Here is a 113,962-nt window from a genome sequence, read left to right on the forward strand (position 1 = left end):
ATACGATGTACAGACGATGCCGAAGATGTCCGAAGCTTTCCGAAGTCATAGTAACCGGAATTTCGAAGATGTTTTCCACGTTTTTCGAATGTATTCTGAGATGTTCGGTATCTGATGTACGGAATTTTTTCTCGAAATTAATCGAATAAACAAACATGCTGCTCGGTTTAGGAGTAAGTAGTTCGGATATGTGAGACAGGCGCTGGAAGTTGGCTTGTGCAAATGTGATAGATGTTTTTAATCAGCAGATGTGGAAATGTGAGACTATGTAAACGATTTCTTCAGATAAGTAAGATAATTTATCATGGCACTGAAGTGAGCTAAACCTATTTATCTACCCTTAATGAATGTAATATTTGTACAGCAGGCCCTCCTCCCTTTGCAACGTCAATATTTAGTTATTACAATTCATGGCAAACAACAACAACAACAGCGGCAGCAAACTATATAATGAATAAAAATACAACAATAAAAGTGAGAAAACAACATTGTAAAATAAAATAAAGGATACCAGTTTCCTGAACTTGTGAGATCTGAAAAAAAATCTCAGAAAAAGAACAAGAAAGAAACAAAGAAGAAAACAAAAGCATGTAACCGCAGTTTTGATACCGAATTGACACACTGATTTGAAAGGCACGAATCAAAACCACCATACCACGAATAGACCTACATAATCATACATAGTGAAACATGACCTTACAGAGGCTTACATGAACATTATATATAGTTATACACGAGTTACATAGCCATACATTGTCATAAATAGCCCTACATAACCTTACAGAACTGATACATGACCATACATAGAAGACCTACAGAGTGATACGTGACCTTACAGAGTCTTACATGAGCATTATTTATACACTTGTTACATAGCCATACATTGTCATAAATAGCCCTACATAACTTTACAGAGTGATACATGACCATTATTTAGATACAATTCTAGATTTTAATTTTACCCTATATGCCCCTCCACCCTACATGGCCATACTTTGTCGGTCATACACAAGCCTACGCAGCCATTCTGTCATACTTTACTCCCATAACGGTCTGGCGGGCAGCCACGTTCTTCTTCCTGTCTAATGTAATAAATAACTAACAAGTTAGTATACTTTACAATTATTCCACAAAAGCGCGCGTTGGATATGAGATGGCCGGCTTTTATCATCTCATATCCAACAGGAGCGAGTGGAATAATTGTTTTGCTAAAGCGATCAAACGCTTCGAATCCTACCTAATCCTATCCTATCTTTTCAGTGGTCGGGATTTACAGTGTATTTTAGTTTAGAATCATCCTCAGGCATATAAACAAGTGAATCAACTGGGAATCACTCACGCGCTGTTCCCATCGTGGCTCTGTGGCTTAGATGGTAGAGCAGTGAACCTGTAACTTGAAGCTTGTGAGTTTGAATCCCACCTTAGCCACTGAATTTTCTTTCAGTGGTCAGTACAGAGTATCTTAGTTTAGAAACATCTTCAGGCATGTAAATGAGTGAATCGAATAGGATTCACTCGCGCCCCGTTCCCATCGTGTTTGTGGGTTCGAATCCCAACCTTTCTTTTACGTTAGAAAGTACAACCCGTTTTCGAAATGATCCCAAAATTGTAAAAAAAAAATCAATCTGATATCATCTACATATATCATATACATATGTTATTTAGCCATATCTAGTATTTTTATTCCAATTTTGATACTTCAGTCCAACTGACATAAAGCCAGTTCGTTCTCTGACCAAATGGACACAGGCACACGCTCAGGTTCGTGCGTTAGCACTGGCAGGGGTTCATGTCTTCGCAAGCACTCGCATGGCAGTCACACTGGCACTGGCTCTGTACCATAAGGTCAGACGGAAGAAACAAAGGCCGCAATATTTAGAGAGGAAGCCACATCAGCCGTAGCTGGTTTTCATGCGGGTCCTCTATCCAGATCGAATTGGAATTTGATTTTTTTTTCTCAGAATCGAACCAACAGCAAAAACTCAGCCATTTATATTCACACTTTACCCTTAATGACAGTCTGACGGGTAGCCACGGTCTTCTTCCTGTCTAATGTGATTCATAACTAACAAGTTAGTATACTTAACAATTATTCCACAAAAGCGCAAATTGTTGAATATGAGATGACCGGCTATAGTCGTTTCATAGCCAACAACAAGCGTGAGTGGAATAATTGCTGTACTTACTATAAACAATAATTTCATAGTTATTAATATATTTTGTGTTGTGTTGTTTAGTTTAGAATCATCCAAAGGCCTATTCATGAGTAAATCAACTGGGATTAACTCACGCGCTGTTCCCATCATGGCTCTGAAGCTTAGATGGTAGAGCAGTAGACCTGTTATCCGAAGTTGCTGGTTTGTAGCCCACCTAAGCCTCTGTTTTGTTTTAGTAGTCATTATTTACAGTTTTCCTTAGTTAAGAATAATCCTCAGGCACATAAATGAGTGAATCAAAAGGGATTCACTCATGCGCTATTCCCATCATGGCTCTGTAGCTCAGATGGTAGAGGAGTGGACCTGTAACCCGAAGGTTGTGGGTTTGAATCCCACCTAAGCCCCTATTCTTTTATAGTGTTTAGGATATACAGTGTATTTTAGTTTAGAATAATCCTCAGGCACATAAATGAGTGAATCAACTAGGATTCGCTCACGCGCTGTTCCCATCGTAGCTCTGTGGCTCAGATGGTAGAGCAGTGAACCTGTAACCAAAATGTTGTGGGTTTAAATCCCACCGAAGCCCCCTATTTTTTTTATTTGTAAAAAGTGTATCTTAGTTTAGAATAGTCCTCAGGCACATAAATGAGTGGATCAACTGGGAACCACTCACGCGCTGTTCCCATCATGGCAATGTAGCTCAGATGGTAGAGCAGTCCATGGACCTGTAACCCGAAGGTTGTGGGTTTGAATCCCACCCGTTCCTTAACACTAAGAAGTACAACCCGCTCTCGTAAACCCTAGATCATTTAAAAAAAATTTGGTTGCAGAAGATGTAATCCCCGCTTGAATACAGGCAGTCCTCTGGGGGTTAGAGCCGGTCGAATCCTGCGGGAAGTACTACTTGCTGGTAGGAGACCCACCCTACTCAACATTCAGAACTCATGAGGGTCTCATGAACAGTCCTGATTTGACTCGTATGGTACTCATGACCACTCATGATACCTACGTGCAATATATGAAAAATAGGGAGTGGAACCAGACAAGTACATAATACCGAGTCCGTGCCGACTGTACCGTTCCTCGGGAGCGATGCAAGTAGACAAGCACCAAGTGGAACGCGCGAAACCCTCCACCCAGCTTGGGATTACGTAAAGTTTTGTTTGGAATGATCTAGAAGTTTACGGGAAACGAGTTGTTACCTGAGTAACAGAAATTATCCACGCATGCGCAGTCAACAACCAGTATCCCAACCTGGAAGATCAAAGACAATTCAATGAGGATTGATTGTTCATAAATTGATTCAAGTTGTTTTGCTGTAAACAAATTGTTAATTATAAGGACACTTAACGTCAATTTACAACTTTTACCGACTGAAAGAAAATACAGGCCTTTTGGTAATTATACCAGAGAAGAGTTCTAAACCATTAATATTTACCTCTATAAGGCGGGCATTTTTCACAGATCCTGTCTTATCTGTGACCACGCTTGAACTTTGTGACTGTATCCAATGACCTTCTGAAAAATAAGAAAAGTGTTTATTGTCCACCAAAAATTGCCGTCTACCAATAAGGAATGATGCAGTTCAGTAGCTGAAATGCTGACGATTCTGAGAACCACACGAGTAATTTTAAAAATGACGTCCTAAAACGGTAGAAAGATCGGGTTTTGGCTTACGCTTAAAATTCTAATAAGTGAACATTTTGAAATACAATTGACTATAAAATTGAGCGAAATACTAAAAAGATTTACGGTTGCAGTTTCGAGTTTAAATACAAACGAAGGTGACAGAGTAATTCGCGGTCATTAGCGTTCAAAGTGTCAGTAAAGATCTTAAAAAATATAATCTATTTGGTGATATACTATTAAAGACAAGAGTTTTTAATTCAGCTCTTAAGTTACCTCTATATAAGGTGGGCATTCAGTTTTTCATTGCCTTTCCTGTCTTATCTGTGGCCACTACATACTTGAATTTGGTGACTGTATCCAAAGATCTTCAAAAAAAAAAAAATAACAAAAATGTTTGTTGTCCTTTGAAGTTCAACTACCACTTAGGAATAGAGCAGTTCCGAGTAGCTGAAATACTGACGATCCTGAAAACTACACGAGTAAATAACGCCCTGGCCTAAAAGAATAGGAAGAGCGCTGGGTTTTTACTTGTAGAGCCCTAGTTACTATTCTTAGATAAGTTTTACCAATGGTTTTGTCCTTTGAAGTAAACATTTTCAGATGTAGTCTTGTTCTTTGGCCTTAAATAAGGTTTGAAGTTACCTCTATAAGGCGGGCAATCAGTTTTTCATTGCCTTTCTTGTCTTCAGTCTGTAGCCACATACTTGAACTCAGTGGCTGTATCCAAAGAGTCAAAAGTTCTTCTAAAATAAAAAAAAAAAAATAACAAATGTATATTACCCATCAAGTTTGACAGCTACCACTAAGGAATGGCACAGTTCAGTAGCTGAAACTCTGACGATTCTAAGAACCACACGAGTAAATGACGCCCTAAAGGGTAGAAAGAGAGGGTTTTTGCGGACGCTTTCAATTACTGCAGAACCCTAATTACATTTCTGAGATTAGCCGCTTTACCGAGTCATTGTGTTTAATTCTAATAAGAGAATATTTCGAAATACAATTGATTATGTAAGAATGAGCGAATTACACTACGACGTTTTGGAGTTATCTTGACTCCATTATCAAGTAAAAAAGACAACGGTTGCAGTTTCGAGTTTAAATACAAAGAAAGGTGACAGAGAACAGAGTATCTAAAATGATAAGTGTTTCGCGGTCATTAGCGTTTCAAGTGTCAGTAAAAATGTTCAGAAATAGTCCCGTTTGTAAGTCTCAAATAAAATTTTAAATCTATTTGGGGATTTTATACGGCAAAAGTTCTATACGGCTCTTAAGTTACCTCTATAAGGCGGGCATTCAGTTTTTCATTGCCTTTCCTGTCTTAATATCTGTGGCCACATACTTGAACTTGGTGACTGTATCCAAAGATCTTCTGAAAAAATAAGAGAAATATCTATTATCCATCAAAATTGTTGACTACTAATTAGGAATGGTTCAGTTCAGTATGGCTGAAAAGCTGAAGCCGGATTCTGAGAACCACACGAGTATATGACGCCCTAAAGAGTAGAAAGAGTGGGTTTTTGCTGGCGCTTTCAATTACTGTTGAGCCCCAATTACAATTCTGAGATTAGCTTGACCGTGTTACTGTGTAAAATTCTAATAAGAGAACATTTCCAAATACAATTGACTTTGTAAGAAAATAAGCGTAAATTCAGTACGACGTTTCGTAGTCATCTTGACTTCATTATCAAGTAGAAAGATAACGGATGCAATTTCGAGTTTAAATACAAAGAAAGGTGATAGAGTATATAAGAATATTAAGTGAGTGTTTCTCGGTCATAAGCGTTTTAAGTGTCAGTAAAAATGTTCAGAAATTGTCTTGATTTTATAAGACAAGTTCTAAATTCGGCTCTTAAGTTACCTCTATAAGGCGGGCATTCAGTTTTTCATTGCCTTTCCTGTATTGTCTGTGGCCACATACTTGAACTTGGCCGGTGACTGCATCCAAAGAATCTTCAAAGATCTTTTGAAAAAAGATAAGAGATATGTATATTGTCCTCCAAGGTTTGTCGGCTACCACTTAGGAATGGTTCAGTTCAGAAACTAAAATGCTGGCGGTTCTGAGAACCACATGGGCAAATTAAGCCGCCAAAGTAAAATTCTCTTACCTGCCAAGCAAGGTTTCGGTTTCATGGTAGTGAACAACTTTTAAGGAGGTTGTTCTGAAAGCGGAGTTCTTGCTCAAAGTCAGGAAAACTCGCTGTATCCTTTAAAAGCGGATTCGTTTTCCTGAAGTTGGCGGAAGATCGGCAAACGTAACGCGACTGAAGTAGATCTAACTTTGTCCAACGGTTTCAGTTGAAGCAAATTAAAAGACGGTTGCGAAATTTAAAATCGCAAGTGGGTTGAGGTGCGCATGAATGAATAAAATGGCCTAACTATAAATTGTGAATTCTAAGCAAACGTGCAAATTTCTCACGTGCAGCAAAACATTTATTTAATAATACGTTATTGCAAAATTCCCACATCGGCGTATGATTCCATACTACTTATTTACATAACAGGTAGTTTTTTTCAAGTGCGGTTACACGGGACGAATTTTTATTCCCCAGGCGCTGGTTTCTCTGTATACTGGTATGCATTTTCATCTTTTTGCAATAGAAATGCAGCGGCATCTGATAAGTAAATGAATTTTACGGTAAATGCATAAGTGAAACTATTTTTCTAGTTTCACAATTTTTTGACTGTGTTAACTAGTGAGAAAAAAACTAAGGGCTGATATTTTTAACAAAAACTCAATTTTGAAATACTTACAGACTGTTCAAAGGAAAGAAAAAGATCATTAACGGGTATCGTTCTCATCAAAAAAAGATGTAATTTGATGAAGATCATCTGATCATGGAACGTATTTTGCTTCCCCGAATAACTAAAGAACCCACGCTTGCGGCTTGAGGTTTTCCTTCGGAATCACGAGACTGGGGGGGGGGGGGGGTGGGGAGTAGGGGGGTCAAAACCACCCACTTCCTGTGGACTTCCTGTACCTCTTATGCTGAATTTCTACTGACGCATATTTTTGTTTTACGTGCGTGAAAAAAAATTAGAGACAATGTATGAACGACTTGCGTAAACCTGTACGTACGTCGTTCATACATTGTCTCTTAATTTTTTCACGCACGTTAACGCACGTAAAAAATTACGCGTCAGTGGAAATCCACCTTAACTCGTGCTTCGGTACGTTTTTCGCCCGCACACCGCCCCTTTCTGTAGCGGTTTTTTTTTTTCTTAAAAAATAAAACGAAATGTTACGAAATTTTTCAATTTCTCCTGGTTTCTGCCACCTAAGGTGTCCCGTTTCCCGCCCTCTCTTCTTCCCCCGCCCACCACCCCTTCTATCCCGTACTCCCACCCTCCTGCTCCCCCCCCCCCCACGTGAGAGAAATGACTTGATGATTTTATCACAGTTAGAGACATTGAACGCAGCTGCAAGGGCAAAGATTGCGAAACCCTGTTCTCATGGTCTTTCTAAGGCCGCAGACAAGGGGAGGAATGAGGGTCTTCTTTACCGTGTCCGCCATCTTGGATAGACCATCGCCGGTAGAGCCTTCCCTTGATAATTTGCGCTGCCTGGAAACAAGGGCGGAGAAGGGGCGGAGTACTATTACACCTGTCGACCCTCCTATCTCATCTCAGGCGTCTTCTATTTGGTCGTGGGCGGTGCGGTATTCCCGGACTAGTGGAAAACACAGGGCCGGAGTCCCAGGGTCTTGGGGTCTGGAAAACGTGGGGCCCCGGGGTCTGTGGATAACACGGGGTGTGGAAAATGCGGGGTGTGAAAAACACGGGGTGCGGAAAACACGGGGTCCTGGGGTCTGTAGAAACGCGGGGCCCCGGGTCTGTGGAGAACGCGGGGTCCCCACGGTCTGTGGAAACAAACCAATGAAAACAAACCTGGCAAATGCAGGATTTACTGTCTGTGGGTAGTGTGCACTTGTCACCATTATACCACAACTATTAACTAGTTTTTATTGTTTCATAATACTATTTTAATTACAATTTTGTATTTCTCTGTTTTAAAAAACCTTGTTTTCTACAAAAGCTGCATGAGTATAATTAAAATTTTTTAACAAAGGGTACATTAGGCAACAAAACCCTAAAATAATTTATCTCTTCTTTCATGACACCTAAAAGTACATCTTGCATAAAAGTTCAAGTGTGGCCTGCTTTTCGACACTCAAATGAGCGTAGAAGTTTTCGTAGAGGTGTACACCTATACATTGCATTCCGTTTATATTTTACTGCACTCCCTAGTTATTGCTCCTCCAGAACTTTTATCTCTGATGAATACCACTTTCTGTTTGTTCTTCATCCATGGTGCATATCTTTGAGAGAATAATAGTCATTGGAGTGACATCTTCCTTAAACACCTCCACAGCATTAGCAAATTTGTTTTTAATGTTTCGCTTCCGAGTTGCTGCATGAAGAAGAATTACTGAAAAATAAAAGGCAAAAGTAAATTTAGTCATGGGGTAAGGGGGGACTTTTACTGCCATCTGGTCTCCTTTTCTTCAGTGAGATGTGGGTCTGGGTTGAAAAAGGGGCTCAGTAAGAACAGTGGCTAGTAATTGAGCCTAGAGTGAAAGCACTAAAAAAATCAATGGGGTCTGGACCACGCAATCTGGAGTTCAGCACACTAACCAAAGGCAACCATACCTTCCATAATAATAAGGAATAAATACCGGTAATTAAACTGGCTGGTCATTTAAATCTCAGGTAAACCAAATAAAATTGCTAAATGAATCATTCACCATCAAGGGATGGTGAATGGTCTTAAAAAATGCGGGTCGTGCAAATTTTTTTGCCAAATTTCAGGGGCATTGTTGTCTCGAATTTTTCTTTGGCGCCTTCTCGAAGTCTCAATTTCTTTTGCAAGGGTAAAAAGGTCTAGGGCTTGCAGAAAAGATATCATTCTTGCTATCTTGCTATCTTAAGTCTCACTTTACCATTCTCAACCCTCTATCTGTACTGATATATAATTATACCTGCAAGTGGTACAGTCACTCCCCAGATGAATACAAGTATGGATCCCAGTGCATAAATAATAAGAACTGCCAAGGCAACCACAGCGACAGGTACCAGGTAGGGGTACTGTCCTTTCAGCTTTGCAATCCTTGGCTCTCGGCTTTGTGCAATGCCAAATAAGACAAACATACAGACAAGTGTGACAGCACCTATGATTAAATCCTTTGGATATAGCGTCCTGAAGAGAAACATTGAACCAACATGAGTGTGAATATAAAGTGAAGTGAGGTTTTGCATTTTTTTCAAAATATAATATTTTGAAGACATGATTCCAAAAGTTGGGAAAAAAAATTTGCCATCTTGAAAGTATTATGATCAGTCAATCCAAGCTTCCCCCCCCCCCTTGAAAGTATTATGATCAGTCAATCCAAGCTTCCCCCCCCCCCCCCCCGGCAACCCCCGGGTATTTGATCGCTACTGAGGCCCAGATAGTGATTTGATTTGACGGTTGAGGGGTGCAGTGTGTCAAACTATAAAACACTATCGAGCTTAAGTGCATGAAGTTAGTACTTGGTTACGTTATTGTAAATTAGTTTCAACATATTTTTTGCTACTAAAATGGCTGATTCCCTCTATAGCGCGTGCCTGCAGGGAATCACGGTAGTTGTATTCATCAAACCATGTGCGAGACTCAGCAATGTGCATCATTGCTGAGTCTCGCACATGGTTTGATGAATACAACTACCGTGATTCCCTGCAGGCGCGCGCTATAGAGGGAATCGGGTATTGGCTGACTTACATAAGTCATTAGTGTCGGTTTAGACCTAGTGTTAATGAGAAAACCTAACTCATAATTAACTTTCAGCCCCAACTAGTGGGGGCATTTTACTGTGCAACTGGCCCACATGGTGAGGTTTGCCAGGGGGGGGGGGGTGGTGCTTGTCTAGCTTGGAATTGACTGATACATTATCTTCCTTGCAAAAAAGGTGTTCAAAAGTGTGCAGCTAAAATACCATGTGATGCCCACTGGTCATGCAGTGTTGTGGTCAAGATTCATTTGAGAGTTACTTGCCATGTCTTCTCCCCCAAAAAACCTTTGGTGACAAGATTGTAAAATTTTACAGCCCTAGTCCGAACGTGACGTCACAACATGGTCAAAATTGGATTTCCATTTTCTCACTATTTTTTGCTTTAATTTAGCAGTTGCACCAGTTTTCAGCACCAAAACAGTAACTATGACCGAAAAAACAACAAATTCGTGACTTGAAAAAAAAAATTTGCAGTCGTTTTATTACTATATTGAAGTCAAGTCTAAAATCATGAAGAAAATGACAAATCACGTCGCTCAACTAACGACATAATTTTTTTGCAGCAAACTTACCCAACCACAATGAAAATAACGACTGCACTAAGAAAGTAGTTGGTCTGGTAATAAATGAGGTTGTTAATCATTCTGTTCTCCATCCTATCCCTATCTTGTAAGGTTGGAGCAGTGAACTGAGCATCTGTAACAAAGTCTTGAAGTGAGCGCAGAGGCGCCATTTCCACCGCCATCTTGCTTCGTGTCACTGGAGAAGTCGCTGACAACCTGTTTACCATCGCGGGCTCAACTATTTTTTTTTCGCGAGGGTAACGCGCATAGAAGGGAAATAGGCAAAAAAGAAGGGGAAAACGCTGGAATACAATCTCGAACAAGAACCCCCATGTAGACGGGCCTAGAAGCGACATTTTCTGTTGTTGTTGTTGTTCAACCCAAGCTGCGTTATATTGAAGCGTGACATCCGATGTACGATATACGAGACGAGTATTTACACCACTTTGAATTTAGAAATGTCTCCGGGCAGTTTCCTTTCCAATACTATAAATCATCATATATAATTTATCGCTTTTGTTTTTACTTTGCCCCGTTCTAGTTTACTTTGTGGTCTAAGTGGGGATTTCTAATCAAAATCCCTCTGTCCCATACCCCCTCCCCCATCTAGGCATTTCAAGTGGTTGAAGTGATGAAAGATGACTCGTGCTATTAAAAAAGCAAATAAGAATGCTAAACCTTGACTACCCTTCGTAGAAAAGAAAAACAAAAAGAAAAAAAAAACTTGCCTAAGAGACGGTCGTCAGCCACCAGCGGCCTGGGCACGTCTAATATTTCCTGTTTGTTTGGCGGGAACAACTTTTTTGAAAGCGCAGCTGAACATGCGGGTGATCTTAAGCCGCTATTTCAAGGAGAACGGGGGTCTTTAACGAGAAAAACGTATCGACCCTCTCATAGACAGGAAAAATTGTCTAGTTCCCTAAAGTAACTTTAGTTTTGAGCAGAAACCCCCTCTCAAACCAGTTTCAGGGGCTTGTGGCTTGTACGGTAGAAAACAGCACTTAATTAACTTAATAAGATCAATAACTATACTCAATTTAACTGGCAAAAAAGAATTTTATTAAAAACCAGTCTTATGACAAAAAATATGGTTTACGTACTTGGTACAGTGTATTAAAATTGTTTATAAAAAGGCTATCATTTCGTTCTCTCCATTTATCAGTAGGACAAATCAGGAATCGTTAAAATGGCTCCACATTCCCCACAGCAGGTATCAACTCGCAGTATATTTCTATTCCTCGCAGGAAAACTTTCTCGTTGAGGAATTCATTGTGATCATGAAGTAGGATTGGAGTGTTGTTCATTGGGAAAAAACCAATGGCGGGATAACCAAGCTATATAGAAAAAGAAAGAAACAGAAAAAAAAATTAGCAGGTATACTAAACGAACTTACCGAGACATGAAACGCAAAAAGACAAAAACGCGCAAGAAAAAAATATACTAAGCGAAAACTGGATACAAGAGGTCTCCCGCCTTGTCCCCAGTTTACCAGCACATTTTTTACCCGGGGAGGGCATATATATATGCGGAAACCGAGTTATGACGATCAATGGAGACCCCCTTCCCAAAGGCTAAGCGCAAAGCAGCGTTTAACAGCATCCAATTGTATGACAGTCAGGATCACGAGAGGGACAGGAGCGACCACGGATCGGGGGCCTCTAGGAGGGAGGGGGGATAGTTCATGGTCCTTTGACCCCTAAAATATTGCACATTTTCTCTGCTTCCCGTTAATAAACTCAATTGCCCAATATCCTTTTCTCACGTGCAATAAAGGACCAGGTTCCCTTGTTCCCAAAAATCCTTGGGACGACCTCAGCAGAGGGGCGAGCACGAGGCAAGTTTACACGTCTAGGAAGATGTCCCCTGTTTTATGAGTCAAATGAGTCTACGAGTAATGAGTCAATAAGTCAACGTCATTTTTACACAAAGTAGGTTATTATCTATTGAGCCTCGGTTTCCCTTTACAAGTAAGCTTATAGAAGCACTCTACTTTGCTTAGTTGCACTCCACTTTGCTTGCGGTAAAGGGTAACACTATTTTTAAATTAATAACTCTAATTTAAGATTTGACTCATTGACTGATGACTCATTTGACTCATAAAAACGTTACTCTCGTCTACAAAGCGCACGAGGAAAACGCGAGCAAGTACTTCAAGATGAAAGATGCCTACCTCACGTATATAACGACTATCCGTTCCTGCTGGGAAAATCTCTTTCTCTATTTTCATTTCCCTAAAATAATAGAAGACTTGTAATGAGAAGACAGTGGTGAAAAAAAAAAAAAACGAGGCAGAAAAGCAAAAGCGTAACCGCGAAGATTAATGTATAAGAACTCTGTAACATTAATTTGAGGCTTTTTCTACCATTTGCGTCCATCCTTGAAGCGTGACAAATTTAACACGTAGTTTTACTTTTATAACCTCGATGGTTTTGTCTGGTTACGTGTCACTTTTGACCAATGAAACGTTTGCAGTCAGGTCGCGAAATGGACAACGTTTTGGCGCCATACGATCATGTTTTCTTCAGGAGCTATCAATATTTTCAAGATTTGCCCACTGACTTCCATGAAAGTCTGCTCGGAAAATATCACTGCAAAAAGCCAAAGGGACCGTTACACTCGACATCCTACCGTGAATATATTTGAAATTGAATTAGAAATTAATTTAACTTACATCTTTTTGCAAGTTGTACTGAAGGCTTTCCACCAAGGATCATCATCAGTGATCGGTGTTAACACGTGATTATCGCATTTCTGAAAACAAGAAATCAAAAATTAAAACAAATTAAAACTCGAGCGAAAGAATGACGACTGAGCCACTAGCTCAGTTAACAAATAACTAACCGAAGACACTAGCGTGGACATCAATTTGTCAAAAGTCACTTTCTGCAACTTGAGGAAATTTAAAGGGCAACTGCCTTTTATTTTCGCCATTTTTTGACGAGCTGATAAACATTCCCAGTTCATAGGAAAACCACCAATAATAGTTTAGTTTTACTTGACAAATGACAGGAACACATTAGGAAGTGAGGATGACAAACGATGGCGAGGATGGCACAGATTTCAACGTGGACAAACATAAAAATGTCAAGTGCTTCCCGCCTGGCTTTCATGTTCAGGGGTGGACGCATGGGGGAAGAACGGCTGATGACGAGAAATAACAAGTAAAACAACAACAACAATGACAACAAACAACGTCAACGACGACAAGCAACAACAAAGTATGCTGTCAACAGTCCACTTCCTATAACCGTTACTTGCTTTTTTCGTCCATTACCGAGAACGGTCGAAAAAAGAGCCGAGAGCCCCGGTGCTTTAGTACACTAGTAATACTATACTACCTGCAAAAATTCATAAGATACATCTTCTCCAGCCTCTTCACACCACTGCTTTACTTGATTCTCAAATTTCTGAAACAAGAGAAGAAAAATAAATAAGAAGAGTAGCAAGTTGCTTCCCTAAAGTTGCAATAAACTCCCTTTGGATGCTAATGCTGGTCCATTTGCAGGGCCCCACAATTTGACTCTGGTACCCATTTATACAAGGGTGGAGGGAGGCACCGTGAGGATTGAGAATCCTACCCAAGAACACAAGATCCAGTGTCCAGTTCGCTATCCATTATGGCACCCCGCCCAATAAAAGATTATAACAGTGGTACTCATTAAAATTGAGTAAAGAAAAAAAAAAAAACATAAAAATGTCAATATTTACTCTACCTCAAGGTCCATTGTTGGTGCAATTCTTATGTCAAACACTAAAAGAAAGGATCATTCTATTACAAAAGAATGATAATTTCACACCAGTGTAACAAAAATGTTTTAAAAATGCTACAGCAAGCTCAAGGGCGTAGAAGTCAAACCAGAGGGTTTTGAAGATGAATTAGGTCCACCGAAAGCATTTGTAGATGACAACAAAGACGAAGACTGAGATCCAACAACAACAACAACCCTGAGGGCCAGAGGACTTTTTTTTTTTTTTTTTGCAGGGAAGACACTATTTGTGAGCGGCGATCAAAGATCGCGGCTTCTTCTCTTTGTTCCGCCCACAAAAAAAAAAAAAAAAAAAAAAAAAAAAACTCTGGAACCCAGGGTACATTGAACAGCGTGAGGGAATTGGAAAGCCACATTGATCACAAATCCATGCCGGCACGAGGAATCCTAACATGTACATTACACTCCGGCTTAGGAGTATCTTATTAAAGCATGATACCATTAAAGCATAAACTCCTGTACAAAAATAATTACCTGATGACATTTCTGATGGTACTACATTAGCCTGGACACCACCCTTAAGAAAGAAATTTCAACAACAATAATTATTTGGTAAATTGACAGTTATTGACAAGGCTTCTTTTTGTATTAGATTTCAATATAATATCCAGCATGCTCAGATTAGTATGAAAAACCAACCAACAAACAAAAAAATCCAACCATACAAAAGTGAAATTAATATGATGTTGTAAATAGGCAAGTCTAGATCTGTGACTGAATTGTTTTTCTTTTTACCTCAGCAACTGTCCAGTTAACTGTAGTGACATCTCCCAATCTCAGATCAGCATTTGAGTTCAACCTTGTCAAAGATTAAAATACCAAGGCTAAAGGATAAATAATCTATGCATAAAATATGTATTCTCTTGTAAACTGTATTAACTAAAGGTGATCATTATCGGAGAAAAATGCCAATGAAAGTTTTTTTTTGTTGAACTGTTGGATCAGGTAATATTCCAGACTGTAATTGAGAACTATATTCTCTACCCCTCCAAAAGGAAAAAAAATATAGAAAAAAATATTGAAGCCCTTGACAAGAATTAGGTTGGAATTGTTGAACAGTACAACCTAAACAACTGATTTCTCAGACCTCTCGATAACTTGAATTAAAAGTATTATTTCCCTTGGATTTTGTTCACCCAGTCAAACACTGAAATTTTAACCTCTGATTTGTTGACCAATTTGCGTTTTCTATGGAAGTTTGGGAAAACAATGGGGTTTCTCTGTCTGTACTTGCACATGATCGATAGTCCTACCTCTTCTTTTGTTCATCCCTGAAAGCTGTAAATGACTGAACAACTTTACACTGTAAAAGGAAACTTAAGTTAGTATAAAAGTCATGTATTTCATCTTTCTTTTAATTTTGAGTTGTTCTTTTTGATGTTTAAGTTGAAGGAAGCAGACACTGAATGTGAGAATGCAGGCCTTCCATGAAACACAGCCACAACAAGGTCAATTAGTTAGAAAAAGAAGAAAATGTTATTAGAAATGTACTCACCATCTTTTCAGCAGCTGTACTCTCAATAAACCTGGAGCCATGACCAGGTTGGCCTTTGCAAGTAACCTTCACCCCTAAAAAAAAACAACCGATCATGAGTCAGTTTCACAGGCTATGAGCTCTATTACACCAGGGCTGCAAATAACAGTCAGTCATCGGACATTGGTAGACCAAAATTTGTTCATGTCCCACGAAATCCCAAGTGTGGTTGGACATGACGTCCGGACAATTATTACTATTCTCTCGACCATTTTTCTTAGCAGTTTCTGTGTTACAACAACAAGCTCTTAAACAACAAGCTCTTAAACAACAAGCTCTTATTATAGTCGAGAAAGTAGAGCTCGACCAGTGTCTCCACCGCCATATTGCAATCAAAAATCGCGACACATTTGCGGACAATGTTTTGATTATGAATCATTTTACGGCAACAATGAATAAAAATATGTCTGACTACAATTTTGTCTTGTCTGACCAAGATTGTGTCTTAGTACGACATATGTCCGTTCAAGTGAAAAAAATTATTTGCAGCCCTGTTACACTGTATGTAGAGGGGGAACAGGGGCATCTGAAACTGATGCCTCCCATGACTTTTACTCCCACCTCTAGCCTCTTTCTGTAGCCATTCCCTCCTCTTTATCTCATATATATTGCGAGACTATAACAAAATACATGCATTCATAATACCCTGTTAAGTGCATGGCTTGATCGACTCAATGAAGAAGATTGTTTGAGTTCCAGAATGCTCAAGGCACTGACTAGAGGAAAAAGGTCATTAAAAATGCAAGAAAATATTGCTGTTTAAAGATAACTACTTACACCACACAGATCTCTCTCCATAAAATATTGTGAATGAATCTGTTGGGTTTGCAAGTCCTGGTGTAAAAGTTAATCAATGAAGACACAAATCATTATCACTGTATCTTACAAGATTAGAAAATATTTACATACATGTACTGTTACAAAAAAATTGTTTGTAAATGCGATAATTATAAAATTTTTAATAATTATACTTTTTGAGGGATGTAAACAATAGGTGGAAGGTGAAAAAAAAGCCACCTGAGGACTTGATTCTTCTGGCTTAAGTAAAGACTGTGTCTGGCTAGATCTTTCTTTTAATGAGACCCAAATTTTCACCTATTGGTGAAGGGGTGACAAAAAATTATAAGAAATTGGGGCCACACCTGGACCCCTCTTGGAAGACTAGCCCAGGACACAAGCGATGGAGAGCAGAAGTCATCAATGGCCTAGGCTCAATCCATAGATGGGCCTGACCGAGTGATGTAATTTACTTAATTTATCCTCAAGCAAATGGGGCTTTTTTTGATCTCTAGCTTAAATGGCTATTGTATTGAGTTCACAAATTTGCATTATCTTTAATTTTTGTAGATTAACTTTTTTTGCACAGCTTCATTGTAAATAGGTCAGTACCCCACTTTATAAATTCTGTGCTTCTTACGAGTATATATTTTAAAGCTAAGATGTACAAGTCGTAAAAATGAATGAAAAAGTACAATTAGGTATACTAAAAACTAAATTAATTAAATATTTATTCTATAAAAATTAGAAAAAAAAAATACTGCATACCTTCATCCAAAGCAAAACCAAGGTTGAATGACTTAAAATCATCTGATTTCAGAAATTCTCTCATTCCATCTCCACCAATTTCTTCATCTATGTTATGAAAAACACAAAAAGGTCAACAAGAGAAAGTAATTCAAGATGCAGCCTTAAGTAGTTAAGGTTGCAGAAAACAATACATATTAAAGCAACATTTTGATACATGTGGCATATATTATTATCAGCCAATGCCGGTGTCAAAGTTCCATACAAAATCTCATATTTTGCCACTGAGTATTCCTGTGACATTAGCCTGTTAAATTAGCAAGGTTACTTCCTGACAGCCCCCCCCCTCCCCTGCCCCATCTCCCAGACAGAGTAAGGATGTAAAAGAAACCCGTTTTTTCTGCTTGCCCTTTGGACCAGTTGGAACTATTCTGTGCTAGCCTTTAGGCCTTTCTCTGCCAGTATCCGTACTTCATCTGCCAAGTCCAAAAATATTACTTGCCTGATGGGCAAGTGATGACTAGCCAGACAGAAACTGAGCTATCAGACAGGATTTTCTTTGCACACCGCAGACAAGGGTTAAAATCCTACTTGCTACTTCAGTGTCCAGTAGCTGTCTCATAATATAAGACAGACATAGACTGAGTGGAGTGCCCTGAAAGTTTTTAGAGAAAAACCAGTGCAGCACTAAAACATGCAGATACCTGGAACAAAAGTCATGTGAATTGTTCTGAGAAGGGTCACTCCCTGTGACCGCAGCTTTCTTATAGCCTCAATGTACCTAAAGGACAGTGCAAATAATGACAAAAAGAAACAACATTAGTTCCTGCATGAGTACTATTGTATAGCAGAAGTATGTACATAATTAATATAAATTGAGAAGAAAATATATTAAATTATTCAAATATAGTATTCAAATATATTAAATGTAGCTGACATCCCAAGCTCAAACCCCTTTGTCGGATGTCACTGAGCCATGCACTAGTCGGTAAGTCTGAGTTTAGGCTAAAATAATTTTCTCACCAGCCATTTTCTAACCTGCAATCAGACTTATTATTTACAATTTTCTAGACATTATCTGATGGCCTCAAAAATATTGCTTTAATTTATTTAATAACAACCCTCCAAGTTTATTTTTTTCCTTAGTGGCCATTTGGCCACCAACTGTTCAAGTTTGGTTGCCAGTGAAAAATTTTAGTCACTAAATTAGGCTCACGCTATCAATCCTTTTTTTCAATTTTAGTCACCAGGCTGGCAACTTCAGTTCCAATTAAGTCACCAGTTCCAAAATTTTAGTCGCCATGGCGACTAAAATAGTCTTAACTTGGAGGGTTGAATAATTAAAGCTAAGAAAGGAAATTAAATACTTACTGTATACCGACACATTTCATATCCTGACAAAAAGGAAGGAAGAAACCAGGTTAAAAAGATTATTACGTTTATTTATAGTAACACAGCAGCTCTGAAAGCCAAAAAATGTCCAAAGTATTGAATGATGATTGTTTGAAAAAATAGCAGGCTTGTTATGCAGGCCAATAATTTAATACCGTAAAATTCGGGTTACATAACCCCCCGCCTATAAGCCCCCCGGTTATAGGCCCATCTACCTGGAAACAAAAAAAAAATCTGATTATAAGCCCTCCCAGATATAAGCCCCCCTCTGCCGGATGACAGTACTGAACAGGGCTAAATGTTGCTTTATTATGCGTTTTTAACTTAAAAACGTATTTTGATCAACACTCCCATGGCCCATTTCAGAATGTTTTTTTTATTCAGCTTATAAGCCCTCGCAGATATAAGCCCCTCCACTTATAAACCCACCCCAAAACCCTTATGAAGTTGTATAAGTCCAGGGCTAATAACCGGAATTTTACGGTATTCTTCATACTGGTAGGAAAATTATTTTGTGCTTGTATTCAAGCAGCATGTTGCAAAAAAATTTTTTAGAACCAATCTATATTTATGCTGGTTCTCCAAAAATAATAATAAAAAATGAGAAACTAATGCCAGGGAAAATATAAGCAAACAATTTCTTACTTGACTTCCACGGGCATAAATATCACCATTTTCTGTTTTGTGGGCAGAAAAAGGTTCATATGTCCAATGTTCCTATAATAATAATAATAATTTAAAACAAAAAAATTAACTAAAATGAGTCACATCATGATTCCAAGATTGGAAAAATTTAAATATACTAAGAGAATTGTCCAATGGCACTCATTAAAAAAATATATAGAATTAAATTCTTAATCACTAGTAAAATCTAAAAATTAATGGCAGTTATTAACTTACTGAACCTGAGGTTTAAAGCACCTGTTGCCAGCTGTCTCCTATTTCCTAGCTTCTGGAAAAGGGAAAAGATCCTTTTTCCTGCCACAGATTGAAATAGGAAATGACTGCATGCAGGCTAAGCAGCTGGAAAGTGGCACTCGTGCGAGGGCCTGTTCTCCAGCACAATTTGCAGGGGGTTTGAACCCTGGTGTTTAATTTTAATATCAAAAGGTTTAATAATTATAATTTTATTCTCAACTAGAAAATAATAGAAAAACCTAATCTTTATGAATATATGTTTTATTTTACTTTGTGTGATAAAATACATGCATGCAAACTTGAAACTTACTGGAAAGACAGGAACTACATCTATGTGACTGTTTAACATAATGGACGGCAAACTAGGATCTCTTCCTTGCCATGTTATGACAACTGCTACAGTTTTACCAGCATCTCCCTGGTGTCAATGAAATTCAAAGTTGAAAATAAACAATTTGTTTATTTCAAAATAACACACAGGTAAGTGATTATAATCAGCTTAACCTTCCATGAGCAGACAGCCTTGGGATCAAGAGAAAAGTTATGACAATGAGGACATAACAAAATTGAATGTAGTTTCACTTTAATCAGCTAGCACAAGGGATTTGTTAACTATATTCATTTAAGTGTGTTGTTCTTTGTGGAGGGGGATAGGGGGCAGGAGCCCAGGAGAAAAGGGGCAGGAGACAGGAGAATAGAGAGCGGGAAGTGTGATTTCTTACTAAAGGTGGTGGAAACCGGGAGAAAACACATAAAATTTTGGAACATTTTATCATATTTTGCAATAGATATGGGACAAAGGTATGAGAGGCAGGAGGTGTCCCCCTGTCCCCCCTTCTTTGGAACTCTGGGTCAGGTTGTGGTTATGTGATGCTGCCGTTGTACATGTAAGCATCAAGAAACTGAAAATTAACTCATGAAAATTCTGCCTTTTTGGTATGCTTCCTATCTGACCATGTTACAACCTCTGCCTTACCCCTTGGACCCTTCCTATTAAACTCCTACAGCTATCTAATGCACCTATCAATGGTTTGCCCCAGGATGGGGGGGGGAGCTGGCAACCCCAGGGGAATTTGACATTGTTTGGAAGCCAGAGTCAAATTCCCCACCCCTGGGCACCTAGTGTATGTCAAATTTCACATATCTCCTCTTAAATTTCTAACCCTGCAGACCATTTTAGACGTCAAAATCCCTACCGTTGAAGAGCTTCACGATGTCAAATTTTCGGTGGGTTGGCCACCCCCCCCCCCCAATCCTGGGCCAGAGCATTGATAGGTGCATAACCTATACCTGCCAACTCTCACGCCTTAGGCGTGAGTCTCACGCCTGCGAGTTGAAAACTTCGATCTCACGCCAACTCACGCTTACGAGCCAATTTCTCACGCCTAGTTGAAAAATGTGAGTTATTACAACCATAAATAGAACACTTTCCAAATATGTGAACTCAAACCAATGTGAGAAACGAAAACCCCATGTAAACTGAGTTAATGAAGATATTTTCCCCGAAATCTCAGAGTTTTGACAAGAAAAGCATTGTGTGGTTCCAGAAAATATCCATACCCCCACCACGGAGGGTATTTCACGTAAGACCCCCCACCTCTCTGGAATTTCCGTTTTTGTTAAGAAAAATAAACCCCCCCCACCCCTCCGGAATTTCCAAAAGTATATTGCGTACCCCCCAGCCCCTCTGGAAAAAAAGATAAATTGTACAATGCTCTAAATTTTAGGCCACCTCTCTTGTAAACAGTTACAGTGTATAACTGATCGATCGGAAGATATGTTAGAACGATACATACGTTACATGTACTGCTGAAGACAAAATAAGAAATTTCCTCAAAAGTAAACAAACAAAATATCTGGTAGTCACTTGTCAAATTACCTTGTTGTATAACCATCCATCCCTTTTCATTCCAATCGCTTTAGAAAACCGCTATTAAAATGTATCAGAACACAGATTTGAAGTGTTGATATAAACCATAAACATTCACCGTAAACGTGATCGCAAAATCGCTAATGCTCGCTGAGAAAGCAAAATTTAACAGGAAAATTACAAACAAATAGCCAGAAATAACAAAACCATGTTAATCTCGAGTTTCTGACATCATTACACTATTTTCATCGCTAATAAACATGAAACTTTTCACAAACAAGGACGATTTTCCTTCGATCGAACGTGAAACAAGCAACCCTTGACACCAGGGTAGCCGGTCATAACGCCCCCAAGATAAAACGCCCCTGAGACATAACGCCCCCTTTAAGACATGACGCCCCCTATTGCGATTTATATATTCAGAGAAAGATCAGAGAAGAGAAGGATCCGAGGATGTAATAAAATCAATAAATGATATGAACTACTTTAGTTTATTGGCCTGTTTGCGTTGCAATTCATCCGTTAATGGCAATTGTGATTCTTCTGTTTTTTTTTACTCGATCGGTGTCGCTCGATCCATGTGAGCAACGAGTAGTAAGATGAATAACTATGTAAAGATACTTACCTTAATTTTTACGGTGCGATTCCATTGTTTAACTAGGTTACACTTAGTTCACTTAGTTTCTCACTCGGTTTTACAAGTACATGTACGAGGCAAGGATAAAAGCTAAGGTAATGAAAAGAGAAGAAAAAAAAGGAAAGAACAAGAACCTTGGATCGGTCGAACCCGCTCACTATAATCTCGTTTTTTTACGATCGAAAACTGAAAAATTACGTTCCTGCTATCGTTATCATAAAATTACAAATAAAATTTGCTTTCTTACAATGGGGACATCATGTTTTATATGGGGCGTTATGTCTTAAGATAAGGGGGCGTTATGTCTTATAGGGGGCGTTATGTCTCGGGGGCGTTTTACCTTCGGGGCGTTATGACCGCAATTCGACACCAGTGCCTTTCGGTCAAACCACGTGACAAGTTTCGGGGGACTGGTAACAAGTAATGGCGGACGAACGAACATGGAGGATTTCAGTGAAATTATTTGCTTTCAGTGTGCTTTCAGGAGAAAGAAAACCCGTTTTAAATGTAAAGCGATTGTGAATCAAGAACCCAGAGTGCTATTTTTGCTATGTAAAACACTTGTAGAGTAGGTAAGAAACAATTTTTGAAACTAGTTTGCACTGCATCAAACTTGACCGTCTGGAAACATAATTCCACTGGCAACCCCCCCTCCTCTTCGGAATTTCCTGTGCCCTTGACCCCCCCACCCCTCTGGAATTTCCAATTTCCTCCGTGGTGGGGGTATGGATATTTTCTGGAACCACACATTGAGAATGTGGTCGTGTTTAGCAAACACGTTCTGGGACTGTGTTCGGGATATGTTCGGAACGTCTTCGGAATACTTCGGACATCTTCGGGAATGGTCGTGTCATCTCCGGAAATCCTAGCACTCTCAGGATAAAAATCTCACGCCTTTGACCCAGAAAAAGTTGGCAGGTATACATAACCCCCTTTTCTTCTGGGCCTCCATGCTTTATGGCCACCTCTAGCAATCTTCCACTGGTACTTGACAGGGTTTTCATGAATCTCACTGATTCTAATTCTGTGCACGTGTGCCTGGGAATTATCTCACTAACTGAGGGGGGAGGGACAGGATGGTAAATCTCCCTCCTCCCTACTTTTTGAGCCGATTTCTCCCTCCTCCCTATCCTGTTCCGCCCCCCTCCTAACTGTTTGCTGTTTAAATGTAAAATGTTAACTACAGTTCTACTTACTAACCTTAATACATTTAAATGGAAGGTCGAGTTCTTTTGCAATCCTTTCAAGGAAAATGATAGCACTTTCTGAAATGGGAAATATAAGAATTTAATAAAATGTTATTTATTACACCCCGAAGGAAGACAACTCGCAGGTCTGTAGTTTAGACCAAGCTACACTTACCATAGTCCGGATTTGGCTGAACAGTTTTTATCCTCAAGTACTCTCTAAAAACTGTAACGGAGGGGTCTTCTTCCACTTTCGCCCGCTTGGCCGCCATCTTTGCAAAAAGTGACTCCCCTCCCCTCCCTACTGCCTCTGACCCCTGGCAGGCAAGTATTCACAAGCGATTTACAAGGGGGATACCCTTAAGAATACCGAACGGAAATATTAACCAAACGAATGGTTTTCCCTGTGACTTGCATCATAAAATTTCTAGTGATTTTTTTTATCGATATTATAATAATTAACAGACCTTTAAAATTTACAGACTATTTTTTCTACTAAAGATTATTGATTCCACCCCACCCTGGTTGGGTTCCATTTTATTTTCGCGCGCCATGCGCATTGCGCCTTATTGTGGAAGTGGGTTTCTTTCTTTTAATTGTTTTTATTTCAGTTTCATCTCTAATAAGCAGCCTTTCTTTGGAAGTACGTTATAGGACAGGTGAGATTTTATATCAGTTTTGGTTTTCTTATCGCAGTTATTGTAATCATTTACAGAAACGCAAGAAAATTCGTTTCCGCTCATACTTCAGTGACCTCCGATCTGACCTGATCAAGTGAGCTGGAAATGCGGAGATTTTTCTACGAAAACATCGTAACAAACAGGGGAATCTCTGTTTTGAACTGAAGATCCGTTAAAAACACTAAATATTTCAAGTAATCGAGGAAAATCAGATGCTTTGCTAGTTTGCCATGAAAAGCCTAGTTCAGTCACACCAGTGACATAACGGCAAGGTCACGCAAACTCAAAAAAACACCTCACGTTGATGTTTTATGTCCCCAGTGACCCAGTGCGAACAACACAACATAAGAACATAGCAGGAACGTTAAAACATAACCATAATGAAATAAGGGAAAAACTGATCTTTTTTTATGTCATGTCGCTAGTGTAAACCAGGGTAAATAAGCTTACTAGTTACATTCAGAGATGGCGGAGAGTTTTGAAACGTGGGGGGACTAAGACTGTCCCAAAAATACTTGGCAGGTTTTCATATTTGTAGCAACTTTTTATTTTCTGACCGAAGATTTCTGAAGATTCTGTGATTGTTGTTCAAAGCCATACAAATGTTTCCGATCATTTTTTTAACTTTTCCGAAGATAAACAAAGTTTACCGAAGACTTCCAAGTAATTTTCTATAGCCCCCCCCCCTGCCCCACCGCCTATGACATTGTACTGCTGGTACATTCATATTTCTCCTCTACTTGTAACTTACAGAATAATGTCATCTGGGGATGAAGAAAATACTAATAGCTTGCAAAACTTGGTAAGTTTTTACATTATTTTGCAATACTGTTGTTACATGGCAGGGGTATTTTGCAGAATCCTGAACGCAGAATGCAGAATGATGCTCTAACTAGCAAATTAAAGCTAACCACAACCAATTAAAGCCAACCACAAGCAAACCAGGGTGAAGCTAACTGCAAGCAAACCGGGTTGAAGCTAACTGCAAGCAAACCGAAATGAAAGCTAACTGCGAGCAAACCAAAGTGAAAGCTAACCACCATCAAACTGCCCGCTGACCATTATTCTGCGTTCTGTATTCTGCATTCTGCAAAATACCCCTGCTGGTCGTAACATTGTACTGTAAATAAAGGGGATCACCATTATCCTATGACTTGTTTGGAGCTCATTTTTCGGCAGACCCTTGAAGTTTTCACTACTGGTATATTGACAAGGGGATTGCTGGTGTTGAGACAGTTAAAAATTTAATTATTTATTGCTGGTCATGTTGTTCTTATTCATTAAACTTTTAATTATTCCATCGTGCTGTTTTTTTAGCTGAGTCATCCCAACTGATTACCTGCATACATGTATTCAGTCGTAGTGTACCATTGGCGGATCTAGGGGAGGGGCCAGGGGGGTCTGGGCCCCACCTTATTTTTAGGGAAAACCAAAGCCAACAGTGCCGAGAAAAAAATATTAATTTCCAGAGCGGGCCCCACTCTTATTCCAGGTTCTGGATAATCGGGCCCCCACTTACCTGAAGGTCCGAATCCACCACTGTGTACTGTTATGTACTTGTATATGCTTGCAAACCTAACACATTCTCTTAATTATTACTAGAACGTCAATGAATCCACAGACAAGTCAAAAAGGTAACATGTTGTTAAAATGTATTTAATAATGTTGTTATTCCTTACAGAACAATACAACTGTGAGGTGTTGTTAGTTTAATGTGTGAGCTACCAATCAAAACAAACAATGGCTCAAATTGGCATTAATAGCCGATTCCCTCTATAGCGCGCGCCTGCAGGGAATTACGGTAGTTGTATTCATCAAATCTTGCGCAAGACTCAGCAACGTGCATTGTTGTGAGTTGCTGAGATTTGATGAATACAACTTCCGTGATTCCCTGCAGGTGCGCGCTATAGAGGGAATCGGGTATTGGCTGGGGCACACTGCCCTGTATTAGTTTAGCCTGTGCGACTTCTAGTGACTGCATGACAAAAGAACCCCCTTGTCTGTCCAGCACTGTAAGCTGATATTATGAATTGGACAAGAGTTTTGGTTAGCAGGTGATATTTAAAGGCAATGCAACCAATAAGCTTGGTGGAAGTTTTTGTGCAGACTTAACATACTGCACCAGACAGGAGTGACCCTAGTTTGCTAATAAAAATAATAGCATAAAACAAATCCAATCGTCTCTTCTATGCCAAAACCAAAGCAAAACTTAAATTAAAAAAAATTATAATTTCTTATTGTTATTTTTTGTTGTTACTTTTAGAACAGGAATTGTCTTTGATGAAAGGATGAAAAAACATTTCAATGTGTGGGACGTGTAAGTTGTTTGTAGATGCCTTCATGCATTATGTATTTAGTGCTGCACATGTAATTTAACTTATAATCCACTTCATTCAAGAAAAGAAATTTATTCCATGAAATATACTTGTCACAAAGTCTCTTTTTCACTAGAGACCTCAATGTCATCGGTATTACAGCATTTTAATTTGGTTCCTCAACAAACTACAGACTTTGCAGAATAATTATTTCCAAACCTCACATGCATTGTATAAAAAGTAATGGAAATACAAAAGTTGAAAGTTATTAGAAAACTAATCTTGATGCTATCCTTGATGCAAATTTTGATTTTTAGAACTCATCCCGAGGTCCCAGACAGAATTCAGCGGCCCTATGACAAACATAAGGAGTACGGCCTGCTAGAAAGGTGCCAGGCACTCCCAGTAAGCTAAGTCAAGAGCAAATTATTGTGTTCTACTCGACATATTTCTTTGCATGTTGGCTGACAGAAAATATAGTTTTGTTTCATTGGCAGTGGATGACAGGAAACTAGAGCCCCATTTAAAATGTAACTGCCATCTCACAAATAAATAATAATTAAGATTTAGGTATAAAAATTAGTAAAATTATAATTTTATTTTATGTGTGATGACACATAAAAATTATGAAATGGCATTTCATAATTTTCTACTGTGATTTTGTATGAATGGATGTGAGCATTCACATTTTTTTTAGAAATTGACTGTCACATTTTTTTTGGAATTTGACTGTTTAGATAAAAATTGATAAATCTGTTGTGTTTTTTAGTCGCGGTTTGCTACAGATGAAGAGCTTCTCTGTCAACATAGGTATGTTTTTTAAAGACAGGCTTTTAATCAATGAAAGTTAGGGGGTGGCATAATTATTATCATGGTACCTTCAAGATTGTGAGACTGAGAGAGAGAAATTATATCTTTTCTGTGGGTCTGCTGAAAGTTTCTTAACCATGCAAAAATATTGAGTCTATGAGACCATGGATCACAAAAAAATTATGAGATGGCGAGATTCATAAAATTTAATTTATTAAGTTCTGTGAGCAGGGTGCAAAGCAATTCAATTTTCCAGCTTGTCCTTCGGGCAAGCTTTAACCAGGATGTACTAGCCCAAAGTCATTTTAACTAGCCCAAAAAAAAATCCTTATAAGCATGATTAATTTCCTTTAAAAATTTCCCTGAAAACTTTCACTTCCCCAATGGGCAAGAGAAGGATAAAATCCACTAGCCGGCCGCACGGCCGCAAATTCCACTAGCCCCAGGCTATTGGACATGCAATTCTTTGCACGCTGACCAGTAAGACAATTTTTTGAAGGATTATTTGCCACTCCTTATATAGAATTGTTGACAAAAACATACTAGACCATTACCTTGAACCATGATTTTAATTGAAAAAATTACTTACTTATTGTTTAACTACTATGATTTAACCCTATTGAAAATTAATCTGACTCATTTTTGGAAATATCATCTTCAGTATATTTATTAACGAAGTCAACATTTTTTATTATTAGTTTTATGTTATTTTCAACATTGAAACATCAAATGAGTACCAGCTCTTTCGACCACTCTTGCACAATTTGTGAAAAATAATTAGAACTTAATACTATCTCACTGCAAAGATAGTTCTAACATTGTTATGAACCCGATCTTTACAAGTTGTGAACACACAACGTTACCTTACAATGTTACAGCAAGGAACATGTTAACAAGATGAAATCCACTCAGACCATGACAAAAGAGGAACTTTATAACATAAGCGCATGTGATTATGATTCAGTCTACATGAGTGAGGTGAGAAGTGGCTGGTTCAATAGACAGCTTTAATTTGTTAACCATTAGTGGTAATCTAATAGCCCTGTACCCAGAATAATAGAATAATAGCAGAGTGCCCAAAGGCTCTTACTGTCACTTGCATCTAAGCGTGAACACTCGCTGCCAAAACATGATTTAATAGGGTATCAAACGTTGCTTGATTCGACATCAAATGTTGAAGTTTAGCAGACCACAACGACAATTTTCGCGCTCAAAATGTGACCAGAAGAAGTGACTGCGTGCCTGTGGCACCCAGGCTTTGCTAGAGCACATCTCTGTGTACTAGTTCAGCTTAACTAAATCTGAACTTCCTTAATCCCGTTTTAACATTCACATCTCTGGTAACATTTCTATGTATTGTCAGCCAACAACATCTGGTAGATATGAAGGCAACTCAAACAATGTCAAAAATTAATGAAAAATTGCTCGCAAAAGGAAAAGCCGTGACATTTGAGCCTGATATGTACTATAGTCAGGTAAAATGCTAATTACTGATCTAGCTTTATTTTTCATTAATTATTTAAAATGCTGATGACTGTTCTTGCTTTTCATTAATTTTATTTTGCAAAGAACCATTTACTGATTAAAATTAATTCAAATTAATAATTAGTAACAAGACAACTGAACAATATTTTTGTGTAATAAAATTATTCTGTACAATGGATTTCGTTGGCAGAGTTAATTTACATTGCACATACAGATTTTGCAATAATTTCAACACAATGTATGTTTAGAATTTTTGATACTGTTAATCTGAATTTTGTATGATGGGTAACATGCATGATTTTAGAACAACTTGAATGTATATTTTTCTCCCAAATGGAGTACAAGTGTTTAATATGGGAAGTGAAGGTTTCTTTATCTTGTTAACAGCATGCCTGTGAATGCGCTCGTCTTGCGTGTGGTTGTACATTGTCTGCAGTGGAAGCTGTTGTAACGAATAAGGTAACAGAAATCCGATTTGGTAAAATTTCAAATGCGATCTTTGGTTACAAATTTGATAAAAACAAGCTTTTGATTACCAGTCTAGTCTTTAACAAGTAATGACATTACTCGTTTAGGACTACAGATTGGTAGTTAAAAGATTGTTTTTATCAAAGTTTTAACCAGAGATCGTTTTTGAAATTTTACCAAATGTCTTACCCTGATTACTCATCTATTTTTAAAAGAAATGAGATAATTTGTCAGATTTTTTGTTTGCAAAATTTTTAACGAAGTCATGCTCAGTTACTGTTAAGATATACGGTATAAGTATTTGGTGATCCTTATCTGCTTTGTAAGGGCCTTTCATGATAAATAAGTCAAATGATAACATCATGGTCAAGAAGACTTGTCCAATTTAATGAAATCAATGCATTTCTGATTACACATTTGTGAGAGGCGCGGCAGCCTATTGGTTAGCTTAGCGCACTGGACTCTGGATCAAGCGGTCCAGGTTTGATTCCTGGCCAGGGTCATTGTGTGCTCTGTTCTTGGGACACTCTACTGTCACAACGCCTCTTTCCACCCACAATGAGCGCCAAAAGTGTTGAGACAGTCGGCACTTTTTGAGTACCTTGGACAAATTTTACCCCTCACCCCTTCAATATAACCCCCTCGCCCCAAAACAATTGATGTTGTATTTGCTATCTGCAAGACTTGCCTCGTTTGAGTACAACATTGAAAAGGGGGGAGGGGGAGTGGTTCAGAAGCGGCAGCAGATTAAAGGTGAAAAAACGGGAATTTTAAATTAGTATCAATTTCATCCAATTGTCTCAAGGACTTTTGACGCCCATTGCAGGTGTATAAATGGGTACTGGCGAATTTTGTGCTGGGGGTAACCCTGGGATGGACTCGCATCCCATATCCAGGGGGGGAGTAGAAATACTCCCATGAAAAAACCAGTAAAAGCTCCACTAGGGGCCACTAGGGCCACTAGCCTCGAATGCAGACATTATTTCAGTTCATCACCTGGGGGTGGGGGAATTTTTGGAATTTTATGGTATTGATTTAAGGCTAATTATGTATGTGCAAAGTAGAGATAGGTAATATGATAATTTATATACCAGTGCAATGTATTTAATGCAGTTTATTACATTCCCCTATTGTATTTTCTCAGGTCCAAAATGCAGTGGCTATTGTAAGGTATGGTATTCTGTTGCTGTCCAACATCTAAGAGTAATAAATTCATAAGCAACCATGTTGACTTGGATATGAGATGATAGAATGATAGAAAATGTCTGACAGCATGGCAGCAAAACCAAGTGCTGTGATCTTCACTGGGCATTACTGATTACAGTATTATTAACAGTCATTGGTACAGTAATTGAACACATAACACTGTTACAATTAATGTTGTTGACCAAAGCTTCAAGTTGACATGGCGAGTCGAAAGGTAGTGTATGCGCTGCTGCACATGCTGAATACTAATGAGATATAACTGCAATATGGCAAACATATTTTTTAATGCGTTTTCTTTCTTCTTTCTCTATGGACATTTTTTTATCTTTTATTTTCATTTGTTAGACCACCTGGGCATCATGCTGATACTGAGTTTGCAATGGGTTACTGTTTTTTCAATAATGTGGCTGTTGCCGCAAGAATAGCTCAAAAGAAATGGAATGTTAAGAGGTAATCATGAACAAAAAAAAATTTTGAAACTACTGTCCTTTGTTTTACATTTCTATTTTGAATATGATTAATAATTGTTTAATATACTATTATGTGATAATAATTATTGTGTGATCATTTAAGGGTGCTTATTGTGGACTGGGACATTCACCATGGCAACGGCACTCAACATCTCTTTGAATCTGATCCAAGGTGTGGCTGGTAGCTAAATAAATCAAACATTTGCAAATTTGCGTAATTATGCACAGAATTACAGGTTAGCAGGTGGACCAATAAACCAACAACAGTCAAGATAAAAAATGTTTGATCTGACTTTTTTACTTCTCACTTTGTCATGTTTCGTTCTTTTCTAGTGTTTTGTACTTCTCCATACATCGATATGACCACGCCCAGTTTTTCCCGTTCTCCACTTGTGCTAATTACGACGTAGTTGGAAGTGGACCAGGGAGAGGATTTACAGTAAATGTACCATGGAACAAGGTTATTGATAATGTGTTTTATTCTTCATAATTGCTTGGCAATAGGTGTTAATATGAATAATAACTATTAATATTATTTTTTTAAAGTCCCATGCTTGAAATTTTGATTAGAATTGCCTTTGATTGTTATTACATTTTGTAATACTTGATTTAGTAGCAAATTGTCTTCAGTTTGTGATTTCCATTATTGTGATTATCTCTCTGTGTGAGAACATATTAAATATTGGTTAGAAGGTCTGAATGTTGCCCTTCTTTATTACGTAAACAGAAACACATGGGAGATGCAGATTACCTGGCCGTCTTCCATCATATTTTACTTCCTATCGCTTATGAGGTAAATTGTTTGTGTTTGAGTATCAAAGTGTACATCCTAAGCAAAATCTGTGCTATGTTAGCCAGAGTTAATAAGTGGCAATGGCGCCGCAAAGTAAGGAAACTGATCCATTGAATACTGGTAACAAGTACATTGGCTGACATGTGATTCAACAGTGATTAGCCTAGTATATGTTTTGTTAGATGTATAAAAATGTATGTTCAGTAGATGTTTGCAAGCAGGCTCACATTTGGCAATATGCATGAGTTGAGAAGCCATAACAACAGGTGAGTGATTGGCGAAGTTTGGAGTGGAAGCTGGAATACACTCAAGCATATATATTTTCAAGCCTTAGCCTGTTCACAGGGTACCCACCCTTTGCACCAGATACCTTATTACATAAATTTTGGGTTTTTGGTTTGTTTTTTTTTTTTTTTTTGTTTTTTTAATATTTAAAAGAAAAAAAAAAAAAAAGGGTTTTTTTTTTTTTTTTTTTTTTTTTTTTTTTAAATAATAAAATACATGTTTTCCTACCTTCAAGGCACCATTAACATGTTTACTGAAGACTTAAGTCACTCTTCTCCTCTTTTATTTTTAGTTTGAGCCTGACCTTGTTCTGGTATCAGCTGGGTTTGATTCTGCTCGAGGAGACCCTAAGGTAGAGCACTTGTTTTTTTAGTTTTTTGTCACTCCAAAACAATTTTTGCAACCTGGTGTTTTGCTTCACATCATCGTTATTCTTCTGTTATATGATATGGTTGGTTGGTCTTTAATAAGCTCTTATTGTTTTGAAAAAGCAAAACAAAGAACAATGACACTTGAAAATGTTTAGACTGAGATAGGCAGAGATTGTTTGTCTTTCAAATGTCTTTCAAAGTTGTTCTTCCGATTTCCCAGAGTTTTCTTGCGTCATATAAAGAATCTTAAACTTAAGGTAGCTTTTCATTCGCAGGGACTTTGTGATGTGACTCCAGAAGGATACCATCACCTTACAAGAATGCTGATGAATTTAGCAAATGGCAGAGTAGTCATTGTTCTTGAGGTACTGCATCTACTACACTTAAACTTTTCAAAATTGGGGTTACAACTATTTAGAATTTTAAGCTCACTTCTCAAACTCATTAATAATTCATCAAGTTAAAACAAAGAAAATCATAACCGTGAAGGAGGTTTTGATACCCGGTCTTAATTAGCATAGATATTTACGATTTTATTTCTCCGTTTACTCCGTTCGTTGTTTTTGCTTCGATTGAGAAGATATATCAAATACCCGAGACAGTGTTTCATCGGCTATCCAAACACCTCGAATTTTGTCAAAAATACTTCGCTGCGCGTCTTATTTTCAACTCTCTGCTTGGTGTTTGGATATCCCGATGAAACACTGCCTCTTTTGTTTGATATATTGCATCAAAATCAATCCTTCTTTGCCAGTTTTGGTTGAGGTGACCCCCCCCCCCCTCTAACCTGTGTATATCATCTGCCCATTACCCTCAGAAACAATAGGAGTAGACAGATGAGTACAATTGATCACTTCTTCACCTCAGTCCAGTGCTTTCCTTTCCAAAAATATCAGTTACACTTAATTATGTTTTTCCCAGGGAGGCTACAATCTCAGTTCTGTCGCAGAATCCATGTGTGCCTGCACCTCTTCTCTTCTTGGAGATCCGTGTCCACGTCTGGATGGATCTATGACACCTTGTGACAGGTAACATGACGATACAGCTGCCTTCCATTACTTGCCGTTAAAAGTTGGGGCGAGCACATGGCGAGGGCCTGGGGCTTCATAGGATGAACTGAAGTTATATTGCTGAAATTAAGATTGTGATCAGCGAGAGAGAACCTGACCTTTTTAACCAACATATCAAACCTGCAATGGGATCGTCCGTGGAACTGACTCTATTAAAGTGGACTATGTCACGTAATTTTAGGCAATTTCGGCACTGACCAGGTCGGTCATATATTAACTGAAATATCACAATAACGCCTTAAAACTGTAGAAGAAATCAAAAGAAACACAAAGGTCAAACAGGGGCATGGATGGGCAAAATTCGAGAAGATTAAAACGGATTGCGTCCAGGTTGTTTGAAAGTGTCATTTAAAATGCTTGAAAATCACCCTTGCTTGTTATATGGCTGTGATTTTGCCAATAAAAGACTTTTTCTCTGCCAATTTGAAGTTTAGAGCTCTTAATCAACGAAAATAAATAGAATTTCCTAAAATACCGTGACCTAGCCCCTTTAACGTGACTATTTTCAAAACTGAAAGCTACTGAGCTGTACCTTAACGTAAAACTGTTAATTATACTGTACGCGGCTTTAACTTTACTCTAATACCTTGTTTTTTTTACACAATTTATAGTTGTTTTGAGACAATTGTGAACGTTATTGGTGAGCACAGCAAGTACTGGAAGTCGCTTAAGATTGCAGGTTAGTTTAGCAATACGTGTGGTCGTTAGTGTAAGCTATAGGGCTGCAACGATACACCGGTGCACCGGTCAATCACGATATTATTTGTCAAGATACGAATATCGGTATTTGAACGAAATATCGCAGTATCGTGAAACAATAAAATATTCTTAATTAAAATTCAGAAATTACTGTTTTTAATTACTTTTTACCCATGTCAAAGCCCTCAATAGCGATTTATTAAAGTTAGGGACTAGGAAGTTCCATTCTGCATCACTTTCGATCACATATTCTTTAAAGATCGAACAAATTAGTGTCAACTGACACAGCCTTGTGTGTCCATAAGCAAAAAACATGCGGCTCTTGAAAATTTCACTTTGCAAGTAAGATTTCGCTGCTAATAAAGTGAAAAAAATTGGGTTACCAAAAGAATTAAGTAAAATTATAGCATTTGTCAACTGTAAAATAATGTTGTATCGTATCGTGTATCGTATAGTGGCGCCTATATCGAGATATGTATCGTATTATGAAAACATGTATCGTTGCAGCCCTAGTAAGCTAGAACTCGAGTAGGATAAACGTGTAACAGAAACATGTTCTGGGCTGACATTTTACTCACCGTGCGTATGTTTGTTTTGCAATTTACAGGTCACTGATCTACAACTTCGTGTGTATGTAAATGATTTTCTTTTTTTTTTTATTCAAGCCCTTCTTAGTGGAAATGTACAAGAAGTCGAGGATAAACCCAAAGAGGAGAAGAAAATTGAGTGAGTATCTTATCTGTGCTTTGCCTTGACAGGGAAGTGTCCTTTGCGTTTTGGATGATAAAATTTTGTAGTACAACTGAGAGGAAAAAGCGAAGAGTAGCAAAGAGTCACATGTTTAAGTTTTCAGCACCAGCATTTACTGATTTTTTTAAACATTTTTTGTGTCATGATAATTCCAACTGATTTTAAATGTGAATTGATCATTCGTTTCTTTGTGTTTTGTGTTTTAGATATCCAAAACTACCAGCAGACTTTACAGGTGTGAACAGTTTCCATGTTAAAACGTGTTAGCAAACAGGCTCTTCTATTTCCTTGGTTGTTTGTTATCTTTTTGCTAGTGAGGGTAGCCTGCGTAGCAGGCGTAAAAAGGGGGAGAGGGTTCGAAGGAGGATTGAGAGAATTCTCTCCTCCCCTTTTACGCCTGCTACGCATGCTACAGTCAGGGTAAATGAAACGTTCGTTGAATCCGCGAGACGCACGGAATGCAGATGGTGTCAAAAGTGGGATTGACTTAGTCGGATAAAGAATGACGAAATTGGAACACTTTCATGAAGCACCTTAACCCAGTAGAAAAATCGTGTTTTCTTTATTGTTAATCAAAACTTCTGCTGTATCCTAAACCTAACCGTCTTTTGTCTCTCTGTTTTTGATTTCAGCCTTCTGTTGAATGTCCTGTCAAGTGATTATTTGGATGCCGCATTCAAAAAACACCTCACTAGGCGTTTTGATCTCCTTCCTGGAAACCGGATCAAGAAACCCTCAGCTCGCTTATTTAGCGGTTGTCAAGCTGAGATTGAAATAGAAAACAAAGAAACAAATAAACGAAAAACAAATAAAGAGACAAATAAGAAACCAAATAAACAAACAAAAGGCGTGAGCAAGTCCCAGGAGCAGTCGTCATCAGAAATTCTCTTCATTGCTTTCCATTCATTTCCATCATTATCTTTGGGGGAAACTGGGTTTTGGCCAATTACTTGATACACATGACTTGATACTGTTCTGACTTCTAAGAAAGAAAATATCTGAGCTAATGACCGTGTCAGGATCAGCCTGAAGCTTGAGATATCAGTACTCTTCACTGATTACCACACATTTCTTCCAATGTTCTTAGAATTTAGCGGTACATCAAGACATCCTTTATACGTTGTTGATTTTCTTTACTCTTGTTCTCTGTCTACTTGGTAATGTATTCGATTGTTTTTTTCTCGCCCCAGAGACTGGTATCAGCTCCGTTTTAAAGATGATTTCCAGTCCGTACTGCGCAATCTCGGCTGCAATGTTTATCGGAGCCCAACACGAAGGAATGTTTACAAGCAAAACTTAAAATTCCGCGACAAACTTACCTTTTTCTTCATTATTAACGCCAGATATCCTTGCAGAACAAAAAAAAAAAACGAGTAGAGGAACCTTGACGCTATTTCAAACCGACGTTTCAGCTCATCGGAAATTCTTGAAGTAAACCAACTGTAATGGCGGACTAAAAAACTTCATGTATGCTGTCACCGAAGTGTAACGTTTCAACGAATTCAAAAAAAAAACGAAAACAACCCCGAGTCTGCGCAGTACGGACTGGAAATCAGCTTTAAGTGTGAATCAATAACGTGAATGTGTTTTTTTTTTCTTTTTTTAATGACAGTAAAAACCTTCGTATAAGAACTTAATTTTTCCAACTCAGCCTAAATAGGTTCTTACAGAAATGGTATTCAGTGGGATTTTAGGCTACCGTACTTAGGTTTTTAAATAGGTTCTTAATTTTATAGGCGCACTAGCGATCAGCACAGATAACTACTACATGGCATAATTATGTGATATGGAATATTCGCTGTATTAAATAATTATCTAGAATACAGTTTAGATGATAATCATACGGTAATTTTATCTTTCCAAAGTACTAGCTGGCATGTCTTTCATGCTGCAGTATGCATAAAATGCTGTGTTACATTCACGCGTGCCTTCATTTTTACCGAATGGTAATGAAGGTGTAGTGTTCTTTTCGTTGTTTTTCCCTCCTTTTTTTTTTTTTTTTTTTTAATTTTTTTTTTGGAAAATTTTAAAAAATTTTTTTAAAAAATTGTAAAATAAGAACCTATCAGAAATTTTAGGCTTATTAGGTTCTTATGCAAACGGGGTTTTGAATGAAAATTTTAGCCAATTATAAACAGGTTTTTAAATTTAAGGGTTTTATACATTTTTTTTTTACTGTACAGCACACAAACACACAAAACCTACAATAACATAAAGTACAATTACTTACCTTACTTTCGATACAGTTACATTACTCTACGATTATTTACATTCCTTGCGATACAATAACTTGTATTACATTAAAAGGGCGATGGCTAACACTGCTTATAGTACATTTATTTTCAATACATAACATTATCTACTCACCAATAATTATATACATTACAATATACGTTACTTTTTACATAACTCTTGCAAATATATTACAGACTTAATATATATACATAATTGTTCAGTTTCTAGTTACCTACATAACAGTATTTTAATATTTAAATACATCAAAAGGAGTACAACTACGTAAATTTATTTATGATCTCATAGAATTGCAATATTTCATATTAATAATTGCACAAACTGATTATTCTTGTACTCAGTCGTCAATATTTTAAATTGATTTGCATGGTGATGTGTTGTATTTTATAATAGTGGAATAAAGTTTTCTTGTGGATCGTGTAGTTGATGATTTCTGGGTTTATAGATCACCTACAGGAAACGATTTTCTTCACGTTTGGTCACTTACGCTGTCACGCTATTTTGGCGATTCTGATACGTAAGCGAAATCATGGTTTGAAATCATCAAACAATATAGAAATTACTACGAGAAAGCTGAAGAGAAAACAAATAAGCTGTCGAATTAGTTGTTGCACTTACAGAGATTCACCTGGCGCAATAAAAATATAGCGTGACTTAGCGAGGTATCATAATTAATTCGCGCCTGTATCGCGTGACAAAGTGAGTCATTTGCTACTATAGCGTGACTTTACCAAGTTACCAGGAATTGATTCGTGCTTATTTATAAAAGTATAGCGTGACAAAGCGAGTCAACAAGAATTGTTGCGTACTAATTCAACCAACTGAGCTGTGGAGCCATGCACTAAGAGCAAAGTTAATTGTGAGTTTATTATCATGTTGCCATGAGAATGAAAGAATGAAAAAAGACTGAAGTGTCTGAGTGAATTATACAATGTACGAAATGAGATGTTGGATATTTGTCCACCAATTAAAGTGGTACTATAAACAGTTTGACGGGCGACGTGGGTCAAAGAGCTGAGGCCTAAGTAGTTTGTTGACGTTAATGGCAGTAAAAGATTTGTTTGCGATTTTGAGTGTGTTTGCATCAATGTTTTTTTTTCTTTAACACCCCACTATTACAATTTCACTTCTAAAATCAGAGCATTTCTAACACAGTTCATTTGAATTTACAATCAACTCCATTAAAAATATATTTCTGTGTCAACTCGGCGATGCAAATTTATCGATTCATTTACATTAGTAACCGCAAAATATTTTGCATGCCTCTGCAACCTTATTGTTCTTGAGCAGCAGGGAGTTAAGTAAATTATGTAAAGATATTCCAAGTGTGCTGAAGCTAACTTTTATTCTATCTAACAGTGTATCTAAAGAGAGTGCAGATCAGTCCAAGCACACGTGTATGATTCTGTCCAGTCCTCACGCGCATGCGCAAAACCTGATATGTTTACATCTCCACCCTGAAAACTTTGCCGGGTGAAAGAAACTAACTTGGCCTATAAATTCGAACCTAAACAATACAAGTATTGTTCAAACTAAAACCCAACGTAACAAAGTTCTCAGACGGCTAAGCTGAGTTGTTCTGGTTAACAAAGTTTAAAGGTCTAGCCTTAATGGCTTCTTTACAGTTTGTACCATCCTTTCGATAAATCCATTGCTCTTTGGATACACTGGTGAGCTAGTAATGTGATTGATACCCCATTGGTCACAGAACGCTGCAAATTCCCTGCTGCTGTATTGAGGGCCATTGTCAGATACCAGGGTTTCTGGTATGCCGTGTTCTGCAAAGATTGATTTGAGGTGGTTGATTATTGCAGCAGATGTCGTGGAGCTCAACTTTCTAATTATGGGGTATTTGCTGTAATAGTCTGCGACTATTAAGTATTCGGCACCTCGATAGTCGAACAGATCACATCCAAGCTTCTGCCATGGATAACTGGGTACATTGTGTGGATGCAATGCTTCTTTTGGTTGCTGTTTGGAAAACTGTGCGCATGTCGGACAGTTCTCTGTCATCTCTTTAATGTCTCTTGATATGCCTGGCCAAAACAGGCTTTCCCTTGCTCTCAGGAGACATTTCTCCGTTCCCATATGTCCTTGGTGTATGATTTGTAACATCTGTGGGCGTAGCTTACTGGGAATTACGAGTTTGTGTCCCTTAAGAATGAGGCCATTTTCAACACTCAGGTCCTCTCTGAAGTTCCAGAACTCTTTCAGGTCTTGTGGGCATTCATTTGGATATTCTGGCCATCCATGATGCACAACATCTTTTAAGTGACTGAGTACAACATCTTGATCAGTGCACTCTCGTATTTCATCTAGTTTGGCAGGGCTGGCTGGCAGTGTTCGAGATATCGTGTCCATTTCCACCACGGGGACTTCGTTGTCTGCTACAGGGGGCTCCATGTGGCTAATCCTGGAAAGGGCATCTGCTATCACGTTGTTTTTTTCTTGAATGTACCTGATCTCCACGTTGTATTTGGACATTTTAAGTAGGAGCCTCTGAAGACGCGGTGAAGCGCTTGATATGCTCTTCTTCCAGATACTTTCGAGTGGCTTGTGGTCGGTTTCAATGACCACCTTCTTACCAAACACGTAATGGTTAAGCTTTTCAAGCGACCAACAGGCAGCAAGTAACTTTCGCTCTATGTTACTGTATCGAGACTCAGTTTCAGTTAACGATCGACTGGCATAGCATACTGGTTTTCCTTCTTGCATCAAGACACATCCAAGGCCTTTCAGACTCGCATCAGACTGGATAAGGTTTTCCTTTTCGGGGTCGTAATAGGCTAGGACTGGTACTTCAGTGATTGCTTGTTTGAGGTTCTGGAATGACCTTTGGTGTTCCGGTTGCCACAAGAATGGTACATCTTTTTTCATCAGCTGTCGCACAGGTTCTGACACTTGGGCTAAAATGGGTGAGAACCTATTCAGGTAGTTAATCATGCCCAAAAAGCACTGCAGCTCTGTAAGGTTCTTCGGGGAAGGCATGTCACGGATTGCTTGTAACTGGTCTAGCTCTTCTATGTAGGCTTGCTGTAGTTGTACTGGAACCTGCCTTGAGGCATGCTGTACTGGGGGAACGTCAGGGTTAGTTTCGATATGGTATGGGGGTCCTGGGAAGCAGCCAATTCCTGTAAAGACATCCTGATATTCTTTCAACAGATAGTCTTTTGTCAGTGGAAAAGGGTGTTGCTTGCCTCTGATGTCAAATAGTTTAACAGTATGTACATTGGGCATTGGCTTTTCACTTTGCACAACATTTTGGGTAGTTGCATTTGTGCTGGCTGTGACTGGCCAGTTGAGCTTTAGGAGGTTTAGATCTTGTGCAGACATGTTACCAATTATGACAGGACCATCAACGTCAACAACTTCTGCTTGGATGACTCTGGGGTTGGGATTGTTAGGACCCTTCACATATATTTGGCAAGATCCAAGATTTGGGATCTCGGCTCCACCATAAGCAGTTAACTTCACTGTAGGTTGTTGTAAGCTTAGTGTCTCAGGGCTTAGTTGCTGGTATAGGGACTTAGGTATAATGTTTGTTTCAGCCCCTGAGTCTATCTTACAAAGTGCATTCATTTGTTTTCCTTCTGGCTTCAATGCCAAGGAGACTTCTAGCAGAGCCTTCTCTCTACAGGATACAACATTTACATTCATGGCCAGAGGTGTTGCTTCAATTAGGCCCAGGAACACATAATCACCTAATGATTGGGTAGGCTCTGACTCAGCTAGGGCATTGTTATTACTAGTAGCTTCAATTTCATGCACATTCTTCTTTTTAAGTTTTGAAATGCATACCTTAGCAAGGTGTCCCACCTTTTGGCAGTAATGACATGTTGCATTTCTTGCTGGGCACTGTTCACGAGAGTGAGGACCCCAACCACAATTCCTGCAGAGTTGCGCTTTTCCTGACTTGTTGCCTTTTGGGTTTTGCTTTGATTCGCCGGCTACTGGATTCAGCTGGTCGCTTGGGAATTGGTTTCTCATCGTTGAGCTAACAGGGTGTACTGCTGACACTGGGTTCATTAGCTTAAGCTGCTTGTCTGCTGATTCGTCTGCTTTTGCCATTTCTCTAGCTTTGCTAAATGTTAGAGCATTTCCTTCTTTGAAACACTCCTTTCTGACATGGTCTGCATTCATGCCGAGTACAAGGAAGTCTCTCAAAAATCGATCAGGATGATCCGATGGATAGTTTGCTTCTTTGACAAGGATTCTAAGCTTTGCAATAAATTCTTCCAACGATAGTGTACCTTGTCGAAGATTATGAAGTTCCCAAGCGGCGATCAACTCGCTTGAGTGGGGTTTCACGTAGTTTTCGAATTTATTCCAGTAGTTTTCGAGTTTCTTTTGTTCGTCTGCCGAGAGGCCCCAGCTGTTGAACAGCTCCAAGCCGTGCTCACCGGCCCAGTAAAGAAGGTGCTTACACTGGATTTCTTCGTCAATTTTGGCCATCGGCCCCGTAAAGAGTAGTTCACAGCGTTGTTTCCACATTTTGAAGCGTGAGTATAGGTTTTCATCCGTACTCCAGTCCATGGTTGGACCCTTGTCAATGAATGAGGCGCTGGCGGCCATGTTGTCTTCTTGTCAGAATCAATCGTACGCGTGTCGTTCGGAAATCCTTCACTCTTCCACCTTCTCCAGTGTATCGAGCTAAATGGTATGTTTGGTTACTTCACAATCCCGCTTCTGACACCATGTAAAGATATTCCAAGTGTGCTGAAGCTAACTTTTATTCTATCTAACAGTGTATCTAAAGAGTGCAGATCAGTCCAAGCACACGTGTATGATTCTGTCCAGTCCTCACGCGCATGCGCAAAACCTGATATGTTTACAAATTAAACTTTGCGGCTTATAGCGTTTGATATTGCGTCTGTTGCATGGCGACTGTGTTTATCTTATAATAAACGAACCTATCCTTGCGTGTCCATAGACACAAGCTGCCCGTTACTCTACTCAGTGATACAAGCTGAAGTGTCTGAGTGAATCATACAATAGTACTGGAGAAACTATCTTTAATTTGAAGTTTGTTTGCCGCCAATATGTTGGGGAACGTCGAGTCACTTGATATGGAAAACCGTGATCCAATGGATATGAACTCCTTCTTAAAAGTAAGTCAATGTTTACTATTGTTTACTGCGTAAATCGTTTCATAGCCGTTTCATTTGTTTAAAGCGAAGATCAAGTTTACTTGTTTCCAACTGTAAAGTACTTTGTCAAACTAAGTTTTAGTGCTGAAGGTACTCTGCAACGGGAATACTGGGCTGAGTAAATAAGAACCGAGAGTTTTTAAAATTGTACTATCGCTCACGATATGGTCATGAAGTACAAGTTAGATCGGCACCGAACTATAATTAAACAATGCATCTAAGGAAATTTTCAAGATTTTAAAAATCGAGAAAATTTGATGTGGCTCATTAAATAAAGAAATTTGCAACAAATTCCCCAAATGCGCAAAAGTTGGTGTCGCGAAATATCGCTCTTCCAATTAAGGTTGGGTTTATTTGATTAATTGGTGATTCAAAGATTTGATTTTTTAATCTCAGATCGCACAGATACTTTGCGCCCACAGAAATAAAAAAATCGGAAAATGGATTTCATTTTACCATGACAACCCGTATCCACTGGTCGCGCCGAACATTTGAAAAGCTCGTATTAATTTTTCCTTCGACGGATTCCTAGCCAAAATTACAGCGACGATTTCAGCGGTTAAGGGGTACAGCTTCCGTAAGGCACCCGGCGACTGTTCTGGAAAACACGAATTTAATTATCAGTTTACAACGAAATGTAACAACATCGATCAATAAGGAAGATGCTTATAAGCATCGCGCGATCAATGACCAAATACAAACGGAATTTAGACTGGTCGCAAGGCCAGGGAAATAAGAACGAAGCACGGCAAAATTATTTTTACATGTTTTGTTTGGCTTTGACCGTGTACAAAACAAAATAAGTTTTGACATGTGTCCAAGCAACTAACCAACAGAAACGTTAGTCAAACTATGTGAGCGCAAACTGAACAAAACCGCGGACCTTCCATCAAAACTCCCGGCATCTTTAATTTGTTTAGTTGCTTTTATGAAGTTTGCCAGGCTTCATTACCATTTCTTCTATTAACTGTGCCTTAACTCTGAAGATTACGTTTGTCGATTTAGACAAACTCTTTTAGTTTCACTACTGTCTATAAGACCAATGGCAGAAATCTATGGAAAATTGAAATCATGACTGTACGCATGGCTTCACAACACATCTTTTCAACCCTCCGCATAATTATGCTACGAGCGGTCCCTTGTTTTTCTTAGTCCATCGAGCGTGAAGCTAAACAAGAGCGCGAGTAGAAAAATGGACATGGGAAATCTGTCATTTTTCCACTCGTTTTTTTTTTTTCGTTTAATACTCCACGGACTAGAAAAAAAAAATAATAAAAAAGAGACTGCTAGTAGTTTCGGATCAATTTAGGTTTCTGGGAAACTGCTCACCTACCCCTCCCCAAACCTAACATTTTGCCCAAGGCGATAAGTAAGGGTTAATGTTAGGTTTGGGGAGGGGTAGGTTTCTTTCTCAGCAGTTTATTTGGCGCCAAATATATACTTCCTTTAAAAATGGCGCAAATGATCTATCATCACTATGACTGCTTTTTGAAGCACTTGGATGGTATCCAATGGTCAAATAATATACGTTACCGCAGAATTCCGATAATAAATCCTACACCACGAAAAAGAGGACCGTATTTTATGTTGTTACAGTATGCTTAGAGACTTGGCAGCCAGTTGAGGTTCGAGTTTGTTTCGTTTTACATATCGTTATGTTTGGAGAGCTCTGCACGCGGTATTCTTGTACGCACCTAAAATTGGCCAAATGCAACATGTTATTGATAAAAGCGTTTTATTTTTGCTACAATAAACCTTATATTTTAGACGAAAATAGTCAACAAAATCTTCACCCTATTTCAGGCCGCGCGTACCAAAAGCTTATATAAGGGAGTACCCCACCGGGGGTGGGGTCGGGGAGGGGTGGTGCGTCACCATGGTCTCCTCATGCAGTCCAGGCTAGGCTTGTCTCGATGTCCAAAATTTATTGAGAGAACTCAAACGCAACAAGACTGATAATATCATTTAATTTGTTCCTACAGGTTGAATTCACTGATGTGATAGCAGAACCCGAAGGAATTCATTCGCACGAATGCTTGTACGGCTGTACTTTTAAGACGTACAACTGTGCAAAGAACTGTTGCTATTTGTTCCTGTCCTTCCTGTGTGGGGGTCCCCTGGCGTTCTGTTTTGGCTGTTACTTTGCCTGCCTTGGATTTGAGTACATCTGGTGTGTTATGCCGTGCACTCGGGCCTGGCTGATTGAAGTCGAGTGTATCGGGAAGATCTTTGGCTACTGCATCAAGGCTTTCTGTGATCCATGTTTTGAGTCGATCGGAAGAATGTTTTCTCAAATTCGAGTTAAGACTGAGACTGTGTAACTGTTAGCAACCATTGTTGCCAGTAGACTATTCATCTCTAGTCCTGTCTCCAGGAAGGAGAAATAAGACTGAAAAGCGAACTTAGTTGACATTTTTTTGTTACTTTTCATTTATTTATTCCGTAAACTTACGATAATTAGTATCACAAGGTTTGCAAAAGTAGCAAGAACGCATACATAACACAACTTTTAGGCTAGTTACTGTAAAAAGTTGTTGTAAATTAAAGCACTATTGGTGAATCTATGCATGCGTGATAACGTGGCTTGAAGTCCCACGATAATTACAAATAAAATAGATTTCCTTGACTGGGAATAGTCTTTTATGCGAGCGCAGGAGTAATAACATAATTTCCGTCACTAACCTGCAAGGATTCAGGCGACATCAGGCTATGTCGGTTGTTTTCCATTTCCAAAAAATATCGGAAATTTTGGTCGGGAATGTCTGTTTGGGAAGAATAAATTTCCCCCAAGAATATTCAATTCATTTGAACTGTCCGAGCACATGCAGTGACTGAATCACTCGCATCTTTTCTCGCGAGGAACCCTAAGTTTACGACGGAAATTAAATAAATTATGTGGAATTCCATTACCACACCATGTCTCCAACAGTTTTACTCAATGCTGCAGTTGTTAATCTTGTTTCTCCCAGTTCCCGCCCATACACCCGGGTCTACACGGGAATTCTGCCTCGCGCTCTGTCTTTTTCCCCTTCTCCTAGACTGCCTCTGTCCTCTTTCAACTTTCAAATTGGCGGGATCAACATCCGAAATGGTAATAATTTCTGTTACTTTTTTGAATTGTTATTATTTTGTAAAGCGCCTTAGCACTTTTGTTTGAGAGACGCGGTGGCCATAATGGTTTAATTAAGCGGTCCGTATCCATTGTGTTGTGTTCTTGGGACAAGACACTTCTCTCTCATAGCACCCCTCTCCACCCAGGTCTATAAATTGGTACCGGCGAACTTATGCTGGAGGTTAACCGATGGACAAGCACCCCATCCAGGGGGAGTAGAAATACTCCTAGTCGCTTCATGTACAGAAACCGGGATGAGCTCCGGCCTGTATGGGCCACTACAATCAACTCCCGCCTTGCGGACACCTCGCTATTACGGACACCCCGTTATTACGGACAGGAGTTCAAGCCGGTCCCGGCGAATAAGAAAATGCTGTAAATATCTCCCGTTACTAAGGACTTCCAATATTGCGGACACCAAATTGTGGTCCCGAAGGTGTCCGTTATAGTGAGAGCTGACTGTATATCCTTACAACTTTTGTAAAAGCGCTATATGAAATTTATTTATTTATGTAGTCAACAATTATATATATAGGAACGTCTGTTCTTTTGTTCACAATGACTGAGATGTCAAGCAGTAAAAGTAATAACCTACTTGACAAACAGTTCTTAAGAAACGCTTGGTTGCAGTCAAACTTCCGTTTACAAGTGCACTGGCGGACGAAGTTTGCAAGACTTACTGAAAACCTTCACGACAATATGTTGGAAAACACAGCATCAGCAGAACCAGAAGCTCAACTTATCGTAGACAGAGGAAATCGTGATCCTACGAACATGAACTCTTTCTTGAAGGTATGGTTTACCGTTTGTATTCTTCACACTATTTAAGTGCGCACTGAGTCAAACGAAGTTATATTCCGAGTGCATTTCGCCAAGCTCTTATTTTAAGACTAATTTTGTCCATGCGGAGTACTTTTTGCAAAAACGATAAATGTCATAAATTTGAAATCATGCGGTCCTTTCGTATTTAGTGTTATAAGACTTATAATATCAGTAAACATGACCTTCAGTAGACAACACAACAGTTAAATTTTCTCCTGAGGTTATCATCCGTCATCCGATGATATTTGCTTATATATAAATAATTTGTACGTTTTTTGCTACACTTACTTATCAAACTGAAAAGATCACAGAAAAACAATTTTCGTCCATAAGATGTCCATTACGATGCAAAAGAATGTTTCCAGATAACTTTTGATAACTATGGAACACAAAAGAGCTAATTATTATTCTGATTATTCATTCTTAATTCTACTCAAGAGGTGCCAGGGCGTCAGAGCTCTCTCTCTCTCTTAATTTCCACCCTGGGAGGTGCAATTTAAACTGTAAGCCGGCTACAGGGCTTAATGTTTGGTATTAGGAAACTGTTAGGAGACCAAATCTTTGGCATCAGTTTTGATTTTTGGTAACTGTTGACTGTTAATTGAGATTAACCTTTTACCGTTTTGGCGGTTGAAATATCTTTATCGTTTTTTGCTAGCTGATTGCTAGCAGCCATTTATTTCTGCTTTCAAATCGTGACTCAGCATGGCAAAGCACATTTCCACGTGCATGACTTTTGGGCAAACAATTATTTATCACTTTCTCAATATAGCTCTATATTCCTCTTTCATGTTTTTCACAGCTTTATTATGCTTGCAGTATTATATTTAGGAAATCAAACTTCAGTTTGAATTATTTTCGACGCTTTCATAAAAAAGCTGAAAATAAACGACTTGCATAGACATTATGCATACATCCGAAACGGAGTCTGGGCACGAAATTGATGATCGTTTCAGTTGCCTACTCGGGGATAGTAAGAGATTCCAACGGCTCTCGGGACGATAACCGGAGGGCTATTTAGGCCAACCGCAGTGTATTTAGGCTCATCTGAGTGTTTAGTATTTACTGCATGAACTTAGTGGTCCGTGGTATAATTTGTCATGAGCTGTCTCACTATATGAACTAAGTGCAAAATAGTCAGTCTCGAATGTGCTCATTCAGTCGGGGACAAAAGGAAAACATTTTTCACGGTAGTAAAAGTTAATATGGCAACTACATCATTTGTTTCTCCTAGGTGGAATTCACTGATGTGATAGCAGAACCTGTTGGGTTTCATTCCAACGACGGTGTATACAACTGTGCCTTACAAACGTACAACTGTACAAAGAACTGCTGCTATTTGTTCCTGTCCTTCCTGTGTGGGGGTCCCCTGGCGTTCTGTTTTGGCTGTTACTTTGCCTGCCTTGGATTTGAGTACATCTGGTGTGTGATGCCGTGTACTCGGGCCTGGCTGATTGAAGTCGAGTGTATCGGGAAGATCTTTGGCTACTGCATCAAAAGTTTTTGCGATCCATGTTTTGAGTCGATCGGAAGGATGTTTTCTAAAATTCATGTCAAGACTGAAACCGTTTAAACCATACATAACAAAACTAACACTGAAATAATCTTTATTTTTTATTGTACTCTTCTTGCCTTTACAATATTCATATCAAGATATTTTGTTAGAAATAAATTAGAGTACTGGCTGCCTGGAATAACTATAGGGGCTAGCAGAGCCAGGCGGCCAGTTAAAATAACCTTCCTTTAAGCTTGATAGTTTGGTATCAGTGACGCAAGCGGTAGCTTTGTATCAACTCAAGAACAAGTAAAAATTATCTAAAATCTATCTAATTCGATTCTAAAACGAGTTTTTGCCCATTGTTTACACTCATGAACCGAGACCAGAATTCGTTGTTAAATAGGAAGTTCCTAAAAGACCGGACAGCTGTAATTGTAATTGTACCTGAAATAAAGCATCAAGAAGGCAAAGTTTGAAACGGTAACTGGGCGGTAATTGTCAAGGCGACGTTACTTTTTTCTCCCGTAGGGTGGTTGGCAAACAAGAGAGTCGCTACATAAGAGTAACCAGAGGGTGCTCTGCCTTACACATGTGCACTCGCCAGAGTACCCACAGGGTGCTTTTGCCTCACTGGTGTACCAAGAGGGTATTTTGTAAAACTCTTGCCAATTAAAATTCATTGCATTTTATAAACAAGCCTTATAAGGAAGCCTAATTACCGAGATTCTTTAAAGCAATGGTGATTTTCGATGGATATTCACTGGTTAACAACAAAAATTGAGAAGCAGGCAAATTTTACAACCACCAGCTACGTCATCACAGGCAATTTCGTTCCCAATCCTCTGAACTTTTTTTTGACCTCCTGGGCCACTTTAGAAAGCAAAAGACCGGGCATCTCTTTCTTTCAGTCGAATTTTGTTTTGCCACTTTATAATAAAGGCACAGAAGGAGTCAACTTTCAGCAGACAGGTGCCAGCTTAGTTAATTAAAGTGAAATCGGCCACCTGTCATTAGTGCGAATTGTACTTCAGCTGCTTTTCCGAATAGACATCATTAGTACTTTGCCAACGGTCAACACTGCCTTGACTTTATGATCTGTCAGACGTGAGAACTGCAAATATCCACATTGTGGTGCAAGAATGAATTTTTCTTTGCTCTTTGTTTTCGTGTCATGGATTTCAACGATAATGCATCCAACGCACGTGGCGGGTGAGTTCGAAAAATGCCTTCTACAGACCGTAAATCTGTGAAACTTTTAAATGCAAGGAATCTTACAACGCAGAGTAAAACCCGGTACTTCTATTTGTCGGATCTCTTTTTGTAGAAATGCTTGTACCAGACGTCACTGTACCGTGTAGGAAAACCAACTAAAATGCAGGGTTGGTACTACGACAAAGGACACTTTAAATAGACTAATATTTTGATAAATCCTAAAATAGTGCTATTACAAGTCAAAGTATTTGGCTGTTAAAAGTATCCTCTGCCGCAGTATCAGCCTTGCATTTTAATTGCAAATTTGTGTTTTATATCTCTAAACATCTATGGTTTTTAGTAAGTATACCGCCTTCTTTTCGTTTCGAATCTCTATTACTAACCATTACTACTGTTAACTCGCTTTACTAACCTTTGTCAACTATGCCAGTTTTAATAAAAACAAACGTTCACTGGCTAAAAATATTAAAAAAACGATGAGCTTTCGGCTGTCGCTCTACAGCCGTCGAAGGATGGAACGATAGAGCGACAGCCCAAAGCTCATTGTTTTTTTTTAAAATATTTTTAGCCAGTGAACGTTTGTTTTTATTATGTATAATCCTGGCTGCGCTTCAATCTTTATGCCAATTTTGCTTGTTCTTAGGCCTACTCTGGGATCCAAAATCGCCCAAAGTCGCCCAAAATCGCCTAAAGTCCCCCAAAGTCGCCTAAAGTCGTCCAAAGTCGCCTAAAGTCGCTCTAAGTATAGATATTTTCTGTAACAATGCTTTATGGTGTACCAGGATGATTCCCATGTACATGTATACAACAACTGTACTAAGGTCGGTCACCTAAAATTGCCTAAAGTCGCTCAAAATCGCCCAAAGTCGCCCAAAATCGCCTTAAATCGCCCAAAATCGCCCGTAATTTTGGACAAAATGAGCTAAAATTGCCTAAAGTCGCCTTAAGTCGCCCAAAGTTACGGCGACTTTGGGTCCCAGAGTAGGCCTGTTCTTACAATATGAAAATACTGTCAAGCAGAGAGTAAAAAACTCGCCAATTAGGGACTATATCGTCTTGTTACCCTCATACCGTGCCTTGAAATTAATTTTCCTTTGTATTATGTAGACCATGCTGAAAACTAATTTAAAAACATTTTTCTCACTCGAGTAAAATTATGAACAGGTTTAAGCCTGTGAATCGAAATTACGAAACATAGAGGAAGTTGTGATGAATATCTAGAGGAAAAAGTTCGGACAAAAATAAATCCATTGTCAGATTTATTTCAGTGGAATAACCTTAAGTTATCATTCTTCAGAAAAAGCTCTCATTTAGGGGAAATTTGTGTAAGAACGTAGTTTCATTGCTTTTTTATTTCGGTCTTTGAAATCTTTTTTTTTTTAATTTACGTAAGTTGCAATCGGAAAAAATGCGAACAATTATAAACAAAATATAATGCAAACACCGGCTGAACTTGAACATTATCAGATGCGGGGTATTGAAGAAAAAAGTAATTCACACATTCACCGTTGACTGTTTAAACATGAAGTAACTTATAAAGTCATATTGCAAAAGTTTATGATCTCTCGACCTTATAGCTAGTTATCTTTACCTTTATCCCCTCTTCTAACTATGACCCATAATCCATCACCCATAAATATTTCATACCACAAGGACAATAATGTATGAAAGGCTTAATCAGTCTTATTCAGGTCTCATATTTTTAAAGTCATTAGTATACAAGCTAAAAATATGGTAAAAAAAATAAAAAAATGAAAGAAGCGAAAAGATGGTACCAAAGGTTTGGTGTTAGAAGCTTGAAAAGTGAGCTTTTTTTCTTGTTATATTCGACGATTGCGCATTACGCGAAGGAAATTTATGCAAAATCATTTGTTGGTGAAATTAACAAAGCAAAATGGTCGAGTTTCTCCAAGCCCGCAGTTTGAATTTCGGAACAGGGGGCTGGGGAATAATTTATTTTAATTCAATGTTAGTCAGAATTATGCTAACAAGAACAGAATATGACAACAGGACAGAAAAAGACTGGCAAAAATGAAACACACACACGCCCACTGTCTTTGGAAAATAGGCAAGTTGTTTTTCAGCTGTTTACGCTCGATGGTTGACTGACAATTTCACGCGAGATTGGCCAGGCCAGGCAGCTTCATATCAGAATTTCTTGTGTAACATTTAAGACTGCCTCTGGCATTATCATCTTGAAAAATGTAGATCTTTCATTCCTTATAATTCTTAATATCTAATTTCAGGTCGAAAACGTGAACTATACTTCCTAAGCTCCTACTTCTTTGCTGATCGACGATTGTTGAAGCACAGGATCGAAACGGAGCATGTGAAGGACTTGGATTTTTGTGCATTTCTCTGCTACCAACATGACGACTGTGTCAGTTTTAACATTAAAAAAGATACAGATAGTGCAACAGGACAACAAGAATGCGAGCTGAATAATTCTACTCACATAGAACATGATGGAGACCTGACAAATGACAACGCTTATCTTTATCGCGGCGCAAAGGTGATAAAAACTTATACAGTTTGTTGAACTTTTTGCCCTCAGTGAGTTATCTATTTAACAATTTTTTTACAAGTTTGATTACGAATCATCGGCTTTTCATAGTTTTTTAACAATACGCTGCCAAGGCCGACAGATTTTTTTCAAACTTAAACATGATCGTAACACTCAACTTGACTCTATCCGTGCAAAACGTTTCAGATAGAACAATGCGTTCCTAATTTTTCCGTACCTCTAATTACATTCAAAATATTTTACTACGTTCTTCGCGCTCTATTATAAAATCATATTCATAAATAGCCATCGCACTTGAAATTGACACTGAACTTGAAAATGCTGTCATGAAGACAGTGAAACGTTGTTCTATATTTATATCGCTAGTTTTTATTTTTAAATGATCACTGCTTAAGCTGACAATGTAAAGTATTTCCTTCTTTCCTATTTTCTTTTTTAAGAACGCCTGTGGAAAGAACCCTCCCTGCCGCAACAACGCAAAATGTCAGTCGGGATTTACAGACAAGGGATACCGCTGTTTGTGCATTGCGGGTTTTGAGGGCGCACATTGCGAGAAAGGTAAGCGTGGCGTGTAGTTGTTTATAACGCATTGTGTAGTTATTTAGTGACTGAACTAACAAAAGATCAGAGTAAGCTCAAAGACTCAAAGGACTGTATAGAATGCAATATGGCCAATCAATTGGCAGCATGATAATCATTTTCCAGGGTAATTACGCTTTAAAATAAGTCAAATAAGTTCAACTTTCAGTCTGAAACGCTGTTTCATGTGTAGCCATAACGCAACGCTTGGTACATTTTCACTTTTAAGCCAGATAGTTTTTTCTTATTTTTTTTTGAAAACAAATCCCGTTAGTTTCATTTTCAATATCACTTTATTGTATGCAGTAGACAGCAAAACCGTTAAAACTCCTAAGATCTACCAAAACGATTAGTGGGAGGCGCGGTGGCCCAATGGTTAGCACGCTAGCTTGCCTCCGTATCCAGGGCCGGGTTGTGTTCGAAAGACGATTAACGCTAACCCAGGATTAAAAGATGATCAAGATTTTAATTTATCTTGTTTTAAAGGGTTTTCCAAAGCTAATATTTTGTTAAGTTTGAGATTGGTCCATGTCAAAACTGTGGGACAGAGAATATATATTAACAGAAAACCTCAACAAAATTATATAAAATTAAAATCGAATTTCACGCTAATCCTGGATTTTAGCTTAATCGTGCTTTGAACAACCGGGCCCAGAACTGAGTCCGAGTTTGAGCCCTGTCCAGTGGGCCACATCGGAGTATTAAGTGGCAGTTTCTCTTAAAGCGGTCCATCGCATTTCGGGTCGGCAAAAAAGTTTTCCCTCAAACTTTGCCCAGTGAACTATCTTAGGTTGTAAGTAAATGCAACGACTTTAGTTTTTGGAAATACGTTAAAATATATTTTTAGAGCTCTCGACAGTGAAGGCTGCAAAAGGCCTAATTTTGAGCTTGGCCAGAACAAGAAATTTCATAAGTCGACTTTGCCGCTCAAAAACAACTAAACGCACCAAATTATTATTATTATTCCTAAGTTAAGTGGTCCTTCAAAGGTTGGAAGCGCATGTTAATTTTGATACATTTTGATTTACGGGTCCGTGAAAATTTAAATATCAGCAACCGTTAGATCGCTTTCTGTAAACATGCAAAAGTATGGTGTCTTCGCAGGCCAGACTCGTTCCCAGTCCCTACTTATTTGTTTCTAAAGGCGATAAAAAACTGAGGCGGACTAAGGCAAGGGTTGCGGGGCAGGCTCCCTTGATGCAATGCGTTCTAGTCAAAACCGCCAAGGGAGCGACTGGGAACGAGTCTGTTCGCAGGCCTTTATTTCACGAGTCCATCTTCCTTTGCCACAGGGACTTCGAACATTTTGTGTTTATGCGAGTATTTCATACACATTATGCAAATGAGCTTACTTACTCGCATAAACACGAAATTTTCGAAGTCCCTGTCGCAAAGGAAGATAAAAAGTGCAAGGTATTTTTATATTTCTATGCTTCCTAACATCTGATTAGTAGGATTCAGTTGGAATTTAGAATGGTCTGGTCTGGACTCGTGAAATAAAGGCCTGCGAAGACACCATACTTTTGCATGTTTACAGAAAGCGATCTAACGGTTGCTGATATTTAAATTTTCACGGACCCGTAAATCAAAATGTATCAAAATTAACATGCGCTTCCAACCTTTGAAGGACCACTTAACTTAGGAATAATAATAATAATTTGGTGCGTTTAGTTGTTTTTGAGCGGCAAGCTCGTCAACTTATGAAATTTCTCGTTCTGGCCAAGCTCAAAATTAGGCCTTTTGCAGCCTTCACTGTCGAGAGCTCTAAAAATATATTCTAACGTATTTCCAAAAACTAAAGTCGTTGCATATACTTACAACCTAAGATAGTTCACTGGGCAAAGTTTGAGGGAAAACTTTTTTGCCGACCCGAAATGCGATGGACCGCTTTAAGAGAAACTGCCACTTAAATTTTAGGGAGATAACCCTGCGAAGGACTCGCGTCCCATCCAGGAAGGAGTATTTACTCCTAGTCGTCTTAATGTTACGGAAACAGAAGATAGGCTCCGACTTGTTGGGCCAGTAGCCTCGAACAAAAACTTTAGCTTTATCTCTTTTTGACCAGATATCGATGAATGCACAAATGGATACCATGACTGTCACTTGAATGCAAACTGTGTTAACACCGATGGATCGTTTAGCTGTGCTTGTAAAGAGGGTTTCAATGGAGATGGACGCTTGTGTTCAGGTATAAATTACTTGAAAATTTAACTTATTTTCGTCGAAGAAACAAAGAAAATTTATAGAACTGACTCATAAAATTCATCTTAAAGAGTTAATACAGTGCGTTGAAGCAACAATAAATAGGGAACGAATTGGCCATGTGCTCTTCCGTTTAATGTATTTTGCCCCCTTTAGTTTCATTTTCCAATAACTCTCAACAGTAGATCGGGTTTTATTTTAATTGTTGTCTTGTACTTTTTGACCAGATATCGATGAATGCACAAACGGAGACCATGACTGTCACTTAAATGCAAACTGTGTTAACACCGCTGGATCGTTTAGCTGCACTTGTAAGGAGGGTTACGCTGGAGATGGACGCTTGTGTTCAGGTATAAATTACTTGAGAATTTTAGCTAATCTTGACTCAAGAAATAATAAAAAGAATAGAATAGTTTGCTGTAAAAAATACATTAACTTAAATAGGCAAAACATACTCAGAATAGTAATAACATAGACACTTTATATTGAAGAGTTACCCTGCGTCATGAAGCAAGATAAGGGAATGATCGAATAATCATGCGATCACCCAGTTTCGAATAATTACCACCCGCTTTGAGGCTTCGTAAGTCTACATTTTTCCGTATAATGGCTCGGCATACTGGAAACGTATTCTTTTATACAGCTGTTTCGAGAAATGGTTCGGAAAAAAGCACATACCGTATTTTCTCAAATAAACGCCCCGGCGTTTATTTCAAACTTGGCGTCATGAACCCGGCGTTTATTTGAAGCCGGCGTTTAATCGGGGCCAGGCGTTTATTAAAGGACTGCAATTTTCAGCCAATTTTTCAGACTGATTTATTGTTACCGATCTTCGAGACCAAGGGGCAGTTTGTCAAGGCAGGACGATTTTTCTCTTCCTTCAGCCCCAAAAAAGAGGAAAAAAGTGTCCCTGGGTATCCAAAGGTGATTATTTCCCAAAGGTGCACTATTACGGATTGGATAGTTTATGTTGCAATCGAGATTTGTGACAAACAGAATATATTTACTTGTTAGCTTGACCTCAAATAAACGCCGGGACCTCGAACAAACGCCCCCGGCGTTTATTTAAAAACTAGCAAATTTGACCCGGCGTTTATACGAGGCCGGCCTTTAATCGGGGTCCGGCGTTTAATCGAGAAAATACGGTAAGTGCACGCGGCAAAACCGAAAGGTAGTATGGGTAGAAGAAGAGAGCTACTGCAAGTGTTGAATACTAACGAGATATAATTATAATGACTTGACAAATGCGAATTTGCACGTTTTCTTTCTGTTCAGACATGTGGGAACAAGGTACTTTCAGCCACGCTGAACTTTAGAAGAATTTCAAAATTTGAATACATGCGACAGTAAAAGTAAAGCTACAGAAAAAGGCCTCAGGAGAGGAAAAACAAAATCTTCATGTGCAAAAATACAAACTTGTACATTTCCTCTAGGCCATGGCCAATATGCAGAATTACAGTGAATACCCAGACCACCTTTCGGTCTTTTCGCGTGCACTTTTGTTTTTTCTGACAACCTTTTTCGAAAAAAACTGTATTTAAGTTTGACAAGAGAAACACGCAAGATCAAGCACTGGTATAATGATGATGACGATGATTTATTACGGTATTAATTTATTTCAGAAAATTGGAAAAAGATCAGTGATGCTCCAGTGTGCTTTGGAGCTCGAGGTGACACATATGGGGCTTTTAACATCAAAGAAACCGGGTTCATCTACACCTTCAAACTCGTTCACAAGAGCGGTTACTTGAGTTGTGACGGAAATTTCCCAGCATCCTACTGGGGATGTGACGTCGATATTTTTGGAGAATACAAGCTACTTACCGTCATCACGTTCGCGAACAGGAATGAGCTTTTGCTCGCGGATTACTCGAGAAATGAGGAATATTGTGGATTCAAATATTATTCATATCAGATTGCTGGAATTGGTGTCAACTCCCCAGAACTTCTGTTCAACAAACTTTCCACTCCGCTTTCAGTGTCTGTTGGCCAGGAGTTTCAAATCTGGTATGGACAAGACTTGACAGATTGCTCAGAGGACAATAACAGCGGGACGACCTGTGCTGATGTCTATGCGTGGTACGCTTGACAAGGGCATACACAACGCACCTTATACTGATCCTGAATTATTCACAGTGTGAAGATGTAGACATGCTTAAAGGAAGCGTGTCGTATTTTTTTCAGTTTCAATTCATTTGTCCTTAAAGATTTTCCGCGAACTCTCACAGCTCCCACAGTATGGAAGCCAAAACAAATCACTCTTGTACTACGACTGTCTTTATACTTCGGTTTATCAATTCGGATAAAATCAAAGGACATGTGAGCGTATATGTCTTATTAGACAATTAACTGATCGCTGTACATACCTGCTGACCAAAATACTGAGCAAGACTTGTAAAAAATATAAGCGTACACACTTTTTCCCACATCCTGACTTTCCACCATTTTTGAATTCCTCGCGAATAAGACTCCAGGTTGACACGTTATGGAGTAGAAATATTGTGAGATATTTGTACGAGTTTCAGAGTACCGTAAAGTATTGGAAACAAGAGCACCCCCCCAGAAAAAGCCTCCCAATTCGACCCAAATATCAGAGGCAAAAATCCTTTCGGACATACGCCCACCCGATTAGGAGCCCATGGGCTTGCTTTAAATTATAGCTTTTAATACCTTAGCTATGCCTTTTTGATTTAAAGGCCTGGCCAAACGGAGACGCAAGTGGACGCAAGTTTTGCTGCTTACTTCAAATACTGAATTGCAGCGCGCGCACTTGCATTTAAAAGGCTTTTTGACAACTTGCGTGCACTTGTGAGTCCGTTTGGCCACCCAACGCAAGTTTGTACGCAAGTTCAACTTGCGACTACTTGCGTCCACTTGCGTTACCGTTTGGCCAGGGCTTAAGAGCCCTTTTGTATAGCTTGTTTTGTAAGTTACTTTGTTAAGGCCTGGCCAAACGGAGATGCAAGTGGACGCAAGTTTTTAACTTGCGTTTACTTGCGTCTCCGTTTGGCCAGGACTTGCGTGCACTTACGTTGACTTGCGATGACTTGCGTTCACTTTGGTCGAGATCAAATTTGCACGCTAGTGAACGCAAGTTATTCACCGTTTGGCCAGCCAATGCAAGTTTTGCTGCTTGCTTCAAATACTGAATACTTGCGTGCACTTGCGAGTCTGTTTGGCCACCCAACGTAAGTTTGAACGCAAGTTCAACTTGCGACTACTTGCGTTGCCGTTTGGCCAGGGCTTTAGAGAATACTCAGAGCGACTTTCAGTCCTGACCAAACGGCAATGCAAGTAAACGCAAGTTAAAAACTTGCGTCTACTTACGTCTCCGTTTGGCCACGACTTGTGCGCACTTACGTTGACTTGCGTTCACTTTGGTCGAGATCATATTTGCACAGTTAAGTAAACGCAAGTTTTTCACCGTTTGGCGACCCAACGCAAGTCGATGCATTTTTTGCAGTTTACTTCAAATACTAAATTGCACCTCGTAGCATTTTTAACGACTTTTTGCAAACTTGCGTACACTTGCGACTAAACTTGCGTGTCCGTTTGGCCACCCAACGCAAGTCTGTACGAAAGTTCAACTTGCGACAACTTGCGTTCACTTGCGTTACCGTTTGGCCAGGGCTTTATTAGAACGTTTTACCATGTGGTATTCTTGTATGTACCACACATTTCAGTCGGCCACGGTCTCATGTCTTAATACGCAAATGGTTTTGCAACTCAAATTTCCACCGAAAATAACTCTCCTCTCCCCCCGTAAAAAAGGTTCCCGTTCCCCGAAAATAAGCCATCCATGTCCAATATACACGACCTGATACGGATCGTAAAAACCATTAGACGAATCGTACGGTTGGTACGGTTCGTACGAGTCGTGAAACAATAGTTTACGAGTCGTACAGTTGGTGAAGTGCATATGATTAGTGGGACATAGTGTGTCCTAACAGTGCTACGAATCGTACGAGTCGTACGGTTCGTACGAGTCGTTAAACAATAGTTTACGAGTCGTACAGTTGGTGAAGTGCATATGATTAGCGAGACATAATGGGTCCGAACAGTGCTACGAATCGTACGAGTCGTACGGTTCGTACGAGTCGTGAAATAATAGTTTACGAGTCGTACAGTTGGTAAAGTGCATATGATTAGCGAGACTTGGTGGGTCCGAACAGTGCTACGAATCGTACGAGTCGTACGGTTCGTACGAGTCGTGAAACAATAGTTTACGACTCGAGCAGTTTGCTAACTGCATAGCATTAGTGATAAAGCGTGATACTGTAATCAAAACACACCAAGCAAAATGTATATTTCTCGTTCTGTAAGAGTCACGTCCCCAACACGGTAAACACACGTCCCCAACACGGTAAACACAATGTATATTTCTCGTTCTAAAAACGTGCAAACCCAAACACGCTTTAGAAAATGTCCCAAACACGCTAAACGCAGTGTATTCTTCGTTCTATAATAAGTGTGCTAGCGATACTCGCTAAACACAACACGGTAAACACAATGTATATTCTTCGTTCTAAAAGCGTTTGATGGCCCAAACACGCTAAATGCAATGTATTCTTCGCTCTATAAAAAGTGTGCTAAAGAAACTCGCTAAACACAACACGGTAAACACAATGTATATTTCTCGTTCTAAAAACGTGCAAACCCAAACACACTTTCTTCGTTCTATAAAAAGTGTGCTAGCGAAACTCGCTAAACATAACACGGTAAACACAATGTATATTTCTCGTTCTTAAAACGTGCAAACCCAAACACGCTTTAGAAAATGTCCCAAATACGCTAAACGCAGTGTATTCTTCGTTCTATAAAAAGTGTGCTAGCGAAACTCGCTAAACACAACACGGTAAACACAATGTATATTCTTCGTTCTAAAAGCGTTTGATGGCCCAAACACGCTAACGAACCGTACAATTGGAGTGATGATTTTTACGATCCGTATCAGGTCGTGTATATTGGACAACCCTCAAAATAAGCCCCCCTAAAAGGGACGTAGAGCAAATAATACCAAAGGATTGGGCTGGAATTATAATTGTTCTCTATCTAGCTAGAAAGCAGAGTTGTATACCAATAACATATGCACTGCACATGTGTTATTCATCTCCAAGCGCCAATATCATTATCGGTCGAAATATTGGCTTATTAAAAGTTACCTTTTCCTTGCATTTTTAATTGAATTTAAGCGCAGATAACATCATGCTATCGGGGGAGGGGGGGGGGGGGGGGGCTGGGGGGTGCAAAGCATTAATCTATTTGAGTACAGTCAACTCTCTCTTAACGGACACCTTTATAAAACGGACACCTCCATAAGACGGACACCTGGTGATGGTCCCTGCCGTTTTTCAGTCATTTTACTGTAACCAAACTCACTATAAGACGGACACCTCTCTAAGACGGACTACGGACACTTTGAAATCATTAACGGACACTTTAGAAGTGTTTTTTATCATGTTTTATTAGTGAAAATACTTACAAACTTCGTATTGACTCAAAGAAAAGTTGGTCAGTGCCCTAAGGATACGTGTATGCCAAGCTAACTAACCACAAACAATGACGCTTTATCGGATTACTTCTCTGCTTACGTGTATGGACACTTAAAAGAGGTCGTTTTCTACTTAGAAGCTCTCAATTTTTCGTTTTAACAACCAAAAGCGGTCCTTTTTATTATTTTAGTCTTATTGCAGTTGGCAAAGTTTTGTTGCATTGTGCAACGGTTTAGCTTTATTATCTCAGAATTACTGGTGTCATATTACCTCGACTCTCTACAGAGCGGACACCTCTCTAAGACGGACAGCTACGGCCGGTCCCGAAGGTGTCCGTCTTAGATAGAGTTGACTGTATTCAGCGTTACAAACACCCGCTAGTATGATGTTTATTTCAAAGGTACAGAAAACATGATTTCGTGCGAATTTCGTCGGCGTTCGTGGAAGAGATTCACAAGATTCTATAACTCTGGAGCAGTACGTTTGAGCTGTCTCCAAATATCAGACGATTTGAAACACTACAAGACTTTTCCACCATGTGGGCATATTTTTGGGATTTTTGCCCATTTTTACGGACATTCACTCTTAGACCGATTACTTAGTTTATTTGCATCTTTTTGAAATACTGTAATGGGAAAAAATATTCTAAAAGCCACACATGTACGCATTGCAAGCCTATGCCAATGCTTTTGACACGCAACGGTCACGTGCGCGTGATCATGTGCTTCATCACGTGCGTTCGCAGGTTCTTATTGGTAGAAATCTTTGAGCGGCAAACAACTTCTTCTGAGCCAGCGAGAAAGGGAAAACGTGCGCACGAGAATTTATTTGCTTGCCGAGTATCTGGAAGATAGACGTGATAGGATTTAACCTTAAAATGTTTAGAATTATCATGTTTTATTTCACAGCTGCTGGATTAGCTGGGTTACTATCCAACTGTAAAGGTGAGAAAGTGTTTCTGTGAATCCCTAGTATCTACTGGAATAGCCACGCTCTTCGCCCATGCAAAAATTCCACGATCGAAAGATTTCTGCCTACAGAAAGTTAGCAGGACAATCGTTCGCATTCATATCGCGATTGTCATGCCTCACAAGCCCGATCGCACGAATATATATCGTAACCTTTTATAATTATACTGCTGCGAGACCGTTCATTATCTATCTTCAATGTATGTTTTGCAATTGAAGCTGTTACCGGTTATTTCAGTCAGTATAATAAATAACATGTCGACTGAATCAACAATGAAACATTCAAGTTTGAGCGTAATTGCGAGTTCAAGATAAGAAAGGTCGATAGTATGAGCCGATTACTTAGTATATATTTGATTCATCGACCAACATTACTTGGTGGACAAAGAATTATCATGATGCAGCCATACAATGTACATAAAAACAAAATGTACAATAATCTTTGATTATATAAATGCCGTAAATGATCCAAAAAACGCCCACTCTCAAATAAACGCCTCGTATCTAATTAACGCCTCCCCTGAGATGTAAACAAAAGTGTAAACGCAAGTAATAGACACCTTCTTTGAAGAATCACCTCAAAAACCAAGGAAATGCTCCAGAGGGAAAAATCATGCAATATAGTTAGTTTCTTGCTTGACTCAGACATCAAAGAGGCCAATAATGCCAACATGATTGACCTCGATGATGATGAAAACATCGTTATCGAACTATGAATAGATTAGTCTGCAACTCATCTACTGTGTCTTGTATCATACTCCGCGAGCAAACTCCGCATCCTATTTGTTTTGTTGACGTTGTTACAGTTAAAGTTAAATAAACGCCTCTTTCTCTAATAAACGCCTCATATCTATTTAATGCCTCCCCTAGGACCCCTAAAATTTAATAGACACCCCGGGCGTTTATTAGATCATTTACAGTACTGTTCCAAGTCTCATCTTGATTTTTGCTGCTTCTTTTGTTTCAGGTCAAGTAACAAATCCAGATGGAAGGCAGAACCAAAGTGATTGCACATATTTCTTTTATGGAAGCAACATTATTATAAAGAATAGAATGGCGGTAAACAGAGAAACCTGCCTGTACCTTGACAGCGAAGAGCTTCGTGTCTACAACAAGAGTACCAGAATGGGTGCTCGCCTAGCAACCTGCCCTACATTTGGGCAAGGAGAACAAAGTGGTGTTGTAAATGAGGAGTTTAGAAAAAAATTTGACCTAAAATATTTCTCTTTTGAATGTTCTTTGAGCAACTCAAGCAACCACCATGGCCACCGTGATGTACACTCAGAACTAATTGGCGATAAAACAGCAATGAAGCAATTGCCGTTTGATGAGTGTATATTCATAATATTGTGTAGCGACAGCCATGGCTCAACATTTAGATATTCTGCTGCCTGCCCCATTGTTAATGAAACAAGAGGTAAGTCCTAAATCTGTTTAACAATTATTCACCGAGGTGGAGGTGAATAGTGGTGAGGTAAATATCCACCACATTCACTGACACTGAGGTGGATAATTTTTTTAGTATTATTCCACACAAGTTGAATAACTAGAGGTGAATAATTTTTTTAGTATACAGTCATCTCTCTCTTAACGGACATCTCTATATGACGGACACCCCTATAAGACGGACACCTGGTGATGGTCCTTGCCGTTTTTCAGTCATTTTACTGCAACCAAACTCCCTATAAAAAGGACACGTCTCTAAGACGGACAACGGACATTTTGAAATAATTAATGGATACTTTCAGAGAACTTTGTATCGACCTAAAGCAACGTTAGTCTGATATCAAGCTTTTAACCCAAAACAATTACGCTTTAACAGATTACTTCTCTGCTTACGTGTTCGGACACTAAAGAGGTCGTTTTCTACTTACAGTATTACAGCTTGTAGAAGCTCTCAATTTTTGCTTTAACAAGCAAATAGGCCATTTCCGAGTTACCCTTTGCCTCTGTTTCAAAACGAGTCTACGTGCAAAACCATTCAGATGAAAATAAGTTTGATTTGCATGAAAATGGACATGAAGGTTGAACTCATTTGCATTTGAATGGTTTGGCATGTAAACTCGTTTTGAAATGGAGGCAAAGGGTAACTCGGAAACGGCCTGTATGGTCCTTCTATTATTTTAGTTTTGTTAAGGTTTGTTGTATTGTGCAAAGAAATACTGGTGTCATGTTACCTCGACTCTCTACAAGGCAGACACTTCTCAAAGATGGACAGCTGTAGCCGGTCCTGAAGGTGTCTGTTGAGAGAGTTTACTGTATACCACACAAGTTGAATAACTAGCACACTAAAACATCACTTTCGGTAAACAAAATGATGTGCGAAGGCAGTTTGTTTCTCTTTAGCTGCTCAGAGGTGAATAGTTCTTTGCTAATCACCTCTGAGTTAACCAATCAGCGCACGTGAAAAGCACTATTGGTATATACTAATTTAGGATATTGTAAATTCTAGTTATAATAATGTAAATATATAATAAAGATGGTAATTTTTAAGCTCAGTGATAATTCCCGTTGGGGACTCAGAATTTTTCTCTGTCTTATCCCATGTCATCATTATTTATCACCGAGCTAAAAATTTACTCCACACTTGATGATTTTGACATTGCTGATCCTAGCAGGATGCGTGGCACATATAAACCTAGTAAATGGCCCAGCTCACCATGAGTCTCTCGTAGCTCAGTTGGCATTAAAGCACCCAACCGGTATCTGGGAGGCCATTGGTTCCATTTTTGTCGGGGACTCAGATTTTTTCTTTGTCCCATGCTCGTGTCATTGTTGACTTGATAATAATGTATCATCGATCGTTGAATTCATTTTTTTTTTTCGCAAAGTTTTCTTAATATGCTTTGAAGGAAAATTTTATAATGCTTTTATTATATGAAATACTTTCTGGATGGTCATTAGTTCATTAGTTTGATCACTATTATACATGTATGTGTCTCACCCTCAAGAGGCGCAGTGGCGTAATGGTTAGCGCGCTCGACTCCGAGTTGAACAGCCCCGGTCAGCATTGCGAGCCCTGGCCAGCATTGCTTTGTGTTCTTGGGCAAGACATTTTAATCTCACCGTGCCTCTCTCCATCCTGCTGTATAAATTGGTACCGGCAAATTTACTGCTCGGGGTAACCCTGCGATGGACTAGCATCCCATCCAGGGGAAGTAGAAATACTTCCAGTTGCTTAATGCTACAGAAACCGGTATAAGCTCTGGCAGTTAGGGTATATGCCACCTGGCTCGAACACAGACTTTAATTACCTTAACCATATGTGTTACCCTCAGGAAATACAAAAAGTAATTTCCTAGCTTAAAGGGGTCCCTCTTATTTCTGGTTATCATTTGGAAACCAAATTACCTACTAATGATAACATTTTTGTACAACTTTGTTCTGTTGAAGAGTTCTTCAAGAGTTTTAAATCATGGCCATATTTGACAAGTCACTTGACTGGAATAGAAACAACCCTAAAACTGAAAGGGCATATAGATCTGAAAATTAAAATCAGAACCAATTAATAAAGAACTTCCATGAGCTTAATGCTTCATAATTTCACATTATTATGCTATTATAAACACATCTATTTTCAGACATTCCATTCTTTTATGTAAATGGAAATAAATTCCATATGTAGGATTATAAAGAAGGCTATGTTATGTGAAAAATCGGAACTCTACCTTTTCCCCCAAGTTTAGAGATGTTAAATTCTAATGTGTGGTTTTGGACTCAGGCACTAGTTACGTGTGTAATATCGATTTCTTTTTAACACTATTGTTCTCCCCACCAAAAATTCAATGCTAAGCATTACCAAATGCTCCAATGGCTTGCTGCCAAAAACCATCCTAAGCAAATTAATTCTTAGCAACTGTTCTAGATCTGTAGTTAAGAAGGACCTCCCTTAAATGTGACATGTAAATTGTGCAGTTATAAAAATTGTACTGCCTATATATATATTCAGGCACAGCTCTACGTGTTTTACAAACAAGGATATATTTCATTTCTTCAATTACATGGATTTAAAGGATCCTAGTCAACCCTGATGCTTTGCGTGTATCAAGAACCATCCGCCATTTTAAATGCCATCTAATTTCGAGTGATTTCAATTGTGGCCGACAATCCAAGCACATCCTTGCGTACGTAGTGTATTTGCATCTTAAACTACCATCAAAGTCTTAAGTAGTTATCTGTGCTTCATTTCGAGCATTTATTTTATTGGTTTCTTTAAATTTGTCGTTAAAATATTCATTTGTAAGTGGGATGTCTAATGGCATCTCGCGTTCCAAAGCGTGGTAGGCCGAAACCATCGGACAAACAAAGAGAATCGATCCTTCTGTGGCTATCAACATTCGATCTCTGCAATCAAAGCAAGACAGTCTTGCCATCAAAGGGCTTACCTGTAGTTATAGCCAGTTTCCAGAAATACAACACTTGATTTATTCTTGCTAGCCGATTTATAATTCCACATTAATTTGCATATGCTTGAGCACTCAAGCGCGGTATTTCAAGAAGGACAAGCAGCAGATTTAGCCGTTCTCTTTCGACTCCACGTATTCTCGCAGGAACAAATCTTACAAAGGAAAAAGGAACTCGGATACTCTATAACATAAAGAAAAATTTTGAATAGTAATCTAAGACAATTTAACAAGACGCATATCTGCGTGAACTTGGGCTTCTTTCCTGGCGTATCCAGCTGTAAACGCCAGAAAGACGACATGATGAAATTTTCGTGGTCTTTTGTACGATTGTTTCACAGCTCTAGCATAGTACAAGCAAGTATATTCTAAGCATTGTATATATTATTCCTACAGTCTAAATATTGTAGTCTGCGTTTTACACTCACTGTTTAAGTAATAAATTTAGCTACTAAGAAATGTTTGAACAGTAAAATCCGAACTTTCAACCATATTTGATTGCATTCAGGTCTATCTATCTGGTCAACAGGATTTCTTAAAAGATAGTTCAAGTACTGCAGATCAAAATGAAACAGATCACCCCAGTCGCGAGTCGAAACATATCTATTAAATAACTATACAGTTTGAAAACAAGTTCATTCTTGATACAAAAATTATGAATGAAAAATTTACTTTGGAGTAGGCATTCGCAATCTCTTCAGTAAAAATGCATGTATTCAAGTTTCTATAAAATTTACTACGATGTTATTGTATTGCTTCAATTGAACACGCTTTGCCGATTTGCATATATTAGTTCTCGTCTGGTTAATAGCGACCCCATGATAAATACAGGTTGTTTTACTAGACCTGCCAACTCTCACGCATTATGCGTGAGTCTCACGCCTGCAGATCCAAAATATCGATCTCACGCATACAGCCCAGTTTCTCACGCTTGACTGACAAATTTAGATTTCTTACTCTTAAAACCCATTAAATGTGCATTCAATTCAATTTTGCTGAAACATAACTCAGAAAATGAGCATTGTTATTCGTGTTTGAGTCAATTTTTGCAATTTCACAGACTTCAGCAACGTTGGAAGATCGTCAAAACTTCTTCGGAAATATCCGGAAATTGTCGGAACATCTTCGGAACTCTTCGGAAATCTCCGGAAATAGTCGGAACATCTTCGGAAACGTTCGGAAATAGTCGGAAAATGTGGAGAAGGTTATCTCACGCCTTTGACTTAGAAAAAGTTGGCAGGTATATTTTACATGCATCCAAAGTACTTCTAAAATGTATTTTTCAGTTTAAAATCAACAAAATAGAGTATCACTGTTATTGTCTGTGAGGTTTCTGCTGGAAGCGAAATCTTAATAGGATGTTTCATTGTTTTGATTATCCCTGGTTTAATTATTCAGTTGCAAGACTTATTGTATGCGATTTAAGTCACTTTTGATACAACTTTCTAACCTTTCTTCTCTTGTTGCTCAGACGTTTTAGAGTTCGTACCGGTATTATACCCCGGAGATTCTACTTGGTTCACGATCTAAAAATCCAAAATACGATGACACTTCTGACGATTAAGATTTGATAGTTCATCTGGTATAACAGGATTCTCGATCTATAGGTTCACTCATAAATTGTTTTCCCGTAAGGCTTGAGGACCGACCTGTTCTGAGAATGCTCAACATCTTCTAGAGTGGGTCTACTGCGAACGACGGGTTCATTTGTTTGTGATTTCAGCACTCTAGAAATCAAGGAATCCGCGATAACTTTCAACGACGACAGCATCTTGTGCAGACTGGGACTTGACACATGCGCCTTAGTGCCCCGACGGCGATTTGTGACTGAACGCAAAAAACGAAGGACAATTTTAACCTTGGGCTCCCAGCTTTGGGATACGCCCAAGTAATTATTGCATTGCTTAGCACTCGATCGGAGTCCGCCGAAGAGGCAAATATTGAAGCGATCGCTTCTCTGCTCTCATTTTGCCCTGCGCGTCTGTCAATGGACAAACCATAAATATCTGTGCTTCAAGATGGCCCCAGAGAACTAGATTCTTGGATATCTATTAGGCTGTCACCATCTTCAATGTTCATTCCTTACATTCTGAGGGATCTTTTTAAGTTGATTCCAATAAAAACTTTCGCGTGTTGTCAAATTTCGTCGCAGTCTGTTGACCTTTTACCCGTGTCACATGTAATATGAAACGAGGCTCCCCGCAGTTGCCCAAATGTAAACAATAATAGAGGCGTGGCTGACTAGGATCCTTTAATACATTGTAGGCCGTGACGATTGCAGTTTTGTTCTCTATGTTAATTAATTTAATATTTTTATTTATCAATTCCATTGTACTTTTTCTTGCAGAAAATCAAACAGAAAGTATAAGTACAAAATCAGCTAGGGAGAGTGAAGAGCAACATGTAACTGATTATCCATCAACGGCAGGTAGAGTAACAAATTTTTTTCTAATGGTTTGAAGTTCTAGTGCTGCCTGTTTCCTGAGTCTAACCCAAGCCAGTGACAGCGTTGGGTTGGGTACTAGCCTGGGTTGGACAAGCCACTGAAAGTAGAAAAAAAAAATGTTTTCATGAACCCTGAGACACCTGGTCAAATTGCCAACCTGGGATGGCTATTCATGGGCTCTTAAGGGCCCACAGACAGATTTCTCTGTGTTGCTAAGGTGCTAAAAGAGCGCGCGCTATTACACATACTGCAGGCTACTGACACTTTCTGTATGTGCCATATGTGCAAAAAATTTTCCTTTTGAGCACTTCTTCATACTTGCTAACTAATTCCTGACTAATGGTTGACTTCACATCCGAGAATCAGTCAGATTAAATTTAATAAAAATTTTATGGACAAATCAATATTTCTAAATCTCTCTAAAAAAATATTCAAGTTTTAATAATGAGACAAAACCCATACTTGCCAAGATGCAAAAATGAATAAAGAACATGACACCATGAATGATTTTCTGATAACATGCAAAACATCAAAAATTTTAGACTTCTTCTTTATTCTAATTGTTTTGGATCTGCATATTTTTGAAAGCATAAAATTGACCCCCTAGCCTACAGTGTATGTGTGACTTAAGTAATGATTGATTTAATCCACTTTAAAAATTAAGGTTTTGTTGTTAAAATAACAAATTCATGATGTACAGTATATATCCACTTTTGTGTGTAGTTACTGATGCATATATGTATACTTATTACACCAATTAGGGAGGGTCATTTCATTTCATTTCGGTGCAATTAATTTTGGAAGCCCCTATGTATATTATTTGGTGTGTGTTTTTTACCTGCCACCCCCCCCCTCCCTATTGTATAACCCACAACCGTGGGCAAATTAATATCATGAAAAGAGTAGACATTACTACAATGTGCAGGTGGTTTTGAGAAGCCTCTTGATATGTTCAGTTGCTTCTCTTGACAACTTGCTGATGAAGGTCTATGACCACTTGACAACTAGTTGGTGACCATGTTAAGAATGATGATGGTGATGATAATAAACAATAACAATGGTAATGGTCTGAGAAATAACTGATGTCTAATGTAATAATGTAATTTGAATTGTAGATCCAGTGTCACAAAGTTATGTTTCAGGTACAACAATGTTTTTGTTGAACATTCAGTACGAAATAAATTTTACCATGCCCCGGTTCCTTAAAGCATACATGATGTATATGGTTTTTATTTGCTTGTAAGAAACAACATGCATGTATAATATCCTAGGGAAAGCATGAAAAAATTAAGTGTCTTCTCTTCAATATGTGTTTTAGTCATCCACTTCCTTGGGTCAAAATTGTGCAAAGTGGGTACCTGGGACAAGTGGTCAGTCGTGACAGTCGTGGGTCAGACCTAGCTACCTGTGACTCACATAAAGATCCCATGTAGATCTATTCACTCAAGTAAATTAAAAATCTCTGTCAGAACCAAATTGAAAGTCCCAATTCTGTTTGTTACTGAAAGGCACAGTTATAAAACTTTAGGTAGTAGTAGTTGCCTTTATTTAAAAACACGATATGGATAAAAGCTTACAGCTTGTGGGGTCGTGTAAATTAAGTATTTAAAGTTAAAAATATTTACTTACAATTAATTAGGCCATTTACATTTGTATTTGATTTATGATTATGATGATGATAATAAACAATAACAATGGTAATGGTCTGAGAAATAACTGATGTCTAATGTAATAATGTAATTTCAGTTGTAGATCCAGTGTCAAAGAAAGTGGAAAATGTTTCAGGTACAACAATGTTTTTGTTGAACATTCAGTACGAAATAAATTTTACCCTGCCCTGGTTCCTTAAAGCATACATGTATATGGTTTTTATTTGCTTGTAAGAAACAACGTGCATGTATAATATCCTAGGGAAAGCATGAAAAAATTAAGGACCTATGACATAACTCTAATCTCTTGTAACAATGCCATGGCAACAAATTTTGACATCCTTTGGATGTGATTCTGTTTTCTTATAAATGCTGTTTTACAATGTACACTTTTAAGTATTTTTTAGGTACATCCTCAGGCTAGCTGTAATAGAATGCCAAAGATGGGGCGAGGAGGGGGTGGGGGAAAACAAACAATAAATTGTGGCTCGTTTTACAAAGTAATTAGTCTGGGGAAGGGGTACGTAGTAAAGTAATTTCAGCTAATGTCTTCAATGCCGGATTCCCTCTATAGCGCGCACCTGCAGGGAATCATGGTACTTAGCAACAATGAATACAACTACCGTGATTTTCTGCAGGTCTGCACTATAGAGGGAATCGACTATTCACTCGGGTCAATTCACTACAATTAAAACACGATCCTCATTTAACGGATAATTATTTAGTGGCATTCGTGGATCATGTTAGTCACTTTATTTGAAAAACAGTTATCATGGCCTGGGCCCAGTTGTTTAAAGGGTAGCTAGAGTGCTATCTACAGGATTGGGGGTGGGGTGGGGAAGGCAAGCGGCTCAACCTTTCTGAGGCCTTGGCCTTGCTTCATTGTGGTGCCTGGTACTGCATTTATTGTAAGCTTCAGTTTAAGTACATAATATAAGCACATCATGAAGTGCAATTCAGTCTTTCTCTGTATTTTTATTTTTTTACAGATGCGAAGAAAGAAACACTTAGTTCATATTTAGTCATCTCCACAGCTATTGCTTTGGTTTTGCATTACTACGCTTCGTGATTGGTTTGAAAATCTCGCGTCACTTTCTCAGCCAATCAGAAGTAAAACCAAAACCAACCGTGACGCGCTCGTGCACGTTTTCCCACATTGTGCCTGCAACATGTATTTGCTTCGAGTTATGATTGGCTAACTGGTTGGTCTGTGTCTTTTATGATTGGTCAGAGTAATTACTTCGGTTTTGGTTTTACGACACTCAGTTAAAAACTGCTCTATTGGTGATTTGTAGAGCAGTTTTCAATTGACTGTGGTTAAACCAAAACCAAGGTAATCACTCTGGCCAATCACAAAGGACACAAAAACCAGTGATCCAATCAAAACTTAAAGCAAATACATGTAGCCAGCGTAAAGAAAGTGGGGCGAGTTTTGAGCCAATCACTAAGTGCAGAAATACAAAACCAAAGCAAACAAGAATTGCTTTCGACACCGGCTCAAATAAAACCGCTCTAAACCGGCATTTTAGAGTGATTTCACTATACCGCGTGAAATAGATACTAAACAATTAGATTATTAGACACTAATTGTTAGAAATTGTTTCACCGGCTGTGTAAAAACCATTGCACTCTAAACTGAGTATTATATACTATTTAAAATTGTATAGTTTCAGTTTGAAATGCTGTAGTAGTTTAAGTTTTGCATTGTAACATTATTTCATATTGGACTTTTTCTTACATGTACTTAAGTAACCAAGAGTCCGCATCCATGCCATTCATTTTGTACTTTAGCTGTATCCTTTTTTCCGCTTTCGTTAATGAAGCTGAGCAGTGCGGGCTGTTGATGACTGGCATTACATGTAACAAGTACATACGACTTGTATATTTTTATTAAAAGTTTATTCTTATTTTTGACAAACCACATCGGATTGTTGGTTATACGTGTAAGAAAAAAAATAGAGCTATTTAAGCTATTTAAATTTGTAAGCTTGCTGTGCATTCCTATGTAATTTTGGAAAACTGTTGTCGCAGCGCGGCCTTCCTCAAAAAAATGTTTGCCACCGTTAATAGTTCTGGATGAAATATTTTCTGTATTTATTACGGGGCAAAGAATACTCAAGAATATGTTTCGCTTAGTAAAAAAGTTTATATTGTCAAATTTTCTAAATGAGAATTTTAATAAATCATTAATGTTAAATCGTTGAATAAACATTAAACATTTCTCTGTATTGTGTCGCTATTGAAACAAATCTTTTTAAAAACCCTTTAACTCTAAATTTCAAAAAACGCGTTTTTTTACCGTCAAACTATTTTTCTGGTGCTATGAACCTGAATTTCCCCAAACTGCTAGCAACACTACAGAAACATTTTGAAAGAGATGTCATGTTAAAATGTACAATTTTTTTACTTTAGCGCATGCCTATAAGCCTTTTTTTTTGCGGAACCGTTCCGATTTTTTTCTTGCTCCTTTTCCTTTCGTTTTTCTCGGCTTTCTTATTCTCGTTCCTTTCTACAGGAACAACGTGAATATTGAACTTTTCGAGCCAATTCACGTTGCCCCCGAATCGCAGGCTAAGGGGATCTTGATCAATTACAGGTGTGTTGGCCTGTTTAAGCACCGATTTTGCACCAAAAACGGATCGTGTTTTTTCAGAAAAGCTCTGTCAGAATGCAAACGGTATACAAAATGAACAGTCCTATAGAAAGGTCAATCCTAGGTTTATTAGCTGCTTATCTAAAAAAATCCACTGACGTGCAAATTGATGAAGTCACAAGTGGTTCAATGAATGCGCCTTCAAATAGCGCCTAAGGGTAAATGCGCGCTTAGCAGTGAAAGGGTTAAAAGTGAATTCGGCAAAAGGAAATGCAGGAGAACATCCCGAGTTCAATTTTCGGCAAACGTACTTTCAGCTCCTATTCTGTCTGTCTGTTTCTGAAATCCACTGGCACATACCATTTTTCTCGAATTAAAGCCTTCCCTTGATTAATCGTCCCCCTTTGGTAACAAACTCCGAAAAAATCGCCTCCATTAGAGTAATCGCCCCCCGTCCCTCCCCATAACCTTCCTTAAAAGCAAACAAACCAACAAAAACAAACCCACTCTCTATACCTCCTCTTTCTTTCAACCCACCCTGTGAAGTTAAAACTTGAAAACTGGCATATCAAAAATGCATGGTTTATCTTTTTTCATGTGATTTGTGTTATGCAAATTATGTGGGCTTTACAGCTCGACACCTTCATCAGCATGTTGTCAATCATAAGAACTCCTTCCTTCCTGGAAGCCCATGGGGACAAAAGCCTCCTGAATGATAGCCAATTCCACGTCCTACGAAAGTGCCAACAAGAATTTAATTATCTCATTAATAAGATGTTGTACATTAAGAACGGAATCCGAGCTTAAACACCCACAAATTATCTCCATAATTACCCATAGCCTGGACGATCGATCACTGAACAGCCATCTTGTGCCCATAGACTAAAAAAATATGGGACGGCTCGTAGTGTGAAAGTGCCGACTGGAAGGCTCTTCAAACCCCTTACTTTTAGATGCCTTTTTTAACTGAAAAGGTAACCCTTTCATATATCTTCCATTCAAAACCGCCACACCTTTCACACATCAACTTGCAGTCCGGGGGGGGGGGGGGCACTCAAAAAAGTTTTATACGGGGAGGCTCCGCCCCAAGCTCTTACCCTTTGATATACCATTTTGACAGAAATTGTACCCCTTTCGTATACCTTTTACTGAAAAAAGGTACCCCTCTTGTATACCTAAAAGACGTGACATAGCCTTAGAACAGGACGTGTTCTTGTCATTTTTATGAAGCGCTTAATAAATTAAAATAATACAGCCAAAAAGTGGGTCTGTTCGAAATATTTTAATTACAGGCCTTTTAAAAAACCTAAATGACGGATTTCCATGCCCTTTGGTATACCTAAACTTTTGAAATCGCTACCCTTTTATATACCTGAAGCCTGAAAAAGGTACCCCTTTCGGGCGGAGCCTCCCCGTATAGGCCGTTATATGGAGTACCCCCCCCCCCCCCAGGCTTGCAGTAAAAATACCGCACTCTCTTCCAAACTTCTCACCTAAGTAACTCCTTAAAATACTTAAACGAATCAGCTGTTAGGCTCGTCTGCTCGAAATATTTTGAATGCCCATTCAGATAAATTAAGATAAAATAAGACAATTTTCCCTACCCCTTCCCATACTTAAACTAATGACATCTCTACCCTTTTATTTACCCACAGCCTGATAAAGGGAACCCGTTTGGGCGGACCTCCCCTTCAGTCCAATTTAAGGAATATTCCTCTCCACGCTTTGGGTGAAAAGATCGTACAGTCAGTACGGTAGAGCCTCAAATTCATTTTATTGGTCGGAACTCTGATAGATGGCTCGCCAATTTGAAACCTCATGCCGATTTGAATTTTTACTTGCATTCCGGTTAAGCGCGGAGTTCCTATCCCGTACGCGTATATTAGTCATTCAGTACTACTTTCGATCAAAACAAGCCATGTGTAATATAAGAACAATTTTAATTGAAACCTAGACTACATCAATAATGACAGAATACACGACGGCAGTTAATGAGGCTCACAACCGTTTCCAGCACTTTCTAGCACTTATACTTTGATGGGTCAGTACAAGAAATCTTTATCAGTTGCTACTACAATACTGATGTTTTTTTTTCGCTGCTTTGGCCAACGGAGCTACCTTAAATTTTCGAAAAGTTAAGTTGACTCTGAAGCTACCTCTGAAACTGTTGTGGTAACAAGTGACGTCATGGAAACAACCACAATTTGTTTTTCAATGATTGGGCATTTGTTTGATGCCATTTTTGTAGCAACTGATAAATATTTCTAGCCCCAACTTATCAAAGTATCAGCTTATTCTTACTAATTTTCGCGAGTACTAATTTTCGCGATTTCAAAATAATCGCGAGTACGCACGAAAAAGCATTGCGCAAAATTTAAACACGCGAAAATTAAAAACATTTTATATCAAAACAATAAAAATTTTGAATATTTGGAACTGCACCTATCTACCTTTAAAAATGTCTCTCCATATTGTTTTTTACTAGCACCCTTCTCTGATTACTGTTTCGAGCTTGAACACTGGTTCAAATCCACTTTAGTACAGTCACTAAAGTTTCCGTTTGCAGACTCCTTGTTGTTACATTGAGCCAGATCTTTGTGTATTTCCAGTTGTTCCTTAGTCTTTGACAAGTGATCCAAAAAAAAAAACACTGACAAAATCGCGAAATTTAATACAATTTTCCTCTAATTTTTCTTGCAATCGCGAAAATTAATACTCGCGAAATTCGCCTCTCGAATTTTCGCGAAATTAAGTACGCGCGAAAATTAGTAAGAATAAGGTAGGAGAGCTGAAAAGTGCTGGAGACTGTTGTGATCCTCATTAAAACAGATTTTGTTCCACTGTAAGTGTCTTGTTCACAGTTAGCGATTGCGATTCAACTTAAGACACTGTACACAACAAATCATCAAAGCAATCAGTTATGTTATCAAGTTTTTCTAAGTCTTGATTTCATTCTCTATGCAAGCGGAGGGTGCTTGCAAGGGTTCTGAGTTAGGTATAACATCATAGAGTCTCCCAATAGGTAGGGGATTAAATCAATTTCTACATAGATTGAACTGATTTATTTTTTTCAAAATGGCATAAAAATAGCTTCTATGGCCATAAACCAAATAAGCAAAATACTTGTGCTTATGTCTCTCCTCACCTCGTTCATAAACTTCACTGAGTTTTGTAAAAACCACAGAATGGGATTCATGACCAATACAAAGCAAACTGTTAGTTGTGATTTGGGTTTAGCTAGCATTTAGATATAACTGAATAATCAAGATTATAAAATTAGACGGTGAGGAAAACTTACAAAAACATATATGAACATAAACTTACAAAAAAGTACGGTGACAATTCAAATCGGCTTTGCGCGGTCCATCATAGAGGACCCAATCAAAAAGTTTGTTTTTATCAAGGACCAGTTTGCCAAGATAGTTTAGTTATTTAGACGCTACTGCTCAAGACCCAAAGAACCGAAGGACACAAAGGGAAGGGTACTAGAGGATCTTTTCTTTTTGTTAGTGGTCATGACTAAGAGTTTCCATCCAATCCACGATTGAGCCAAACGCTGGTCGCTTGGAAGGGTCCCTCTGCCAACACTGTAGCATAAGATTATACCTGCAAAAAACATCATCACAGGGAATCAGAAGAGCGAAACGTACGGCATGGACGAATACAGTAAAAACCCGCGTGTAAGAACCTACTTTTTTCAGAGTTTGGCAAAACAGGTTCTTGTATTATGGGGTACTTATTGACAGTTTAGGCTAAGTAGGTTCTTAATTAGGTTCTTAATTTCTACAGAATAGACACTGTTGTTGATTATCAGAAAATAGTATAAAATCTGGTCTGTTCTTCAATATAAATATTTTTTAATGTACCCATGTTGCCAACAACATTAATTGATCAATGATACAGTACTGTATATAAAATGTATCTTTCCATCAAGAACTGTCAATATGGAAATACTGCCGGTTTTTGGTAAAAAAAAAAAATAAATACCGGTAGTTAAACCCCACGTATAAGAACCTGTTGGAATTTGTTTGGCTAAAAAGGTTCTTAAATTTTGGTGTATTAAAAAAGCAAATTTCTGCCAGAAGGTTCTTAAATCCCTAGGTTCTTACACGCGGGTTTTTACTGTACAACGCATACAAACTCTAGTCAGTACTAATTTTTTTCTGATTACAATTGCAAGTGCTGAGACCGGCAGGATGAGTAAAATATGGGCAATTAGTCCATCAGCTAGTGGGGTTGTATGGCTCACTTAAGGGGAACAAAGGAAACTTGTCTAATATTACTCTTTGACTATTAAGCATCATAAAAATGTGTGATAGCAAGGATAAAACGGTAGCTTTCACTGTGTAAATCGACTTTGAAATTTGCTCTCATATCCTTCTTTTGGCCGCCATCTTGGATTTTAAAACAAAAATCCTTAATTTTTTTTATTCGTTCTTAAATACTTACTGATTTTTTGCTTAGATATATATTTGAGAGGTACTACATATTCGGGACATTATTTTAGCATTGTTTACGGTAATAAAAGCAAAGTACGCAATAAATGAGGTCGCAATGTCCGCCATTTTGTTTTCAGCTCGTTTTCCTTTTGCTCCTCAATCATGTAAAATAACAAAATTACCATAAAGGCGTTCCATCGCAGTGCTACGTTTTTTCAAGTATACTACACCATTAATCAGTATACTCCAAATCAGATTACATAGCTACGTCCACGCATAAGGTTAGAATAGGGCTCAGTTAAGAGATTGTTGAGTACAGAACAGACAGAATCGCCACACTCGTATAAAGTCCTCCTTCACTGCTGCTATGCTTCTGTCAACTCTTCTGGAGCGGTGAAGGAATTACCGGAAGGGAATCAGTAGCTCTTCTCTAGATTGTAGCTTGAAAATTTCCTCTTGTAACATTGAGTTCGGTTAGTGGAGATGCCTCGCGTGGTGGGAGAACCTCTGGCTTTACTTTCCCCGGCGCCGTTCACTTTTTTCTGGCTTCACTTTCCCTGGCGCCGTGAATCGCCTAGCACAGCACATCCACACTCTGACACGTCTTCTCGTACAGCTGATACACTTATGCTTTCGTATCTTTAATGATCACCTCGGATACTGCAACTCCTCCCCGCTAATTGCCATAGCTCGGACGTACGTTTCGTACGTTGGCAAAGCTCCAATTTTCTGGTCTTCGCACCTCTTCCCTCTTTTTTAAAGTACTTTGCATGTCCGTGGGACGATATGTTTGAAATAAAGGGCTGGGTTGGAAAATGACGATTGTTTTTAGGGGGATTTATTCAAGACACTTGAATGGCAATGGTATTTTATCTACGCGCTCTCTTTTCTTCGTGAAATAATTTTTAAATCTGCACTTTTTGCTTTATTTTGTGGTACAGTCATATTGTGAACAATAATCAGCCGTGGCAAGAGAGGATAATGTTATCCTCTCTTGTTGTTTTTGAAACACTAGAATGAACGAAATCATGTTGTTAGTTCCAATAAGTTTTAAATTTGCGTTTGAAAGCGATTCGTTTACGTTAAAAGAATGCAGGCAGCTTTGTAGCTTTTTCACCCCAAAAATCCAAGATGGCGGCCAAATTAAGAAGCGTATAGGGGAGCCAATTTAAAATTCGATTTATAAGTGAAAGCTACCGTTCCAACCTTGCTATCATACATTTTTGTGATGCTCAATAGGCAAGGATTAAGATAAGACATGTTTCGTTTGTTCCCCGAAAGTGAGCCATGAACTCAAATTTTCGGATCTCAGCTGATGGACTAAATATTCTTAGTCATCGCACGCTGAAGAAATTAAAGTTGTAGGGCCAGCACTGATGAACCTCTTGGCTCCGGCAGTACACTGCACTGGATTGGACTTACACTATTTTTGTTGGAAAATTAGTTTATTAACAACTTGATGTTGATTAAGGTTAATAAACTGCTGTAGCGAATTTTGACGGCTGACGTTTCGAGTGTTATGGGCCTGCCATGGTGCAAAGTGGAGTATTGTGGGTTGTATGTGTGTTTTTATACAGAGTATGGAGTTATGCTTTTATGGTAAACATGGTGAAGAAAAGCCAACGCGCAAAACTTCAGCTTTTCAAAATTTGTTACGGCGGTTTATTTACCTTTATCAATGAACTTCCAGTTGATAATCAACTAAGACCGTGTTCACACTTAGTGCCCGAGCACTGGTACCTGAGCGCCGGCAAAGTGCCCGGGTACACGGTCTCGACCTTGTACCCGGGCACGGGCACCGTGTCCGAATTATGGCGTAGGTACTTCGACAGCTACCCTTGTAAATCCGAGGTGAAGTAAAGGTGATGGGTATGTGTATGTGATATTTGGTGCCCAGCAATAATCGTACTCGGGCACCGTGCCGTTTTTTACGTTAGACAGTAAACTTAGTTCATTGTGTGGAGAGGGGAGAGAAAGAGGATCAATATTATATAGAGTTCAGAGATGGTTTATTAAAAAGGGTACGTGAGACGATGTTTTTAAATATTACTTAGTTGAAAGGAAATGTAATTTACATACAATTCTGTGCTCATGGCTGAGGTGCTTGGCAACCTTTGACCACTTGCGACGTAGTTAAAAACTTCTTCCCCGGTCATTCCTTCGTAAGGATTTCTACCTGCAGAGGTTAAAAATGTGTTATTAAGAACAAGCCATAGTAATATAGCAATTCCCGAGTTTTGATTGGTTTACAGGCCATGGTATATGAGCTTATATACTGCCCATGTCAATTATATTACGAGGACTGAACCACGTATATTTAACAATTATTCCATGAGCCCGCGTTGGATACGAGGTGGTAAATAGCCAACGAGGCGCGAAGCGCCGAGTTGGCTATAACGACTCGTATCCAACAAGGGCGAATGGAATAATTGTTTTATTAAATTCAATTCTCAAGTTTAAATCGACTGGACATTTCATTTTGATGTAAACGAAGTGATAGGATGAGGAGGCGCGAAAATTTCTGGCGCGGTGTTCACTTCTTGAGTTGAATGAAACATACGAGGAAAGCGAGCGAGAGAGTTTTCTTCCCCCTCTAAAGTCGTCTAAATATCCTGGAAATTTTGACAACAGTTAAGATTTTACGAGAAGATCCGAAGCAAAAGCTTTTCTGAAAACTACAAGTCTTGTGCAAGTCGAACGAAGCAAGTGTTTACATTGTACTTCTTAACGGCTCCATGGCTGTCATCAAGACTGCTTTATTATTTCGTGAAGCGAAATTGAGCTCAAAGTGGAACAGATTTATTGAAGTATAAAAGGACAAAACCAAGATTGAAAGGTAACAAACTTTACTGAAGTGCTGAGCCTAGTTTTTATGACGTACACTGAATAAAACTGTGTCAGTTTGCCGTTCTTTCGTAAATTATTTGCTGTTTTTCTATTTTATTCTCTCGCTCTTGTTGTGCGTTTAAAAGTATTATTAATTAAACTTTTCGCATCTTTCCTTTTGTTTTGCGTAGTTAAATTTACTATGGCATTTCTGTGGTTTTTGTAGGCACCGCTTATTATTTCTTGTTCATAAAGCTCGCCAAATTTGTTGTTTAAAACCATTTTTTGATGGAACTGTCGCTTCCAGCAGAAAAATTTTACGCTGAGCGGCACTTGCCGCACTCATTTCCCATATAAGGTCAAACATAGGTATACGAGCTGATAACCGGGATTCAGTGAACCAATCAGAAAGCTAGAAATGCAATATCCGAGGTTGAGAATTGAAATAATTTTATACATTTCCGATTCAAAACACGGAAAAATTCCATATATTCTCTTACTTCATACATTCACTCTGACTGCCTTTTAAGGTGGGTTTATATTTAAACTTCATGATTCTATTGGGGGTCGATAATTCGATTAACAGAACTTTATCAAGGGTGGCTGCTCTTTTAATCGAGGAAATATGGTACTGAAGTTGCCCTTCCACATTTTTTTTAATTACTCTGTCAGGTTTTAATCTTAGTGTATTTTCAGTTCTGTAGTGTCTGTTAGGCTACCTGTGGCCTCCTGCTACAAGTGTTAATATGAAAAGACTTTATTGTTAGGAAGGATGGAAAAAGTTACACTGTTTTTAATGCGGCTTAAACGCTAATATAAAAGAGTTTTACAAGTTCAACAGCAATTACTTACCAAGAGTGAAAATCTCATACAGGACAATACCGTAACTCCACCTAAAGCAGTAACAAGATGTATGGAAATCAAGAATCGAGAGAGAATTTGTTTCGAGATTGGGTTTGAAGGTGCAAACCATGATCTCTATCAACTTACACATCACTTTTTGTTGTAAACACTTGACTTGTTAATGACTCAACTGCCATCCACTTCACAGGCATCAGTCCCTCGATTAGAATAACAATCAAATAAAATTAAAAATACAAATTATCATGGCTATTGGAAATAAAGCTCCAGAGCTTGCTAAAAACTTTTACAAGGCTGAAATTTGATGTGAAAATGACAAATATCCCCATTTGTGGCCCTCCCTCGCTCGCTGAGGTGAACGAAACTGAGCTAAGGTAACCGAAACTGCATTAAGTAGACTCAAAGCGCATGCGTACTTACATTAGATCTCCTGACATAAACTTCAGCTTTACCCAGATCTCTCGCCATCCCAAAATCAGTAATTTTACAGCGCAGGCCTTCGCCAACTAGTACGTTCCTGGCGGCCAGATCTCGGTGAATAAGCTGCAGACAAAGACACATTTTAAAAAATCTGTGTTATCTTGTTGTTAATAAAAAAAATCGCTGAATATAGCTACTGGGCCGATCTGCTAATTAACGTCAGATGATGAAATATATAGTAACCTCAAATAGAATGTTTTCATGCCAGCCACGTTGGAGGAGCCAAACAATAAAAGATATTTGCATAAAAATGATTTTTTCCCAAAAGAAATCATTTTATTGTTTCACTCCTCCAATATGGCCGCCACTAACACACTTTATAGGCTAAAGACGCCTTAACGTTAGCAGTTATAATCAATAATACACCCACCTAGCGGCACCAATTGAAATAAACGATTACAACAAGAAATTCAACAAAAAAGTGTACCAATACTGTAGATGATCTTGTTTAAATGGGGAATTAAAGAGGAAAAAAGTAATTAAACAACAGACCTGGTGAGCTGAGATGAATTCCATTCCTCGAGCAATATCACACGCGAATTTGTAAAGTTGCTGTTTTGGTATTTTACGCGGAACTTCTGTGCTTTCCACATTATAATAATCATCTGTTTCTCCTTTACTTTTCTTAAGATATCCAAGAAGATCGCCATGAGGGACAAATTCAAGGATGACAAGAGGCGGCCCTGTGTATAAAGAATATATGGCGACTCATGGCCTAACAAAACAGACAGTAGATTTAAAATTCCAAGCTCTATTTCTCTCTGAATTGTACAACACACGCACGACGTTTTAATCGTATTAGCAACAAATTTCGAGGCGAGGGGGGGGGGGGGGGGGGGAAGAAACTTCCTTTGTTACACGACTCAAAAAGTGGTCATAGCGGTGCCGGGCAACCGAGTGTGCGCAGTAGCTTTCAAATGGTTGCTAAGGGCGTAGTGAATACCGCCACTATTCGCATTTCACACGCAAACATCATTGATATTTAAATCTTTCCGAGAAAACAAAACTTTGGGTGACGTCTCTCTTAGCAACGGCTTGATTGACATAGACTCGCACAGTTTCCAGGCACTGCTATGTCTTCAAAGAAAAGTGCCGACTTTCTCCCCCCCCCCCTCCCCCCTGTTTCGAGGTAAGGAAGTCTTTGAGAAAATTTTTTGGGTGAAAACAATTGGAGAGGAGCACGAAAAAAAGTAAACAAAAAAAAAAATCAATGTGAGCCGTACCAAAACGTGACAAATAGGCGTTAAAGATAAGAAACTTACTAAACTCGCGCCTTCCTTTGCATCGAATGACATCCTTGGTCAAACATCCCAGCAGCTGAATCACGTTAGGATGAGGCTTAAGTTTCTTCAACAAGTCCAGCTCAGACAACAGATCCCTGAGGTCTGCATATGACGAATCTTCTGCAAAAAATACCATGAAGGAACAAGTAAGTAATTATAAACCACCATCATTGATTTGACAAAGCATTTTCAAGTTTCACTTGATATTTCACGAAAAGTTTATTACCTTTCAGCATTTTAACAGCAACAACAGACCACTCTTGATTACCAGCCACGCCAAATGCAGCGCCCTTCCACACCTGACCAAACGAGCCACCGCCGATCCTTTCAAACAACGACAAGTGATCACGTGACACTTCCCAGTTGGTGTTGCTGAGAACGCGCGTGTATGGGGGCTCCACTCTTCCAGCAGTTTGCGATGCATTCTGGTAAGAAGTAGTTGTACATAGCTCATTCTGATAACCGTGATGCTGTCTGTGGTGCGTTGTTGTTTGAGGAATCAAGTGATTTGATTGGTCATCAGGCTTGACGCTTGCGCAGTGTTGAGCTGCCTCTCTGTTATATAACGGATTTGATCCTAGCATATTTGTAGATTGCAAGCTCAAGAGTGTTCCAGTATTTGTAGAGTGCTTGCATTGAGATAATTTGTCGTTCTCTCTTTTACCCAAAATTTTAACCCTTGGTTTAGGCTGAGGACGATTACAAGATAAGGTTTTGGAGGCTTCATGGCACAATCTGGAACTGTCCGTGATTTTAATCTCGCCTTGGACATTATCGTTGTTCACTGGTCGAAGATAATTTTCCGCTGGAGGTTCTTGGACTTTCCTTATTTCTTGATTAATCTCTCGAGTAGCGCCAAGTGTACTAACATCTTCCGTATTCACGGCAGCACTATTCTCTTCCTCAGGGGTGGTTACTTGATGAATGACAGACATACAAATATCTTGATTGTTCTTACTCTTTTCACTACCCCTGTGAGGAACAAATGTTCTCAACGTGAAGGACACCTCTTGAGGCTTGGATTCAGGAGTTGAGGTGTTCATTTCAGGTCGGAATGCCGTCAGCACAAAGCATTTTTCTGTTTTTGGTTGATTGTAATCTCCTTGCATGCTTCCCATTGATGCTCCCGGTTGTTCTAAAACCAAAGGTGATCCCAGGATACTTAATGGAGATTCTGCTGGTATTCTAGATGCACTTGTATCGGTAGTATCTTGAGCCTGCAAGAGATCAAGTTTCCAGCCAGCGTTAAGACGTTGACAGGAAATAAAATACAGGAAAATAGAAAAAACAGAGGAGACAGCAGATCTACGGTGAAGTAATTTATTAACTAACTTGACTTGGTGGTGTACAGATCACGCGCAAAACGGGTACAATATTCCACGTCACTTTTGAACAAATTGTTATGATGCTCATATATAGTCAGGAAGTCCTCGTTCTCGGTCATAACTTGTGACATACAGTATGTAATTTTTATTAAGATTCGTCCGACGACTAGCATTGCACTGCATCAGCGCGCTGCATAACCACAGTTTATTTTGCTGAAAATTAATTCGTTGAAAATTTTGGGGAACAATCATCCCGTTTAATCTTTCCTCGGAACATTGTTTGAATTCAGCTAGTCGGGCAGCCATCAAGCACTATTCCTCACCATTTACCAAGATAAATGTTAAATGTTCTGCATGGGCTTCAAAGTTGGCGAGAGACAAATGACTGACCAGAAAAGTATAATTTCACTAATAGATATTAACTGTCGGCGGTGGTGAAGAATTTAAATATCAGTTACCGCCTCAGAAGTGAGATCCTCTTCTGATGTGAATGGAAATTGGGTTACCCTGTAAGTGAAACACAAATTTCAACTTATACTCAATGTTTACTTTGTCTTTAATTGTATGTATCGCTAAATATTTCAAATGATGGTCAAGTGAGTTTATTACCCAAGCACTACTTTTATTGGACCTTTATACTGTGGGTACTCAAACCGGGCCACTTAAAAGAAAGCGGACCAATCAATTCGTCAATTGAGAACAATGGACGGTTATCATTTTCGACCAATGGCGTTTAAACATTTAGGCAACAGCTCTAGATCTACAACAAATTTTTTTAACCAAGTGAAGGCAAATGTAAGTCTGTTTTACACACTATCGACTCCTATCTACTGTGTACACTCTACAGATCCCATCTTGGATGCAAAGTCTTAGCTCGAAATCTTGTTTTGTGTCTGCAAAACCGAAAGCGTTGAGAACCTCTCATTTCACTCAAGTGACGCCTTTTTGACTTGACGATCAGTACATACCCTCTAATGTCTTGGTGCCCTGTTAATTTGGAAACAAATAGCAAGAGTTAGTCACAACATTTTATTATAATCAATGATGGTCATTTGTGGAGTGTCAGCCATGATTAAGGACAGAGAGGTGAAGAGACACTGACCCGAAGACAAAAGAGAGTGACTCTTTCCCTTTTTCATACAGGAGGCAGAGGAGGCTGCATGGAGTCAGCACATGCATAAAAGCACTGCATGGCTTCAATAAAGCACTAAGTAATGAAACACTTAGACAAATTGTGTAGCGGTGAAGAACAAAGACGGTAACATACTTAGCAACAGCGAAGACAGGAAGGAGCGATGGAAGGAACACTTCAACGAGGTCCTTAACCGTAAGGAGCCAGAAAACCCAGTAACAGTCTAAGAAGACACAGTGGAGCATGAGATCTTGCAGAAATCAAAAACGCCAAAAGAGGCTTGAAAGATGGCAGGGCAGCTGGGGACGACCTCATACTAGCAGAACTACTGAAAGCAGACATAGACTACACAGTAGAGTAGGTGAAGCAGATTCTAAACGAGGTCTGGAAGACAGGACAAGAGACCGAAATACGAAAGAGAGGCCTTATATTGCAGCTGCCAAAGAACGGAAACTTAAAGGACTACAAGAACTTGCGTGGCATAATGCTCTGTGTCGTCAAGAAAGTGCTGGGGCGGATACTCATTGTCCGAATTAAGAGAGGCGTGGACAGCAAACTGAGGGATCGAGGAGCAGGCTGGCTACAGGACCGGGAGAATGGCCATTTTCTTGTTTTTTTTGTGAAAATAAAAAAGGGAGGGGAAAAAAAAGAAAAAAAAGGGGGAGGGAAAAGAGTGAAACAGGGGTGCAACATGTCCTGCTTTCTGTTTCTCCTTATCACTGATCATGGGAAGAACAGTGCGAAATGAAGAGAATGGTACCAGTTTGAAATTAAACACAAAACTAGAGGACCTTTATTACGCCGATGACAAAAATCTCAGAATGAATGCCAGAAATCAATGTATTACGAGGAATGGAGAATCAGTGAAGGACGTCGAAAAGTTTCAATACCAGGGAGCTTTCGCTCTAACGTCGGAGGTTGGACTACAGACAGGCCCCAGTTGTTCCGGGGGTATTTGGTTATTTTGTTTTTTTTTTTTTTGTTAGGGCGGCCTGGATAACAGACTAGCCAAAGCATGTACTACGTTCGGTTGAGGAACATCTGGAACTCGAGTATCATCATCCGCCACACGAAACTGAGATTGTTCAAGACCTTGGTAAAGACTATTTTGATGTTTGGCTCCGAGAACGACGGCAAGAGCACATTAAGAACGAGATTGTACTAGAGAGAGAGTTTGGATGGAGAACATGAGCGATGAGGCACGCAGAAGGAGGAAGAAGTACATCGACCATATCCTTAGGAGAGAGACCAACAACGACTGTTTGATAGCTGAGAATTGGGCCCCTGAGTGGAGAAAGAAGCGCGGAAGGCCACAGACCACATGGAGACGAACCGTCGAGAAGGAGAAATAGGCTGACGGATGGAGAACGTGGGTGGCCTTATTTGCCACTTGGCACGAAGTGGATAGGTAACAGGTAACAGCCATGATTACGTCAGTCAGTTGGTCGTTTACTGGGTAGGCGGTTTCACACTTATCCATTGGAAAGTAATTAATTCTAGGCCTGAGGAGTATAATGGGTACCGTCAAATTGTTAGGAAAAGCTCACATAATGCTGGGGAGGAGGAGGAGGTCACCGTGAAGAAGGAGAAGTAGAAGGAGGAGGGATCGGAGGTGGAACAATAGGAGAAGGAGAAGGAGAAGTATGAGGAGGGGGGGGGAGTAACCTGCGATGTACTTCCATCGCATCCAGGGAGAGTATCGATTCACAATAATACCCCTTGTCACTTCGATTTCTTGCTATAGAAAGAGAGTTGGTGTCGACTCGATCATGCAGCCCGACCTCCCACCCAGGAGATTTCTCACTTTACACCAGTAGATTACATGAGAATCTAAAGGAGGGAGAGATGACATGGTCAATACTCACAATCCTTTTTTTCGTTGGCGGTGGCACGGATGTTGCGGATACATTGTATCCCCGGCCCGCCGCGAATTTAGATCGAGACACAAAATGTTTTGATGTTTGTCGAAACATTTTGTCCGAGCAAATGTTTTAGGTTTGTGGCGCACACACATTTGTTTTGTTTTGTGTCCGCTCGTTTGCCCACCAAGAAACTTAAGAGCTATGTGTCCACAAATTGTCGTCTCGTTTGCCTTTCAATAATTATAAGTTTAAGTCGCTTACATTTGCGCTTCTTCAAAAGCCAGTTTTGTGACACAGAAGTGATTTTCCTGTTTGTTTTAGAATATCGTTTGCGTTTGTTTGGAATAATGTTATATTCTCTTTATTTAAACATTCAAAAACGGTTCTCTGTTCTCTGTATACAATATAGTAATTTACTTACTTGTATTTTTTCCTGTTCCTCTTTTCCGTTTTCTACGCACGAAATAAATTACAACCACAGCTAGAAATATGCATAAAAACGCAACTAAAGCTCCCAAAATGATGGCTTCCCGCCCGGCCGTGGAATCAGACTTTTTGTTGCTTTCAAATGATGATGGCGTTGTCCCAGGTTGTGATGAAACTGAAAACAAAAACGAGTGAGTGAATAATTTAGCTAATTACTTACTACCACAAGACTTCACCCTGCTTCTCGAGCCACTATGCGATTTCCAGTAAACGGCTCGCGCTATTCATAAAGAAATGAATGAAAAGTTCATTGGCCCAGGCAGCTCGGTATGACTCTGCTACACCAGGGACGACTTTTCTCTCTATAAACAGGCCTTTACTCTAGTAATCACACTTTCCTCTATCAATAATTAGCATAACCACACTGACCTACTATTGGTAATCGCGCAATCTGATTGGCTACACAGGTGCCTACTATTGATCCGTAGAAGGCCCTCGGAGCGCGCGCTTAGTTTTCGCTTAATTTTATCAATCAAAACCTTCAATAAACCAATTCTAGGATATTCTGAGTTTAAAAGATCGGTCAGTGGGTTATGCTAACACAATAGACGGCCGCCTCGGTCACCGGCTGATAGTTGACCGGGGCCGCCCCTCGCCAACTACAGCCGATAGAAACCTCGAGTTGCCGTCTAATTGTTAAATAATAAACAGTGATATAGCTTCAGTGGTAATAGATCGTAGCAGAAAGCATGTTATCCTACCGGTGCGCTCTGGAAAATCGGTTGATATGGACAACATGTTGCGCGTTCCTAATACACTTTCTCCCCATCGGTTCCAAGATGTAATCGCGAATATATATAACGTATCAGCGGTTAGTTCTTTGTGGATACATTAAACCAGTAATGTTTTCTCGAAACCATGGTTTTTCATTTGTCACGCTGTCCTTTGTCACGTGTATAACTCGGTGCCAGACTGTATATAACGTCATCAAGTGTCCCTCGCTATAAACCGCTGACCATCGCAGGGTCCAGCTGGCATTGCGAACTTTCCTTTCTGTGTTCAATATTGTTGGGCTTTCTGGGAGAACTTAGCGAGAAAAGAAGGAATTATCATCATTATCATCAAGATCAGTATCATCATGATCATCATCGGAGGTCATCGATTCATTCACCATCAACAACAACAACAATTCAACAACACCATGGTTTATTTGAAACTTCACTTATTAATTACTAGCGAACTTACAATTTACCATCCTATAAATATTATTAATATTACATTACAGTTCTTATCACCCATAATTATTATTATTATTAGCTATTACTAGTTGATATCAACCCAGAACAATACATAGGAGGCGTAATAGGCCTTATGCATGATAACGTCATATGCTCAAAATTCACCACCGAGCCTCGTTTACGCGAATTCTTCTACTTTCATGCAGTTTTCACGCGGGTATTCTATTTCATCTTTGCTGCTTTTTGGATTCGGTTTTCAGATTTCAGATATTTTTTTTTTATTATTTCACACTTTTTGCAGAAATCGTACACTATTACACTATTTACAGAAAATACATTAATTGAAAGAAAGAAAATATAACATAAAGACCAAAAAAATGTGCTCAGTGACAAAGAGCAAGGCATCGATTGGCGACACGTAAAACAAGAAAGGCATATCGTAATTTTCAAGTTTGCACTTCAAAAGCGAGGCTTGGTGGCAAAACTAGCATTCTGATGAACATGAAAAGAGCACATGAAATAAATGAAATAATAAAATAACATCGAATGAGGTTTAATCAGATCGTATACGTGTTGCATGTTAAGTACCACGCCAAATTTGTTTCAAATCTTTTTATTTATTGAAACTATATTACAAGCTCTGTATTCATTCCAGGGTATACGTGTCAGGGCAGATTTGCATACTTACATTTTTCTGTGTACTGTTTTTTGGTTGTTTTTTTTTTTATTTAATTTTTTTTTTTTTTTTTTTTTTTTTTTTTTTTTTTTTTTTGTTTTTTTTTTTTTTTTGGGGGTGTTTTTTGTTTTTTTTTTTTTTTTTGGGTCTTTTTTTTTTTTTTTTTTTTCCCCTTTTTTTTTTTTTTTTTTTTTTCCCCCCCCCCCCCCCCCCCCCCCCCCCCCTTTTTTTTTTTTTTTTTTTTTTTTTTTTTTTTTTTTTTTTTTTTTTTTTTCACCATTTATCCCAAACAGTTGATCTTCAATCTGGGTTCTACCCTTCTCTTTCGCAAACGAGTGCGACCCGTGCAGAGCTCTCGGTTTCGTAATTAATTTAATTAATTAATTTATACATTTATATAGCGCTAAAACTATAAATATTCTAAAGCGCTGTAACAATAACTCGGAATAAATGCCTCGCAATAAAAGTTGGTTACTTACCTTTAAGGAGAACACTCTTCTTATCTTCTCCCACAGAGTTTTTAGCCACACATTGGAATTCGCCCCAGTCCTTGTCTGTGATTGTCTTCAGCGTTAACTGTGCCTCAGAAAAACCATTTGCCAAGGCTTTATTTCCCTTGTACCACGTGACCTCAACAGGTAATAAGCCGCTGGCCGTACAGCTTAGGCTCATATTTTGTCCAATCCTAAGCAGGGGTGGAGTTGTGACGTTGGTGATTCTTGGAAGATCTGCAATAGCTGCAAACCAAATTAAAACCTTAGCTCAATCTTTGCAATTCGATTCATTAATTTTATTTATACTACTAATTCTAGTTCAGTTCTCCGGAAAGAAGATCAGTCCTTTTCTAATGAATAAACCTTCGCGTTGGATATGATTTCTGGTTCGAGCGAAACTCACATGAACGGTTATCGTCAAGGTATCACATGATCTCGAACCAAATGTTTCTTTTGAAGGCCTCTCAAACTAAGTAAGAATTGAACATTTTGAAGACTACAATGATCACAAAACCGGTTTCAACTATACAACTTACGTCTTGCTTCAACTTGAAGCCATACTGTGTCGGTCAGCATGTTATACTCGTAACCAAAATCGACCTCTATCCCAAACTCCTTCGTTTTGTCTGCGGGCTGTACATTATGAAGAACAAATATTGCCAAGGAAGATGTCAAATTCCCTGCCCAACTCACTAACGATTCATATCCTTTTCTCACACGAGAAATACCGTTTTTATTTACTTTCACAAGTTGTGTATTCAGATAACCGGGTTTAAAAGTACCAAACAACACGTGGCGCAGTGTAAGATGACTCGGTTGGTAGTATTTCCAGACTAATGAGACATTCTCGCCGATGAAGACTCGGGTGGGCTTATCTGGAGTAGAAATAATTTTCTGTCGATCACCTGTTGAATAACAGATTACTAAAAATTAAGATTTTACAAAGCGAAAGCAAATTAGAGGAAGTTGGAATAAGACTAGCCTGCGATGGACGCAGGCTAGAATAAGACCGGCATGGAATAACTGACCAAGGACAAAATAAATTGTTTAGAACGAAAGCTGATTGATTAATTTCGTTCACAAATGTTAAGCATTTATTGCCTCGTGGCATCGTCACACTGAAGGCAAAACATTTGTGGAAAACTGCGACAAGAAAATAAACATAAACCTTAAAGTCGGAAAACCGGAAATGCAACTTGTTTAGTTGCTTTATCGATGCTTCAATCTAGCGAATGTGTATTAATAATTATTATCAATAATTTCTTACCTGAGGTTAGGATTAATGATGGAAAATTAATACCGCTCAGAACAAGTGTTAAGAGTACCAGGATACTAGAACTGAGCTCCATCGCCGACGTACGTAATTTAGCCCTCAGTTGACTGTAGTTGATTTGCCGGTCTAGACTAAACCGCTATACGAAGTTCGTCTCAAGTTTGTCTAAGAGCCTCTTGTCTAGCTGATATAAACAGTGTCATTAAATTGTTAATGTATCCAAGATTGATCGTATGGTTTTTCATCAGTTGGTTTAGAGCGATTCAATCGACAAATCAAAGAGAAACTGTCAAATATTCCAAGTACTGGAACCTGTCAACAGGAAAATGCTAATTATGAACTCGTAATGATCTTGTTTCCAAGAACTTAACGCTCAACTGGTTTATACGCCTTCACAGAAATGAAGGGGCGCAACCAACAGCTACTGATCATGAACCGGCTAACCGATTAAATTTTACCCACCAGGAAAGAAATATCGACAGACTTCTCTTCAATTCTTTAGTAAATGTGTTCGTTTGTCTAACTAGCCTCATTTCCAAGTTGTTAAAAATTGTGCAGTTCCGAAAGAAAGAAGTCTCGTTAATTTCGGAATTAGCAGTCTTTTGATTTCTTATCTTACTTTTTGGTACTTTACGCCACTTTCGGGTATCATTCGTGGACGGTAATAAAATAATAAAAAGGTTTCTGAGAATTTGTTGCCTTAGGAATCAAATAAAAGGCTGAAACGTATTGAAAAGAATTTATATTACATCAGAACAATGTAATATGTTGTCTCATATTAGGTCGTTAAGACAATTAACATCAGATCGGTCAAGTGCAGCTTGCAATGTTTGTTATTTTTACTGTTTCGTAATAATTCAACGTTTGAGATCGCTTCCTTCGAACAACCATAATTACTTTTGGACGTCACAACCTTCGGGATTGGTTCCTATAGAAGTGTGGCTTCTCTCGGAGATGTCAGATTAACTAAGATGTCAGATTAACTATAAGCCATAGCACTCTAGATATGCGGCCCTTTATTAATATCAAACGTTTTAAAGTTGTGATAATGAAACTTGGATAGAAGCCAGTTCATCAGAATAGTAATTATTTTATAGCGTTTTAAAATGTGAAAATTGTGACGTCACACGACTTGAACTGACTGTATGTTGTGACAATTTAATTGGTTACTGTCTTTAGTAATTGGTTGTTTGGGCTTCTGGTTGTTTCAGTGATCAATGATGATAAGGAAATATAACGTTGACTCTCTTTTTGTTCCTCACAGTTATCTCCCAAAGCCCCATTTTGACAGGATGAGCGAAGTTGAGTGTTTTTCTGAAACAGCCAGAAGCGTAAACAATGTTCTTAGTATTCACTTTATACAAACAACAAAGTGCGAATAATTATTAACAAGAATTAATTAACGACAGTAAACGAACACCTGATTTCAAAACATACGTACATGACGTACAGCCAGTCTTACCTGAACTTCCAAGCTCCATCGCCGCAATAAGACAGAAAACTAGTGAAACACCCTTTGGCCACTGAGAACAGGGCATTTTTACGGCCGAGATTTACCATAAAGGAATTCAAAGCGTTAAATGGGCGACCGGGGGCAAAGGCGCTCACTGACGGCTTCCACACTTTTGCAAACAACTTGACACAGAGTAAGAAAGATTTGTGGCAGCACACGCCATTATGAAAGCTCTTGTTGTGGCACACATCAGCCGGCTGTTTACGAGGTGCAAAAGGATGTGTCAGAGACGAAACCGAAGAATTAGTGGGAAGTTGGGGCAAGCGAAACTGTTCCTGTTTGCAATGGCGCACAACTTAAAGTCAATATTAGTTTAATTGGTGTGTCTAAATATATATAGTATGCAGAATCAAATTACTCTTGATCTTACGCCCTTAATTGACAAAAATTTGACTGAGAAGCTATTTATTTCATAAACTGTTTATTTTCTTATAATTTTTTTAGGTCATAACCTCAAATTGACAGATCGAAGGAATTGACTGTTTTCATGCCTGGCACAAATTCAAGTTTCGGTTTGTATTATGTGTGGCATTGAAGTGCCTTTTTACAAGGCAAAGTAAAGGCAAAGTAAAGTCTCCGCCACCCCGCCCCCTGGCACGTTAATACGGCGATGGGGGGAAGGGGGAGGGAGAGACCCCCATGTGAAGGAGGCAGGGATGCTCGTCGTCTCCTTTAGGGGTTGTTAATTGCGGAGATTTGTATCACTTAGGGTGTTCGGGAAGGAATGCTAATGTTTTTATTCCTTAAGGTATCTTTTAGGGTTACACGCAGCTATTTAGAAAAACAAAATCTGCCACACTATGTTGGTGGTCCGATAAGGCATAAGATCTTTAAAGTTTCTTTAAAATTGTATCATAGATGAAAGCATTCGAGGGAAACTTCTTTACTCTTATTGGACCTCATTGGAGTCGCTTTAGCTCTTATTTCTTTGTCTGGTTTAGAATAACATCTCTTAGGGGTGAAATATTGCTTGACCCACTCCCAACTCCTTTTGGAGATTTAATTTAAATTTCGGACGAGAATCCCCGGCCTTTAACCTGGGCCGATTCGGCCGGGCTTAACTTAAACTACTTCAAACCTGGCAGCCGACGCTAAGGGACACATCAAAGATAGAATAGTGGGCATTTACATTTTAGCTTTCTTTAAAATTAGTGTTTGTGATTGTTATATATATTGGGTTTTAATAGATAATAGTTATCGGTTTGTAAGCATTTGTAATATAGCTTGTAGCACCGACAGTTTGGAATAACACTTCAGAAAGTCAACAAGACAACAGTTCGTTTTTTACACCGAAGGAAATTTATTAAGAATGCGATCCACAATATGAGAAACCAACAAGCAACGTTATGTCTAATAAACCCCTCAGGTCCCCTCTGGCACCCTGGTGATAGAAAAAAAACAAAACAAAAAAAAAACAGGGTGGCTTAGAAGAAACGAAACCAGTCGGTGGAGTACTTAAGAAACATGTCCGCTCTGAGGTCAGTCAATGCAGGGCGCACAATAAATCCCTTTGAGCACGTGCTTGCCCAAATGGGTAAATGAACTGACGAGTTAGTTATTTCTATCGAGTCTGCATTTACTAAAGCTGCAATGCTATACGCAATACGCAATAATTAATTAATAATAAAAAATTATTAATATAGTGCCATATTCCACTAGTTGTCCAGGGCGCTTTTGACGCTTAACAGACTTTACAGTTATATCAACTAAATTAAATCCTAATATGATAACTAATCATATTTAACTATCTAAGGTATCAAGATTAACTACAACAACAATAAAAGGCTAATAATATAAAAAATGTCTAATAATATAAAAAACCTTCTTACTACTCTCAAAGGAATCATGTAAACACTGGAAAACTGTAACTCGTTAACCTGCAGATTTCTTTAATTATGCAAATGCCTAAGTAATCTATCTCAGAAAAGAGGAATAACTGAGTTTTTCTCCGCTCTACTTGGTGTGACTATTGTCGTCAGGTGACAGTAGAGAGCTTTTAAAAGCAAACTGCGACTGCATCGGCAACGAGAACGTCGCCAAACAAAAGGTTTAATGAGCAGAATAAAAACTCTGCACGTGCGTTTTGAATCTTAGTACATTTCATAGCCGTTCTCTGCAGAACAACAACGTGAAATGACCAAGGAGATTCCGTTGTGCTCTTAGTGATCCTGAGTTTCTGTCCAAGACGTCATCAAACCAAACGTTGGTCGCTTTGATGGATCCTCATGCCAACACTGCAACATAACATTATACCTGTAAAAAAAGCAAACAAAAAAATCAATTAAAAAAAAAAAAACAAAGAAAAAAAACATGATCAGTGAGCAAAACACAAGAGTGGAAATCAACATTGCTGAAGTGGCTGTACTAATGTTATCATCACTAAAAACGTTCCCACAGAGCATTATCACGAAAACCTCCGACTCTATATTTAAGTAACTCCACAGGTAAAAGGCTGTGCGCATGCGTACAGGTCCTGGCCAGACCGTGGAGATAAGTCGTGTGACCATTGCATTCAGATGGTTTAATAATTGTTTAGTCAATGAATAATGCATTCATTATACACACAATTCCAAGGTCATGGCTGAAGTCCTTGGCAACCTCCGGCCACTTGCCACGTAGTTGTAAACTTCTTCCCCAGTCATTCCTTTGTATGGTGTCCCACCTGAAAAGATTAAAATGGTCGTGCAATTTTCCGTAAAGAAATGAGTACAAGTGAACTGGTGATACCGGTCTGGTTTAGACTTAGAAATATATAACTGTATAAATATAAATTAAAGAAGAAAATTGCTATAAATGTTAACATACTTGGAAAACTACTCGGTAGATCCTTAATAAAACATGTAAGTTCTCGTGTATGCCCTCTCTTATATTGTCTTGTAACTTATTTGAGTTGCGGTCTTTCCTAGCTTTGGACCTTTTCAATTTTTTCTATTAAGCACTTCCCATGTTTTACTGACCAATTAATAAGAGGTAACCGATACGGTACTTGCTTTAGTGCTAGCTAATTTACAGTTTCTAATGAGACTTCACTTTTTAAACCCTTACAACACAGGGGGCAAAATTACTGAACTCTGATTGGCGGAAAGAGCTAGAGGGCATTTTTTCTTAATTTTCTCTTCTATCAAGGACAAATTACTTTAAAAACGTTTAGAAACTGTGCACCAGAAGTGTGCACGCTCGGGTGGTGAGGAAGCTAAGCTCCTTTATATTCGAAAAAGTAGCTAACTTGTCGTAAGTTACCATACGGATACTTACTTAAACTTGTTTAGTCAACAAACTAACGAAAGTGCTAAAAATCCGCAACGCTTACCGAGGGTGAAAATCTCGTACAGGACAATACCGTAACTCCATCTGTAAAATAGAAACGATAAGAATAGAAAAGTATATAAATCGCATCACAGGACAGGACTAGCTCTTGGCTCTTCACTTTTTTCTAAGAAAATGACGCCTTTGCTGTTACGTTCTTCTCTCGTAACTAAACTAGTTAGATCAACATCTACTTCTCCTTCCAAATCAATACATCGTCAACAGACATGTTATGTGTTTATTTCTTGATCTGCATCGGAACAGTCAGTCAGTAAGGATGTTTTTAGCTTGGGGGTGGAAAATTATTCATATCAACCTACACATCACTTTCTGTGGTGAAAACCTGACTTGTTAATGATTCAACTGCCATCCACTTCACAGGCATCAGTCCCTGCAAAAATGCAAAACAAAATCAATCGTTATTGCTGATAAAAAACACGAGTTGCTATGCTGGTTTCTTTCTTCTTCATGTTGTTGTTTTTTTTTTTCATGCGTACTTACATTAGATCTCCTGACATAAACTTCAGCTTTACCCAGATCTCTCGCCATCCCAAAATCAGTTATTTTACAGCGCAGGCCTTCGCCAACTAACACATTCCTGGCGGCCAGATCTCGGTGAACAAGCTGTAAAGTAATCGAGAAAGTCTGGCTTATTCACAAGCCATGTGGTCTAGAATATGAATACTATTCACCCCCCCCCCCCCCAGCTTAAATGTCAACAAAAAATGGTAATGGAAATTAGGAGGGATTTGACAAGCAAGGAAAAACAAGAACTGTTACATGTAACATCTGATGGTTAAAATCTATTGAAACTACAGACCTGGTGAGCTGAGATGAATTCCATTCCTCGAGCGATATCACACGCGAATGTGTAAAGTTGCTGTTTTGGTATTTTCTGTGGAGCTTCTTCGCTTTTCAAGTTGTAATAATCATCTGTTTCTCCTTTGCTTTTCTTTAAATATCCGAGAAGATCGCCATGAGGGACAAATTCAAGGATGACAAGAGGCGGCCCTGTGTATAGAGAAATACAAAGTCAGATGCTAAAGTGATAGAAAGTCAATCTAAACAACTTCAACAAAAATGAAAACATGCTTCTATCATATTTATTTATAAGGTTGAGTGTGATTAGCAATGGGGTAATAATGATGACGGCGAAAGCGAAGATGGTATAAACTCTATTGACTAAGGTTACTAGTACTGGCAGTTTACCGGTCCTGTGAGACAGCGATTTTGTACTCTTTCTGGATTCCGAGAGATTTGATTACGAGATTTCCAAGATTTCCGATTTGTAGAGATTCCCTTTCGTCCCTTCTTGAAAAGGAAAGATAAGAGAAACTTTGTCTTGTATAGTACCGACAGTCCCCCTCTTAATTTTTCTTTGTTCTCACGGCCATTTTTTCTTTGCCGTTTTATTTTTACTTTTCGCTCGACAAACTAAGGAAACTGCTGGTAGTTTATAGTTATTTACTTACGAGCATTTAATTTTTATATTTATTTTTTTCGAGCATGCAAACTTACTAAACTCGCGCCCTCCTTTATATCGAATGACCTCCTTGGTCAAACATCCCAGCAACTGAATCACGTTAGGATGAGGTTTAAGTTTCTTCAACAAATCCAACTCAGACAACAGATCCCTGAGGTCTGATTTTGAGGAATTTTCTGCAAAAGAAATATCACCAAGGCTGATATTGATGTTAAGGCACTGATCAGGATTGACTATTTTGGTTATTTTAATCTCGATCTATGCAGCTTACTTGAAAATAAAGCAACAAGCAGTCAATTTTATTAACGTTCCTTTAATATATGAAGGATACGCACAAATATATAATTTAGAAAGGCTACACAATACACGTCATGGTTTTCAAGTTTCATTATACACGTTTTGGCCGGGATCTTCCTTACCATTTAACATTTTAACTGCCACAACTGACCAGCCTTTAGCACCGGCCAAGTCAAGCGCAGCGCCTTTCCACACCTGACCAAACGAGCCACCGCCAATCCTCTCAAACAAGGACAGCTGGTCACGTGACACTTCCCAGTTGGTGTTACTGAGCACGGACGCGTATAGTGACTCCTCACTAGCAGGCCGCAAAGATGAACTTTGATCTGTTGCGTTCTGGTAAATGGTCGTAGTGCATCTCTCATTCTGAAAGCTGTGGTGTCTGTGGGGAGTTTTCGTTTGACGACTTAGGTGATTTGATTGGTCATTAGGCTTGACGCTTGCGCAGTGTCGAGCTGCCTCTCTTTCATATAACGGATTGTTTTGTAGCTTGTCTGTGAATTGCAAGCTCAGAAGTGGTTTGGTAAACTTGGTGTGTCTGAGGCGTTTTGATTGGTCAGTAGCGTTGACGATTGCGCAGTGTTGAGCTGCCTTTCTCTCATACAAGGGATTGTTTTGTAGCTTGCCTGTAAATTGCAAGCTTAAAAGTGGTCGGGTTAACTTGGTGTACTTTGACTGATCAGCAAGGTTGATTCTTGCGTAGTCTTGAGCTGCCTCTCCGTCATATAACGGATTGTCTTGTAGCTTGTCTGTGAATTGCAAGCTCAAAAGTGGTCTGGTAAACTTGGTGTGCTTGAGGCGTTTTGATTGGTCAGAAGCTTTGACGCTTGCGCAGTGTTGAGCGGCTCCTTTTTCATATAACGGATTGTTTTGTAGCTTATCTGTGAATGGCAAGCTCAAAAGTGTTCCGGTGAACAAGGAATTTTCTTCAGGAGTGGTTGTTTTATGAATGACAGACATAGGAATCTCTCGACCGTTCTCACTCCTTTCACTATCACTGTGAGGAACAAATGTTCTCAACGAGGAGTACAACTCGTGAGGTATAGAGGCAGGAGTTATGGGGTCAATATTAGGTCGGAATGTCGTTAGCACAAAGCATTCTCCTGCTCTTGGCCGATTGCAATTCTCTTGTATGCTTCGTACCGATGTTGACGGAGTTTGTAAAACCAAGGGTGATTCTGGGGTACCAAGAGGCCCTCTTTTGGGGGTACTTAGTAGAGATGCTGATGGTATTACGGATCGACTTTCACCGCCAGCATCTTGAGCCTGAAATTAATCAAGCTTCCAGTCAAGTGACCACCAAAATCAAACACCAAAACAAGAAACGTTAGCCGATACAGTAAAATAAATGATTACTAAGTACAGCAAACGAGCGAAGATAATAAAAATACTGTGTTCAATTTCTCTAAACTCGCCAAATAAAATAGTTATTAGAAATATAGTCTATATATATTAAAAAGTAATATAGTCTAAGACATAGAGCGACAAATAGCAGCAAAACATACTAAGATGACTAAACATTGCAAAAAATTGAAAAAAAAAAAACTACTTACTTTTATTCACGCTTAATTAAAAATCTCCATCGCTTTTTCTTGAAACCCTTCATTATTGTTATTTTCCTTTATTTATTTCTTTCTACTTTTTCTCCTTTTTCCTTTTTTTCTAAAGGCCCCCCATGCTTCGACGAGAAGAGAGCAGACACCAAGGAGACGAGTCAAGCAACACACCAAACAGTGGCCCCCACACGAAGTCGCCCCGCACGGACAGGGCGACGAAGGAGCAGGAGCGACAAGGCACACCGCGACAGGCCCAGGGGGACGAGGGAGGAACACATCGCCACTCACTGGAGATGTCCAGTCCCGCTGAGACCGATCAAGTCGCGCCCAGGAAGCACCTCGCCCCCGCGTCAACAACGATCTCCCACCTGGAACGGAGCCCACGCTGACGACACAGTGACACCAGCGGGACGGAAGAACAACAGGACCCCCGGACGCCGGCCCGAAGACGAGACCACACCCAACGCACGACGACGAGCGGCCACCACAGAAGACGGGCCCTCTGACGCGCCTTGCCTGTTTGCCCTCTGTTCGATACGCGATATATCTGGGCGATGGGTTGCCTTGGTGAGCTCGTTCTAACAAGGCTGAGATTGTCTGTGCGGAGTTTCACCGCTGGTGATGTATGGCCTAAGACTCAGGGGGCACCGAAGAGTTGAGCCTAGAGCTCTTTACTTACTTTCATATTTAATTTGAGAGGCCCACTGAATAACACTTGGTGATGTGAGCTCCCTGGGTAAAGAACATTATTATTATTATGTATTTCATATGTATAGATGTACTTAATATCTTAATTAATTTATAAATGTTAGGAGTTGTAACAACGTAAATGTGTTGAATGTGTAAATGTATGACTGCATGTAGTTTTTGTAAGTAGCTATTGTACTAATGAGTTGTTATTTGTGTCCACTTGTAAAAAAAAAACACACAAAAAAACACTAAAATACAATAGAAAAAAAGAAAATAATAAAAATAGTCCACAAAAATACAATAGAAAAAAAGAAAATAATAAAAATAGTCCACAAAATTGTACTAAAGGAAATTCGTTTAAAGAAGCCTTTTCGGCGCGCATCACAAAACACAGCTCACGGTTGGAAATAAATCTCTTATTAGAAAGCAAGTGTGTAGTATCGCTGCATAGTTTTACGTTGTTGTGATTTTGACTCGCCCTGCTGGCTCTTTCCCACAACATGGCGGCATAAACTTCGAGAGACATTTGGCATATCAAAACGATTTTACGTTAAGATGTTAACTATCGGTAATGGCGTTTTGTTTAAATTTCACTTACCGCCTCAGAAGTGAGATCCTCTTCTGATGTAAATGGAAATGGAGTTACCCTGTAAGTAAAAGCACAGATTTCAACTTTCAATTTAAAATTTGCTTTGTTTTTAATCTGTATTTGTCGATGATAAAAACAAGTGGGTGGTGGGCTAATTAGACAAGAGGAAAATCTATATCAGCACTAGCTGATAAAGAATCACTTTCGTGCGGGGACAACGCGGGGAATCTTGCTCGGGTAGCCAATCACAGCGCGCGGGATTTGGTTCATCTTGCCCGTTCGTGCAACTGCTGTTATAATAAAATAATTGGTCATTGCTTCGCGTGCCAATAATTGAGCTTGCTGATAAGTTTCAATGATCTACACTCTTCCATCTAAAGACGGTTGTCTTTACTTAAAAATACTCTACAATTGTCAATAAATTTGAGTTATAATTGACCGTAAGTCGTCCAAATTATACCACCCTACGGGAACACAAAAACTTTTTTACCAAATACAAACAGTCGAATACGATTACATTTAAGACTACGTTTACACAATAGAATATTTTTCCGGATTCATAAGTGTTTCCGAAATCAAGGTACTTAAGGGGTACTCGGATAAAAAGTTTTCACTTTAAATTTCGGATTCAAAATATCCGGAGAAGCGGACAAGCCAGGTTCGTCAACGGCATCAATGGACAAAACGAATCAGGTACCAAAACTTCCTGGATTTGTCACGAATCCGGAAAAATATTCTCTTGTGTAAACGTATTCCAAGAAATTTTAAAAAAAGTTAATGTTTTTACAGCGTCAAGGAACTGATACTGATAAAAGTGACACAGAAAACCTTCCACTCATAATGCAAGGAGAACATACCTTCTCATGTCTTTGTGTCCTGTAAGTTTGGAAACAAATATCGAACTGTTAAACAATACAATTAGTCTAATACACTTCATAGATGTGATTCATTACAAGCTAGTGGGACTTGAGTGAGCTTTAGTCTCAAAATAATTACCTTTAAAATTAAAATTCTAATATTGCAAAAAATCTGCCAACATACTTAGAATAACGATTTTGAGGTTTAACCTCACAGGATTGCGTTAAATTGGCATCAATTATCTGTCCTTTTATCCGAATGCAGCACATTGTGTAATATTTGGAGCTCGAAACCCAACGAAACAGCAGGATTTCCCCTTCCTTCGAACATGGCTGCCATGAAGTATGCCATTTGCTCTGTCAAGATTTCCATTTCGTTACCAGACTCCGCATTCCCTGCCCAGAGCTAATCTCTTTTGCGCAAGGTAGAAGGGGAGAATAGGCCTGGGAAAGTCGACAAATAGCCTGTTCAACTGACTAAAACAATGTCCGCTGAAACAATACTGAATGACCTGAATGATTCGTTGTACATACAGTTCTTTGTTCAAAGAATCAGAAGAGTGCATTTAAGAGTGCCAGATTTAAGAGTGCCAGACAGAAGAGTGCATTTAAGACAATTTGGGACATTGTAAAATCTTAGCCATGTTTAGATAATGTTTAAATGTGTATTTAAACGAGGAAAAAGAACGTTTGAGTTTTACCACATGTTGAGTTATGTCATACAACATGGCTACCGAATAGGAGTTTCTGCTATCGTGGAAGCAACATCCTCCTTATTAGTGCAGAATGCACTTTTGTGATGGTTTGGTGGGCAGTCGTGTGATAAACCCCTAAACCCCTAAACCCCTAAAGCGCTACAGTGTAAACTTTTAATCACCAATTAATTAATTAATAGCAATTAATTAATTATTCCTTGTGGAGGGGGTGGGGGTGGGGAGCACCTGACCGTACCCCTAGGTAAAACCTGGAGCACATCTACGTTACTTTCATATGAAGTTCTCAAACGTATACATTTGTTTCAGAAAACCCTTTGCTCTCCTTGTGGTACTACTCAACGTAATTTACACCAAACGCATGCGAAGATTAGTCTACGTTGTTTTCTGGAACTATCATGAACATCGCTTGTATTGCGTGTTTGCGGTAGGCTTCCTGCAGACTTCTTGGCGCCAAGTAAAAACCGCAAATTAATGAAATTAGATTTTGAGACTTTCACAGCGCTTTCGTAATTAGGTATGCAAAAACTTGCACCGGGATTTTCGGCGTGAACACCTGATAACCAGGAAACAAATATCCTAGCTGTACTGTGTTTTAAAAAACCTGTCGAAAAATATGTTTTTTGATTAGATTTGTTTCTTTAGTTTTTGAGAATCGTCTTTCGTGCAGTCTAAACCGTAACTTAATTAAATTAAACAAATGTCATCGATGCCGCCGTAAAACAAACAAAAAACAAAAGTTTCATGTTATCGCATTTTCAAGGAAGACAAAAGTATTTTGTTACAAACGAACAAAAGTGTCGTGTTACGTTTGCAAAGATTAGCGTAAGGAACACCTGGGAAAGAATACAAGTAGCCTGTGAACAGTTTTTCCGAAAGTAAAATAAAGCAAATAAACACGAACATATATAAAACATCATACTTTCAATTGTTCCATATTGCATTCTGCACTTACCAAATCATCGAGATTTTTAATTGTTTCATTTAGAAGAGTTTCTCTACTGCCACGAAATTATCTTTTAGTGAATGGTGTTTCTTTTGGAAGAAACTTTTCGAGAGGAAGTATTCAAACCTGCCTGTGTGCGGTTTGATTAATTTTGAACACGAGAAGAGTTTATGATAGCGAATTTCAGTTTAAAATTTGGCCAATTTCAGAGTCGAAGAACGAAAACCGACACTCTTTTTTTTGTCGAACTAAAAGGGATTGTGGCGGAAACAAACTACTCAGGGGTTTTTTACTCAATGGCAATCCCCCAGGGGGGGGGGGGTACTTGCAGTATACATGACGGGAGGGGGGGGGGGGTTCCGACAGAGCTTGATATTGCGAACCCAAAAAAATACATGAGCCTGAAATTTTACACCCAAAAAAATACCTGACATCAAAATTTTCTACCCCCAAAAGTACAAGATCTAGCACCTCGATACTAATTTATTCAATAAAACAGACTTTAAGATCTAAAAAAATATATGACAGATCTCTTGGCCCAAAAAAAATACCGAGGGTGTAAATTTTCAACCCCCAAAAATGCGTCGGACCTCCCCGTCATGTATACTGCAAGTAACCCCCCCCCCCCCCCCCTGGGAGCAACCATGATGAGCAAATTATATGAGAAATCAGTTTCTCAACTTTTGCCAGTCAATGCTCGGTTTTCCCGACCTACATGACCTGGCGTTCTGACTTGCATCAATTAGCCCGTTAGATGTGGCTTTCCTAAGTATTTAATACAACAAATAACTTACTTATTTTACTTTCCTTTACTCTTTTACGTTTTCTTCGTACGAAGTAGATTGCAACCACAGTCAAAAGTGTGCACAAAAATGCAGTTAGAGCTCCCCAAATAATGGCTTTCTTCATCTTGAAATCAGGCTTTCTCTCACTGTCACTGTCACTCGGCAATATCGTTGTTCCAAGCTCTGTTGAAAATAAAAACAGAAACGAGTAAATGCGGCGTTATGACTGAACTGAACTGATGAACGTCATATTTATGACCCCCAAAAGACACCTTCCAATACAGCACTTTAATTTGGTATAACCTTTGGTGTCCATATTAACAAGGTCCGACCGTTTGTTTTCTTACCAAGACATTGTTGTTTGTTGCACGTTTGGTTTTCCCGCGCATTTCCAAGGCAATATTTCCCGCTGTAACGTGGAGATCGACTCGTACAGTTTCGGAAACGTTCTTGAAAACCAGTTGCACAGGATTGACTGCATGAAGTCCAACCACTCCAACTTGACCAACCACCGTGTACTGCATTTTAGTGAAAGTAAATAGAAATGTATTAGTACCATTCAATCTTCTATACATGCAGACAAATGACATATTTGTTCGAATTTAACCAAGTTGGAAATAAGTGTTATCATACAATTGGCCAATTTCATGTTCCTTGTTTGACTGATGAATAAAATATAGGTTGTTAATTACAAAACATTGTAATTACAATAGGTTATTCTAAGCGTATTTTTATCTTATTGTAATTTATATCGGGTTTTATCTTTTTTACTGTATTTTTAACTTCAATTGTAAACGCATTGAGACTTATGTAAAGTGCGTGTTAAGTACTATTATAATTATTATTATTATTATTGTTCCTTTCCGTCAGATTTCTAATGTAGATTATTCCTAGTTTCTATTTAAACATACAATCGTGGAATAAAAGAAAATATTTTTTCTCAAAGTTTTCTTCGCATTGTATGAGGTCTGTGTGACTTTATCGCTAACCAGTTTTGTAAGATCTCAGCTGTTTTAAGTTCGGTTGCGAGGATCAGCTGGTTTAAGTTCGGTTGTAAGGAGAACCTCAATTAAGTGAAATGGTGCCGGATTTCAAGTTCCTATTGAATTGGGAACACTTATCATGCAAGGCATGTTTCTCTTATAAAATGTAGCTAACTTTTTTTTTAAATGCTGGCGGGGTAAAATCCTTTGTAATAACGTTGTATCTGCATGTGACCTCTTGAGGATACCTCTTAAAACGGTACTTTGGTCTGTTCTTCGGTGTTGTATGAACGAGGTCCGATTGACTGTATTGTTGGTTTTCACGTGACGTCATCAAAATTGGAAAACTTAGAATCGCGAGTTTCCTTACTTTTTACCCTTCACTGGCTATTAGACGTCTTTAACATACCGTATATCTTATTGAAGATTTTTAGCTCGTTAGCATCCGCCGTCTTTAAGATATAACATTTTGAAATTTCGGAGTTTTGCGCCACACGACATCAGAATGGCCGCCTGAAGGCTGTCACGTATGCTTAAACAAATGCTTCATTCAGTGATTTTTAACGATCTGAACAATTGATGTTTTACAAGAAATGTTTATGTAAGTGTTTACGTATTCACGAAGATGAACTGACTGCTTTTTGTAGCAGAATTGAATGCCAGATGTTTTCAATGATTTCCGGCGGCCATCTTGGTGCCCCTTCTCACGGACTCCAGCATGGAATTTCCATACTTTGCTCTCTAAATTTCCGTGGAACATTTTGACGGATAACTCGAGTACGGAATACCATACAGACCTGATACTTGGAAACGTAGACTATCTAGTAATTTTCTACAGCCTGTAATATTCTTGATTTTTTTGACGCGATAGCTTTGGATTTATTTTTTGCAACGCGTGACAGTATCGTTACTTGCGTGACAGTGAAAACCAGCAATACTATGTATTTCTTACCAGAGCATGGTTGTTTGTTGCACGTTTGGTTTTCCCGCGCGTCTCCATGACAATAGTACCCGCCGTAACGTGGAGGCGGACTCGTGCAGTTTCGGGAACGTTCTTGAAAACCAGTTGCACAGGATTGACTGCATGAAGTCCAACCACTCCAACTTGACCAACCACCGTGTACTGCATTTTAATAAAATCCAATAGAAATATACTAGTACGTTTCAATAGTTTTTTTCTAAAAGCTGTCTTAGTATTTTGTCATGTCGGTGTGACTTTATCGCGCTAACTGGTTTTGTAAGATCTCAGCTGGTATAAGTTCGGCTGTGAGGAGGAGCTCAATTAAGTGAAATGGTGCCGGATTTCAAGTTCCTATTGAATTGCGAAGACGTATCATGCAAGACATGTTTCTCTTATAAAATATAGCTTTTATTGAAATGCTGGCGGAATAAAATAAAGTACTTTGCAATAACGTTGTATCTGCGTGTGACCTCTAGAGGAAACCTCTTAAAATGGTACTTCGGTCTGTTCTTCGGTGTCCGTATGAACGAGGTCCGACTGTATATTATTTCTTTCTTACCAGGGCATGGTTGTTTGTTGCACGTTTGGTTTTCCCGCGCGTCTCCATGGCAATAGTTCCCGCCGTAACGCGGAGGTGGACTCGTGCAGTTTCGGGAACGTTCTTGAAAACCAGTTGTACAGGATTGACTGCATGAAGTCCATCCACTCCAACTTGACCAACCACCGTGTACTGCATTTCAATGAAAGTAGATAGAAATGTACAAGAATTTTCCAACTTTCAACAGGTGTTTCAACACATGGCAGACAATGACACATTTGTTTGACTTTTTAGTCAATCTGTAACATGGTGTTGCATACATTTAGTCATGTTATGTCCCTTGTTTTAGTGAAGAATATAATATAGGTTGTTGATTATTTTTGTTTCTTTATGTCAGATTACCCCTAGTTTTTATTTTTTTCGTATATAAACAAAAAAAAAGGTTTTCGTCACACAAGCTGTCTTGGTATCATTTCAGATCAGGGTGATTAAGTTGCTAACTGGTTTTGTTATTAAGTCTGAGCTGGTATATATTTGGTTGTGGGGAAAAGCTGTATAACGTCGGGCGGAGTTTCGTCATATCTGTGGCCTCGAAAAGAACCTCCCAATCCGGAACTTTGGCCTTTCTTTTGATGTCCGTATTAACCGTGTCTGACAGTGTAAGTTTTATTTCTTACCGGGGCATAGTTGTTTGTTGCATGTTTGGTTTTCCCGCCCGTCTCCGGGGCAATAGTCCCCGCCGTAACGCGGAGGTCGACTCGTACAGTTTCGGAAACGTTCTTGAAAACCAGTTGCACAGGATTGACTGCATGAAGTCCATCCACTCCAACTTGACCAACCACTGTGTACTGCGTTTGAATGAAAGCAAATAGAAATCCGCTAGCCTCTGCACATAGTAGACAAATGACAAATTTATTTGAATTTTTAAGCAATCTGGAACTTGATGTTGTGTGCAATTGTCCACTTTCTTATTCCGACTGTTTTAGTGATGAATATAACATATGTTGGTATATATTTCCTTTCCTTTGTGACAGATAACTGATGGAGATTACTTCAAGTTTCTATAATAATTTATTAGCTTATTTAGCGCGTACCTCATGGCGAAATTATCGTAACTATGCGCTTGACAAATTATTGAGAAATGTTAATTTTTCGGATTGGGGTGACTTTATCGGATATACATTTGGCTGCGAGGGAAAGTTGAATTTAGTGGGACATCAATGTCACCGAGGTCTGACTGTACTGATGAGTTTTATTTCTTACCAGGGCATGGTTGTTTGTTGCACGTTTGGTTTTCTCGCGCATTTCCAAGGCAATATTTCCCGCTGTAACGTGAAGGTGGACTCGTGCAGTTTCGGGAACGTTCTTGAAAACCAGTTGCACAGGATTGACTGCATGAAGTCCAACCACTCCAACTTGACCAACCACCGTTTACTGCATTTCAATGAAAGAAAATAAAAATCTACAATGTGTTTTCCAAACTTCGAATTCTACTCGTGGCAGACAAATCACTTATTACTTTGAATTTTTAGCCAGTCTGGAACTTGGTATTGTCACAAAATTAGTTCTTCGTATTTTTGCTGTACTGGTGAATATAAAATAGGCTAGCTGTTAACTATTTCTGTTCCTTTGTGTCATACTAGTAGTGACGTAGATTATTCCGAGTTATTAGTTAATCATGAATACAAAAATATATACATTAGTTTTGCCGAATCACGTGCCAGGTTTGGGTGACTTCACATATTTAAAACCGATCTTGTTAAGTCTGAGCGCGTATAAATTTGATTTCAGCTTTCCTGTCAAAAAGGGAAACAACAATTCAGAAATGTGTCTCTCAGTCTCAAATTGCATTTTATGAACTGCTGATGTAATAGTATTCTTTGAAATAACCGTGAAATCTGTGAACTCTAAAGGAACACTTCTTTAATAGAGAACTTTGTTGTTTTATTTTTTACCAGGGCATGGCTGTTTGCTGCACGTTTGATTTTCCCGCGCATTTCCAAAGCAATTGTTTCCGCCGTAACTTGGAGGTGGACTCGTACAGTTTCGGGAACGTTCTTGAAAACCAGTTGCACAGGATTGACTGCATGAAGTCCAACCACTCCAACTTGACCAACCACCGTGTACTGCATTTCAATGAAAGTAAATATAAAATCAACTGCAAGGAAAGTAATAAGGGTTTATTTGTTCAGAAGAAGGAAAGCAGATAGACCAGAAGATCGAAGAAGATATGAGGCATAATTGGGCCATAGATACGCAAAAAAGGAAAAGGACAAAAGAAAAGAAATGGGAAAGGTTTTCATTGACAGCAAACTGAAAATCAACTGCATGCGAATCGAAAGAAAATTAATTAAGTGAAAAAGAACGAATCGAAAAGGGTGGGTAGTAAATAAATGTGTCGTGGGTATGAAATGTTTCCTGAATGATTAACCTTTATCCAGACCGGGGGGAAGGGGGGGGCGGAAAGTGCCCGCCCTGAGTTGGAACGCTTATAACTTTTTCGACATTCAACCAATTGCTGCCAAACTTTACGACGTTATCTAAAATTTATCTGGGAATTATTTGATAGGATAGTTGTTCTATCGGAAACATGACGTTACCATGGCAACGGCATTTTGACAGACATGTTTTTCCAAATTTGTAGTTTTGTGTTCCTATTATGAAAATTAACTTTACTGCAATTATTTTCACCTTTATGGGTTTGTACCGTTGTATTGATTTTGAGTACTTTGCAATAATTTTGGGCGGTTTCTGACGTTTTGGAAAAATTTTGAAATCCAAGATGGGGATCCAAGATGGCGGCTGTTTTGACATCATTTTGTAATTGTCACGTGATGTGACGTCATCATCCCACGTGACGTATATCAGAAGATAGATATTTATATTTGGACCCACTATATTTTCCTTGTAAGTTTCATTGTGATTGTTTAAATATTATGGAAGTTGCCAAGGGGGCGGAATCCGCCCCCCACCCCCCCCCGGTCTGAAAAGATTAAAAAAAGCCCGGTCTAAATAGGGTTAATGGTCCGTGCTTCGTCGATTGAATTTTTCATTTTTTTGCTTTAGAAACTATTCCTTTTGCCAGTTCCGTCTGAAAACTGAGTGAGATAAACGGGCCTTAGTATAAGAGGTTTAATTTTAGTCACTTTATGACTGAGGAAACTGACAAACGAAACAGAAATCTATGACAAAGAAAGCCGCAGCTCTTAATTACGTCACGAAACATTTTGCTCACTTATATTACGCACTCAAGACAAAAAAGAATTGTCTTCAATTTTAAGGCAAAAGATTTTTTAAAATCTTTTGCCTTAAAAGACAAAGTGTCAACAAACTTTTCACCTGGACAATGGTGCGTGTAACACGCTCGATCTTGTTTGGATGTACCAGTGCAAGGTTTACCACCATTTCTAGGCGACGGTTTTGTGCAGCTTCTCCTGCGTTCTTGCTGACCTTTTCCACAACCTTTACTACAAGTATTCCATGAACTCCAAGTTGACCAACTTCCATCCACTTGGCAGGAATGAAATAAAAAAATAAATAAACGAGGGGGTTACCTAACAATCCATGGCCAACGAATTTGGGAACGACGGAGCAAGCGATCAGAAAGAATGAATTATTTCGGGAGAACGAGCGAACGAACGAACAAGTGAAGAAAGCACTCTCGTTCCAAGCAACCCAGAGTGAGTGGGTGGACTAAACATTCCAGCCCCGTGGTAATTCTTACAGTTAACAACGTCTGTAAGTGATGTTTACCTCCAGTACAGCATCGTCCGCTGTATCCAGTTTTACAGATGCATCTTCCAGGAGCCGGAGTTCCTCCATTAGGACATCGGGTATTACAAGACCGCGTTTGCCTAAATGTATACCGACAGGACCCACCGCACCGGGCCGGTCTTGTTATTCCGCGTGTCCGTGTCTGTGTCCCCCGGGTACCGCAGGGCTGGTTACAAGAACTCCATGAAGACCAATAACCCACAGCACAATTTACAAAGCAACGTCGTCTTCGTCGCCTCCGCCAACCTTCTGTTTTGTCCACCATCGTGACAAGGAGAGCGAAGAGCAGAAAACACCAAAGCAATCTTGACATAATTGTCTAAAGCTTCTTGTTAAAACTGCTGGTAGAAGGAGAAGAAATCAAATCTGTAGTACCAATCGTGTTTGCAGGAAAACTCATACACTGAAATGTTGAAACTCTGGACAAAGATCTGGACTACTCAATCGAAAGATTTGTGGAAAATTTACGGTATACATAGTTTATTGACGTGTGTAAAGGGAAACGCCCCCGTATTACATCACCGTTGCTTTACCGACTGAACAACGAGGGTTCGAATTCCACCTAGGTCAAAGAAGTTTGCCTCGAGTGGCCCCGATTTCCTTTTAGGGCTAACGCTAATGCTTCTTTTTTTAATTTTAGTTTGTAAGTGAATAAGTTATTTTTTTTGTTTGACTTCTTTTAATTATTTAATTTCCATTAAGTTTTCGAATTGAATCTGTACCAACAGGACAGTCAGAGAAGTAAAAATGTAAATCTGTGTTTAAAGTGGTCATGCATTTAGCTTCGAGATAGCTAGTTTCCAGGCATGCCACTGAAACAGAAGAAACAAATTTTTGACCAATTTTTGGTCACCTGGCTTGTTTTTGAGTTATAAGCACTTGAAGCGAAAATTAAGGGTGTTTTTACAGGTTATACTGTTGCTACGGTAACCATTGACATCAAGAACATGACCACAACTTATTCATCAATGATTCCAAGCACATTTGTTTGATATCATATCATTATCATGGCAGCAACTGGTAAAGGTTTGTAGTACTGAACCATCAAAGTACAAGAGCTGGAAACGGTTGTCAACCTCCTTTGATTAAAGGGTATAAAACAGGAACAATACGGCAGGGGACACCTCTTTATGTAGGGCTAAAAATAAACTCTAGCCACGCCCCCAAAAAAGTTCCGTTCAAAATTTTCGACCAGCACCTCCGTCTCTTTGATATAGGATTCTCACCTGCCGGACTTGTACCCCCTTATACAAATTCCAATTAACGACTCATCGAAAACGTTTCGCTAACAGTAAGCGATGCCCGATGCAGTTATTACATATACCGATGATAACCACGCAGTCTTACCTGTAGTCCTAAGCTGTATCCTTGTGAGAAGAAAAGAAGCTTGTTAACCCTCTTTGGCCAAGGGCGGTGAGTTTTACCATGAAAGGAATCCAGTGAGTCTCAGGAGCGGTTTGGGGCACACACGAACGGCTTCCTAAGGGAGCTAGTTCGAATGAAGGGTTGTTGCAGCTCAGATCAGGTCACTCAATGTTTTAAACACGACAAACGTCAACAAAACGCAAAGACATGCGAAGAGAAGAACCGAAGAAATAGCGTTCACGTTCTGGCTCTGATTCAGACAGTTGCCGTTTGCAAATTGTTTTACATACAGGTATGTCTGAATATATATATATATATATATATATATATATATATATATATATATATATATATATATATATATATATATATATATATATATATATTTATATATATATATATATATATATCAGATATATAATATATAGAATCAAATTGCTCTTGATCTCATGTCCTTATTTGACAAAAATCTGACTAAGAAGCTATTTAGTTCACAAAATAAACTGTTTGTTTTCTCAGAATTGTTTTAGGTCATAACCTTTAATTCACAGTTCCGTGTTTTACGTGTTTCATGCCTCTGGCAAAAAATCAAGTTTGCATCGGTTCAGTATGTCTTATAGCGTCTGAATTATATATAACTGTGCTACCAGCTACAGTATACAACTTTATCGGGGAGTATCAATGCAATGTTAATGACGTCATTTCTTTTCACCCAAACAAAATCGACTCCATGTCATGAAATGTTAGTCTTTGCATTTTACATATAACTGCTTTTGAAATTTGAAAAAATTGCGGGTGGATCATAAGTGGATTCGAGATACAGATTTTTAGAAATCTATGTGTAGTTTAAAATCAGTACAGTCTAGCCAATATTTCACTTCTCGCAAACGATCTTCCGTTTTTAAATTACACACTTATTCGCACCCAGTGATTTCCACAAACTAGAGTATAGTCTATAGCATTACCTAGCTATACTGTGTTAAGCCAAGACATATACGTTATTATAATTGAACGGAAAGGTATGCTTTGTATGATACTAATCGTATTCTGGTTATTATACCGCACACTTGAGGTCAATTCACGTGAGAAATAAAACGGTTTAAGGCGTGACACGTTCTTAGTCAAGTGAACCAATCAGAAATTCTGCTAAAAAACTTCACGGTTTCGTGGGATGACTTGTTAACCTTGTGTAAGCTGACAGTTTTTTGAGTAAATTCCATTGACGAAAACGTTTATGGCCCACCATATTAAACTAGATAAGATAGTTAACTCCAATTTATTTAGGGTTTGTGAGGTTGATTAGACCTCAAGCTGAGCGTAATGCTAATGTGTCAAAAAATGGTCGTCGAAGGCGTTTTAAATCAGCGCAGACTGCACCCTTTAATGTCCTGAAATACTTCACACCCGCTTCACGGACAGACAGCCCCTTAGGTGTTGGGGAGGGGAATCCCCAATTGAAATGAAGTGAAGGGGATACTTGTCGGAAACATAAAAGAGGCACCAGAAATGGGGGAAATGGCTCCAAATCCTTTTTAAACCTAACAAATACCATTCAAATATCTTTTATTGATGAGTGTCGACAATTGCTGGGCAAGAGCCAAATGTATCCCAAAACGAAAGAGATTAGTTAAATGTCAATTTGAATTCTAGACAACTAGTTCCTGCTTTTTTGCGGCTTTCTAAAAGAAAGCGTACACATAATAACTGAAAAATGTGATCGGAACACTCGAACCAACACTATAAAACACAATTCCAACCCCTAACAGGTGTGGCGAGTGTGACATAGAGACGGTCCCTCTGCCCGGGCTGGCAGAACAAAACAGGAGAACTTTTTCCCAATACGACACAAAGCGGGCGACAAACGATTAGCAGTTGTACTATTTTCCTATTCCACTGAATCACGTGGCTTGCACGTTCTTGTCCAGCTTTATGCGCAGCAAACAGGTGACAGATAGAGAAAAGTTCCTCTTCTAACGGAAAACCCCAGTGAACCCGATGAAGTCAAGTTTGAAGGATTAATCCAGCTTAATGAGTACGACTTTAATCTTATTTATTCAGTTTGACACAGTTTCGCAACACTGTTCAAGTTACCAGTAAAAATAGTTCTAACAAGTTTTCAATATACTAACTTCAGGACTTAGAAAGTAAAGAATTTAGAATAGGAGAATAAGAAGTGGTGACGTATAGTAGGCATAGCGGATAACAAGAAAAGAGCATGTGAGCGGTTCATTAGTTACATGTTCTTTTGTCTCCTTTGTTGTCTTTGATAGCATTGATTGTCTAAGTCCTTGCCAGTTGCTTGTTAGAAATACAAAACTGTTTTCCGGAGAAATTAAAAAAAGGAAGCCGAACTTCACTTCACGCAATTTCCGTTTTCCGATCTGACTCGTTTGTAACGGAATTTTGCTTTCGATTTTCCATTTCCGTCTTATAATATTTTTTTTGGGCCATCGACTACATCTTGCATTGGGAACGCTGAGGCACGCCACGCTAACAGTAAGCGATGCCCGATGCAGTTATTACATATACCGATGATAACCACGCAGTCTTACCTGTAGTCCTAAGCTGTATCCTTGTGAGAAGAAAAGAAGCTTGTTAACCCTCTTTGGCCAAGGGCGGTGAGTTTTACCATGAAAGGAATCCAGTGAGTCTCAGGAGCGGTTTGGGGCACACACGAACGGCTTCCTAAGGGAGCTAGTTCGAATGAAGGGTTGTTGCAGCTCAGATCAGGTCACTCAATGTTTTAAACACGACAAACGTCAACAAAACGCAAAGACATGCGAAGAGAAGAACCGAAGAAATAGCGTTCACGTTCTGGCTCTGATTCAGACAGTTGCCGTTTGCAAATTGTTTTACATACAGGTATGTCTGAATATATATATATATATATATATATATATATATATCAGATATATAATATATAGAATCAAATTGCTCTTGATCTCATGTCCTTATTTGACAAAAATCTGACTAAGAAGCTATTTAGTTCACAAAATAAACTGTTTGTTTTCTCAGAATTGTTTTAGGTCATAACCTTTAATTCACAGTTCCGTGTTTTACGTGTTTCATGCCTCTGGCAAAAAATCAAGTTTGCATCGGTTCAGTATGTCTTATAGCGTCTGAATTATATATAACTGTGCTACCAGCTACAGTATACAACTTTATCGGGGAGTATCAATGCAATGTTAATGACGTCATTTCTTTTCACCCAAACAAAATCGACTCCATGTCATGAAATGTTAGTCTTTGCATTTTACATATAACTGCTTTTGAAATTTGAAAAATTGCGGGTGGATCATAAGTGGATTCGAGATACAGATTTTTAGAAATCTATGTGTAGTTTAAAATCAGTACAGTCTAGCCAATATTTCACTTCTCGCAAACGATCTTCCGTTTTTAAATTACACACTTATTCGCACCCAGTGATTTCCACAAACTAGAGTATAGTCTATAGCATTACCTAGCTATACTGTGTTAAGCCAAGACATATACGTTATTATAATTGAACGGAAAGGTATGCTTTGTATGATACTAATCGTATTCTGGTTATTATACCGCACACTTGAGGTCAATTCACGTGAGAAATAAAACGGTTTAAGGCGTGACACGTTCTTAGTCAAGTGAACCAATCAGAAATTCTGCTAAAAAACTTCACGGTTTCGTGGGATGACTTGTTAACCTTGTGTAAGCTGACAGTTTTTTGAGTAAATTCCATTGACGAAAACGTTTATGGCCCACCATATTAAACTAGATAAGATAGTTAACTCCAATTTATTTAGGGTTTGTGAGGTTGATTAGACCTCAAGCTGAGCGTAATGCTAATGTGTCAAAAAATGGTCGTCGAAGGCGTTTTAAATCAGCGCAGACTGCACCCTTTAATGTCCTGAAATACTTCACACCCGCTTCACGGACAGACAGCCCCTTAGGTGTTGGGGAGGGGAATCCCCAATTGAAATGAAGTGAAGGGGATACTTGTCGGAAACATAAAAGAGGCACCAGAAATGGGGGAAATGGCTCCAAATCCTTTTTAAACCTAACAAATACCAT

General features: G+C 38.8%; 9 protein-coding genes and 1 pseudogene across 18 annotated transcripts; 5 read left to right on the forward strand and 5 right to left on the reverse strand.

The window, feature by feature from the left end:
- Positions 1–8,040: 8,040 nt before the first annotated feature.
- LOC144654628 (PRA1 family protein 3-like) lies at positions 8,041–10,310 on the reverse strand. The gene is made up of 3 exons (XM_078514822.1): positions 10,123–10,310; positions 8,762–8,979; positions 8,041–8,211 (listed from the first exon to the last, which is right to left on the reverse strand). Exons 1-3 carry the CDS (start codon positions 10,293–10,295, stop codon positions 8,051–8,053), a joined length of 552 nt encoding a protein of 183 aa, XP_078370948.1. The 5' UTR covers positions 10,296–10,310; the 3' UTR covers positions 8,041–8,050.
- Positions 10,311–11,149: 839 nt separating this feature from the next.
- On the reverse strand, positions 11,150–23,254 carry LOC144654632 (aminoacylase-1-like). Of its 2 annotated transcripts, XM_078514829.1 has the most exons (17): positions 23,118–23,254; positions 22,956–23,020; positions 19,559–19,666; positions 18,976–19,047; positions 18,310–18,332; positions 17,643–17,719; positions 16,960–17,046; positions 16,192–16,248; positions 15,376–15,449; positions 15,134–15,183; positions 14,616–14,679; positions 14,355–14,397; positions 13,827–13,864; positions 13,452–13,520; positions 12,785–12,864; positions 12,284–12,344; positions 11,150–11,447 (listed from the first exon to the last, which is right to left on the reverse strand). In XM_078514829.1, exons 1-17 carry the CDS (start codon positions 23,212–23,214, stop codon positions 11,295–11,297), a joined length of 1,218 nt encoding a protein of 405 aa, XP_078370955.1. In that variant the 5' UTR covers positions 23,215–23,254; the 3' UTR covers positions 11,150–11,294. The 2 variants fall into 2 exon arrangements, with proteins under 2 accessions (XP_078370955.1, XP_078370956.1); XM_078514830.1 differs by lacking the exon at positions 18,310–18,332 and having other exon boundaries at positions 17,643–17,715; positions 18,949–19,047.
- A 130-nt stretch (positions 23,255–23,384) lies between these two features.
- Positions 23,385–36,167, forward strand: LOC144654631 (protein deacetylase HDAC6-like). Of its 3 annotated transcripts, none has more exons than XM_078514826.1 (20): positions 23,385–23,601; positions 24,376–24,424; positions 25,225–25,256; positions 25,880–25,939; positions 26,255–26,342; positions 26,707–26,747; positions 28,111–28,222; positions 28,620–28,691; positions 29,845–29,870; positions 30,252–30,356; positions 30,480–30,548; positions 30,710–30,836; positions 31,104–31,169; positions 31,747–31,806; positions 32,101–32,190; positions 32,747–32,853; positions 33,507–33,574; positions 34,260–34,320; positions 34,551–34,579; positions 34,977–36,167. In XM_078514826.1, exons 2-20 carry the CDS (start codon positions 24,380–24,382, stop codon positions 34,985–34,987), a joined length of 1,269 nt encoding a protein of 422 aa, XP_078370952.1. In that variant the 5' UTR covers positions 23,385–23,601; positions 24,376–24,379; the 3' UTR covers positions 34,988–36,167. The 3 variants fall into 3 exon arrangements, with proteins under 3 accessions (XP_078370952.1, XP_078370953.1, XP_078370954.1); XM_078514827.1 differs by having other exon boundaries at positions 25,886–25,939; XM_078514828.1 differs by lacking the exon at positions 28,111–28,222 and adding an exon at positions 27,626–27,725 and having other exon boundaries at positions 23,403–23,601.
- Positions 36,168–38,735: 2,568 nt separating this feature from the next.
- Positions 38,736–41,169, reverse strand: LOC144654156 (uncharacterized). Its single transcript, XM_078514249.1, has 2 exons — positions 38,804–41,169; positions 38,736–38,751 (listed from the first exon to the last, which is right to left on the reverse strand). The coding sequence occupies exons 1-2, from the start codon at positions 41,167–41,169 to the stop codon at positions 38,736–38,738; spliced, it is 2,382 nt and encodes a 793-aa protein (XP_078370375.1).
- A 318-nt stretch (positions 41,170–41,487) lies between these two features.
- LOC144654155 (caveolin-1-like) lies at positions 41,488–44,371 on the forward strand. The gene is made up of 2 exons (XM_078514248.1): positions 41,488–41,705; positions 43,727–44,371. The coding sequence occupies exons 1-2, from the start codon at positions 41,637–41,639 to the stop codon at positions 44,063–44,065; spliced, it is 408 nt and encodes a 135-aa protein (XP_078370374.1). The 5' UTR covers positions 41,488–41,636; the 3' UTR covers positions 44,066–44,371.
- Positions 44,372–45,446: 1,075 nt separating this feature from the next.
- LOC144654793 (caveolin-1-like) lies at positions 45,447–47,770 on the forward strand. Its single transcript, XM_078515015.1, has 2 exons — positions 45,447–45,648; positions 46,913–47,770. Exons 1-2 carry the CDS (start codon positions 45,556–45,558, stop codon positions 47,249–47,251), a joined length of 432 nt encoding a protein of 143 aa, XP_078371141.1. The 5' UTR covers positions 45,447–45,555; the 3' UTR covers positions 47,252–47,770.
- A 232-nt stretch (positions 47,771–48,002) lies between these two features.
- On the forward strand, positions 48,003–56,145 carry LOC144654725 (uncharacterized). Its single transcript, XM_078514950.1, has 6 exons — positions 48,003–48,385; positions 50,635–50,900; positions 51,353–51,470; positions 53,557–53,679; positions 53,921–54,043; positions 55,316–56,145. The coding sequence occupies exons 1-6, from the start codon at positions 48,316–48,318 to the stop codon at positions 55,780–55,782; spliced, it is 1,167 nt and encodes a 388-aa protein (XP_078371076.1). The 5' UTR covers positions 48,003–48,315; the 3' UTR covers positions 55,783–56,145.
- Positions 56,146–60,017: 3,872 nt separating this feature from the next.
- On the forward strand, positions 60,018–70,548 carry LOC144653959 (uncharacterized). 4 transcript variants are annotated; one of them, XM_078514091.1, is made up of 6 exons: positions 60,018–60,129; positions 61,121–61,570; positions 66,904–66,984; positions 68,118–68,144; positions 68,749–68,787; positions 69,641–70,548. In XM_078514091.1, the coding sequence occupies exons 1-6, from the start codon at positions 60,063–60,065 to the stop codon at positions 69,718–69,720; spliced, it is 744 nt and encodes a 247-aa protein (XP_078370217.1). In that variant the 5' UTR covers positions 60,018–60,062; the 3' UTR covers positions 69,721–70,548. The 4 variants fall into 4 exon arrangements, with proteins under 4 accessions (XP_078370217.1, XP_078370218.1, XP_078370219.1 ...); XM_078514092.1 differs by having other exon boundaries at positions 66,916–66,984; XM_078514093.1 differs by lacking the exon at positions 68,118–68,144.
- A 3,207-nt stretch (positions 70,549–73,755) lies between these two features.
- On the reverse strand, positions 73,756–91,843 carry LOC144654686 (uncharacterized; annotated as a pseudogene). The gene is made up of 15 exons (XR_013570969.1): positions 91,022–91,843; positions 88,823–89,191; positions 88,272–88,529; positions 86,640–86,964; positions 85,874–86,053; positions 83,427–83,445; positions 82,917–82,965; positions 81,360–82,350; positions 81,113–81,253; positions 80,343–80,533; positions 79,791–79,913; positions 79,500–79,570; positions 79,362–79,402; positions 77,763–77,859; positions 73,756–74,850 (listed from the first exon to the last, which is right to left on the reverse strand). The product of XR_013570969.1 is annotated as an uncharacterized LOC144654686 (transcript).
- A 514-nt stretch (positions 91,844–92,357) lies between these two features.
- Positions 92,358–110,229, reverse strand: LOC144654681 (uncharacterized). Of its 3 annotated transcripts, none has more exons than XM_078514886.1 (20): positions 109,898–110,229; positions 108,530–108,891; positions 108,116–108,286; positions 106,732–106,902; positions 106,040–106,210; positions 105,454–105,624; positions 104,798–104,968; positions 104,230–104,400; positions 102,642–102,812; positions 102,304–102,477; positions 99,851–99,869; positions 99,003–99,051; positions 96,281–97,424; positions 95,897–96,037; positions 95,199–95,389; positions 94,880–95,002; positions 94,699–94,769; positions 94,383–94,423; positions 93,638–93,734; positions 92,358–93,325 (listed from the first exon to the last, which is right to left on the reverse strand). In XM_078514886.1, the coding sequence occupies exons 2-20, from the start codon at positions 108,861–108,863 to the stop codon at positions 93,232–93,234; spliced, it is 3,675 nt and encodes a 1,224-aa protein (XP_078371012.1). In that variant the 5' UTR covers positions 108,864–108,891; positions 109,898–110,229; the 3' UTR covers positions 92,358–93,231. The 3 variants fall into 3 exon arrangements, with proteins under 3 accessions (XP_078371012.1, XP_078371013.1, XP_078371015.1); XM_078514887.1 differs by having other exon boundaries at positions 93,634–93,734; XM_078514889.1 differs by lacking the exons at positions 92,358–93,325; positions 93,638–93,734; positions 94,383–94,423 and having other exon boundaries at positions 94,695–94,769.
- Between the last annotated feature and the right edge of the window lie 3,733 nt (positions 110,230–113,962).

Source organism: Oculina patagonica, chromosome 5 (assembly GCF_052425735.1).
Source record: "Oculina patagonica isolate OP01 chromosome 5, crgOcupat, whole genome shotgun sequence".
NCBI classification, from domain to species: domain Eukaryota; kingdom Metazoa; phylum Cnidaria; class Anthozoa; order Scleractinia; family Oculinidae; genus Oculina; species Oculina patagonica.

Excerpts from the sequence above, each read along its gene's own strand:
- LOC144654628 (XM_078514822.1), bottom strand. The coding sequence starts at position 10,295 with ATGGCGGTGGAAATGGCGCCTCTGCGCTCACTTCAAGACTTTGTTACA. Across the intron at positions 8,980-10,122 it reads GTTATTTTCATTGTGGTTGG|GACGCTATATCCAAAGGATT; the intron begins GTAAGTTTGCTG and ends GTTTCTCTTCAG. Across the intron at positions 8,212-8,761 it reads AGTGACTGTACCACTTGCAG|TAATTCTTCTTCATGCAGCA; the intron begins GTATAATTATAT and ends TTTATTTTTCAG.
- LOC144654631 (XM_078514826.1), top strand. The coding sequence starts at position 24,380 with ATGTCATCTGGGGATGAAGAAAATACTAATAGCTTGCAAAACTTG. Across the intron at positions 30,357-30,479 it reads AAGAAATGGAATGTTAAGAG|GGTGCTTATTGTGGACTGGG; the intron begins GTAATCATGAAC and ends TGATCATTTAAG. Across the intron at positions 34,321-34,550 it reads AAAGAGGAGAAGAAAATTGA|ATATCCAAAACTACCAGCAG; the intron begins GTGAGTATCTTA and ends TTTGTGTTTTAG.
- LOC144653959 (XM_078514091.1), top strand. The coding sequence starts at position 60,063 with ATGTTTAGAATTATCATGTTTTATTTCACAGCTGCTGGATTAGCTGGG. Across the intron at positions 61,571-66,903 it reads CATTGTTAATGAAACAAGAG|AAAATCAAACAGAAAGTATA; the intron begins GTAAGTCCTAAA and ends TTTTTCTTGCAG. Across the intron at positions 66,985-68,117 it reads TGATTATCCATCAACGGCAG|ATCCAGTGTCACAAAGTTAT; the intron begins GTAGAGTAACAA and ends TTTGAATTGTAG.
- LOC144654681 (XM_078514886.1), bottom strand. The coding sequence starts at position 108,863 with ATGTCAAGATTGCTTTGGTGTTTTCTGCTCTTCGCTCTCCTTGTCACG. Across the intron at positions 104,969-105,453 it reads CAACAAACAACTATGCCCCG|TACACGGTGGTTGGTCAAGT; the intron begins GTAAGAAATAAA and ends ATTGAAATGCAG. Across the intron at positions 102,478-102,641 it reads CAACAAACAACAATGTCTTG|AGCTTGGAACAACGATATTG; the intron begins GTAAGAAAACAA and ends TATTTTCAACAG.
- LOC144654632 (XM_078514829.1), bottom strand. The coding sequence starts at position 23,214 with ATGGCGGCCAAGCGGGCGAAAGTGGAAGAAGACCCCTCCGTTACAGTT. Across the intron at positions 18,333-18,975 it reads TTTATGCCCGTGGAAGTCAA|GATATGAAATGTGTCGGTAT; the intron begins GTAAGAAATTGT and ends CCTTTTTGTCAG. Across the intron at positions 11,448-12,283 it reads ATAGTCGTTATATACGTGAG|CTTGGTTATCCCGCCATTGG; the intron begins GTAGGCATCTTT and ends TTTTCTATATAG.
- LOC144654155 (XM_078514248.1), top strand. The coding sequence starts at position 41,637 with ATGTTGGGGAACGTCGAGTCACTTGATATGGAAAACCGTGATCCAATG. Across the intron at positions 41,706-43,726 it reads ATATGAACTCCTTCTTAAAA|GTTGAATTCACTGATGTGAT; the intron begins GTAAGTCAATGT and ends TTGTTCCTACAG.
- LOC144654793 (XM_078515015.1), top strand. The coding sequence starts at position 45,556 with ATGTTGGAAAACACAGCATCAGCAGAACCAGAAGCTCAACTTATCGTA. Across the intron at positions 45,649-46,912 it reads ACATGAACTCTTTCTTGAAG|GTGGAATTCACTGATGTGAT; the intron begins GTATGGTTTACC and ends TGTTTCTCCTAG.
- LOC144654725 (XM_078514950.1), top strand. The coding sequence starts at position 48,316 with ATGAATTTTTCTTTGCTCTTTGTTTTCGTGTCATGGATTTCAACGATA. Across the intron at positions 51,471-53,556 it reads GGGCGCACATTGCGAGAAAG|ATATCGATGAATGCACAAAT; the intron begins GTAAGCGTGGCG and ends CTTTTTGACCAG. Across the intron at positions 53,680-53,920 it reads AGATGGACGCTTGTGTTCAG|ATATCGATGAATGCACAAAC; the intron begins GTATAAATTACT and ends CTTTTTGACCAG.
- LOC144654156 (XM_078514249.1), bottom strand. The coding sequence starts at position 41,169 with ATGGCCGCCAGCGCCTCATTCATTGACAAGGGTCCAACCATGGACTGG.